The sequence below is a fragment of the Pararge aegeria genome, chromosome 6 (assembly GCF_905163445.1).
Source record: "Pararge aegeria chromosome 6, ilParAegt1.1, whole genome shotgun sequence".
NCBI lineage: Eukaryota > Metazoa > Arthropoda > Insecta > Lepidoptera > Nymphalidae > Pararge > Pararge aegeria.
In genome coordinates, this window is record NC_053185.1 from 9268746 (window position 1) to 9412924 (window position 144179).

The 144179-nt window shown below is 34.1% G+C and overlaps 9 protein-coding genes across 13 annotated transcripts; 5 read left to right on the forward strand and 4 right to left on the reverse strand.

Moving 5' to 3' along the window:
* Nucleotides 1-3007: 3007 nt before the first annotated feature.
* On the reverse strand, nt 3008-6648 carry LOC120624669 (nuclear cap-binding protein subunit 3-like). The gene is made up of 3 exons (XM_039891338.1): nt 6374-6648; nt 5748-6042; nt 3008-4016 (listed from the first exon to the last, which is right to left on the reverse strand). The coding sequence occupies exons 1-3, from the start codon at nt 6470-6472 to the stop codon at nt 3034-3036; spliced, it is 1377 nt and encodes a 458-aa protein (XP_039747272.1). The 5' UTR covers nt 6473-6648; the 3' UTR covers nt 3008-3033.
* Nucleotides 6649-13200: 6552 nt separating this feature from the next.
* On the forward strand, nt 13201-35234 carry LOC120624816 (RNA-binding protein FUS-like). Its single transcript, XM_039891571.1, has 13 exons — nt 13201-13451; nt 13890-14064; nt 14888-14972; nt 15539-15658; nt 16334-16490; nt 16937-17111; nt 17473-17660; nt 26092-26252; nt 26864-27275; nt 30219-30250; nt 31694-31833; nt 33600-34306; nt 34694-35234. The coding sequence occupies exons 1-13, from the start codon at nt 13387-13389 to the stop codon at nt 34719-34721; spliced, it is 2445 nt and encodes an 814-aa protein (XP_039747505.1). The 5' UTR covers nt 13201-13386; the 3' UTR covers nt 34722-35234.
* A 3400-nt stretch (nt 35235-38634) lies between these two features.
* On the reverse strand, nt 38635-52133 carry LOC120624368 (mitochondrial Rho GTPase). 2 transcript variants are annotated; one of them, XM_039890871.1, is made up of 12 exons: nt 51757-52133; nt 51037-51245; nt 50382-50534; nt 50171-50302; nt 49604-49800; nt 49194-49383; nt 48227-48362; nt 47063-47193; nt 45989-46219; nt 44416-44609; nt 43051-43089; nt 38635-42139 (listed from the first exon to the last, which is right to left on the reverse strand). In XM_039890871.1, the coding sequence occupies exons 1-12, from the start codon at nt 51947-51949 to the stop codon at nt 42013-42015; spliced, it is 1932 nt and encodes a 643-aa protein (XP_039746805.1). In that variant the 5' UTR covers nt 51950-52133; the 3' UTR covers nt 38635-42012. The 2 variants fall into 2 exon arrangements, with proteins under 2 accessions (XP_039746805.1, XP_039746804.1); XM_039890870.1 differs by lacking the exon at nt 43051-43089.
* Nucleotides 52134-52343: 210 nt separating this feature from the next.
* LOC120624466 (DNA-directed RNA polymerase III subunit RPC2) lies at nt 52344-59268 on the forward strand. Its single transcript, XM_039891028.1, has 11 exons — nt 52344-52586; nt 52894-53225; nt 53390-53502; nt 54372-54547; nt 54958-55145; nt 55349-55733; nt 55812-56175; nt 56261-56719; nt 56807-57601; nt 57929-58229; nt 58995-59268. The coding sequence occupies exons 1-11, from the start codon at nt 52497-52499 to the stop codon at nt 59209-59211; spliced, it is 3420 nt and encodes a 1139-aa protein (XP_039746962.1). The 5' UTR covers nt 52344-52496; the 3' UTR covers nt 59212-59268.
* An 872-nt stretch (nt 59269-60140) lies between these two features.
* On the reverse strand, nt 60141-72011 carry LOC120624613 (sphingomyelin phosphodiesterase 4). 4 transcript variants are annotated; one of them, XM_039891258.1, is made up of 14 exons: nt 71842-72011; nt 71332-71462; nt 70950-71252; nt 69764-69866; nt 68988-69201; nt 66419-66590; nt 65884-66173; nt 65403-65586; nt 64666-64778; nt 63874-64091; nt 62494-62624; nt 61645-61752; nt 61381-61503; nt 60141-60532 (listed from the first exon to the last, which is right to left on the reverse strand). In XM_039891258.1, the coding sequence occupies exons 2-14, from the start codon at nt 71350-71352 to the stop codon at nt 60206-60208; spliced, it is 2307 nt and encodes a 768-aa protein (XP_039747192.1). In that variant the 5' UTR covers nt 71353-71462; nt 71842-72011; the 3' UTR covers nt 60141-60205. The 4 variants fall into 4 exon arrangements, with proteins under 4 accessions (XP_039747192.1, XP_039747194.1, XP_039747193.1 ...); XM_039891260.1 differs by having other exon boundaries at nt 71838-72011; XM_039891259.1 differs by lacking the exon at nt 71842-72011 and adding an exon at nt 71594-71673.
* A 573-nt stretch (nt 72012-72584) lies between these two features.
* On the forward strand, nt 72585-78926 carry LOC120624364 (tRNA-dihydrouridine(16/17) synthase [NAD(P)(+)]-like). Its single transcript, XM_039890855.1, has 8 exons — nt 72585-73034; nt 73500-73659; nt 73756-73951; nt 74189-74437; nt 76419-76674; nt 77788-77949; nt 78068-78223; nt 78515-78926. Exons 1-7 carry the CDS (start codon nt 72819-72821, stop codon nt 78221-78223), a joined length of 1395 nt encoding a protein of 464 aa, XP_039746789.1. The 5' UTR covers nt 72585-72818; the 3' UTR covers nt 78515-78926.
* Nucleotides 78927-80548: 1622 nt separating this feature from the next.
* On the forward strand, nt 80549-83444 carry LOC120624365 (palmitoyltransferase ZDHHC1). Its single transcript, XM_039890856.1, has 2 exons — nt 80549-80766; nt 80974-83444. The coding sequence occupies exon 2, from the start codon at nt 82208-82210 to the stop codon at nt 83225-83227; it is 1020 nt and encodes a 339-aa protein (XP_039746790.1). The 5' UTR covers nt 80549-80766; nt 80974-82207; the 3' UTR covers nt 83228-83444.
* A 707-nt stretch (nt 83445-84151) lies between these two features.
* Nucleotides 84152-89085, reverse strand: LOC120624185 (bax inhibitor 1). Its single transcript, XM_039890558.1, has 5 exons — nt 88948-89085; nt 87293-87519; nt 86089-86315; nt 85644-85814; nt 84152-85530 (listed from the first exon to the last, which is right to left on the reverse strand). Exons 1-5 carry the CDS (start codon nt 88992-88994, stop codon nt 85498-85500), a joined length of 705 nt encoding a protein of 234 aa, XP_039746492.1. The 5' UTR covers nt 88995-89085; the 3' UTR covers nt 84152-85497.
* Nucleotides 89086-89592: 507 nt separating this feature from the next.
* On the forward strand, nt 89593-96278 carry LOC120624186 (pre-rRNA 2'-O-ribose RNA methyltransferase FTSJ3). The gene is made up of 10 exons (XM_039890559.1): nt 89593-89659; nt 89751-90508; nt 90597-90758; nt 91025-91117; nt 91858-92019; nt 92268-92475; nt 92594-92854; nt 93030-93236; nt 93744-93943; nt 95779-96278. Exons 1-10 carry the CDS (start codon nt 89593-89595, stop codon nt 96208-96210), a joined length of 2550 nt encoding a protein of 849 aa, XP_039746493.1. The 3' UTR covers nt 96211-96278.
* Nucleotides 96279-144179: the final 47901 nt, after the last annotated feature.

Below are 144179 nucleotides of genomic sequence, written 5' to 3' on the forward strand. Positions count from 1 at the left end.
AAGGTACGCAAATGTCTCTATTTACTAAAGGGTTAAACTAAAAGAACGCAGGAATAGACACATCTCATAAATAAACATTGATGTTGTTTAATTTATTAAGCTTGTTTCACTTTTTTTTATAATAATACTTGACAGACCAAACAGATGGCCCACATGATGGTGAGCGGTAAACCCATCTCCAAAAAACATGGCAACACTAAGCACGGCATGCAAAGAATACTTTCTGTAACAAGCCGCTCTGTGTCCATCAACATAAGGCGTAGCTTTTAGCCTCACGTGCCTGTAATTACATCGGCAAGTATGCCCTTCAGACCGGAACACAGCATTGTAACAAGGCTGCTTAGTGGCAGAGATAGTGGTAATACTTCCCCGGACGAGCTCTGACACAAAAAGCTCTCCTACTAATAAAAACTGCAATGTAGGATTTCAATTTTGCATTTTTTTTATAGTTCAAAACGAGAAACAAGTCTTTATAACTAATGAATTATTCTGTTTTTAAGAATTTATCTTCTGTAGCTATGCGTTTAAATATAATACAGGACAGTACTTTCAAAATTCTAACACTAAAAAAAACATTTGTAAAGTAGTTTCAACTCTAAACACATAGTGCAAAGTTGCAATTTTTGGAACTTACGTTGTTGATGAGGCGTGGCGGTTATTTGATGTCGCCTTCTTGCTATATCTGTAACGTTAACCTTACTTACAAAAGCTTTTTAATGAAACGAAACAAAATTGGTAAAAAATGTGTTAATTAAGTTTCATAGAAATCTTTGGCAAATGAACATTACAATGAATTTGATATTGGTCTCAGACCTGATTGGAAAAATAAATTGTTAAGCACAAATAATGTGACTAACTGTAGTGGCATATTAGGCATATTAAGGAAGTTATAGAATAGCGTTACCTACAGTGGCTTAGTGACCGCAGGGGCTAGGCGGGGCAGTGCCCCGGGCTTCTAAGCTAATGGAACACGTAGTTTACACGTTCCACTAAGCCAATGATTGTGCCAAGTGTTCTGACCAATCATCCTTTAAACTTCATGCACTGAATGTAATGTTTGCCTGGTCCCTTGGTTACGTAGCCACGCCACTGGATACCTAAGTATTTCGTTTTGTTAAACTGCCATAATTTCTGACTTTTACTTATATAGAATTTCTATCTTAGGCTTACATTTTTGTATTTACTTTAACGTTGTATACTTTATATTATGATTTTATATTAGGGTCCGACCTATCTTTTATTTAGCTGCCGAGATCGATTTATTAATATTAAGCTACACAATGTTTAACAAATGTCTCTAATTTCTAATATTTTTCTCTATTTTTTTTATAGGCATTTACTATGTTCTAATTTTGTTTTATTCGTTCTATACATTTATAGTTAGAAATGGATTTTAATTGTTGCGACTCAGTTTATGCTACTGCAACAGTTATCGCAGCACGATGTTTACTGAGTCAATTCTGTACCCTTACCAATATTCTAAATAAAAAAATAAATTTGAATTATGTGTGTGTAAGTCCCTACATAATAAGCACTAATGTATAAATAAAATAAAGTCTTTATTTACAATTGTTGAAAGCAATAGTATAAATATAATACTCGTTTTAATTTTTGTAACCAAATTTTTAAATATTTTGTTTACTATTTACACGCGTTTTGAATTCATTTTATGATTTCAGTTAAACAACCTCCAAATACACCTAAAACTTTATATTAATGCTCACGACGTCTTATATGAAATGTTTATTAACATCACTAACATTTTTTTATTTACCTATGTGCACTTTCTGAAATATAAATGCACAAAACTATTTTTTATTTTAAATACATGATTTAAATAATGTAGTGTTTTATTTGATTATAATATTTACCAATTATCAAATTGAGATAGGCTCGAGCTCTTACTGCCATCTCATGAAGCACTATTATTTTAAAATTACAGCAAGCAATTACTTTAGCAAGTTTTAGATAATCATACTTACTATATATATTAGTTTTTTAGCCAAGATAGGTTAAAATGGTTTACTCCTATTTAATTTAAAATATTTTTATCTCGATTTAAGATACTTATGTTAGGATCACGAGGTCTCTGTGCAGTGTCACCGTAAAAAATATAAATCGAAAAGCAAGAACATATGAGAATTAGTTCGATGCGATGTGTACATGACGTAGACGTGTTTGAACTATAGATACTTTTTAATACACTCTGTATTGAAATTCCGCAGATCCCATCTTTAAAATTTACTAACGCCTAAAGTTAGTAATCGATCTCATCAAATTTCTTCGGATCTAATACTAAAGTTTTTTTGAAAGCAAGAGTATTAATAGTAATCCCTATTGATAGGGAAGGGAATGAACAGCATTTTGCATTAGATTGATTATTAATTGCAGGCATGAGAGATTGGTTTTTTAATCTGCCGATAGGTGAAACCATCTGCTGAAGATTAGTATGATCTCTTGTCACTCCACCAAGAGCTTTAGGTACACATTTGGCTTTATTTTTCGTGTTGACTTGTTTTTTTGCCAGAGTATTTGCGTTCTTGAAGTATTTAAATGATGATCCATATAACTCCCATTCATACAGGGTTAAATAAAAAATACCAGATATCTGTCGGTCTGTAGTTGTTTACATTAAAACTAACTTTTGTTCGACTTTTTTTTGAACTGATAGTTTGTGAAATATATAATGGGTATCTAATATTTTACATAGATACTCTAGGTTACTTGTAACTACTCTGTAATGTAACATCGGCAAAGCAGCGATACACGAATCGTGCGTGCTCGCAGCGGTTCGACAACAGAGACAGTGGATTATGGTGACTGTTTCACAGATTACTATATTTATTAGTGTAATGTCACTTTATAGATATAACATGATTTATTAATTTATTTTTATGAAATTAATTAATATTGAATTTTTCTTATCATAAGCTTTCTGGTATATTTTATTTAATCCTGTTGTATAATGTAGTATACATTCAATTAAAATAATATTAATTAAGATAAATAGTAAGCAAAATTTGTAAAATTGATTTATTCATCAGTATAATTATTGTCTATTTCAATACGTAAATTACATTGTTTTGATTTACCAATTTTTTCTCTTAAATCATCTGATTTATGTTTGCGTGTTGTCAGAACTTGTCTTAGATCTTTTTGTGCTACATTCTGTGGCATACTTTCCAATCTTGACCACACATCAGAAGTTTTCAAGTTACTGGTAACCTTTTGTACCCTACTCACCACATTATGGTCAGAATCACTAGATAAGGATTCATCACTTGAACTTGTGTGTTCTTCTGGTGCTACCTTAACACCTAATCTTGATTGTATATTTCTATGTACATTTTTTGTTATTGCTTCTTTGTATCTAAACTTTTCTGATATATTTTTTGATTCTCTTGGAGTAAATGTACTTTTAGAGTTAATAACCTCTATAGATAAAGGAGCAAAGCTTTCATCATCTTCAACTTTGAATTGTTTAGTTAAGTTTTGTTTCTTTTGCTTTGATTCTTCATCATCTGCACGCATTCTCATCCTTGGAGTTTTAGATTTTATTTTCCACTCTGAATCTGAAGTACTGCTCTCATCATCACTTCTAAGAGTTCTTTTCCCGAGTCGCATAGCTAATCTTTTATTTTTTAACTGTACAGGTTGGACTTGTATTTCGGAATTTTCGTCTTCATAATCTACTTTGGGCAATTTTCTTTGAAACAATTCTTGATGATCATAAACACCCCATGATCTACATAAATCGCCCCAAGGATTTTTCCCCACATCCGTAAAATTTTCTTCATCTTTTACTTTTTGTTCTGGTAATTTTATTGTCATTTTTTTATCACTATTTGTTGCAAAACGCATCAATATTAAATCTTTGTTTGGATGGGGCATTCCTTCTCTCCAATGGTAAGTGGACTTTTCACTTAGCATATTTTTTATGTCCTTGTTCATTATTTCTCTGGAATGCACCAATAATGCTAATGCAACAGATATGTCATCCTGACAGACAATATTACCTGAAATGGTTAAAATTTCATACTAAAATGTTTAATTATACAATCACTGAACATGAAGTCACTTGGTTCCAAGTAAGGTGTTTTTAACGACCTCCGTGGCGTCAGTAGGAGGTCCCGGGTTCGATTCCCAGCAGAGACAATTTTGGAATTTATTATTTCTATATTTTCTATGGTCTGGTCTGGCTTTGGCCGTGGCTGGTTGCCATCCTACCTATTAGGAGTATGACTGCCATAGTCCTTAAGAGGTTAGCCCATATATATACCATCTCAGACTGCATCATCACTTACCACTGTGTGATATTGCAGTCAAGGGAAATTTTTATTGGAATAAAAATAAAAACGCATATATACACTAGATGACCCAGCGCCATCTCTCGGGCTGATTTTTGATCTAAACTAATCAGGGCCTTTCAACTTGCCACCCAAACGCATACCGAAAAATTCATTTAAATAGGTCCAGCCGTCTTGGAGGAGTTCAGTGACATACGCACACAAGAAATATATATATAAAGATAAATCGGAACTAAAAATGGGGGGTGCATTGAATCTTAAGCTTACAAGGTCAAGCGAGGTATTATATTAAAGGACTTTGTCTCAAGATTCTAAAAAATATATAATTTAAAAATAATATTTAATAGTTAAGTTAAACACAGAAAAACCTGCTTCAGTTTCTTAGAGCAAAAGGCATATCATTCATATCATGTATACTATTCTACTGCCTAAATGAATTTAGGCAGTAGAATAGTATACATGTATGTATAGTATGGATTGGTGGACAACGTGTGTGGACATGGTTGTGAACTCTCAGGCATGCAGGTTTCCTCATGATGTTTTCATTCACCATTAAAGCATGTGATATTTTAATTACTTAAAATGCACATAACTTAGAAAAGTTACAGGTGTGTTCTAGGACTCAGCCCCTAAGTGATTCAAAATTCAAAAGTCCACAGCTGGACTAAAGGTCTCTCCTAACGATGGGTTTGCCCATAATCATCACACTGGGTAGACTGGTTGGTGATATCAATAATGTTAATAGTAGCACACAGGTAGCTGATGCCGGTACTCAGGTATATTACATTGGCCCCATTGTACAATACCCTTTGGGAAGATAACAGGTGGTAAATGTATTCGAATCTGCCATCACCACCACATCATCAAGGAAGGCCCTCAAAATCAAGAAAGTTGAGTGGCAGGTTCAATATCTTGAAACAAAATCATACCATCAGTTCCTTTCATACCCAGACAAAATATAGTGAGTCAAAATCCACAACAACATTTATGTAAAGCAATGAGATTGCTATGCTTATAAGTAAAACATTAGTATGTGGTGACAAGATCAAGCACAATGCTTTGCATTGAAAAAAAGAATGGGTATTGGACTATAGAATGGAACCTAAAACTGTGACTAAAAGATATTTTCAATGCACAACGGTACATTCCTTTACTATCTATTGTGCTGCATAAATACATAAATAATTCCCAAAAAATAAATAAATTCACATAAAACAAACTATTGCAAAAATTGTTGAGTCAAACAGTTGTATCAAATTGGCATGATGTGAAAGAATATTAACTGTTTGACAACTCATTTAATTTAATCAAATTTTCCCAGACATTCATGCCAATTTAATAAAACCATTTGAATAAGCCTGTTTTATCAAATTACTTTAAGGTCTGTAGCCTCATTTAGATATATAATATAATGTTTCTATTTACAACTAATTGACTTACATGAATTATCATCTATCCATTCCAGAGACACTGGTTTGTAATCTTCTAAGTACTGAAAAATTTCCTTTGTTGTCAGACCATGTACACCATTCAAATGCAATGTATCAAATCTAAAATGTCTTTCATTTCCACTTTCAATGCCAAAATTATTGTAAAGCTCATCAATTTGTTTCTGTGTGACCACTCTATTGCCACTGAGGTCTAGACCAAAACGTTTTGCTCTCTCTTCAAGCTTTGTAGCATCAACTTTGGTCAACTTTTTTACAAGGGGTCCATTTTTATCTGCTGTATAAAGCTAAAATAACATAATTGTTAATTTTAAATAAATGAGCATTCGCTGGGAGATCCGTTGGGGATGCTGAGAAAATATGCATGATAGGATGTTAATAAAAACAAATACATAATATGCATATACTCTTTTTTGAAAAGCATCATTATTGATTTAAAAAATGCGTTCTAATTTATTACCCAAAATTCATAAATAGAGAGTGCTCAAGTTTTACAATCAGTTGCTTTTGCAAATGAATTATGAGGCGACGCGTCGCCACGCCAACAGTCAGTATGACCCGAATCATCATATTTGTCATTTGATTTGTTAAGCAATTAATAAAATCCATTTTACGCACCACGGTACATTTTGTATCATTATCGTTAGTTACACGTTCCTCGTCTACAACCATTTCTGTATCATCACTCATTTCACCTTCTTCTTTATCTTCCTCCATGTTCAATTACGTAAACTATGATGTTGTAAATAAAAATTAATTTTATATTATTAATTACACATTTTATCAAATTAATAAGAAAGATAAAAAGGATAAATATATTTTTAATGCTTTGTGAATGACATTGGTGAGCGACCAAAATTTTATTTTGAGTTTTGATTTGTTTGCCAAACTGGTTTGCCAATAATAGCCAATAATTAATGACGCAAACCACAGATTAGAAGAAAGTGTCCTGTGGCCAAAGAGGATTCAAATAAACAGAGTATTTGTATCCTTATTGGGTAGGTACAGCTATTAACGTAAATAATTATAACAGTAGTCGAGTATTTAATTGTACCTTTTAAAATACCATAAGGTTTACTCCATCACAGTTGGTACAGCGCAATTTCACCTTCGTTAACTTCTACTCCATTTTTCTCCCGTAAATGAGTAAGTTTCGCAGTGCCGGCCGCTCAGTTCCTCGTAAAATAAGTTCTATACCATTTCCACTCGATTTATCCCTAGCTGCCCGCTGCTTATTTCACGGATTTCTCTTGTGGTGCAAGACAGATGCCACAGGTGCCACTGTTGTGGAGAATCTATAAGTTTTTAATACTCTGCTGTTTATATTAACATATATTTACTGTTATATGTAAATGAAATATCTTTGAAGCTCTTTTTTTTTTCTTTTTTTCGGATAAGTTTTTGCCCGGCTACTGATAAGATGTTAACAGGTTAGCCCGTTACCATCTTAGACTGCATCATCACTTACCAGCAGGTGAGATTATAGTCAAGAGCTAAGTTGTGGTGAAATAATAAAAATAAAAACTTTGTATCTGGATAACTATGTGAAAAAGCTTCTTCGGTGTTTTTTGTAGGAAATTCAATATTCTTCAACTTTGTGAATACCTATAAATAAGGCAACTGTCATAATTTGAATATTTTGAGTGAATTAAAAAAATAAATATCTAGAAGTTTTATTCCACGATTGAGAGATTTGAGATCGAAAATTAAGATTTAAATTCGAAATTTCTTTCAGTCAAAAATCTGTACTTATTTAATTAATTTGTTTTATTTATTCACCGATTTCAAAGTATGCTCTGTAGTCTGTGGCAACTGGCAGTATTTTAGTCTATAATCAATATGTTCCTTGATTTTAGTACCTATCTATATCTTGAAATTCTGTGACAAGCACTTGGCAGATTTGGTGTTTGCTTTGTGGTGTAATGAAGAATCTGGGGCGGGAAACTTCGTACATGGCGGACGCGGTTTTTTCAAATTTTTCTTTGATTTTATTGTAAACTCGTCTTGAAAAGGATTTGGTGTTGTTTATATTGAACTGTAACTTGGCCTGTCAATTTGTGCACACGTGTTAGTGAGATTCCGGTGTAATTTCGGTGTTTTATGTGAATTTACACAGCAGCAGAAATAGTTGTCATTGGTGATATTCGTATAAATCTAACCGTATTTAGTGTTGGTTAAATATTTATTATGTGTCTGTAGTTATAGTGTTTCCAGTAAAATGGATCTAGATACACCTCCTGAGCCGCCCGACCCGGGGGCATCAGCCTCGTCTCGCAAGCGACAAGGAGAGGATACCAACGTATATACGGCCAAAAAAACTATAACTGATCCTACTCAGGTAAACCCATCCGTTCAAAGCCTTTACATACATCCTTCCTTCACCGAAGGCGCCAAGTCATACTCTGACGATGATAATGGGCCTTTTATCGTCCAAGTCTCACGGGAAGTGGAGGACCCATCCTCTGGAGCGTCATTACGGGCTATAAATTTCGGTCAATTCTTGCACAAACACAAAATTGGTTCAATTATCCACGACGGCGTCAAAAATATAGGCCGCAACAAAATTACTGTAGAGTTTACTTCTGCCCAAGCTGCCAACAACTTTCTGGTTAGTCCAGTTTTGAAGTTATGCAAATATAGAGCTATAATTCCCACATACAACATAACCAGAATGGGGCTGGTGAAAGGAGTTCCCGTGGACTGGTCGATGGACGAGCTTGTTGATTCGCTAGAGCTCCCGCCTGGCTGTGGTGAGGTTCTGAAATCAAGGCGACTGAACAGAAAATCTGTCACAGAGGGTGTCATCACTTGGGTGCCTACCCAATCTGTTGTCCTAACCTTCAGGGGGCAAATGCTTCCTGCTAAGGTATATTCATACCACACCTCACTGCCAGTTGAAACATATAAACTTCCAACAATACAGTGCCAGAACTGCTGCCGTTTTGGCCACATTAAAACAATCTGCAGATCTAAGCCCAGATGCTACAGATGTGCTCAGCCCCATACAGGTGACTCATGTTTGGTCATCAAGGAATTATCTACATGTTTACACTGCTCTGGTAGTCATTTTGCTACTGATAAAGACTGCCCAGAATTCTCCAGGCAGCAATCTATTAAAATGGTCATGTCTCAGAATAATAAATCTTACATTGAAGCATCATCTCAGTTTCCTCCTGTCCGCAGGTCCTATGCTGAGATAACAAAAGAAATGTTTACTCCTACTAATGTAACTTCCACCAAAACCTCCTACCGGCAAACAGTTTTCCGCTCTCCTCGTCCCCGAGCTCCTCTAGCAAAGGGCTACGATAAAAAAGCTGTTCAGACTATTGTCGGTGATTACTCCTCATCCCTTCCTAATGGATGCGCTCTCAACAACAATGTTGAGAACCCTCCCTCCCAAGGTAAAATGCTTGAGTTTATCTCCGAATTTCTACTTAGTATTGTCGCTCCATGTAGTGAAATTCCCTTACCGCCCAACGTTGCCAAAAACTTAAGCCAACTTTTTAAACTACTCCAAAATGGGCCCAATAACCCTGCTACAGTGGAACTGTAAAAGTTTACGTCCCAAGAAACATGAGTTAATCTCTCTGATTAACCTTCATAATCCCACCATTCTTGCCATCTCAGAGACATGGTTGAGGCCTGGTTCACGATTACGGGTGCCGGGCTTCTCCTGTTTGAGGGATGACAGGAGTGATGGGTATGCAGGCAGTGCTGTATTTCTACGGCACTCCCTCCCCTACACCCAAATCGCTCTTCCTTCCCACAGTCAACAGATCAATGCTGTTGCTGTCCGTACCCTAGACATATCTTTTGTATCTCTGTATATTCCTCATCCCTCATCTTCTATTATTCCCGAATTACAAGCAATCTTGTCGTCCCTTCCCAGCCCTATCATAGCCATGGGTGATTTTAACACCCACCACACGATGTGGGGGTGCCATGCTAGTGACGGGTTTTCTCCATTGCTGATTGATTTACTTGATGATGTCAGTCTTTGCATCCTCAATGACGGTTCTCCTACTCGAAGGGTATACCCCAATCAGAACCCTAAATCAGCGGTTGATCTCACCCTATGTTCGGCTAACCTAGCATCGCGCCTGACTTGGAACGTGCTACAGTCAACCTGTGGCAGTGATCATTTTCCTATAATTGTTACATTAAATAATAAATCCTTACCTACCCCTAACTATGATCCCCTTTTAAAGTATAAACTTAAAAAAGCAAATTGGGAAGATTATGGCCTATCCGTTGATTGCATTGTAGACACTCTGCCCGATTTGGAAAGTGATGGAAACATTCTGGTATGCTATGATCTCTTTTTAAAATCTCTTATATCTTCGGCCGATTCCCATATTCCAAAAAAACACCCTGTGAAAAATCCGCTGCTTTCCTCTCCTTGGTGGGATGATGAATGCAGCGATTTATTTGGTAAAAGATCTGCTGCAGAAGAATTATACTCAGCCTGCATGACTCAGGATAACTTTAATAGTTACCAAAAACTAGATGCTAAAATTAAAAGATTAGTCTTCAAAAAGAAAAGAGCAAGTTGGACGCAGTTCTGTGAATCGCTTAGCCCTCGTTCACCCTCCACCATTGTGTGGGAAAATATGAGGAGATTCCGTCGCTCCCTGAGCCACGTTGATCCTTCCTCAAATAATCCTTCTGACTGGCTTAACAACTTTGCAGACAAATTAGCTCCACCTTATGTTCCCTATGTTGACTCATTTCTAACTACTACGCCAGCTCCAGCTACGGATGAAATGGATGCCCCCTTTTCCTTTTCTGAGCTTCAAATTGCTCTCAATGGTCTAAAAGATACAGCTCCAGGGGAAGATGGCGTTCCATATTCTTTCCTGGCTAACTTAAATGACAAAGCTAAAATTTATTACCTTAAAATAATCAATAAATGTTTGGAAACTGGTTCTATCCCAAACTCCTGGAAATCTCAAATTGTTATTCCTATCCTTAAACCTTATAAAAATCCCCTTAATTCAAATTCATATAGACCCATAGCTTTGTCATCTACTTTAGCTAAAGTTACAGAACATCTCCTTAAAAACCGACTGGAATGGTTAATGGAAAGTAGAAATATTCTCCCCTCCTCCCAATTTGGGTTTCGGAAGGGTATGAGTACAACAGACAGTCTCAGTGTATTAACAACAGATATTAGATTAGCCTTTACAAAAGGAGAGTACCTTGTGGGTGCTTTTCTTGATATTGCTTCTGCATATGATAATGTCCTACTTCCGGTGCTCAGGCAGAAACTACTTAAGCTGAGTGTTCCCTCGAGGATGGTTCATTTCATATGTAATCTGCTGTTTTGCAGATATGTTCTGGTAAAGCATCAGAATAATTCGCTTCCCCCCAGATTAATCTGGAAAGGCCTCCCTCAAGGCTCTGTTCTCAGTCCTCTGCTCTATAGCATATATACCCACGACCTCGAATTGTCTGTTTCTAGTTTTTGTACCATTTTACAATATGCTGATGATATTGTCCTCTATCACAGCTCAGGCAGTATAGAGGAAGTATCCTGTCGTATCAATTCTGCTTTGTATTATCTAGGCCAGTGGCTGTCTGACCATGGCTTGTCCCTATCAGTGGGCAAATGTCAGGCAGTGGTATTTACAAGGAAGAGATACCTCCCGAACCTCAACATCTCATTTGAAGGTCAAGCAATCAACCTTGCAGTTAAAGCTAAATTTTTAGGTGTTTATTTAGACACACGACTGAATGGAATTGCTCATTCTGAACACATTATCAAAAAATGTGAAAAAGGCATCAATGTACTACGAGCAATAGCGGGAGTTTGGTGGGGTGCTCACCCCTATACTTTAAAATTATTATATAATGCCTTAGTACGTAGCCACATGGATTACTGTATGTTTGTTTTAGAGCCTTTTAATAAATCAGCTGCTGAAAAGTTAAATAAAATTCAGTATAGATGCCTTAGAATTATTCTAGGTGCAATGAAATCCTCCCCCACTAATGCTTTGCAGGTAGAATGCGTTGACCCTCCTCTATCCATCCGTCGACAATATCTATGTGACCGCTTTATCAGCAAGATGTTACAGCTGTCATCCCATCCTCTTTGGCACCGACTAAGCCAACTATCACACGCACCTTGCTCCCGTAACTCGTCTTCCTACTTGCTAGATAGTTTCCTAAAGTATACCAGCCTTCCTAATCCCCTGACATCTTTCACAATCAACCCACTATATTCAACCCCATTTAAAGCATTAATATACAACCCTTCCATCATCACAGATCTAGGTCTGAGTAAAGGATCCCCAGATACCAATATCAAACTACAAAAGCATATTAGTCAAAATTGGTCAAATCATCTTATTATATATACTGATGCTTCCAAGCTGTCTCCAGAAGGTTGTGTCGGTGCTGCATGTTGGGTTCCTGTTTACAGAATTGTTTTAAAATTTAAATGCCCTCCCGAGTCTTCTGTGTTTACCGGAGAGGCCATTGCTCTTTTGGAAGCAATCCTGTTTGCACTGTCCCATAACGTACAACAGACGGTTATTCTGACTGACTCTTTAAGCTGTTTAATGTCTATTAAAGAAAACCCCTTTCGCAGCAAATCACGATTTCCCATTATCTTAAAAATCCGGAAGGCTCTGCTCTCTTGCAATCAAAAAGGACTATTCATCTTACTGGTTTGGATTCCAAGCCACTCAGGTATTCCAGGAAACGAGACTGCTGACTCATGTGCCAAAACAGCTGTTGAGTCAGGTTCTCTAGATCATTTTAAAAATTCATCGCAGGACCTATGTACTCTTGCCAAAACATATATGGAAACAGCCTGGAAAATTTTCTGGAATGATTCCAAATTGGTTAAGGGTAAGTTTTACGCTACCATCCAACAAAACATACCAAGACAACCCTGGTTTTGTCACTCTCGGAGTACAAATCGCTGGACTTCATCCACAATTTCCCGATTGCGTCTTGGTCATGCTAGCACACCTGTACATCTGGCCAAACTCCGGATAAGGGACAACTCCATCTGTGAGTGTGGCTTGGATGAGGGCACTATAACTCATATTATTTTTAACTGTCCCAAACTTACCTATCCCCTCTATGACGTTCTTCCTCCCAAAGTCCCCCGTCCTTTGAGTGTTAAATGTTTTTTAATGTTTGTTTTCAGTCCTTATTGTAGATTTTTATGTAAATATATAGTAAGTAATAAAATTAAAGTATAATGTACAAAAAATATCCGTGTTAGATATATATGCATGTGTTGTCTGTGCTGCCTTAGGTTAAAGAGCTAACTAGCTAATAACAACTATTTCTTGGTACAAATTCAAAATTAACTTTTCATTAGTTTCACCGATCAATCTCCTTCGTGCCTTCTTCATCTACAAGACATTGGCGAAATACCTTGTGCCCAGTTGGCACAGACAAAAGCCATAAACAAGAATTGAATTGAATTGTGGTGTAATGAACACTTACAGAAATACTTGTAATTTTGTTGTTTCAAATTTGATTCAATCTTTCAATTAGCAAACGACGAAACAATCAATGTAACCTTTTAATCACTGTACATTGTCCAAGTGTATTTACTTCATTTTCCGTAATAAGTAAAACTTAAAAATATTAGGCAAAGTCGATATCCAACAAACATGGCTACATACAGTGACATGAGTTTAGATGATATAATTCAGAAAAAAAAGAGGCAAAACATAAGGTAAGGTTCCTCGAGATATAGAATAAAGTTTGCTTCTTAGCGCTATCATTAAAAAGTTCCAGTGTTGTCATACTAGATAACTTGACATTCTATAGCACTGTGATTTCGGCCTACGCTGGCTGGGTATTACTAATATCTATTTGTATGGAATCACGATGAAACAAACAAAATGTATCAAGATACTTATCGTAAGTGCTCAGATGAACATTTACGTACTGACAAATTACGTATCATACGATATCTAATCAGAAGTCAATATTCATCTCAATACTAGGTACGCTCCACAATACTATACTATAATTTATCTTGTATTTAACAATATATAATAAAATAAATCCATTCTGAAAAATAAATATAGAATGTCAACGAAAGTCTTAATACAAGAGGATTATGTGTGTTTGGTTGCACAAGTTCTTATGATTTCCTATTTGATTACAGGCCTAAGTCAAAGATGAAGACACAAGTCCCGATTAAAAAACAAAATGTGATAGATGCAAGGAATAAGATAATATCTAAAAAACGTACCCATATTGTAGATGCAAGAGAAAAACTAGCAGAGATGGCCAAGCTTAAAGATGCACGGATAAAGTTAGAAGAGTTAAGAGCCAGAAAGGTATATCTGTGTTTTCTATTTAAAAAACTGTGTAATTTATAAGGTTAATTTTATAAATACAATTTATACTTTTAAACTTACCATAAACTATATTCATAGTACTCTACGGAACAAAATATGTATTGTTGAGAGACCAATTTCTTGTATATTGTTCAATAAAAAGTATATTCACATTAAGAAAATAGTGAGTTATCTGTGCATCAGTTTCAGTCTCAGCTGGGGTTTCTCAAAATTTTAATGGGAGGAAAACAACTTAATCACACATTAAAATGAAAGTTTTAATCAATATCACTAGAATCTTAAAATTTCAAAAAAAAATGTTATTCTATTGTTGCAATAATAACAATTTGTTTTTTCTCTTAAATATAATTAATAGTAAGGACTAGCACTTAGCTGTTTTTATTTTCAGTTTACAATAACTCAGTAGATTGAGCCTACAATGGTAGTCAGAGAATTTTCGTTTGATTACTTGATCAATTCATTTATAGAACATTTATAATATTGGCAGGACTGTTAGGGCAGCAGACAAAGATGACTTACTATTATCTTAAACATATTGAACTATAAAACACAAACTTATAATTAATTGTTAAGTTTTGTAAGGTCTGACTGTTTATTAAACCTGTTAAGAACTGGTGTATAAGAAACAATTGTATTGTAAAAGTTCAATTTAATGCAATCATACATTCAAGTTTAGGTTATTAAAATTTCTTGATTACTTATACCATGCATATGTTTTGACTGAAACAGTGAGTGTTTTTCTTCACTCAAATCTATAATATGATCCAAATTAATTTGTTGATTCAATTATTTTACTTTAAAGCAGGGAATGGCAAGATTACCAGATGTTAATTCCCAATATCATCGTAAATACACTCATTACAATCACCCATCTAGAAAAGAAAGAGGTTAGTAACTGTAATCTACTACTATGAAATGATTAGTTTGCTTTTTTATTTATTTTTTGTGTGACAAAACTAACCAATCAATTGAAACTTTATCATTGAACAGTTGGAAACTATTTGCCCTAATTTAATTTAGTACTTTTAAGTACCTGTAAGTTAAATTATGTTTAATCATAATTATTATACAAAGTATAAGTCTATTAAAATCCTGGAGATTCTAAAATTTATAAATTATATACAAAGTATGTTCTTGGTTGGGGTAATATTTATATGGATAGTTTCTGCCAACCAACAATTATAGTGCGAGTAATCACATAAAAAGGAATATGGACAATGTAGTATGAAATAAACAATTATCCAAATTAGGTTCTATGCGTCTGGCAATAACCTGTATTGCAAAAATTAGCATTACATTCAGAACGATACCCCATAAACATTTTTTATAAGGTTGTAAGGTACAAGGCTAGTAAGCGAAAACTAACGCTCAAGTTTGTGTTCTTGGTAATGTCTGATTTTGTTGGACATTAAATATCATATATGAAGATCTAAATGTAGTGTATTATTTTTAGTATTTACAGATTCTTCGAGGCAGGTTGTATCCCAGCCACTAAATGTGAAACCAGTAAGAAGGCAAAACTTTAACAATAGAAAGTTCATGGGAGACAGGTCTATAGAATCCAGAATGCTAGGTGAATGTATAAATTTAACATATGTTTCAATTGTATTCAAACTGATCAATATAGTATAGATAGTGATAGTAGGTAAGGCTTGGGTTTCCATTTCTTGGGGGCTGAGTTCTATCCCAAGCAAAGAGCAACACCTTTAATGATAAAGTAAATCATTGTGAGAAAACCTGCTTGCTTGGGAGTTCTCTACAATGTTCTCAAAGGTGTTTGAAGAACTGTTGAGGTTCCTGGCATGGCATGTTCAAACTTTATTTATTTATTAAGAGCACTCAGAACATAAATATAGCACACGTCAATATTTATAAGTGCAAAGGGGTCATGTTAACATAATTTATTAAAAAATTAATGACTTAAAAATAACTTATGATGATACCATGTCGAAAGAATGAAAGAAGCTCATCATTGTGCTGCATGCACCAGTGGTAGCATACAGCGCTGTTATTCAGTTGGCACCTTGTACCCGGTGACACCTCAGATATGCAACATAAACACATTTTAAATTTTTTAATTCACTAATATACTACGCTAAAGTTAATAGAAGTAACAAGAGAAAACAAACAAAAAAATGAAAAGACAATGTAGTGTTTTGTATTGCTCCTTCATATGAAAACCCTTCATGAGTAAGATTAACTTGAACTTGCCCGTTCTTTTATATTTATAACTGTTTTTTTTTTTTAGCAAAACCTACATTAAAGCCTATAATAAGAACTGTGGAAAATGACATAGAAATTGTTGATGAACCAATGGAAGATAAATACGATATTTCAAGAACAATATCTAATCGAAAAGCAAGTTTACAGCTGAAAATTGTTACTCAAAATAATAATGCATTCAGGTGATATTCTTCTCTGTAATATACATTACTCTCTATAGTATATTCATTTTTTTTAAATAAAAATAAACATAGGCCGGCCTGATCTGTCTTATTAAAGTTTTGATACTAAATATGATATTTATTATTTGTCCAGCTATATTTATTTATAAAGGATTATGTGTGGCCACTTTTTGGAAGAAAATTAAAATGGCGGGCAAAATTTAAGTCCAGTATCCATATTTAAATGATATTTAATAATTATAAGTTAATGATGCAAATTCTGTCTGACGGATCTCTAAAATTGGAACCAGTGCTGTTCTTTTCTGAAAAGGATAAATCTATAAGATCGACGTTTAGACCAGTCAGGTCTAAAAGTTTAGATTTGGGTACAAAAGAATTGAGACAAATATAACATTTATGATAGATTGGTTTCCTTTTTGTGTATCCTGTGAATAATAAAATTATAGGAGTGCAACTATAGCAAAAGAAAAGAGTCCACCAAGACCTCCCTCCATTTTGAAGAAAAGACCAATGGCTGCTTTGCGTAGTGAAAACAAAGTTGAAAAACTAGAGAAACCTGCTACTGAGTTTAGGATTATCGTCAGTAATTTACGTAGCTCTGTTACCGCTGGAGATATTGAGGTATTATGACACCCTTCAATTCTTGTTTTATATCTCTTAAATCTTTTAACTTTATTTTATACCATTTATACCTAACTGATTAAATTTGCAACTTTGGTTTAGATGACAATGCATAGTAGCCAAGTGTCAACATTGTAAATCCAATATGTTGGGCCAATTTTATTTTAATACACATAGGAATGTATAAAAATTGTATAGGTATCAAATGAAAGAATTGGCTGAAAAGATTATTTATGAATTCATAAGACACACCAGCAATTAGTTGAACCTACATTCATAAAAAAATTTAATTATGAGTTAGAATTTCAATTATGTAACCCTTGTTTATAAATAATTGTACTAAATTAATTTTGTTTATTAGGAGCTATTTGGTGATGTTGGTGGCATGGTTGAATCTCGTTTAGTCAGACCCGGGACAGCAGAAGTCATTTATAAAACTCTTGAGGATGCTCAACAGGCTGTAGAGCTGTACCATAATAGACAATTAGACAAACAACCAATGAATTGTTTACTTGTCACACCCCGCACAACAGCTCCCACACATTCAAGGTATATAATATTTCTATTAAAAAGTTATTAATTATACAAAACTTTTACAACTCCAATTATATATTTTTTTCTAATGTAGGGTAATCGTATCTTTTACCGACAGTTATAGACGACACGATATTTTATATAAAAAAACATTATAGTTGAATAGCAATAAAAGTAAGAACCTGTGAAGTTAGTGTTCATGAATAAATTTAAAAAGATTTAGTAAATAATAATTATTTATAATATTTTTAATATGTGGGTAAATCCAAAAGCAACACTGTCACAGGTGTGTTACTACATGGGTGTGCTCAAACTAAACATTTTAAATAACGCCTGTTTTTTGTTTTATACAAATTAATAGAGAACTCGTACTAGAAAGTAGTCTGATTTCCTATTTTATGATTTAAAAGCAGTTATTTCTGCAGTAACTGTGTCTAATAGATAATTTATGTAAACTGTCTATGTCAACACCAATCAACATTGCACACCATAATGAGTGGAACACCAATGAAACTCAAATACAGTATGAAGTGTGAGACACTGAGCCAAGAATATTGTAGAGAGTGGCCCAAGAATATTGTACAGTTTGCCTTGGCACATAATATAAAGCTCAAAATCAAATGATAAAATTTTAGTTGATTTTATGTTGCGTTGACATGGTATAATATAATAATACCATATCAACCAATAATAATTGGTCAAAATACCTTATTTTAGTTTTTAAGGAGTCGATTCCTTATCCATAAATTAAAATTTTTGGGTAAATTGATTTGATTTTTTCTTTTCAGCACCAGTAACAAGCCAGCTTTGTATAGCACAAATTCAAATGTTGAACCGGACATATCAACTTTCCATAAAGTGTTATTCAGTAATTTCTAGCCAAATAAGTTTTAATGGCTGCTCTGATTCGTATTCACTATTTCAGTTTGCGGATTATTAGACCACCGAAATAAGTGTACTGAGTAGTAGAACTTTTCTTAATTAAAAATGCTATAGATCTATTGCATATTCCATTATATTATAATGAACTTTCATTATAACATAATGGAATACGCAGTGTGAACTCAACAATAAATCGCAGGAAAGTTGGTGGCACAACAAATGCCTCTGTAATAACTTGTAACTTTTGTCAAAAAACTATGTGGTCTTTTCGCAGAAACATTAATCTTCTTTACTTTGTTTAAAAAGTTTGTGAAAGTCTGATCACCTGTACTAAATTAACGCTAATGTAGTTATAAAATAAATAAGTTCTTAAAGATTTGTCTTTTATTTAGTCACAATATTTTGATAAAAAAGAACTGACTTTGTTATACAACTAAAAAGCAAGAAATAAATATTTCTACAAAAAGTCTGTGCCATACTAGCAAGGAAAATTACAGTTATTTTCTACATTTTACTTGGCACTGACTTAATAATGTTGTAGAAAATATTTATTTCTTGCTTTTTTGTTATGTAATTAAGTTTCAGAAATTGTCAAAAAAAAATCCTAATCGGTTTATAGATGAGAGTTCTGAAAAAAAAAATTCAACTGAATTGAGATACTCCTCTTTTTTGTAACTCGGTTACAAACTAGATGCGTGAACTGTATATTAAAGCTTGCCGTACAGGTCACGCGTCAAGAAATGAGTAGGTACCACACCTACAAATACCACGGTGTTATACTGCTTTGGTTAAATGTTTTGCTTCTACCACTAGGCTTTGGTTGAGGCTCACATAAACCGGCACATTTTTCACCTATCGATCCCTATCTAATTATGGAATAACAGATCAGTTGGAAACTAGAGAATAATACTTTATAACTGGCTTTGTACTGCCTCTTTGTTCTAGAGGCCAGCATGTTCAATAAAACTAGTATTCCTATATTGATTTGAATGTATAGATCATGGCCCTGAAATTTTTTTTTAAACTTATCGATTCAACTTAGATTATCGTCATATCTTAGTTAAAGTCTTCTAATTCTTTTGAAAAATAGAGTTTAATAAAAAATAAATAAATCAACACTATAGTCGGAAAAATGTAATAGGCCCGTTTTGACATTTGTGCAAGACCATAGAATGTAACTTGGAACGAAACTGAAAGAAACAAAAAAATAAAAATCAATTACATACAGTGTTTTAAAAAATACGTAAATTTTTTTGGGACGTTAAATAATATGAAAGAATATATCGCGAGTATTCTTTTTGCGCTTACTTCATAGTAGCATGCAATTTATAATTGTTGCGAAACGTTCCGAAAACAGTTACGTTCTCAGTCTTTTTTTTTTTATACTAGAGCTGTAACCATTTTTTTACTGAATATCGAAATTAAATATTGTGTAGTTATCTTTACTGCAAAGAATAAGCTTGGTTCTCAAAATGGGTTCTAAATAATGAGTCTGAGATGATGTATCTGACCAAGCGGCACATGACTGAAGCGTCCCCGCGCGCACTGCGCAGTTTTTCGTTCCTTATCTTGTAAAGTTGACTGTGCGCTCGTTTAAGTTTGATATAAATTGTTTACTATTACGTTAACTTTGGCTCTTCTATTTTGGACATTAAATTAAACATAGTGATTTGACTCGATTTTTGTGTTTGTTGTTATATAGTACTAACTCTGTTTCAACATGTTGAAAAGTGGACGTATAATCAACAGCCAGTCACGCGTATTGGTTGTGAAGTTAAAGGAATACTTTGAACGAACGAACACTTTACAATACATAATAATATCAATCAAGTACTGATACAAACTTGAATTGATTTATCGTGAGTATCGAGTACAGAGTCTTATGGTTCCATAACTAGTTACGTCGCGATGACAAATGTCAAAACGGGCCTATTACATTTTTACGACTATAGCGCCAATTCTGTTGTGCACAAATTTTAAAACTAACGAGACTAAAAATTACTGGCTTTCTGTCTCTCATCGTATCATGGCATCGTATTTAGAAATGAACGAACCTATGTCTCTTGTTAAATCATTGTTCTGTAGTGTCGGGACTCGGCTGATACACGAATATTCTGTACTCGATTGTTAAATCGATGTCGTTTTCAATATTTAGGATACTTTTAATGAAAATAAGTCCAAAACAATGAAATTGAACTCTTTTTATATATTAGATGTGCTGTGAATCGAAATTTTTAATTGTGTATAAGCAACATGCATGGTGAGTGATTTAATAATTTTAACAATTGATTTATTTTACATCATGTTAGAACGGCAGGGCCACTTACACTAACTAGATACAACTATATAATTAACACTAAAAGACAAATGAATGGAAGATGACATAAAACACTATACAAGACATGATATTAATATAGTGATACTCTGCAAATATTGAAGTAAAGGTCATTCAATATTCTCAGAGTATCTCAACAATTCACGGAACAATGCTGTCCACTAAGCATTGCTGTCCAAGAGCCAATAATGACAATGAACGCGGTATAGGTGTTAATAGGAAGGGGCAAGAATAATTCGTTTTTTCGTGGACGAAGGTTGTTCTTTTGGGGCACGTAGGTATACAACACAGTTGGTTATGAAGATCAGGAGCATCGAAATCTGCTCGTAAGATTTGGCACATTATTTTGAGTCGGTCGCAAGTCCGTCTGACCTCAGCAGGTCTCTTACATTTTGTACTCTGGGGATAGGAATGCCATACATTTTGCACTTATATGCAAAGGATACTGAACTCTACTTAAAGTCATCATTGAACATTTATCAGTGTTGAACTTCATTTTATTGACTTCACTCCAGTTACATACAGCAGTAAGATCGCGTTGTAACTTGAGGAAAACTATGTTAGAAGTCATTTCAAAAATAAGTTTTAAGTCATCAGCGTAAAATAGACATTTATGTTGTGGCATTTTTTACATATTCCGGAAGATGGTTGATCATGATTAGGAAGGAAAGAAGACTTAAAATATAACCCTGACTTACACCGGAACACGTATTACTTGACTCGTATATCCCGTAACGAACGAACTGCTGACGGTCGCGGAGATAGTCAGGAATTATCTCGGGCTAAAAACATTGAAATACAATGCGTACCTGAAAAAAAACACGAGAATCTAATTAATATCGTCACTGAGATAGGGAAAGTCGTAAAGTGTAAGTTAACAAGCGAGCAAATCTTACCTTGCAGTAGAGTTGCAAAATTACAACGTGAAACAAATCGTCCACGTTCTATTGTAGTTGAATTCGTCTCACCTAGATTGCGAGATGGACTGCTTGCTGCTGTAATAAAATATAACAAAGCTAACTCAGATGATAAATTAAATAGTGAACGGATTGGTATTTCTGGAGTAAAAACGCAGATCTACGTTGCTGAGCACCTGTCTCCTGCTAACAAAATGCTTCATGCTGCTGCGAGAATTAAGGCTAAGCAGATGAATTACAGATTTACTTGGGTCAGAATTTACGGCCGTATATTTGTGCGCAAAGATGAAGAATCATCCTTTATCTGGATAAAAGACAAATAGTTCTTTGGATACAATAATTCAATTTAATTTTAGTTTTAGTACCTATGTCATACCAAGAACTGGTTCCTTTTTAATTTAAAATACGCGTCGTTAAAAATTTATTACTAAAATGTCCGTGGCTTACGTACTAAAACTCACAATTTTTACTCCCAAATTAGCTGTAATAATTATGATATTGTTATACTTGTAGAAACTTGGCTCAATAGCAACATATTGTCGCATGAATTGTTTGATAACAGATATACAGTTTATAGAAGAGAGAGAGAGAAAGTGTTGGATTTCAAAACAAAAAGGATGGTGGTGGTGTTTTAATAGCTGTCTATAATAAATACATATCTAAACGTATGAGTATCTGGGAAAGTGATTGCGAAGATGTTTGGGTAACGCTTGAGATTTGCTCTAAAAAGTGGCAAGTTGTTAAAACATAATATTGCTTTTTGTGCTGTATATCTGCCTCCTCCAGCCGGAGTTCGTTAGAAAGCTACCTTGATAATAGTAATGCTGTCTGCGAACAGAACTTATATACTTGTATATTAGGAGATTTTAACATGATTTATATCAATTGGCCATTACTGAAGGACAATAATGACGATGTATTTACATAAACTTAGTCTAGCTAATGTTATTCCTAATAAATGTAATAAAATTTTAGATTTAGTATTAACAAACATTACATGTAAAGTATATGAATCCAGTAATGCACTAACTGCTATTGACTAATTGCACCCACCTTTGGAAGTGGTTTTGTCCGTAACTGATGATATAAAACTCCCTTTCAAAATCGATATGCCTAAGCCAAACTATCGTAGAGCAGATTATGATGCTATCTGTAAATACCTGCAAAGGCAAAATTGAGAAGACATTTTTAAAGAAATTACTGATTTTGATTCCATGCTCAAAATTTTTTATGACATTTTAAATTGTGCCATTCAAAAATTTGTTTCATTTACTATCAAGCATAAACAAAATAAGTCCCCTCCTTGGTTTGATCGGAATCTGAAAAGAATTTTAAATGAAAAAAAAACGCTATAAGGTGGCGGTATAAGATATACTAAAACCCTAAATACTAAATTGCTCTAAAATTAGTCAGTGATCGAGCTACTCGACTTGCTTCTGTTAAATATAATCGATATGTTAAAGATCTTGAAGTTGGTATTACTAACAATCCTAAATTATTCTGGTCGTTCATGAAGGCTAAGAAAGGAGGAAAAGGAGTGTACCCTGCTCATATGAGTAGTGGTGATATTGACAAAAATGATGGCACGTAAATATGCAACTTATTTGCTAAACAATTTTCTTATAACTCTAATGACGGAAGTTCGGCAGGAGATTCCTCTAAATACTTGGGTCATATACGCAATTATAGGCAATTACTAAGTATACCAACAATAACTTCTGAGAGTGTTTTAGCTTCCATAAAAAGTACACCAACCAGATGGCATCCCACCGTCGTTTATATTATCTTGCGCGTCTTCCCTGGCTTTGCCATTGAGTGTTATCTTTTAGAAATCATTAGTTACGGGAACGTTTCCAAAGGTGTGGAAATCGTACAGGCACTACGCCTGTACATAGGTCTGGAACAGCTACTCTGGTCCAGAACTATAGGCCAATCTCAATACTATCTACATTTGCAAAGATATTTGAATGCATGGTTTGTCCTCTGTTAAAAAATTACATAAAGCAAAATCTTACCGACGAGCAGCATGGATCTGTGGGGTCCACTTGCACTAACCTAGTAACTTTTACCGAAACCCTTGTTAGTGTAGTGGACAAAAATAAGCAAATTGACGTCATATATACGGACTTCAGTAAGCCGTTTGATAGTATTCCTCGTGACATTCTTGTCTCTAAAATGCAGACGATTACAAGAAGATCTCAATAATTTGATTCTTTGGTGTGAAAATAACCAAATGTCATTAAATAAGAAAAAATGTTTTTATGTCAAATTTACAAGAAAATTAAAATGTCTTAGCTACAACTACCATATAAACAAGCACGTATTGGAAAAACTAGAGACAGTTAGAGATCTAGGTGTAATATATGATCAGAAGTTAACATTTATCCCTCAAATAGAAAATGTTGCAAAGCGAGCTTCTAGTATGCTAGGTTTTGTTATGCGAAATGCAAAAGTTTTTAAAAATATTAAAACCAAGAAGCTTCTTTATAACAGTTTGGTAAGAAGTGTTATAGAATATTGTTGTGTGGTATGGCGGCCGCATTACGCAACGCACAATTAAGAATAGAACGTATCCAAAAGAGATTGCTCTGGCATTTGGCTGCAAGTATTGGAAACGGTGACAGAAAATTTTCACAAGGAAAGGCTAACTTTAGAAAAACGCATGGAACTTCTAGACCTGCAGTTTGTTTATAAGATTCTAAACGCTAAAATTGACTGTCCTCAATTACTATCCAGTTTTAGATTTCGGGTACCTGTTAATTATCCCCGTAAACCACTCTCTCCCCCGTTGCGTAGAACTGTTCTTGGTGCCAATTCCCCTGTTCCAAGATTATGTAAGACCCTAAACCACATTAGCAATGAAGTTGATATTTACTCTGACTCGTTGTATAAGTTCAGAGATAAGATATTTTTATAATGGACCAATTGACCCTTATTTGCTGTTACCTTGATTTATTTTTTAGTGTGTGAGATATTTTGTTATTATATTCTCATTCACGATACCTTTTCTTTTCATGATATGGTGTTATTGTATATTTTCGTATGCTGTGTTTACTTTTAAGAAAACATTACACTTCAATAGTATAGTTAAAATTTTAAAAACGGTTGTATTAGTGTAAGTGTTTGTAAGTAAACCTAATAAATAAAATAAAACAGGATGCAGTCCAAGGTGGAATCGCGAAAAGTACTTACCGCAGTAGTTCTGAATCCGTCCCTTACTTAACAAAGGATATCGATTGTTTATGGACAATTGGTTCAACAGTCCCTTGCTCGCTCGCATTCTCAAACGTAACGGTACTGACTGCGTTGTTACCTTACGTGCGTCTAGAAGTTCCCAGATTGGTTACACATGCTCCGCTCAAGCTAGTCGCGAGGCACTCAGGGGACGTATGTGATCTGCCATTGGCCTGCGCAATATATAACTTCGTCCGCCAACTCGTCCCGAGCCATTCAAGCCACACTCGATCCTTGATTACAATCGCGGCATGGGCGGTGTTGATCTGAATGCTCGAGCCGTACCTATTTGCTTGAGCGGAAACGGTGTTCCAAGTGGTATATTAAGCTTTTTAAACGGCTGCTTAATTGTTCCATCCATAACTCACGTGTCCTGTTGGAGTCTTCCCTGAAGACTCGACGAGATCCATGTATCGGTATAAGTAGAAGCTAAGGTACCTGTACAAGGCTTGTGGCAAATTTTTTTGCAATTGTTTATCGTGCATTGCTGAAATGCTTCCTCCGGAACAATAAGCTTGCAGCAGGCTGTATGTTTAGCATAAAAAGACAAGCCGAAATGTGTTATTTTGAGGAATAATTAAATAATTTCTGACGTACGATACCATAGGATGTTTTCATAGATGCGTTGGATCCATGTTGGATCGCTTCAATCTGCACCTCAAGCATATTAAAACAACATTGCCTTCTTTAATGACAAGAAGCTAAGAATACTGTACAAGGTTTCCCAGGACCAGCTGTTTGTATTCTCATTGCCTGGCTATTATAAAAACGAAAAGTCAGTCTATTGGTCACCAGTTTATCGTTCATTCATTCTTCCAGGACGCCATTAACTGTCAATACTCATTCAATAGGTCGTGTTTCCTTTCCGGTGTATCGGCCATTATTTGATATTTTAATAATCGTGCGCGGTAGGTTTCTTTGCATCACAAATTTATGTCGTCTATAAAGTACCTCAGTTTAGGATTAATTCGTTGAAATGGGTGACCGTAAGTATTATATTAATATTATTTTGCAGTACGTACTTCAAAAATATAAGTACATAATTAAAAATTTCAGCTTACGCGTCTGGAGATTATAGCGGTGGTGGAGGTTATCCTGCTCAATATTCTATGCCGCCGCCTTCATTAAGTGCGGGTGATAGCAACTATTCCCCCACGCCACAACAAGGAGGTTATAATCAAAGTAACTATGCTGGACAAAATACTGGGGCTGCTTGGAGCCAACCACCAAGTACCGGAAGTAGGTTGAACATCATTCATATTTATGTAGCTTCTCGTCAATACTAATTCAAAGACCTACCCAAGGATTTCTTGGCTAATTCATGGCGGCGGTATTCTTACACCCCCGGATGTCGTACGAGGCGACCAAGGCTGTTCTACTACTGCCAACATGCATGCATGGTGATTATGTGAAAATCAAGCCTTGGGAGAAGCCTTTAGTCCAGCAATGCACTGAATTAATATAGGCTATTAATTAATATTTGTGAATGGTAATGACCACTGCAGCTACGCTACTGGACATCCTATTAAATTTGGTACTCTGGTACTATTCATTCGTATTCTGTCTGTCTTCTTGACTTAATACTTGAAAATCATTTTCAATACATACTAGCTTTTTCTCTTACAACCTATAATTCTATTATATATTTTAATCCATTCGATTCTGAAATATGTTTCACAATTTTTTTTTCTATATATTTATTTGGTGTTGACAGGATCAGAGAGCCATGAGCCATGTGCATGGCAGTAATAAATAAACATTATACCTAAACAAACTTTGTAAGATATAAATTAAATTTATAGGTATATTTATTTGAAAAACTTTCTGAAAGACATTTTTTTATTGTTGAGGTGCCACTGGAGGAAGCTATGGTGGATCGCAACAACAAGACAGCAGTTATGGTCAAAATTATGGTTCTAACTATGCAAGTGGAGCAGGAGGAGGAGGAGGTGGCGGTGGTAGTGGTGGCGGCGGAGGAGGATATGACCGTAATAATGGCAACAACTACAATGTGAGCAGCAATGACCGTGGAAGCAGCAGTTATGGAAGTAGTGACCGTGGAAGCAGCTATGGCAATAGTGACCGTGGCGGCGGCGGCGGAGGCTATGGGAATGACCGTAGTGGTGGATCAAATTTCGGTGGGGACAGAGGTGGCAGTGGAGGTTATGGTGGCTCAGGAGGGGGTGGGGACAGAGGATATAGAGGAGGAGGTGACCGCTCAGGATACAATAGAGATGGGGGGAATAGAGATGGTGGATATGGGTAAGCATCACTTTATGCTACTTTTATATTGCATAAAAAGCAATAAGGAATTTACAATAAGAATTTTGTTTCTTATAATAACAATAGGACACTTCTGATTTTGAAAATGGTAAAATAAATCACATCACCATATTTTTAGAATTAGAATAATCAAAATATACTATTATATTTTTTGCAAAATGGGATTAGAGATTTATTACATTTGTCATTGAAAATGATGCAGTAATCTAGGTAACACTTTTGGAACATTTTAGGTTTTTTTTTTTATAAATAATTATACTACAACAAATAGTTTAGCCCTAACACTCTTATTTAGCTGACCTTATTAAGTGCTATGAGTCCATATATAGCTCAGAATAAAAGAATATTAAGTTAACAGTTCTGAGAATCTTAATTGCATTTGCATATTACAAGAAACAAGTAATTCTGGAATACAACTTAAAGCATAAAGAAATGTGTTTTCCTGAGATCAATATTTTTATCTTAAAAATATGCAGTGGCTACTGTTGGCACTGCAGTTTCAGCTGTAGTTATATCAAGTCACTGATTATTTTAGTAAAAAGCCTTTTTTGTCCTAGATAGTATTAAATCTATTTTATTTAACACATATTCTTATGTTATATATAAGAAATATAATAAATACAATTTTATTTCAAGATGAATATTCAAATCTTATTATATTTATATTATAATTGGGGTTATAAACTTTACTTAGGTTACTAAGGTATGAAGAGGTATGAAAATTAAAATATGTACTAGCAAGTATTAGTGGTTAATGAGTGGTCACCTAGTAACCTTTCTGACTACCTAGGTAATTAATTATAACTGCACTAACACAAGGTGTAATTAAACTTCTCAAAGACAACTACTTTATACTCTGGATCAACCTCTGTTTTTGAATGTGTTTCTTTGATCAATTTGACTGTATGTCTCCGTTAGGTATCATATTTACTACAATTCATTTACATGAATAAACGCTAAAATTAATCTTAATTATACTGTGGTAATGGTCTATGTTGAGTTAACTACAAAATTTAAATAAAAAGTATCTACTTCAACCATCTGTAATAGCTAATTTTTAAGAATCATAATTGGGGATAAGGACACTCATCAAAAGATATCTGTTAAGGACTATGAAAGCGCATTACTTGAATTTTGTTGATGTTTTATATAAAAAACATGATAAAAAAGCTAGGCAGTGTGCTGGCAAGTTATTTAGTGTTGTAATCATGCATGTGTATTAACCAAATAGAAGTATCAGTCAAAACCCTTTTACATTTTCCTACTACTATTTTGACAGCATGATTATTTATCATCAGGTGAGATGGCATACAAATGTTAACTTGGCATTGTATATTAGGACACTAATAAAATATCTTGAATTATATAAATAAATGCTATGTAAAAAAAATGGTTTGCCACATAAAGATTGCGAGTTGACCAGCTGTCTGCTCGCGATTCGTACTTCTTGTTCTACAACTTTAACTTTCTTGTTTGTAACACCCTACTGAGTATAAAATTAATTTGAAGGTTTTTCGCTTCCTCAAGAGCTATGTATAGTATGCTACAGTAGCCAAACCGTAACTAAAACAAAAGAACTATTACTATAATAAGCCCTCAAACTTGTTATTTGGAAGGTAGTTTGCCTTGAAGGTGATTTAAGGGTGCCAGCTAAGAAAGGAATGTTTACATATACCTATAAATAATGAGGGGTTCAAAGTTGATCATAAGTCAGATTCTATAGTTCCCTAAATAAGACAGCATACACAAATAATCGTTTTTTTTTTTCAAATATTCTTCACTTACACAAATTTCCTGTTTGTAGAAAATTACTTGTCACACAGAAACTAATTTCATGTAGACAAGTCCTCAGTGCATAATGTCAAATAAGAATATTTGCAATTAAACATTTTGATTTCAACTCTATACATTTTGTCTTAATGTTTTTTCTTGGTATATTATTGACTGTCCATGTCATGAAGGACAAAAATACATTATCAGTATGTAATGACTACTTTGAAAATTATTAAGGAACATCTGAATGTACAGACAAACGTAGACTGCGGAAATCATAACCCTTCTGTAGTGGCATAAGCAAAGTAGGTTTCTAGTACATACTTTGTTTCATGGCTGTAAGTTTATGATTTTGTGTTTCTGTTTAAAATCAATTTCATGAAAATCGGACAGTTCCAGTTATCTTTTTTTTTTAAATTACATTTCAGTATTGATTTGGAATATTTTGGTAGTAATAATAATAATTATTATAATTATTGCAATTTAATATTGTGACAATTTCCTGAAACAGTGTTCAAAATTAACAAAATCCCATGAAATGATTAAAGCATATGACATCACAATGTTATGTAATAATTATTGGCATGTAAATAAACGCTATATATATATATATATATATATAGAGATAATTATTTTTATTTTTTTCACAAAAGTTCATCTGAGTGGGTTATAAATAAAATAACTACCTAACTAACTACTAAGTTTAGGCAGGCGTTCCGCTAACGCTAGACTTTTAACCTAACTGCGATGGATTGCAAATAGGTTCGCAATATTTGATATAGATATTGAGAATACATATTTATTGTGTAATAGATACTATTGCATTTTATTATGGGAAACTTATTACGAGCTCCAAATAAATTATTTGATAATTTCAAATCGACGCCATAATTATTGTATACAAAAAAAAACAAATTTAAGCACTTTTTCAGGAATGTTTGTGTGCATGTAACAATGAGATGTGTATAAAAGTGTACTTGACGCCAAATATTGTTCTAAGATTTTCAAGGTATAACGTTACGCAAAAGAAAAGGATTCGGCAAGGAAATGGTCTCTAAATGTGATCTTAGATTCAATCTGCGTGCTTTCATCATACAATGTGCCCCCAGCCTGCCCAGTGTGAACTAAATGGTGTTCTTATTGTTTTAGTGGCGGCGGCAGGGGGGGTGGTTTTAATAAAGGTAAAGCTCCTCGTTACGAGCGAGTGGTGCTGTTGTCATATTTTTAATTTGTTATTTTTTAAGGGCTGCCAAACAACTTATGTTAAAAGTCTTTAAGTGGCATCACTTCATGGCTGTTGACAAATTTTTCTTCTGTCAGTATTTATGTACCGTTTATTTAAATATGTCGATGATATAAAAATGGGATTCTAAATAAGTTTCATTTTTTAATAGGCAGTCAAAAGAGTTTCTATTGTAAAGGAAAAAAATGTAACAAGTTACTTATTTTTAGGGTGATATTTTTGAGTGGTTTTGAATTATTCCCTTTTTCCACGAACTAAATTCAATAACACACGTGTATTCAAAACATCAATTAACAACGCCTAGTGAAGACCAGAACCAGAGTTTAGGTGTTCGAGAACCAAGCAAGTTTATGCAGACAACCACAATAGTTACTGAGCGCTGTTTTATGGACATCCACCACAAGATGTTTACAGGCTTATAACCTCTTATGTGGAAGTCATAAACATTACCAAAAGTGTGCCGTTGGAGAGCTGTCTTCAGAAGCATTTCTACGCGTATTGCAATGTATTGGTTTTGGAGGGATTTATTACTACATGGTACTATGTAAACTTTAAGGGTTGATCAGATGTGACAAATGGTCAAATTTATTATTTATTGCAAACAGGTTAGATTTAATGTTGTATAACAATACGAAGAAAGCGTATAAAGAGAAGTGAGAACACTGTTTTTCATTCTTGTATGTTTGTTGCCATAACAAAACACTATCAAACATTTGTCTTTAATACCTACCTAAATAAACTTAGTGTTTCCAGCAATTCATTTAATTGTGTGCAAATTACGGATTATTATTATAAGTTGGTATAATATGGAGGTAAAATTTTTTGGTGAAATGCGGATATGGTTTTATAAACTTTTAAGTAATTTTATGATGGTATAATTATTGTCAGCAGTCTGGACAAGTGTATATTTTATTACAAAACGCCAACGGTGTCTTAGACATGCACTGAGTATACTGCATTGAGTGTCCAGATTATACAAAATATTTTGGCAGCCCTATGCTTTAAAGAACTTTTCCTGAACATAATTATTATGTATTATAAATGTAAATGTTTTTTGTTGGTCAATTTAAAAACAAATTGAAAACCGTAACGTTAATTATGTGCTCACAATAACAAGTGTTTTGTCGGCGAATGTATCAACCAGAGTTTCGCATACGTCCCATTGAAAATAAGTTGTTGGGTAGTGTTTACATATTGTTGGGATAAAAATAGAATTACAACAAGAATAGTAACTGTTAAAAGGTTATAAGCATAGTGTTATTGTTCAACTATCGATTGTAATTAGTTATTGCGAAGTCGTGGGTATCCTTAAAAAATAGGTACATTTTTAAATGAAAATTTACAATAGTCGTGCAACATTACTAATTCAAGCTTTTTATAGGCGGCGGTGGTTTCGGTGGCGGAGACAGGGATGGAGGTGACATGGTAACCCAAGAAGATACAGTCTTTATTCAAGGCATGAATCCGTCTACGACTGAAGATGAATTGTGTCAACATTTCGGTGCCATAGGAATTATTAAGGTATATCAGATATTAACTAGTTTTTATCACTTTTGCTTTTGCCAGTACACTATTTATGCCTAAGCATGTGCCTTATTACAAAAAAAATATATATATTTGTGGTGAATATATTAAACATGAACTCCAACAATTTCTGGCGTATAACAATATATTAAAATGATGAGTACATTCAATCAAATACAATATCATGTTTAATTAATATCATCAATTTCATTAAAACAAAATAATAATAAAAAAAATAACAAGTCATTCAAAATTATAAGTTTACCCTATAACAAAATATTATTATTACTAAGAAATAAATTTTAAAATGGGATTTATTTTACTAGGTAATGGCGTAAATTTGTTTTATAAATATAACCTAAAATAAACTATGTAAAAAAAACAAATGAATTTAAATCATCCTTTTAGTAAACATTGACATCGTTCCTACTCAATATTTGTCATAATTATAAGATTAGTTATTATAATGCAAAACTTATTTTCTTGTCGTTTTATAGGTTAGGATTTCTAGGGTGGAGTAAAACATTATTTAAGTGCCACTTTTTGAGTGCAGGCTTAAACGTTTAAGAGGCGTTTGTTGGCTATCACTAGACAACAAATTAAAAATAACTTGTAGGGGCTGACTAAGCATTGCGCGGAAGCTACGTCAGGCCGCGCACTGGGTAGCCAGTCCCTACCAACCGGCCGCCAAGCGAACACGCGCTTGTTGAATAAACTGTGGTTAAAAGGTTCGAAGAGTATCTCGGTATCAAAAATCCAAAAGTAGAGTATCCAAATCCCGGTACCACGCTCCAAACAAACAGACAGACTCCCAGCAGAGGTGAACACCCCTACCCCTCACAAACTTACTCTTTAAATAAGAAGCAGTTCTAGGAAATTTGTCCAAGCCCAACCTGTCTGGATTTCTTGTAGTTCTACCATTGAAATCTCTTGCTTTTTTGAATAATTCCATACTATTTTTTGTAAAAACCGCTATCTGAAATATATAAATGCATGGTAGAGTCGAAATTCCCAATTAAAAAAAAACATAATATGTTTTAGTCAAAATTGATACGATACATAAATTATTGTAATCGAACCAATCGATCACATTCTTTATCGTGTTGTTAATGTCAAATTCGCTGTTAATGTCATTATTACATGGTTTTATAATAAATATGTCATAAAAAAGCTATAAACAAGAATCGAATTGAATAAATATGTCATCAGCAAATAATAAAAATTTACCTAAAAAATGTCTGGGAAATCATTGATGTATAATATAAATAACAAGAGGCCAAGAATGCTTCCTTGTGGCACACCATATTTTATAAGCATAATTGGGGCTCTGTAGTTTCTACTATTGTATTTTTCCCTAAGCTTGCTATTTAAACGCATTGTGTTCTATTATTTAAATAGCTTTCTGTCCAAGATAAAGCTTGTCCTTGTGTTTCATAATTTTCTATCTTACAGAGTAATAATTGATGTGATACGAAATCAAAAATTTGACTTGAAAGTTGAACTTAACGAATCTAGGTGCTTGGACACACTTATTATGAGCTCATAACAGGCATGTGAAGTAGATTTGTGTTTTTTGCAACCAAAGTTGAGTCTTCAACATCGCTTGTTTTGAATATTATATCGATATCAATGTACTTTGGCGATAGTTTTCAGCCCTGGAATTGATTCCCTTTTTTAAAAAGAGGCTTTTAACATTTGGGAACCTTCACTGATTTGGAAAATATCCATGTTCAAAAGATAATAAAGCTCCTTGTTCTTTTCAGACCGATAAGAAAACCCAAAGACCTAAAGTGTGGATGTATAAAGACAAAGCTACCGGTCAACCTAAAGGAGAAGCCACCGTCACTTACGAGGACTCTAATGCCGCGTCTTCTGCTATACAGTGGTTCGACGGGAAAGACTTCAATGGGGCTACAATAAAAGTTTCGCTCGCCCAAAGACAGAATACTTGGGGCGGTGGTAAAGGCGGCGGCGGTGGTGGTGGTGGTGGCGGCGGCGGCGGCGGTGGCGGTGGCGGATTCCGTGGCGGTCGTGGAGGCGGCGGACGTGGCGGTGGAGGCGGTGGCGGCGGCGGCGGCGGAGGAGGCGGCGGCGGCAACGGTCCTACGTTCAACCGCGCCGGTGATTGGACTTGCTCCAACCCTAGTTGTGGAAACACCAACTTCTCGTGGCGAAAGGCCTGTAATAGATGTAACGAAGAAAAGCCAGGCGGGGGTGGAGACAGTGGTGGTCCACCGCAGGGTGGTCGCGGCGGTGGAGGTGGGCCTCCAGGCAGGGGTGGCCGTGGCGGCGGAGGTCGCGGAGGCGGCCGCGGAGGTGGCGGCGGCGGAGGCGGTGGGGGCGGCGGATGGGGAGGTGGCGGCGGTGGTGGCCGCCCAGATCGTGGCGGTGACCGCGGTGGAGATCGACGGGGCTCAGGCGGCGGAGGTGGCGGAGATCGTAGCGGCGGCGCCATGAGAGGAGATGGAGGGTGAGTTTTCAATGTAAAACTACTATATGTGCAGTAAAATGGCTGTTGAAAGTACGTTGATTAAAAGATGTGGTTTAAGAAGGTAGAGTAGAAATCAGTTCCGTCTACTATTTAAACTTTTTGCCGATATTTTGTATAATGACATACTTACTTTATATTGCAAAATTACTTTATGATGGTTATGTTTACGCCCCACGATTGCTTTAGTCTCAGCACTAGTGATCAACACCCTTTACAGATTAGGAGAGTGGGTGATGAAATGTACTACTTTTTTAGATTGGATCGGACTTTATTTTTAAGCATTTCTTTATACAGTTTTAACTTTAAAAAATTAAATTATTCATTGAATCGTTTCTTGACTATAATATATATTTTTTGTTTTTTCAGAGGCAGAGACAGGCAGAGACCTTACTAAGTATTTGAATTTGGTGTAAAATTAAGTTTAGTTTAGTCGATCGTTATGACTGGGTTGTATGGGCTTTTTTTTAGCCCTAACAATACATATTACCATCTTCAAATAATTTTTAAATAGCAAATACGCATAGTACATTTCTTTTGTATAATGTAAAATGCTGAATACAAATTTGTAACACCCCTATAGAAACAACTCCCAATGCAATAGTGTTGGATATTCTGGTCATAAAAAACTCGTTGGGAGGGGTGTTAGTAGTGTACCGAGATATTAAATGGGTTTTAATAATAAATCTTATATTTCTTTTTTTTCATATTCAATCAATCTATAACAAATAATTTTTATTCCATTCAGTTTAAATAAAATTATGTTAGGTCATAAGTACAGACGTCGTGTTAGTATCTGTCGAAGGTAGAATTCTTTTAGAAATATTATGTATGTATTGTAATTTTTAAGTAACTATAAGTTATTCGAAACATTGTGTTGACAGAATAAATTTAATGACTAAAAAGGTAACTCTCTTTTCTTTCGAATCTATACTTTAAGACAATTGTAGGTTTTAACACCTTGAAGAACTCATTTGGGGGCAAAGTCCACATACAACTAGTATGTGTACACACACACGGTAGATCATCCTAAAAATCTAACTTTTTGTATGAAACGGAATAGTCTAAAAGACTACTTCACGAGAATCGTCTACTTTTTTTTCTTGTTTTCTCGGATTCAAACACTATAATCACAAAATTTCCCACCTGGGTTTCTAGTCGTAGGCAAAAGTTATTGGTCAGTTAGTCAACTGTCCCATGATTATATTATATACACTAATTTCGGAACATATAAAAATGTAGGTATATAAATAAAATGTTAAAAAAGTTTTTTAAAATAATACTTATTACTTAAAATAAACCTTAAAAATATTAAATTAATATTAATTATTATTATATTATTTATTATTAACCTTAAATATTTAATATTAATATTAAAATATTATTTTTATTATTATTAAATTTTTTAATATTTATTTCGTATTTTTAAATTGTAGTTCTCTCCCAACAAACCACGGCGCTTGAGGTCATCTGTGTGTAAGAAAACATTACCGGCATTATCTTAACTATATAAAACTGGAAGATAATTGAAAGGAAATAGAAATATTAAAATACAACTGATTCTCGGAGAAATTTCAGACGTTCCTTCGCTATTTCGTCTTACAAATTTCAACCATTTTTCCCTTATTGCGTGGAACAATAATTAATATTTTAATAACAGTAATATTTTTATTATGAGTACCACACTCATCACCACCAATATGATTTTTTTATCAATTTCTGATATTTGTCACCGATGACGTCAAGCGCCGTGTTTCGTTGGGAGTGAACCACAGATTTAAAGTCTGTTTTGAAACGTACCTTATCCCCCTGCCGATTTCACTAGCACTTCTGCTTCATTCAACATTACCTACTGAAATTGGAAGCAGAGATCTATTTATAATGCCCGTTACAATTAAACTATAATGAAATCAGTAATGGTCATTTTCTAGATAAATAGCGATAGCGAAATTTTTCTAAATTAGTTATCAATTCTAAACTGGCGTGCATAAAAATTAGGCCACATAATAAAATGCCCTAATTTTTTTTGCGAATACATTTCAACTTAAGTTAATTTTTTTTATAATTATTTACTTAGTTTTAAACAAATTAAATGCATTTCAGGTAATTAACATCTTTATTCAAAGCTTTACACGAAATTTTCGAAAAGTTGATGAAATTCGTAAACAAGTGATTTTTGCCAAAGGAAATTTTTTATTAGTTTTGGACCGAATTTACCTACACCAGTAGGGGGTATTGCCTCCTCTAGCTTTGCGCAGACCATTTTTTTACTCATTGACATAATTAGGTTTTTTATCGTTGACTGTGGAATATTGTTCCACTCCTCGACTAGAGCGATTTGCAGCTGCGCTAAATTCATCGGTGCTGGTTCTCTTGTCTGACCCGCCGCTTCAACTCATCCCATAAATGTTCTATTGGGTTGAGATCAGGACTGTACGCTGAGCAGTCCAGAACCGAAAACCCAACCTCATTTAAGTACTCTCTGACGCAATGCGCTGTATGATCGTGCATTCAAATGAAATTGTTATCAATTAATCCTTGATATGGCACCACATGGTCACTCAGAATGTCCGTGATATACGACGAAGCAGTAACAGAACCTTCAAGAATCAAGCAAGAAAGCTCCAACTCTTAACCCACCTCCAAAGCTTACCCTTTCAGATATGGCGCATTGTGCATAGGTACCGTTCTCCACTGCGGCAGTAGACTCTTTTACGACCATCAGCTCCATAAAGACACATTCGCGACTCATCAGAAAAGAGTACCTGTCCTCATTGTTCCAATGTCCAATCTCGGTGCTAACGTGCAAATTGTAACCTTGCTACTGTGAGTTTAGGGCTCTTTGCTGGTTTAAAAGATTTTAAACCATGTTCTTTAAGCCTTCTTCTTACTGTCCATTCACTTACATTAACATTTCGAACATCTCTAAGCATGTGCTGACCTTCAACAGCAGAGCGGTGACGATTTCTTAAACTTGTAGACACAATAAATCGATCATCTCTCACCGTTGTCTTCCTTCGGAGACCGGACCCAGTTCGCCTGATGTAGCCACCTGTCTCCAGATATCTTTTTTTCACATACTGAGCAGTGGAACGACTAACTTCACACGTAGGTACGGGCCACATTTCGTCGACTCATTCCGGTTTCTAATAGCTTGATGATGCGAACATCTTCTGCTTCTCGAATAGCTATTTTAAATTAAAAGAAGATACTACTGTAGTTACAGCAATAAAAAAAACAAAAAAGTTGTCGAGTGCTAATAAAGTTGTAAAGTACACTCCGTTAATTTTAACTTGATAGGTTAATGATGACGGTTCTTGAAAATATCGTAATAAACAAATAAAAAAAAGAAAAATATATTTTTCTTACCTTCTACCTTAGAAAGAGATTGCAATGCTGTGATTTTTACTTTGCTGTTGCTAGAAATGATAAAAGTTAATTATGCATTCCATAGGATCCAATATTAAGGGTGGCCTAATTTTTATGCACGCCAGTTTAATTTTCCACTTGTTGTATTTCCCGCCATTAGATTACAAAATTTGGAAAAATTATTTCTGTTGGACACATTAGTTTGACTAACTGTCAGGGTGTACCCTCACTATTGAACTCTTGCACTAATTATGAACTGCACCAGATGAGGAATCTCTTTCACAATAGGAGGATTTTAAAAGAAATCATAAAACTGACTTCATTGTATATCTTGATGCAATAATTCGTCTTTCCTAACGCCAAAGGTTGTCTGGAAGATATCGCTTTAGCGATAAGACCGCCCTATTATCTCTGTTCTGTATGTGTGCTTTTATAAAATGTTTGTGTGTGCAATAAAGTATTCAAACAAACAAACAAATAATCTTTATAGTAGTACAAATATATAAGTATGCATTTAGATGTTAGCTTTTTTTCCGTTATTTTGTTCCGTTATGTTTATGTAACTGTTTAATGGATTTTAATTAAAGTGAACTATGTACATCAATTTGTAAAATTCTTAATTTTTCAAATTGATGCATATAAATTGTGAAATTCAGGGTATTAGTTCGAATGAGGTTTACGAGTTCCACGGGTAGGACGTAGCTATAATCTTCATATCCACTACATTAATTAATAAATCTCCAGTTTAGATTTTTTCGTAAAAGAAAACCGTCTCCTATGAGATGAGGCCCGTGCCCAGGAATAAAAGAAAACATGATAGAGCTAAAATTTTATTTACAACTGAAATTATTGTATTACTTTACACATAGAGTGCCCAGGAATTATATGATATATTTCCTTTTATTATTAGGATGCAGATTATAAATGAAAGAAAATATGTTAGAGCTAAAATTTTATTTACAACTGAAATTATAGTAATACTTAATTACTTTAACACTTTAAATTAAGCATAACTCTACAAACATCTTTGGTTAGGGAGCAGCGAACGAAAAAAACACAAGGGGGCACACTTCATGAAGCACTCCAACCGAGTGTAGTTTTTGAGTAGTAGTTATGTATTTTTCGTCCGCTGTTTGGGAGGCATGTTTTATTTTCTCAAATACCTATAACACAATTGCAGTCGAACCGAATGCGGTTCATTTTCCATATTGGGTTCGACAAAGACACTACTCTTGACTCTAAGGTACCTACCTCCAGTTAAAACAAATGCATAAGTTTTGCACGCTTGCAATCGAAGAATATTTCGAGTAGCGTTAAACTAATAATGTCGAAGTAAAATGGAACTCAATTTTATTTTATATGGCCCTGCTGCCCTTGCCGCAAGTCCTTGTTGGATGGTGTATGAACTTTAGTACAAGATGGCAGACTTGAAAATTGACGACCAGGGTGCCAAGTGTGAGATTAAGCGCCATCTAGTGACAATACTGTTATATAGTATTGTAACAAGACGCGTTGCTTAATAAGGCATTAAGCCTTATTAAGGAGCGCCTTATTAGAGTTCATCAAGCAAGAAGCGCCGCCTTCTTTAACACGTTAAAAATTATCTGCAACCAACATTTGCTGGAGATGTAGACGGCAGTGGATTTACAATGGATTGTGATCGGTCGACGTGATGAACTCAATAAACTTCAAAGAACGAAAAATATTTTTTTTAACGCTTTCATTTTGATAGTCCAAAACGACACGGCCCGTAGATAAACCAACATCAAACTTAGAACAGGTTTACAAGTACTTTGATGAACCTTATTAGGTCTATTACAGTTTATTATTATGGTTTTACGTTTGCGAGCGTAAAACCCTGATATTAACGGTAATAATGGTTAAACGAACTTAACTTTTTCCCCTAAGTTTGGAATATTACTGCACCTTAATAATACCATTGTTACCCGGACCCGATTCACTTGGGCTACATTTGTTTAGTAGCGGAATCACACACTGGCTATCCATTGAAGTTATGCATCGAACATGAAAGGCAATCATATCATAGTGGATCTTTTGCATTAAATAAAAAGATAAGCGCAGATTTCACTTAATGCACGTTCTCTTCTACCTTTACCCAGTAAAGCCAGCTTTGGATGCACACTCAAGGTCTCCTCACCCTAAATAGTTTGAAATACCCAATCTAACATTATGATTGCAGCTTTAAGGTTAGAGCCTCAGTAAATTTCTGCTAGTGGCCAGGCAACCTCCCAAATGATTGATCCGCTTTCTATTGTATATATACATCACGCTAAATTGACAAAGATATCACAGTAAATAACACAAGGAAAAGTTTATAAGTTCATATCATTCATTATCAAAGCGGGTTATATATTCATGGAGACGATAAGTTGGAATAAGTCAGTGACTTAATTATTCTTTAGTCAGAGGGGTAAATTAATAACATTGAAAGTTTACTAAAGTTTTCTTCATAATATCATCGCTTATGAGATGTTATTGAGAAAGTATGTAATCTTGTTTATGGCGTGCATGAATAATAGAAAACAAACAATATAAGGAAGATTGCTTCAATAATTATTATATTCAAGGATTTTATTATGTTTCATTTATTATAATAAATGAAATATAATCTAATCTAATCTAAAGTCTAATCGATCGACAGCTCCTTTTTTTAATCCGATGTATAGGTACAGCAACTCTAACCCTACTCAAAATAATTGAAGTTTATTATCTAGTGATAAAAAAATTCAAACATTTCTGAATTTAGAAATTTTGAAGCAGCTGAGCAAATTATGTATTAATAAACCTATTTGAATATTATTTCTGCTGCATGAAACAACCACAATGTATGAAATTGATACCGCCTCTGCACCGCACCGTTAACACTTGATATTGGATGCTTCTTAACAAAACTACGATATTATATTTCTAATAGTTTTATAGCAGACTTTGGTGAGATAATCTGGCTCACCGTTGTAAAAAGAAAAAAAAGTCAGCGTGTATATTTTTTTATAAGCAATAAACAATACTTACTAAGAGCAAGAACAACTATTTTTTGTATTTATTTCGTAATAATAATTGTATTCTTTAAATAGTAAATTCATAATTGACTGATTCAAACTATGTCCATGGGTTTCGTTAGCATGCAGTTATACTGAACTCCGGTACTAGGCATATTTGAAATTTACATAGTATGTTTATCCCCGTGACAAAGAGACTACATCAACTAATGAATTATAATATCCAAATAAACTTGAATTTCAAGAAAGCTATGCGCTTAGCCCAGATGTCAAACATCTATACCTACTCTTGAAGATGCGATTACTGCCAAAAGATTGCATTGGGTATATCGCAATCAATAACGATTGTCGCCTACTATATTAATTGAAACAGCTAGATAGCGGCGACAGTTGAAAGATTACGCCACCTAGAGCTTGTATGACGATTATCAAGATTCCATTCTTAAGAGGATTGATTGAGATCTTAACAAATTATGAAAACACAGATATAATTTAAGAAATTGGTCTTTTATATTGTGATCTTATTGAATATAGGTATTATCTGAGAATAGCACTCCGTCCCTCTCCCATTTTAATTTCGAATCAATTATCGAGTGCATTCAATACTAGTCATTATTCACACCCACTCCATAGAAAGTGGCAGCGCGGACACAATCGAATAAGCCGGGATCACATTGGCAGTATGTACATTCCCGTGTACAGCTATTGAATGAAATTTTATCACGTGTAACTGTAATGTGTAATTTTATCCTGGGTATGGACATAACGTGTAATAAGTACACAGTCGTCAACTATTTATTACGCTACTCATTGAGAGTACCGACTCCCAAGTACACAGACGCTGCGAGTTTTGGGCGGCTGTACTCCCCTGCACCGCACCCCTTCGGAATGAGTGATCGAGTTGACGCACTGTGTACTCATTTGTATCGTATATTGTGTCGTGCATTGACGGGAATAATATACGAGAACTCCTAATTTTGTCACTCACATTCAAACAATGAGCGAGAGGAATCTATCAAATTAATTTGAAGTTTTGGATCTATTTGCGATTTGTGCTCAAGTCGCAGAAGGTACGTTAGCTCGAAGCCCTCCCTCATACATGAACTTGTGCGCAAAAAAAGTTGTTCTTTGTTTCTGGTGGAATACCGGCTACGGCCTGCAAACGTGAGTTTCTTCCTAACGGGTAAAACACGGTTGGCTGACCGGCATACATACTGTCCAATTTGTAGTAGAAGGCCTAAAAAAAATAGCTCACGCCCTTCACTGTTTTTAAGGTCTAGCACGCATTTGCGGCGAGTTCTATCGTGTCTTGATGTTCAACAGCTTGATGAGCACAAGTCCCGCAATGGTGGCGGCAGCGACACCGATGCCTGCCTTCCACCACGAGGAGTTGTCGCCAGCGAAGCTTGCGAAGTGCTTCAGGTGTCTGTTAAATGAAAACTTTGATTACAACTTGTAACTGTGCATCACCAACGGTCAACTCTTAAACGGCTACGAACTGTCAGAAAGTAACAGAATAGGGGCATTGATGGTAAGGAGTAATATTATTAAAAGCGAGTTTAAAGTAATAGACGCAATGTACAGCTTCCTCAATGATACCTATTGTGACGTGAGTTTCCGTGTACCTTAGTGCAACTTAGAAATCAGGCCAGACTGCCAGAGAGTTGCGGGTTCAAATCCTGTCGGTTCCGAAAATCTTTATATGCATCTTAAATTTATAAAATTGATAATTCCTTCAAGTGTAGGTAAAACGTATATCGTAAACGCACTATTACTATAACGCGCAGACAATCTTACTTCTAAGGACAACACAATACATTTATTATATTATTAATTTTAAATCATTGCTAAGATAAATGCTATCCAGCAAAACCGTGATTCTATCATCACTGTTAAGTAAAATGTATACTGCTGTTATCTGATAGTGACGCATTGGAAGGTGCAGTTGAATCTAACTGCAAAATAAATCCTTTTTAGAGAGATTTATTTTGCAGTTTAATTTTCTTATACCAGTGCAGCGCCTGACTAAATAATCGTGGTTTCTAAGGGTTACACTGTTAAATGGTTTCTATTTGGTACCTCGTTACATCGCTTGGAGGTAACCAAAGCCTCCAAATTAATTAATCGGTTTGCGTGCGACATCGCATCGGAACTGTATATGCAGCATTGTTTGTCAAAAATTGTGCCGCGGCCGAAACCAAACATATGATTACCTAAATTGGAGGCAGATAAATATTAGTTTCTAATTATTGCCCGGTATCTTGTTGTGCCAGAAAGGTATATTGTTTAATACATTGTTTTAGTCAGCAGAATAAAAAAACATTCAAATTTACTAACCTGTGTTTGCTGAACAAAATCCATGCTGCTTGAAATTGACTGACCAAGACATAATTAAAATAACAGTTTAAAACATTATTTCGCAGTCGAACATTTTTAAGGCTTGTTGAAAATAGTTAAATAAAATTTGGAAAATCCAAAAGTGCACGCCTCATAATCTCATTTTTTTCACAATAAAATTGAAATTTTTTTAACTGAAACTTTCAATGCTCATTACAATTTTTTTTTTTCATATTAATTATTATTCATTTTTTGTAAACAAGACACGGGAATGTCATAATGATTGCACATTGAAAGTTACAATTAATATTAGCTAGAATAATTACATGGAAATTTAACGACAGTGAATTGAACGCTCATATTAACTAAGAAATTATGTCGTGTGTTACTTTAGATAATTAAAAAAAAAATATTCCGATACGATCATTTTTTCGACCAATTTTGATGCCACCCGTCCATACACGGACGTCCAGAAAAGATTATGTTTAATGTTATTATTTACTATGTTAAACAAAAAAATTGTTATTGAAATGTATTTTATGTGCCTGACAAATTATTTGACTTGATATTAGTGTACTCAAATTAACCTGAGTTAAGTGCAATATAAATAACAAAAAATCAATTTCAGTTTCGAGAAAACTGCTTTTTTTTAAATGTGTAAGGCGTGCAACTATACAAAAATTAAAATTAAAAATAAGTAATCGATCCGATTTTCGTGTGAAGTACTAGTAATGATTGAAGGTAGGCATATTTTTCTAATTGGACTGATTGCGAGCAATTTGCTGCCGTCTGGTCGGGTGATCCGTTTTTGTTATTTTCAAGATTCAAATTTAAAAAATTAGAGCCAACTAGACGGTACCCTTACATAATTCTTTGCCCGCTAAGCTACGGCGGAGAATCGCTCAAAGCTCTCAGGCCGCGATTGCTAGAGTCGAAGGTTCAAATCCTTTCGGTAGGTCGTAAATTTTATATGCACTTTAAAAATTTATATTTCCTCCAGTTCCTAGTGTAGGTAAAAACAATGACAAAAAATAAAATATAAAATTATTTCTCGATAATCCATTTATATGAATAAAAAAAAAAGAGTCATCCTCAAGCCAACGATGGAAAGTTATTATGTAATCAGTGGTGTACATAGAAGGTATGCACAGGGTATGCAGATGATATAAAACAAAGAATATCTCCATACGAGTTATAAAAAACTTAAGGGTAGGCATTGTAAGAGTTATAAAAAGCCTACCCTTAAGTATTTATAGCTTGTACTGGAGATTTTCTTCATTTTGTATCATCTGCATACCCTGTGCATACCCTCTATGCATGCCAATGTATGTAATGTATAAAAAAGTTTTAAGAGCGAATACTTACGGAAATGCAGCCATAGTCGCTAACTTCACGAAAACGTCGTGTTTATTCTCCTTGATATTAAAGCTCTGCGGTGCTAGCAGTTGATACTTATTGCAGAATACTTCAGGCTGCAAAATGTATTCCTGTCTGGTGATCAAATGATCACCCTTTGTTCCCACAATTAACACAGGAATGTGACTTTCGGCGAAATATTTCTGAAAAAAAACACACTGCATATATATCACCATAACTAGCGTATATGAAATCACTGCATATTGAGCAGTGACCCCGCTTAAATCCGAGCCTGCGGGTTCGATTCCCACACCTGGAAAAAGTTTGTGTGATGAACGTTTTACAGTGTCTCGGTGTTTTATAAGTATTTATGTACCTATATTATTTATAAATAATCATCATTTATCTTAGTACCCATAACACAAGTTACGCTTACATTGGGGCTAGATTGTGTATTGTAATATATTTATTTATTCATTTTATTTAGATCTCACTAGGCACTTGCCTCCTTTTACACGCTGCTGCAACACGGGCCAAGATAACGATGACAAACCGTTATAATAAAATATGAGAGTGAATACAACATATCTATAAAGCCTCAAGGTCCCATCTTCTTCTTCTTTAGGTGCCAACTAGTGAGAAGGTTGACCGTCAGTTTTTGATAATTTTCCTTTTCTCTCGCGATCCCAGTCCACTCTCTTATGTTGCGCAACCAAGACTTCCTCTTGCGGCCGATGCGTCTCTTTCAAGCAACTTTGTCCATCATTATCAATTGCAGTAGCAACTTTTTTCTTTTTGACCGTCTCCCTAAGTTCGAGCTGAGCCTACTCGTCGCGAGACTTCCTCATTGGTAACCTTTTGAGTCCAACTGATTTTCAGCATGCGTCGATAGGCCCACATCTCGAATGCTTCTAGACGTTTACTGAAATCCTCTTTGATGGTCCAGGATTCGCATCCGTACAGAAGTATATATTAGCCATACGTAATAATTTAGAAGGCGTTTACGTAATGCGATGTTTGCGGCGGCTAGTGAGCACTTTTTTCATGCTTTGAAAAGCACTACGGGCGACTTCTATCCGGGTTTTAATTTCTGTTTCACTGTCCCGTTGTTCATTCAGCCAAGTGCCCAGATATTTATACCTCTGCACTCTCTCCAATACTTAGCTAGCCACTCTGATCGTTCGAACCACATTTGCATTATTAGACACTACCAAGGTCCCATAGAAAAGAAAATAGTAACCGGCAAAGAACTCAACTCTCTTATCTATCTAAGTTATATTATGTCTTATTATTAATCTATCTTTAATCTATCTAAATCTATTAGCTTCACTTTCTGACCCTTTTATTGACAGTGTTATTCCAATGAATCCAAAAGCATTGTTATAACTTAGTGACACCTATCAACTATCATCAAAACAAAATCAATATCTATACTAATATTAGAAATCTGAAGAGTAGATATATAATAAGAAGATAATAAAATAAATTACACGTACAATCTTATTCATCGCGGTGTTACTTGTTAAATATAAATAAAATGTGAAATACGGCTCGGGAATTATTTCATGGAAGTCATACTCACAATATATATTCGGGCGATGTATTCAAATGACCTACTGGCAGTGACGTCATACACCAGACACGCCACGTCGCAGTTGACCTCGTGTGGCTGCAGAGGGTCCGAAACGCGGGTAATGGGTATCTCCTTTAGAACTAAGTATTTCTCCTGCCCGTACACTAGCACTGTGTTTATGCAACAGTTGCTCTCCGTACTGCTGCCGTCTCCACGCTCGTGGGAATGTGGTTTAATTTTCTAAAACCAAAATCGGTCTAAAAGTTACAAATATTGTTTTTTTATATATTATATGTATATATTTAAGTAATGAAATATGTATTTTATGGGTATATGCACCACCTAATTATTTTCTGTAACTGTTTTCTATCTTCGCCATTGGTTGCCTGGAAGAAATAGCTATGTAGCGATAAGGCTGCCAAATTATATACGTTGTTTTGTTATACTTTTCTTATTGTGGTGTGCAATAAAAGTATATTCATTCATTCGGTCTTAGAATCTATTTTTTATATAGTACCAAGCAGAAAACCATCATCACGTGAAGTCAAATATTTCTTTATTCAAATAGGCACATATATGGGACTTTTGATGCGTACATTACATGTAAAATATAACATAGGAGTGGGTTGATGGCGATAACTAAATTCGTCAACTTAAAACTAAACTACGAGGGTTCTACGAGGGTTCTAAGAAGAAGCCCACAACAAACTTAGCAGGTTATTTTTTGTTTTTGTTATTACCATCTCACATTGTCACTTAAAACTATTAAAGAAGCAACCTGGTTAGATCATCATGGTCATCATATCAACCGATAGACGTCCACTGCTGGACATAGGACTTTTGTACGTCCGTCCACCTCGTCCAGACAACCATAGCCTATAAATATAAACACTTCGCAGGGCATGCGAGGAACCTGTCCTACAAAGTGCCGTTGTGTCCATCAACCTAAGGCGTTGGTTACTTTGACCCTTAATGTAAACAGCTGGTCTCCAAATGGAAACTTTAGGAAAATTTAGAAAACTATCCAGTAAATTCTCTAATCGTCTTTGGAAAATATTAAAATAATATCTAATTCAACAATACCTTGTGTGCTATGCCTAAGAAACTCCTGCATATAGAAGTTTTCCCGCATGATCGTGGTCCAATAATATGGCATTGGTACACATTTCTACTAGATTGCTTTTTAGCAATATCAACTTTTTTGTCTCTGGTAACTGCAAAAGGCGGAAAAAACGGATTAAATTAAAAGTAAATTAAATTGTGGGATTGAGTTAAATTTAATTGTATTTACATTCGTGCGATTGAGTATATGCCTTAATAATATGATTCCCAAGGTAATTTTGGACCTGCCTATGGATAAGTTTACAAACGACAAGGCTGCTTGGAAGCAGTCGCCGCTCTCGTCTCTCATACGATAGAAAATTTAAAAGATTGTAAACATCTCATAATCAAAAGAAAAAATCATATCCAATTCACACATAACAGAAGTTAGACTTCTGAAAAGTAGCCCACGAGAGATTGGGATGGATATGGTGAACAACAATAATGTTAATAACTTTTACCAAGCTTAAACATTATTTAATATTTTAATAAGAAATATTATATTCTATATAATTCATTTTCCATGGTAACTAAAATAAAATGTGTAAAAATTCCATCTCATTCTCTCGCCAACTTAATCCTATAAATTTATGTTTGATTGTTTCTTTATCGCGACGCAATTTCGTTTCATCGAGTTTCACATCATAAAGATTCTAAAGAAGTTTTACTTCAAATAAGTAAGAGATTTTATTTCATTGAAGATATATTATATATGCACTGACTTATCACCTTATAAGCGGTGGGTAAGGCTTAGGTTTCTCTTTCCTTGGGGTAGAGTTCGATTCCCGGTACCCCCATGTAACTTTTTGAAGTTATGTGCGTTTAAAGCAACTCTTAGGCATGCAGGTTTCCTCCTTTTATTAATAAAACATCGAGAGGAAACCTGCATGCCGAAAAGTTCTCTTTAATGTTCTCAAGGGCCCTGGAAGTCTATTAAACCGCATTTTTCCAGCATAGTGAACTACAGCTTAAACCCTTCTAATTCTGAGAGGAGGCCTACCCTGTAGTGGACCAATTTCTAATAATATCTTTATAAAAATTGTCATCCCATAATTCATTCTCATTAAGATATGAAAATAAATACATCACTCTAGTTAACAGGCACACACCATACTGAGTCCAGGCTATATTATAAAGTTCACTCACTGTGTATTGCTGATTTTTGTGTGTCGTTTTCAATAAAATTGTACCCTAAATATGCTAAATAAGCGCTTGTGCTCTGCAAGTCTAGTAATGTCATGAGAGTCCACCGACACATCCAACCCTGAGGAGTTACATATCCCTGTAATCAAATTTCATTGGCATTAATAATGCTCTTGATAGTAGCAAGAATAAAAAAGTCTTTTTTTATACATGTCCTATAACGTAAGCAAGCTTTCGTTACTCTTAAAGATTAGTTTAAGAGAACCTCGTTTTATTTTGTTGTTTGCATTTATTTTATCAAACTTGTTTTTTATATATTTTTAAAACATATTTTATTAAAAGTAATGAAAATTTTAGTAACTTTTAATAAAATTTGTTTTAAAAATATATGAAAAACAAGTTTGATAAAATAAATGCAAACAACAAAATAAAAAGAGATTCTCTTAAACTAATCTTTCTTATACAACATCTTAGACGTGAAGAGCGAGATGGTAATTTTCGGAAACTGCCTAGTTATAAAGTTTATTCTACCGAAAACACATAATGTGTACGGAAGAAGGAATAAATACGTATTACCCAAAATATTTGAAGATCTCTCACCCGCTTTGCAATGTATAAATGAAAAAAAACATATATTTTTAAGGAAATGTAATCGACATTTTTTAGCTAATAGTTCAAAAAAAAGCCACTGTTCGAGTAAGATTGTCTAAATGATTTACATTAAGATTAAGTTACATTTACATTTTCATTAAGTAGTTGAATATTTTTAAAGATATATACTTGCGAACCCGCCATCCCCACCATAAACGCATAGTTTCTAGAAGGATGCATATTATGTTGGAAAATATTTGTTACTTTTATTTTGAACAATAAATTAAAAAAAAAATCTTTTATAACTAGAATTTTATTATATATTTATATAGCATTTAATTTGGTCAAATAACATTGAATATACTAGAAAAATAAATACCTTTTCGTTAGTTGGAACTGTGTAGCGTAAATTATGCCACGGTATGCGAGGGCAACATGAGAAAACATTTTTCAATTCAGTTGGATTTAACATTCCATCTCTATCCTTGTCATACTTTTCGAATAACTGTGTCAAAAATTGTTGACCTTTATATGACAGCTCTGACGTACACCCAATGGGTACCTTAATGCTGTAACAAAGAATTAAGTAATAAACAAAATATCCCCCTCACACTAGAAGCAATTTAAAAAAAATAGAAAAATTACTTAAAACATAAGCAATCAATCATTAAATAAATGAATTAATATAACTAAGTAAATAAATCATCAGCTGTTAAATTACCGAATTGCAAAACAATAATGATATGAATGATATGATATGATATAATTACAAAAATAGTTATGGCATACTTAGCATATAGATAATTGTGTGTTAACTCCAAACTCTCATCATATCCAAATTTGCGCAGAACTGTCCATGTAGTCTCATTTCGTCCTCTTTGTATAAAAAGGCAATGCAAGAATATGAAACCCTTCATTGTTATGCATTCATTTTCTATGCCTCCAGCAATATTTTGTGCAATTACAGATTTTACTTCATCTAAAACCTATATCAATAGTTTTGTTAATATCTCAAAGATTTAATACAAATGAGTGAACACAATTTGGATATAATATTGATAGAAAAATTTTATGTCCCAAGATTGATATAACAGATAAAGTGGACAAACGTTTTGCAGGGCAGTATCAAACTATCAAATTTGTCGGAATATACTACTTACAACCCCCTAATAGTCTTGATTATTTACAAAGGAATCACGTGTAATCTGGAAAACTACAATCCAATGATAAGATTCTATGTGTTATAACTTATCATGCATTATCCAAATTAACGAAGATTGACAGAAAATATTCAATAGTAATGTTGGATTACAGGGGGCACCGAGAAACTGATTGTCCATATACCTCAATACATACCTGCAATTGTAATGGAGTGTCAAAACACTTCTTCTGAAAAATAGTTATTTCATAATCATCCAATAGACCATCACCATCTATATCACAAATTTTAAATATCCTTGTAAGAGCCTTTTTGCACCTTTCAGTCAGCTAGAAAGAATTCAAGAAACAATTATTTTACTGGATCCACCCTTATAATTATTCACATTGTGATTCTAGTTCTAAATACCTCTTGTTCCTCGATAGAGTATATGGGATAAACAGGATGCAATACTGCTTTCTGTGCATTATAAAACATTTCTGAAACATTTGTAAGTGTTTTTGCAGAACATTCTATACATCTGTCCACCTCTGGATACTCCTCAGCAATATCCCAAATGTTCTAAAAGAATTTTAATTACTTTGTATAAAGTTTACTCAGATACAAACCAAACAAATATGTAACTACTACTAAATAAAGGCTAATGAGACCTAGGTGCTTGTTATCATTGCTCATTTATTATTTTAATATTACTGAACTTTACTTTACGATGTTAAACTTTACTTAGGCACACTAAATTATAGCTCTAAACATAATTTATGAAGGAGAGCAACCTTCATAAATTATGTATTGCTAAATAAATTATTTTACAGTCAATTCACACTTATATGGCAGCTGTTACAGCAGATATTGACACCTGTTCCAACTTTAATTGAAAATATTCACAGTACTAATTTCTATCTGTATCTGCATTTCACCATGACAAAAAATGTTAATACTTTTGTGAATGATAGTTGTCTACTATCATTCACAAAAGTATTTTTGCCTTATATATTTATTATTTTTAATACATTTATTAATATATTTATAGAATTATTAGGCTAACTGTATTGTTCTAACTTACATCAACAACAGAGTAGTCGATTAAATCTATTTTATTTCCAACAAGAATTACAGGCTTCCTATAATCTTCTGGACAGTTATCCCTTACAAATGGAAGCCAGTATGAAGCAATTCTGTTTAAAGTTTCCTGTCTGTCTACTGAAAAAACTATACATATTACATGAGCTTTTTCAATTTCTTCAGCAACTTGTTCTAAGGTCTGTTCAGTTACTGAAAAGAAAAATAGTTCATTTATTTAAAAAACTTTATTAATTATATTATATTATTAATTACATTGCAATACCAAATTAGGTACACAAAAGGCAATGTGTATCAAGAACACCAATTTTGATAATGCCACTTTGGTGTAACAAAGTTATTATTGGCCATCTCTGGAGAGAGAACAATAAACTAAAAGCTAGACCAGTCTTGTATTACAACAATTGAGTGTGTTTTTATATCTTGCTTCTTGAATTTGATTCACTTTTCCCAACAAACTGTTTTTAATGTTTTTGCTGAAACGCATATTTTTTGGATATTTATTATTGAGCAATTAATTAAAATATTATCACCCTTAAGTTCCTAAGCGGCTTTACTAGAACTACAAGGCACGGCAGCACTTCCGATAGAATACTAAGATGATCGACCAAGGCCGAATCTGTTGTACCTAAAGGCTCTTCGACTTAAATACGTTTGAGAAGGTGGAATGTTGGATAGTGGACGGAAGTGTTACGAAACTTACAGCATATATCGATGATGTTAGTCGGGACTTGTTCCGGCGTAACATCAGCGGGAATTGTAATTTCTTCAGCCTTTGGCGGCACATTTTCAGCAAACTCTTCGGTCACTAGTGAAAGTATTAATGAAGTTTTTCCAACACCTGGCTCTCCCAACAAAATTATTCTAACTGTACGGGGAATAGATTCAAACACCATTTTCGTAATTTTGAAACCTATGTCAAGACATTATGTAAGTGCTTTTGGGGACATCATTTTTGTAATATCATAAATAATTCAAACTTGGGTTTTAAATATTTTGCTCCATCTTAATTATTTGTTATGAGAATTATTATATTGAAACAAATCTCAATGCCGAATGTATGATTTGTTACAACCATCGACAAAATAAGATCTGTCTGTGATGAATATAATGTTTTTATGTCATTTGCTCACCATAGACTATAGTCACAACATAGCTTCAAATTGCATGATTGCAATGAGGATAAAAACACAATGCTAGTTTATGGAGAAATAGTCTCGGTAAAGAATCTGTGAGCTTCAGTGTTCATTCGAAAAGGGCTAGGGCCCAGAACCGTAAAATTATAAAAAAACATTTTTGACAATGACAAGTTGAATGTGAGGTTCAAAGTCAAAACATTACATTTTTGTATTGAAAATTTAAAATTTCAATCAAAATATGAGTATTTAAATGATTGTGTCCGGTTGAATATATCTACAGGCATGCTATTTAATTTTAAATGCCATGCTTGAAAAAAATATGGGGGAATTAAATAATAAACACACAGAATGGGAGTCGGCAAAAGGTTTGAGAGACCCAATAAAAGCTTTAGAGGTTAGTTATTTGCAAAAAAGATCCATTATGTTAACAATAAAAATCTATGAAAACGTAACCATTCACGACAGTCCACAGCAGAGAAGTAGTCACGGTCTCTACTTTAAGCGGTTGGAGAAATAGTTGTTGTATTTAGCCTTGCATTTTCCTCTCTTAATCTAAGGAGTCCAAATCTCAGTATGATAATTTTCATAAAATTATCGAGGCAGTACATGTTAATGAATCAGTTTAATCACTACTGGGAAATTTTTAACTTGCCCTTAGAAATTAATTTAGAGCAGAAAATACATTTTCATTCTGATTTCAGGACAAATGGAAACTTGTTCCATCATTTCTTCAAATAAAAGGATTGGTTAAGCAACACATTGACTCCTTCAATTATTTTATTAATGTTGAAATCAAGAAAATTGTTCAAGCTAATGAGAAAGTGTTTTGTGATTCTGATCCGTTGTTTTATATCAAATATTTAAATGCATATGTGGGAACACCAGATTTAGAGGAAGGTTTTAATGTATCTAAGCCCACAACCCCTCATGAGTGTAGACTAAGGGACATGACATACTCTGCACCAATCACAGTGGACATTGAATATATCCGAGGCAATCAAAGGGTTATCAAAAATAAACAGCTAATTGGAAGGTTAGTATCCACAGTTTACTAACTGGTACAGTATGGGGAAATCTAATAGTAATCTAATAGTAAATCAAAAATACTATGTTCTAAAAAGAAAAAAATTAAAATAAAATGGCCAGTCAACTTTGAGTATCAAAATCTTTGTAATCATATTTGATTAAATTTTCTAGGATGCCACTAATGCTAAGATCTTCAAATTGTGTCCTGACAAACAAATCAGATTTTGAACTAGCTCAACTAAATGAATGCCCGCATGATCCTGGTGGCTATTTTATTATAAGAGGTAAATGTTCTCATTTTTTATTTTATTTTAGAAGCGGTTGGGGCTTTTGCCAGGGGGACCAAGTTTAATTCACTGCATGCACCTTTTCAAAATTCTGTTCGTTTTAACTAAAGCAATTAAAATACAACTTGCTTTAATGTTGAAAGAAAACATTGTGAGTAAACCTGCATGCCTGCAAGTTCTCCATTATGACCTTAACGTTGTGTGAAGTTTACCAATCATGCATGTTATATCAAACCTGCTAAATGCTAAATCACTTCGCAGCAAGTGTTTGTCGGCTAGGTGATAACTGACCACAGCCAAAGCCAGAATCAAAATCAGAGCAAAGCCAAAAACCAGATCAGAGCAGAGGATATTCTGTCAGTTGCCCCTGCCAGGGAACTAACCAGTGACCTTCCACTTCTAAGACCACATTGCTCACTACCACACAAAGGATGTTGACAATAACTACACAACAATCTAAATTTACCTTTCTCTTCAGTATTAATTTTATGACACTATGTATAAAGATTGCATGATATATTATTGATATTGATTGTATAGGTATATATATTCATTATCACTATATTTAATATATAATATTGTAAGTTTATTATTTATATATATATATATGATATAGTATTTATGTATATATAAGTATATATTTATATGCACCACTTACCTCTTTTCTTGAGCTATGTTTTACACCAAGAGATTGCTATGTAGCAAGAAGGCTGCCAAATTTTTAGTTAACTTTTTATTTACAATTAATCTATATGGTGGTGGTGGTGGTGGTGTACAATAAAAGTATATTGATTCATTCATTCAATACTTAATAATTCCGCTTGATGTAAAAATAAAACCATTTAGGTGACACTTAAATTTTTCAGGTCAAGAAAAAGTTATATTGATTCAAGAGCAGCTCTCAAGAAATCGAATGATTGTGGATGAATTCAAGGGAGCGGTGCAGTGTCAAGTAACTAGTTCTACACACGAAAAGAAAACTAGGACAAATGTTATTGTGAAAAATGGAAAATATGTACTTAGACATAATGCACTGTCTGATGTATGCCATTCAAAATCTTTATCTATTGTATACTAATAATAAATTGTTTGAACACACTAATCTCCGGAACTACTAGTCGGATTCCTAAATCTCTTTTGCATTCAATAGCACAATTGTTAAGGAAGCTTAAATGATATTCAATATTGTGCTATGACTCAACTTAGGATCAAAGTTTTTTTTATGAAGGCTTCATAGGTGCACGTGATAAAGGTCAATGTGTATAAAACCTTTTTGCATTTATTAATGCATGCGGATTGTGCAATGCGATTGTGTAATAGTTGAACAGATGAAAGTTTATATGCAAAAAATTTCTTATTGAAATTGATATGCAAATAGCTATGAGGAACTGCTTTAGTTTTGTAAAAGTTATAATATAAATGTAAAAATTAAAATCAATAAAATTATTGCAGGATATACCAATAGCAATAGCATTTAAAGCCATGGGTATTTGCAGTGACCAAGAAATAATGCTGCTTGTGGGCACTGAGGATATAGTTGTAAAGAAAATGGCGCCGTGCATTATAGATTGTCACAACTTAAAAATTTTCACTCAAAATCAAGCACTTACTTATATTGGAGCTAAACTGAAGGTTAAACGGTAAGTACATTTACTCAAAAGCTAGAGATATTCCATTAATATTAATATTCCTTTCTTTCTCAATCTATTGGAAATGTCCCTCTTAAGATAGAAAACGAAAGTACTCTTTTTCTAAGATTAAAAAAGTGTTTTTAAAAAAAAAACTAACAAGCCAGTCCTAGAGTATACTATACAATAAAGAATATAAAAATTTTGTTTAAAAGGTTTCAGACAGCCAATGCAAAATTTCGAACTCCCATTGACGAGGCTAGAGATCTGTTAGCGACAACTATCCTCGCTCATGTGACTGTAGAGAATTACAACTTTTACGTCAAAGCCATCTATTTGGCTATCATGGTAAAGAGAGTAATAGAAGCTGAAAACAATAAGGCTACTATAGACGACCCGGATTACTACGGTAACAAAAGACTGGAATTAGCAGGGTCATTGTTAGCTCTCATGTTTGAAGATTTATTTAAAAGATTCAATTGGGAGTTGAAATCGATAGCTGATAAAATAATACCAAAAGTGAAAGCCGCGCCGTTTGACGTTGTAAAACATATGAGACCGGACTTGATAGCTAACGGCCTGTTTACAGCCATTTCTAGTGTAAGTGATAGCAATATACCTACTACATTTCTGTTGTTTTATTTCAACTGTATTGATATGCCACTGATATTTTTTTAGGGAAATTGGACAATCAAGAGATTTAAAATGGAAAGGCACGGTGTTACACAAGTTCTGAGTCGCCTCAGTTATATATCGGCTTTGGGTATGATGACCAGGGTAAATTCGCAGTTCGAAAAGACTAGGAAAGTGTCTGGGCCTCGATCTTTGCAGCCGTCGCAGTGGGGAATGCTCTGTCCTTCCGATACCCCTGAGGGAGAGGCTTGCGGTCTAGTAAAGAATTTAGCCCTCATGACGCATATAACAACAGAAAGTTCCGAAGAGCCCATCGCAAGGTTGGCTTGTAACGCAGGCGTAGAAGACGTCAGGCTTTTAGGTGGTGAAGAAATCAACCACCCTGCTGTTTATTTAGTGTTCCTTAATGGTAAGGTTAATTAAGATACAAAACCTGAATTTATTCATGCTTACTTTAACATTATAGCAAAATGAATTTATATTATCGTTTTCAGGTAACATACTAGGTGTAACCAGGCATTACAAAAAGTTAATCAAAATTTTCAGAATGTTTCGTCGTCGTGGACTTATATCTGCGTTTGTGTCTATCTATCCGAATCACAATCAGCGAACAGTATACATTTGTAGCGACGGCGGTAGACTTTGTCGGCCGTATATTATCGTGGAGAAGGGCTTCCCATTAGTGCAGCAGGCTCATATAAACGAGCTGAACAGAGGTATAAGAAAGTTTCAAGATTTTCTCTCAGATGGTTTGATTGAATATTTGGATGTGAATGAGGAGAACGACAGCCATATAGCGACAGTTGAGGTTGAGATAGACCCTTATGTCACCACACATCTGGAAATAGAACCCTTCACAATTTTGGGTGTATGTGCAGGACTCGTACCATATCCACATCATAACCAAAGTCCGAGAAACACATATCAGTGTGCTATGGGTAAACAAGCTATGGGTGTGTATTTTATAGTTTATTTCATACTTGCGAATGGTTTTTGTTTTATTCGACTAAATATTCCTGACAATTCACTTAATATTTCAGGTACTATCGGTTACAACCAAAAGAATAGAATAGACACGTTGATGTACAATTTAGTTTACCCACAATGTCCAATGGTTAAAACGAAGACGATAGAGCTGACAAATTTCGATAAATTGCCAGCTGGTCAAAATGCAACAGTCGCAGTGATGAGCTACAGCGGTTACGATATTGAAGACGCACTGATTTTAAATAGAGCATCCATTGATCGGGGTTATGGTAGATGTTTAGTTTACAAAAGTGCCAAGACTACTATGAAACGGTATAGTAATCAGACTTCTGATCGAATCTTGGGCCCATCTAGAGACGCTAACACGGGAAAGATTATCAAAGCACACGAAATTTTAGATACTGATGGTATAGCTGCTCCTGGTGAAATGGTTGAAAATCGACAAGTGCTGATTAACAAGCAAATGCCGCCAGCAACATTAAACCCGATCAGTCAAGGGCAACCACAACAAATAGATTATAAAGATGTACCAATAACTTATAAAGGTCCAGTGGAGTCTTATATCGAAAAAGTAATGGTTTCTTCCAATTCGGAAGACGCGTTTCTTATCAAAATCTTATTGCGTCAGACAAGAGTTCCCGAGATCGGTGACAAGTTCAGTTCCCGACACGGTCAGAAAGGGGTGACGGGTTTAATAGTGCAACAAGAGGATATGCCGTTTAACGACCGGGGTATATGTCCAGATATGATCATGAATCCCCACGGATTTCCATCAAGAATGACAGTTGGGAAAACAATTGAGCTTCTAGCTGGTAAGGCGGGATTGATGGAAGGCAAATTTCATTACGGTACGTTAAAAATACAACTACAGCCTTAGTAGTACAGTAAAAAATTTTTTAGGCGCGGCATCGGCAGAGGATTTTTTTCTATGGAACGGAGAGTAAAAGGCGTAACTATTATTTTTTTATTTCGAGAGTTATTACATTGTTGGTCAGGAGCCAAATACTTTAATCCGTCAGTTCAAATCTGACATATACCGAACCAATCTGACTTTTTGGTACAAAAACTAAACCAACCCTCAGTATCTTTATAAAAGCTGGTATTATATTTTAAAATGAATAATATAATTTGTAGTATTTTGTCCATTAAACAATCGTTTATTACTTATTTCGCAGGTACGGCATTCGGCGGATCCAAAGTTCGGGACGTTTGCAAAGAATTAGAGAAGCACGGTTACAATTACCACGGAAAGGATATTTTCTACTCTGGCCTGACGGGCGAGCCTTTGGAGGCATACATCTACTCCGGGCCGGTATACTATCAGAAGCTGAAGCACATGGTGCAGGACAAGATGCATGCGCGGGCAAGAGGTCCACGGGCGGTGCTGACCCGACAACCCACAGAGGGGAGGTCTCGGGACGGCGGACTGCGTCTTGGAGAAATGGAGCGCGACTGCCTCATTGGTTACGGGGCTAGGTAAGTCCGCTTGATACATTTAAGATCTATCTTGTAATGAGGCCCGCTTCAGCGGATGCACTTCGACCCTCCAAATTCTCAACATTTAAGATAATAATTATTGATGACTCATTATACATAGGTACTACATCACTTACAAATTGTTAACCTCGTAGAAGTTTGTTTGCACTTACGATGCAGACAAACTTAGCCGGTAGTTCTTTTTGATGGCAAAAAGAATTTCCGGCTATTAGACAGAGTTCTTTTGAAACCAATAGTTTTAAGATCGTAGGGAGAAGGGTACATGGTAGGGAATTTTACTTATCGCCATCATCTCCCTATTTTTTATGTTAATTTAGTTTTAAGTCCTAATATTTAATTTTGTTTGTTGTACCACCTACTTATTTCTTATAACATTTTCTTGTATGCCTTTGGTTGCCTGGAAGAGATCGCTATTTAGCGATAAGGCCGCCAAATTGTACGTTCTACCTTATTGTGCTGTTGTATTTGTATCTCAAAATGGGTTGTTACTTGTAAGGTCGGTTTGAGGACGATAATAATTTATGTGATAACTTCGACGATAGATGCCTCACCAGCCGAACGTGCCTATCTATCGCTTGTTCCGCGCTCTCGCTGCTCGCTCGGTTCAACCGGAACGTGACAATGAGTCATGCTTTTTCGCGCGTGCAGAAGGCATTCATCGATTTATAAGACGTTGACGTCATTTGACTATTAATTTGCTGGTCCTATAGATAATTATTCTGAGACTTTATTTCGGTTTTGCAGCATGCTGCTCATGGAACGTCTGATGCTCGCGTCGGACGCTTTCATCGCCAACATATGCGGCACGTGTGGGCGTCTGGCGAGCCGTGCGTGGTGCCACGCCTGCCGCTCCTCAGCCGCCGTGTCCGCTGTGGAGATGCCCTACGCTTGCAAGCTGCTCTTCCAGGAGCTTGCCTCAATGAACATAGTACCTAAGCTTACCCTCAAGAAGTATTGTTAAGGGTCCCCATTTTAGAGAATAAAATTAAGTAAAGTTCAATACTGATTTCATAACCTTTTTTAGTTTTTTTTCGGTTTCCCGCCAATAAAAGAATACAATAAAATCTTAACTAACCAGTTAAAGAATATTTTTTTCTAATCTATGATTGCACGAGGTTTCGTTGGACAAAAATAAAAATCGACAATTTCGTCAATTTGTTAGGCTACTTGAAGTGCCTTCCTTGATGTGCAAAATAAAAATCGAAAATTTCGTCAGATTTGTTAGGCTACTTACTTAACTCGATTTTAAAAGAAGTGCGGGGGCACGTGACACAGCGGAACGGGGGAATACCCGACGGTACTGTTGCAGTTTGAAATGGTTATTCTTCAATCACTTGATCCCTCCCTTTTTAAGTAACCGAAATAAAATACCTTTCCACTAGTCCTAGACAAGAAAACCAAGTCAAGAAATATGGACGGAATTATTTAATTTAATTTTCCTTCAAATAAGTAAAAGTAGTGTTCCACTTTTTAGCCGCAAGAAAGTTAGCTTCTGCTTAGCTCAGACGGGCTAAGATTGCAGACTACCTGGTTACCATGCCCTTTCATCTACTTAAATTTGAATTTGGGAAGTTTGCTAAAATACTATAATTTTGCTAGAAATAAGAACAAAATAATATCTTCATTATTTCTGCCTCTTTAGTCTTAAGGGACTAAAGATCACGATGTTTTGAGTCCAATTACGAAGACAGGCCAAAAAAATGTTATGTAATCCACTGACACGTGATAATAAGAGTTCGACCAATAAAGCCATAAATATTGTATTTTTTTAAGACCCCACCAGTGAGTGCTAAAGATAAAGTTAGACAATCAGTCTAATAATTCCACTGTTACTTAAAATTACTTACAGTTGGTTCATTTCACGACAGGAGTAAAATAAAACGAATGAAATCATGATTTAAAATATGACATTTATGTTAAATCAATAGTTATTAATATTTATAGTTTATGTTAAATCAATCATTCATGATTTTTAATCTTTTCAATGATACTTTCGATAAAACAATTAAAGACCACACAGTTATGAGGAAAAAGAGATAAAATATTCCACTATGGGAGAACATTCTAAAGATGATATAGCCAAGACTAATCCAAATAACAAACACGTATGACCCCAGACTTCGGAGAGACAATCGCGCGGGTAGTTCTTCGTTAACTACGCTTTGTTGGTAGCTTGAGTCTTTTACATAGAGTTGAATGGTTGTTGGTTTTTGTAATACTTCTCGCGCCACGAAACCCCAAAAATCGTTTCTTGTCCATAGTCTTGAAAATTCTTCACCATACTAAAATTAAAACAATTGTAAAACTTCAATATTTATCTTAACTTAGTTATTTTTATTTATTTATTAGTTTAAGTAATGAGGTTTCGCATTGCTTAACCAGTTTACCTAAGTTAAACAGGTCAAGTAACGTAAAATTTAAGCCGACCAGCTGTCCATTGTCCAATTGACTACATTTTGGTTTGTATGTTCATGTAAGCTGAGAGCCTAGTGGGTAAAACTTCGGCTTCCGTTTCGTGGGGACCGAGTTCCATCCCTGTCAACTCGTAACTTTTCAATTAAATGTCACTTTCTTTAGTGATATTTAATAAAACAAATACAATTAAATAAAACTTGTTTTAACGGTGATGGAATGCATGCATGACAGATTTCTCCATAATGTTCTCAAAGGTGTGTTAAGTCTACCAATCCGCACTTGGCCGGCGTGGTGGATTACGGCCTAAACCCTTCTCATTCTGACAGGAAACTCGTGCCCTTTATTGGCCGGTAATTGGATGATGATGATTATGATGATATATATAACCTAATCTGGTAGATTTAGGCAATTCCGTTTTTTTAACTTCTATTTTGTACCCTGGAGTCACTAAGAAGCGAGGTCGAGTGAATTGCAAGTTAATAGTACTATGGAACAAATGGTGCCCATTCAGTTGCGAGTAGGAACGTTAACTACCTGTGTTACTAAATGTGCATTTAGGACGAAACCTTTGAATGAAAGTCACGCAACTAAATTTTTACAATCCGTCCATAAGATTGTGTGTCAAAGAGTATACAAACAAATTCAAACATCTTCACAAACTCGCATGTTAATATTATCAGCATATAGGAAGTATTTATTTATATTAAATACTCACCAACTCATTTAGTCTTGTAGATATTTGATATAGTATTCTAACTAAAATTGTATTCTCATATGACATTATGGGCATGAGTTCTGGGTCACCCATGTACTGAATTCCAGTCGGTTTATTACGCAGCTGAAAAAACAAATATTTTATTTATAGTTTACGTAACATACGTACCCTATTCAAAAGTTCAGTAAAAATTAACATCAGTTTACATGATTCTGAATCAGTGGCACTCTATGCAATATAATGACAAAAATTCGAAGTACTTACTTTCTGTGCGATAGATAGAGTAAAGTTATGTGAATTCGCAAACGATGAATGTTCAACAGAATCTTCCAAAATTTCAGCCTCAAGAGGTAGCAGCATATTTCCATTTAACTGAAACAATTTATTTTTTCTTTTAAAATGTTTAGCTTTATTACTTTTTTGAGTTGTATACTGGGGTAAAATTGAACCCAAATAGGCTCACTTTGTTTGGCCGTCCGTCCGTAACACAGCTCTTTAAGTAGATAAAATTACTACATGTTAGAATCATTTATAACTCACTCATCAACCACTTATACTATATAATAAAGAGAAAGGTCTCTTATACTGACAAAAATTCTAGTTTCAAGACCACTCTCTCTCACTGCTGAAGTTTGAAATGCATTAAGTTTAAATATTAAGAGGTCCAAGTAAATATTACAGATGAGGTAAATAGAAGATCTCTCTAGCAAGAATAGATTTTTTTAGAAACCTGAAATACTAATATACAAACAATGTAAGTTTATGCTGTATACAAATATATTTAAATGGTATATTTTTTTTACTCTGATAATTTCATAAAAATAAGAATGATTTAACCAATTTCATAATAATATGTTTACAGTACTCTTTAAGGAGATGGTTTTATTGCATAACCCGCAACCACAGAGTCCAATCTGGGTTGGTGGGTTCAAGAATCCGAATTCTGTTATACTGGACATTTAATTATACACCGGAACTGAAGGATTAACGTGTTCTCTGAGTCAAGGAGTGGATAACACCTATTCCAAGCTGACACTGCGAATCCTTTACCACCTAAAACTTTTAACCAGATCTAGTATGATCTCATGGTTTGTATCATAAACCATTACATACCCCAAAAATAGTAATAAAATAATTGACGCAACTGGTCAAATAGATGGGAATTTTTTTATATTCCTCTAATAACACTGAGTCTTCCATCGTGTTTCCCATCATTAACCACAGTTTAGTAGCATTCCATAATCCTGTAAGGTAAAAAAAATATTGTTAGCCCTTTTTCTTCTGGCTTGCTTTACAAATACTATATCAGGTAGAAACTTATTATTACTGAAATAAAATTTTGCTTGTTACTTGCTGAAAATGTAGCTTAATCCCTACTAAGTTTGTTTGTTACGCTTTCGCGCAAAAACTACTAAACCGATCATTATGAAACTTTGTACACATATTTCTGAAGGTATTAGAATTAATAATGGATGCTTTTTATCCCAAAATTAAGCTCAGTTCTTTTGCGAGTGGGGTAGAAGGAGTTTGACGATTTTACACCATAACGCCTTCAAATGATAACCGATTTAAATAATTACTTTTGTATTTTAGAGGTTATAATGTCTGTTTAATTTTTTCCAAATTTCGTGTAGATCTGATGTATGTGATTGGAGATAGAGGACACAACTGCTCAGCGGACGGCAGCCAACCATTCTAAGTCATTTAAGGCTTAGCTATCCTAAATACATAAAGCACGTAGAATTACACCGAAATCGAATGCCACATGTCTTTCGAAAAACAAAAACAAACGCAGACGAAGTCGCGGGCAACAGCTAGTATAAAATAAATAATTCTTAAAATCTGTTAAGTAGTTTTTGTATTTATCCATTAAATATATACAATGACTCAACGAAATGTATCTTTTACCCTTTGTTATCATTAATGTCAATCAATGGACATCCACTGCTGGACCAGGTTGGTCCACCAATCGGTACTTGGCCAGAAATGGCTTGGACGGTAACGGGTTCATATGATGATGATGATGATGATGAAGGGGGAGGCTAGTGCTTTTCAGTAATGTTGCGTCTAAATCAGGTCAGCAGGAGGAGGCAAATTAAACACAAATATCATAGGCTCTTTTGAATGTTGTGACTATACCACCAGTTTGGCTAAGAAAATATTTTTGCTTGGAATAAAATGTATGACCATCAAACATAATAAATATAAGAGTCTATGAGCTCATCTAGCACGACAAAATGTGTGGATGGGGTAAATGACCGCATCCCCGCCCATTTTTTTTTTTTATAAATTTATATTGTAAATGTACCTTTTGTAAAAGGGTAAATTAGTAACAGATGTTCTAAATAATTAGTCAATCCAAAATCTTAAGATGGAAGATTGAATTTTTTTGTGCTATCCTTATCAACAGCAAAGAGTAGAAAAAGGTTTCGATTGTTTATTAATTTCGGACAGTTATTATTATTATTAAGCATATTTATTTAAAGCACTAACCTTGACTTTGCTGATTTAGTTTAGCGGTGCATTCTTCTATATTTTTATCAGCCGCATGCTTGGAAGCGAGGATCCGTTTCACAAATTCCATTATGAACTCTCTCTTGTTTTCACTCCAGACAGGATCATACTCAAATGTAGCTGTCATGTTCAATTCTGATATGGCTTGTTTCGCTATCGATACCCATTTGTTTAGAGCAACGCCGTTATATGTGTAACTAAAACATTAAAATTCCGATATTGGTTTATTCCTCATTCTTTTTTTATTATCTCAAATTGTGGTAAATAATGATGCAGTCTATAAAGGAAGCGGGCTAACTAGTTAGGGTTATGGCAGTTATATTAAACTCATACAACTTATTGGTTTCTACGCGATATCGTATTGGGAGGCGAAATAAAAAATCTATTTACTGGTAATTTCCTACCCTTTAAGGATCTTTCTTGAAAAAACTCATAATTTTTGAGTTTTAACAAAGAACAAAATGCTATCCTTGTTTTTTTCTTAATTTGTTAATAATAATTGCAATTTTTTATGAGCTAATATATACTTTCGACACGGCACACGGCACGGCTTTCTAGACAGCATTTCAAATCGAATAAGTTATCGCTCATATTCTTAGGAGCTTGATAAACAATTAACACGTTTGTGAACATGTTGAATATCCTAATGATTAAAGTACTTTACATTACAAGAAATCCTTGGGAAAATGTACGTTAAAGTACTCATTACAAAAAATCCCCGGGGATTAATAAAAAACTGCTATAAACGCGGACTTATATGAAGTGGGATACCTTTGATCTAAGTTAGAATTGTTATGGCTGTTGTCAGGGCTTCCGGAAACATTATCAGTGATCGCTCTCTCAAGATTCAACAACATGGGAACCAAATGTGGTTGGGCGAACACCTGCAACGTTTTAAAATATATTAATATTATATTTCAGACACAACAGGGAAGAAAATTCTGTCAGATCTGTTCTTGCTTTATTATTTATTGCATATTTTACACTGAATAATACTGCACTGCAGTATTATTCAGTGTAAAATATATATTTTTTATATTGAATATCAGTACATATAAATATTTTGGCTTGTTTTACTTCAGCGAATTATTTAAAAAGTTGTATTCATTTAGTTCAACTTACAATAAGTTGAACTAAATGAACCCAAAATAGAAAGGTATTCTGGTCAACTGAGAGTTCTACTATTCACCTTTCAATGCAAACTGTTTTGATTTTCAAAAAAAGATCTAGACCACCTATGGCAACAAGTAGTAGTTATATTTAACTGGCTAACTGGATGGGTATTTACTTCGTCCGAAGAAAAAGACAAAGCAGTATATTTATATGGTAGTACTGTATAGAAAAACTGATACAAATATCTTTCCTCCTATGTTTGGCCTGGGTTTTCTTCCCTTGGTCTGTGAGAATTCTCCTGTAAAGTATGTGTCTGTGTTAAGCAATTTACTCTGTCAGTCAGTCAGAAAAGTGTTTAAAACGTAAAAAAAACAATGGTAAATTATTAGATTTACCTTTCCCAGCCTAAACAGCATGACAGCATTTCTGTACACTGAGATATCTAACCTCATAAATCGAGGTATAACTAATTGAAAAATACATGTGTATGTTGGAAAATTCTCTGCTAGAAATTGTGTAAAGCTTTCGTCCAGCATGTTTGCATTGCCTTCTTCGGGGTTTCTTTGTGCTCCTGGGAACCTGAGAAAAAAAAATGTAATCAATATTCATGTGTATGCGGCAATCAAAAAATTGGACATTAAAATTATTTGCAAAACCTAACTCCACTCAAAGATACTTCCGAAAGATGAGAATTTGAGAAAATTTTTTTTTTATTCATTGAAAACTTAAGACGCTAATCGCAATTTTTTCCCCAGTCTGAATAACAAAATCAAAAATATTGATATACTATTTTTATATATATTATATGTTAAGAAGCGTCGATTTTCTTTTTTAAAGATAGTAAAAGTGGAAAACTCTGCAAAGAAACTATATTACCTGTACTGATTTATTGTGTTATCTGTATATCTCCATGGTTGAATAAGACTGAGCCACAATTCCAATACAAGCCTGAATGAAGCATCCAATGGCCAAGTTGTAACTAAATGTTTTACATAGTGATAAGCTCGCGAGCACATGATTTGCCTAGCATATTTTCTAAGGGCAGATGATGCAGTTGGGTCAGTATTATACTTTGCAGAAAAAGAATGAATGTGTTTAACTAAGACCCGTACAATTCTCACTCGTTCTTGGCTTGATGTTACAGCTGAATAATTCCTTTGATAAATCTAAAAAAAAGATAAAGCTTTAATTAAATTTGCAATGATTTATTATTTACACTCAAATCATTTGCAAATTCTATATTTCTGATTGCGCTAAGTCTAACAATGTGTCTTAAATAAAATATTGCAAATTGATAGAAGGGGTTGAAAATCTCTAATGGCATATTATTATCGCTTATGCTCATTTGATTTGTAGGACAAAAATTGAACATGTAATTGGGATCATTAGGGTTTATTATGTAATGACATACCTCAAGATTAGTATTGTTAAAGGATTCTACACTCATCCAAGTGTCAATAAATATTTGTAAAACTGTTTCTGATCTCCAAATCTCATTCCTGGATTGAGTTTGAGAGGAAGCTCGTTGATTACTTATGCCTGATAAGTCCGATATTACTAGTAATGATGGTGAAGATAAAGGCCTAAAACAAAAAAAAGTAATTTTTCTCCATCCAAATCAATTCTAATAATGCAAATGCAAAGCTGTTTTTATATATGTTAGTTCCAATCTTGATGAAATTTTCTACAATGATAACTAGCATTGTTGCATTACGGAATACCAACCAGGAAACGTAGCAAACATACTTCTATAATATAATATATTGTACGGCTCGACAGCAAACCGATCTTAACATTATTTTGCATAGAAATATGCTGCATTCTTAAAAACAGTTTCATAATAATTTTTAAACCAACACAATTGCTGCCAATATATCTTCTTATCTATATATATATAATGAAAATGGTCTTCGTTTGAGGCTCAATCACGCCTAAACCACTGATCGTATCGACATGAAACTACCACCATTCGATGCGAAATTTTTCCTAGATGGTTTAAGGCTATCTATTTTTTGAATTCCAACATTCCTTCATTTTTTTATTGCTGTTTTACTTTTATGAACATTTATCCCGCTAATAAAAACAAACATTTTCTCTTGATTCTTTTGTTTTCATGGATTTCAACAGAGTGTATTAAACGGATTATGGTTTTTTACATTCAGCTAAGAATCTACTCACGGTAGTGGAGAACGGCTGAACCAATTGGGTTTTTTTTTTATCTTCAGAATTGTCAGGAGAAAGTTTTGTATGTAAGAAAATTTTAAAAAAGCCCGATAAAAAGGTAAAAAATTTCGATGATAATCGAAGAATTCCCATCTATATAGTCACTCACCACGAAATCTCGGGAACCATAAGACTTAGAAACGTGAAACTTGGTAGGAATATTACTTTTGCTATGTAGAGGTCAGCTATGAATAGATTTTAAGAAATTCATTCCCCAAAGGGGATTGCGGGGGCGTTAACAATGAACAATTCCCGTTTTTAAACTATAGCACCTATAGACTTCAAATTTGGTAGGAATCTTCTGTAATAGGTGTAGAAATAGGCTATGGACGAATTTTACGATAGCTCACCCCACAGGGGGTTGCGGGGGTGGGTATTAACAATTAATATTTTTAATTTTCCAGCTAAAGCTCTTACAAGCTCCAAATTTTGTAGGAATTTTCTATAAGTGATGTAAAAATGATTTATGAACAAATTTTACGATATCCCACCCCAAAGAAGATTGCGGGGGCGTTAACAATGTAAATTTTCAATTTCCAAGCGATAGCTCCTATAGACTCCAAATTTAGTGAGAGTGTTCTATATGTAATATAAAAATGATCTTCGAGCGGATTTTACAATGAATCACCTCCAATAAGGTTCCTCGGGTGGGTGTTAACAATAAAAAATTTCAATTTCGAAATATAGCTTCTAAAAATTCTAAATATGGTAGGAATCTTTTATTATTCACATAAAGAACATCTCAAAATGGATTTCAATAAAGTCTACTTCCGACAGGAATTGCGGGGGTGGGTGTTAAAATCTAAAATTTTTATTTCTAACCTGTTACTTCTACAGACTCCAAATTTGGTGGGGATCTTCGTGTATGTAGGGATATTCGTGTATTTCCTTACAACAATCGTCTTTTTGGCAGCGGAGAAAAAGTCATTGAGAGGTTTCAAAAGCTATCCAATCAACGGACTAAGAATTTTACATTCATTTTACTTTTGCAGACTACATAACCGACGAATTCTTTTATTGCGGGATCGCGGAAATGTAACAGATTAAAATGAATGCATTTTCCAAGCACATGAGATGTGGAAAAGAAATTTAGTTACTTATTCCAATAGAATTCATAAAAAACATGCACAATTAATTTTCTATAAAAAATTGATGTCACGGAGAAAATTTTAGTTAACAGAAAATTCGTCGCACTTGAACCTAGACAGATTTCAACTTCACATATGAGACTTGCAATGACTTTAACTTAAACTTTCAATGCTCATTTCAAATTTTTTTCTTCATGTCAATTATTATTAATTTTTGGAAGAAAGGCACGGAATTGTTATAATGATTGCACATTGAAAGTTACAATGAATATTAGTGAGAAAAATCACCTGGATGAAAGATACAGGCTAAATCGATGGAATTTGGAATTTGAGTAAGTCTAAACAATATCGATGCTTACAGTTCTATCCGCGGGGCCTATTTATGTTCATACAAAAATAAAAAAAAGGAGAATAATAAAAATATGAAAAAAATAAATAAAAATGAAACATAAAATGTAATTTATTTCCTTTTTCAATTCGCTCAGCGAAGCGGGCGGGAAACGGCTAGTATATATATATATATATAATTCAAGTGAAAGAAAGAATCTTAGCATTGAGCTACAATCATGATGCTACCATGAGACACATGAAGCAAATTACAATCCTCCTCAAGGGTCCAAAGTTCCTCACCAGAAAATTTAAAATATAAAATATAAAACAAATGCCAACCTGTGTGCTGTTTGTAGCGGAGCAATCATAGAAACTTTTCCTGTGTAATAAGATATGTTTGGTGAAACAGGAACATTGGGATCACATGGCAGGAAATGCATAAGATAATCACAGGCCAGTGCAAAATATACACTATTCCAGTTGTCCCAATCTTTGCTTTGATTATTATTTACCAGATATAATGCAAAGTAGAAAATATAGTAATCAAATGGATCTGTATTTGTTTTTAGGAAAATTATATTTGACTTAAAGAAGGATTTCAAATGTGTTTACAAAGAACATACAAAAACTATATTTAATAAATGCACTTGCTGTAAAAAAGAACACTACAACTATTTTTGGAGTGCGAATTGTTTTGATGCTGCCTCTTATTGTTCATAGTGTATAAAAACTATAATAAGTCTATTTATATCCCCTCACTCACAGAGGGATCATATCAAACGTAGGTTGGCAGATTTAGGTTATGAGTTCATTACCATACCTAAATACAAACACATAATACTTTCATGTCAAACTGAGAATTATTAATAATTGTTAGTTGTTAGTAATGACCTGCACAGAAGTCACTGCCTGCTACAATTCTTAGAGGATATTATAGGAAGTTCTCCTTCATGGATCTTTCCATTTTATGCTAATCCTGGTCAAAGCCCCTGGGCATGCTACAGGTTTGTAGTGATAATGATTGAGAATTAAGACCCGAGAGGAAAAAGTTGGTCACCCACAAATTCAAGGGACTTATTTGCACTGAACACACCATCATCATTACAAAAGGATACTTAGGGCTAAAGCTACAACATTCAATGCCTGAGAATCCATAGTTATTAAATCAGCATAGAACTGTGGACATCTACCTCTTTCAAGTGTCATTTGCAATTGTAACTGAAACAAAAGCAGAAATAGTAAAGAAAACACAAAGATAATATAGTTTACACACAGAAACACATACAAATTAATCTCACCATAAAAAAAAATGCAATAAGAAATGGAAAAAACATACATCCCAGAGCCGTGGTCTTATAAGTGGGAGGTTCTAGGCACAATCCAATCTAATTCAAATTCAAAATTCATTTATTTCATGTAGGCCTAGTTTAAAAGTCCTTTTGAAATGTCAAGTCAGTCTGTTAGTAGTAGTTAGAGTAGTTAGAGCCACCGGTTCAGAAGGCAGATTCCACTGAGAAGAGCCAGCAATAATCTCAGCAGATTGCTCATTTCCAATATCATTTCCATCATTTGTTCAATCACATTGTTTGGAATTTAATTTAATAATTAATCAGCCAATCAGGTCAACCAGCAGGGGCTATTTTGGAATTTTCTGTGATCTGGTCTGTCGGGAGGCTTTGACCATAACTGGTTTCTACTCTATGGACAGGTTTAGAAACCAAATAGGGGTTATGGGTTCAATATAATTGCCACATGCCTAATACCACCAGCTACCATCTTAGAATGCAGTGCAATAATAATAAATATATGTGATGTAAAATCAGATGACATGACAATAGTAATAAAAATACAAAAAATATTAACAAAAAAAATAATATTCTTAGTTCTAAATGAAATAATATAGTAATTATAATATGATATCAAATCTCTCTATAGATGTGTTGACAATGAATTGGGAGTTGCCGCAGTACTAGATTATTTAAGCAGAATAAAAACCTGTATTATTTCAGAAAATTCCATGGTGCCTGGATTTATTTAATGAATTTAAATAATACCAGACACCATTAAGCTGATTAGAAGTGATATCACTTCTAAACATCTTCTTGCACAATTATATGTATAATGTTATTCAAAAATGCTGTTAAATTAAATTACTCCATAGGTACCACTACAAGTACCGCAGCAATGCTGCTCTCTATATATGGGCCTGACTTTAGTTGCGGCACAGGGAAACAAGGCAAGAGGTAACAGCATTCTCAGAATAGACAGGTAGTTGTTAGTATTTATCTAAAAATCACTTACTGGTAAAATATTTAATGGTAGATAATATTTTAACTGAGGATCCAACAGTAGCTTGTAGCACAAGCGAAACATTGGGCCATGGGGTTCCAGGAAACCTAGTAACAGGTTAAACTCATGTCTGTTCCGCTCAAATGTAACATGTCGTATACCCCATCCATTTTGAAGCGATGGTGCGAAGATATTATTTATCAGTTGTGGGAATAACGCTTGGAGATCCTTGTGTGAACCTGATTGATCTATGATTTTGGTCAATTCTTTAATTCTTTCATGTAACGACAAATTGAGGCATGTGTAAAATTTACTCTAAAATAAAAAAATGCATTTATGGTCAACAATTTAAGGTTAATAAATTATTCCGTTAAAGATCTCATACAACACTTACCATTATATTATCATCTGCCATTTTTACTTCTTAATAATTGTTTAGGTTCAAATGCAGTCGATTATATTTTAAGAACAAACAGTAGGTTAGCTGTACCTTAGCCGAATCAGGATATTACTCTAATAGTGGTCCTGTCGTAATAGAAATTTATAATTATTATTGCTAAAATGTAGTTTCTTAATAGTTTCTAATTAAATCATCATCATTTTGTCTTCAAATTTACATCACAAATTAAAATTCAAAACTTTACTGTGCACTTTACCGGTCTGAGATATTTATTTACTGGCATATAGACATACATTCCCTATATACACATATACTCTTTGAGTACTGGTCTCAGGTCTGTGCTGTGGCCAAGGGGAGGCAGCACCACAGATTAATGACTAGGCAACACAGACCCTTATATTGTGTCAAATTATTTACTTATTTTTTCGGTATTCTTCCCCGTTTGGAAAAGGCAAAGCTATACACCGTACCACGAATTCAATGTTTATCAAATAGGTTACCTACTGGTTTAGGTGCTGTTTTTCCAACCAGTTCGTAGGTAACGCTCCTTTGAGGTTTTCTGAGCAGCGTGAGTGTATTCTCCTTTAATGTGGTATTGGTGAAATATGTATAACTTCTTCTTGTTCTTTTTTTTTTTGCTTTTTTTGCTTTTAGGTGTGCCAATGGGCACGTATAACGCCATGCTCCTAAAAAACGAACACAGATATAGGACCTACCCACATAAAGGAGGTATTGGTATTACTTGCCGTTACGGCTACTTAGACAGGGGAAGTTAATAAAGTAAAGCATAGAAAGATATAGATTCTAATAATTAAATTTTTTTGTCCTTATCTCCGTGGCTTGTTTTTGTGTCCCAGAAATATCAATGTGATGTTTGTGGAGCAAACAAGAAACGCCTTAAAATCTTGTTTTTAAAATTCGCATATTTTTCAGCTTTCATCGATATATTCAGATGAATCATTGTTTATTATGATCACAAATTAATATAAAACAAATACTTGTTGAATAAACTTCTTTGCCTGTCCTGAAAAGGAAGAATAAAGAGATAAAAAAAAAAAAAAAGTTATAGAACCTCGATGACATAGCTGTACGGTTAGATACCATTGGCTTTTTTCTTATGGCAAAGAATAAGATTTTTTTTTTTTTTAAGAACTGTCATTTTATTTAATTATTTATAATTTATATTTTCACCGATCAATCTCCTTCGTGCCTTCTTCATCTACAAGACATTGGCGAAGTACCTTGTGCCCAGTTGGCACAGACAAAAGCCATAAACAAGAATTGAATTGAATTGAATAATTTATATTTAATTCGTGTCTTAAATGTCAGATAAATAGTCCATACATAAGTCCCAAATTATCTATACCTTATTAAAGTGACTCACTAAACCATATAACATAGTACGGTAGTGATCGAGCGAGAAGCGAGCTTTACTTCACTTTTTGGATTTTAACACAAAGACTAAAATTGTATGTATTAAAATGAATAGTGAATGGTATGACTTGATAGGCCGACCTAAATATGTAGTTGCACCTATGGTCGATGCCAGTGAGCTGGCTTGGAGGTTATTAAGTAGGAAACATGGGGCTACACTTTGCTATACGCCAATGTTGCATAGTACAGTTTTCACAAAGGACCCAAAATATCGAAAAGAAAACTTTACAACTTGCAGTGAAGATCGCCCATTGATTGTTCAGGTATATTTAAAAATACTGAATTCATTCTTATATTTTTAGTAAATAAAGAACATTAACCATCTATAGATAACATATATGAATAGATTTTGTTAGATGGATATGGTCCTGTGAACAAATATTTCCTATAAATTCATCCCACAACTAAATCAGAGCCACCCCTTAGAATGTTCATTAACTATTATGGACCTTGGTAGAACTAAAATGTATTTGTTTCATTTAGGTTACTTGATTTAACGTTATATGGACACCCAACCTTATACAGACAGTCGAGCAGGACAGCTTGTTGTACTCTTGTTGTTAACTTGGCTGCTTCATGCTCTTTTAATATTATGAATTGGTGTTTTTTTGGTTGTTCAGTGATCCTGTCCGAATGCAGTAATATAATAAATTTATGTTTATACAGTCAAAGTTGTATTAAGTACAGTTTAGCTTTGCAGTACTTTAAATTGTTGTTTACATTTTAAGTTCTGTGGTAATAATCCAGAAACAATGGTTGCTGCCGCAAAATATGTTGAGAAAGATTGTGATGCTATTGATATAAACCTTGGATGTCCACAATCAATTGCTAAACGTGGCAGGTATGGTTCTTTCCTTCAAGATGATTGGGAACTTTTAAGAAAAATGGGTAAGCACAACCTCATTTTTATCACCTAACTACATACCAACAGGTAACCATTACATATTTTGTTAAAAAATCAATAATTTTTGAAACCTCTTTTAGTAACTGCAATGTCTGAATCAGTTTCCGTGCCTATATCATGCAAAGTTCGAATTTTCGAAAGTGTAGAAAAATCCATACAATATGCATTAATGTTGCAAAATGCAGGATGCAAGTTATTAACAGTTCATGGCAGAACAAGGGAACAGAAGGGACCACTGACAGGTATAGCACGTTGGCAGCACATTAAAGCTATTAGGTTTGTTTCCAGTAATTAATTAATCAATAAATAAAAAAATTATCATAGTATTTATTCACTCACCATTTTTTTTAGTAAATAGTTAAAGTAAATAATTATTTGCCTTTAAATATTTAAAGCTAAAATAAGTATATATAATATTTGATTAAAATTCAAATCATTTATTGGGCAAAAACAAAATACACAGGTGAAGAAATATTCTGCAAAATAAGCTATAATATTCTCTTTTATTTTTAGAGAAGCCGCATGTATTCCAGTGTTTGCAAATGGAAATATACAGTGCTTGGAAGATGTCCACAGGTGTTTAGAATACACCAAAGTGGATGGTGTAATGAGTGCAGAAGGTAATCTTACCAACCCTGCTATCTTTGAAGGAATCAATGCAATCACCTGGGAGGTTGCATTGGAATATCTTGATTTTGTACAGAAATATTCGTGTCCATCATCTTATATAAGAGGCCATTTGTTTAAGATTTTCCACAAAATGTAAGTATTACTTTAAATTAAATTCCTGCAAATTGTTAAACCTAATCTTTGTGTTAGTAAAAATTCAGCTTCCGAATATACGTGAATACCACCTAATTGACAAGAAAAGGAGTATGAATTTTTAGGCTTACTTATTCATCTGCCATTTTTATATCTATAAATAAAAAAAGGATTTCTTTAAATTGTAGCCATGCATAAAACTTATATTAATTAATGCCTAGTATCAATACATATAAGTATTATATCACATAAAAATCGTCTTAAGTGTCAGGTTTCCGAAACATTAAGCTACCAAAGCACTGACGTAATAAGAAATAGACTTAAGGTCAGCACTCAGAAACGTCCCAACTAAAAGAGTATTCAAACGCAAAAAAGGTTTGAATTTCTAAACTACCTCGAAAACTAATAGATTACCTTACAAAGTGGCATACTGCCAAGGCATATTATTCAACTTAAGTACGAAAAGATGATGGCGTATTTTTTTTCTAGGAAGTAAATGATTGTTTATCATTTTTAATAATTATTTGGCTTGGCACAGTATTTTATTTAAAATAAACAAAAATTAGCATATCCTTTTGTTTCGCGTTGCGCTGCGTAGAAAAAGAGAGATTTACTATACGTTCACTATATTCGTCACTATATTGTATGAGCGATTGAACGATTTTAGTAGTATTATTTTGTTCATCTATTCAATCTATTTTAGTTTCCCTCGAGATCCTAAATGTTGTTTACTATGTAAAAACATTGTAGCTCGATCGTGACTTGAAGAATATTTGATCCGTGAGAATACCGGAGATATAAATAAGCAAAAAAAATTAAAATAATAGCTACTCCATTACTCCTAATTATGACATAAATTGACTGTACGCTCGAATTGGGCGAAGCTGCGTACGGTGATTTTATAGAACTCCTCCCAGTCGAAGCTGCATAAGGTGATAGACTGCTGCAAGAAAAAAAAATCAGTAATGATATATGATACAAATTGAAATGTTTAAATTATTAGAATTTCTTTACATGTACAGGTTAGCTCGGACGCTTTTTTTGTAAACTTTGTATGAGACCAGCCGTTCATTTCTTATTACGTCAGTGTACCAAAGTTATACTGGTGGTGTCTCCAGTGAATAATTATTACAATTAAACATATAAATTGGCGCTAAAGTACTATTACTAAAATAATATTATAGAGGGGATTTTTTTTTCTGTTTGTTTGTACTCACACACACAATTGCAGTAATGTAACCCAAGGTAGCAATTGTTTTCCTATAAAATTCATTATTCGGCGTGAACTGTGAAAACGGTTGATGATACTTAAAAAGTATGTATTACATAATTAAATTACTCATTAGTACCTACTTAGAAGTCCGCGACGAATATATCTAATCATCATAGTTAAGTCGCAATAGCAGCTTTTGTGTTCCCAAATTTTATAACATCGCCGGTAGAAATTAAATGAAGCAGTTATAGTGAGCGTAAATAATGTGAGGACTACACGTAAACAAAGCTTAAATGATGAGTTAATTTTAAAACTACACCCGATTTTTTTTTACAAGAATACACAACTTTAAAATACGTTTTAAATAAAAAAAAAAAAAACTAGGATGAAGACGCTGGAAAGAACTCTAGTAACTATATAAATTGAATTTTAACTCTTGTTAATTAAAGTGTTGGATTTAATTGCAATAATAAAACTATTTTACAGAGCTCATTTGCATATTTAATGTTTTTTAAATATTAATAAATTAAGTTATTATATTATAAACCTGTCCATTTCGACAATGTTAGTCAGTAGTAATTATTTGTATTGATGTATTTTGCATGCTATTTAGGATTCTTTCCTAGAAATGTTGGACAGTACGCAATCCACACTAAAATATTCAAACCCATTTTTGTACAAAATATTTTTAATATAAATTGGTGCTAGGTTTAGCTAGTTTTCAATAATTCATTTTGCATATCTTACTTTAATTTAATTTTGTTTCAGATTTACATTTGAAAGTAATAACTGTGAAAGGCAATTGTTAGCTACAGCTCAATGTTTGGATGACTTTAGACAAGTGTGCCTTAAAATAAAGCTAACATATTTACCTTATCACCAAGGACAATTAACTTTTGAGAATACTGAAGGCATTACCAGAAATGGATGTAATTTAATATTACCACCATGGTTGTGCCAACCATATGTTAGGATATCTCCAGAAGAACACACACAGAAAATGGAAAATTTGTCTCGAAACCAGGTAACTAAATTCCGATTCTTTAATTCTCTCATCCATCAACTGTAATCATTACCAAAAAAAAAAACAAAATATTATTTATAAATTTAAATTTTTTAAACTACTTGCTTACTTCTTTATCTAATTTTATTATTAATGTTTAATTGACTTCTTTGAGTTAGTTTACTAAAGTTTTATTTTATTTTATTAATTAAAGAAGTCCGAATATTTTGGTTTGGGGCTTGGTTAACTGGTTGGACTGGCCGCCATTTATACTCTTTTTTTTAAAGGCGCCATGCAAAAATCCTTCCACCACTTATCACACCAACGCGACGGTTAATATATAAAACTAAATAGTTTGTTTGTTTGTTTACTTAAACGGAATGATTAAAATTATTTCAGTGTTTCATTGCCCATTGTTCGAGGAAGGCTGTAGGCTATAATCACGCTAAGACGAATAAGAGCATAGCATCAATGAAGAATGTTTTAAAATCCGGTGTTTTTTGTTCCCTTTTGAGAGCTTGAGCGTGCGCTGCATAAACGGTTAAAGTTTCGATAAAATCATGTATGACAAAGTTGATCCCCTTTAAAAGTTCTAAAAAAAATTCCGCGACAGCATATGTTTATCTTTTAAACTTATACGCGGATGAAGTCGCGAGGGACCGATAGTTTGAAATATAATTAATACTGCAATACCAATTTAAAATACTAAAACCTTTTGTTTCTACCGGTGAAAAGCTATTGCGACTAAATTATTACAGTTAGGTAATTGTCATTGTGATTCTTGTGATTCCCTCGCGTACTTTTTGTATGGTATAATGAATTACGACGACGATTTTTTTATATATAACCAATTGTTTTCTCAGCGGACGCCAAGTTATGAATTTTATAGGTGAAACTTTGGTACTTTATTGTAATCTATACTAATATTATATAGAGGAAAGATTTTTTTGTTTGTTTGTTTTTTCCTACTGAATAGGTTCCGAAAGTGCCTAATGGACTGATTCTAACCATTTTTTCGTCAAAAGAAAGCTTAACTCTTAAAATGTAAATCAACAATGTTTTTGCGTGCCTGCTATTAAAATTTCAAAATATTGCAGATAGTTGACTTAACTATTTATTAATATGGTTTCTTAGAATGACGCTAAAAGAAGTCCCGAAGGTCTAGATGGAAATGTCATATCTAGAAAAAAAATGAAGAAAATCCGACGAATATTGAGAAGGCCGGTCAAACCAGATGCTGAGCAAGCTGGCAGAACTAGCGAAATTTGCGTTAATAATACTTGCCCTAATCCTTTGGTAATTCTATCAATTATTGTTTCAAAATATTTGTAAAAAAAAATCTGAATATTTTTTAATTTTTAGATATTTTCTTTTATATTACTTTACTTTTAAATTACGTGCAATATTGTTTCAGGGTGGTAAATGTGAATACCGGCTTTGCAAAAAATGTTGTAAAAATAAATGTTTTGAGGAGGACTTAGATTGCAAAGGACATAGAATACTTGTGCATAGTAGGCGTGAAATGGCGAAAAAGTTTGCGCATCAAAACGAAGTACAATGTTTAGCATAGGTACATTATTTACCTTGGTTGTGTTGATTTATTGAAATGTTAATCAGTATATATGTATTTTAGGAAGAAAATTATGACCAAATGAAATATTTCTTATTATCTGCAAACATTTCCTTACCCTCTCATTATCCTATTAGCGCTAAACAGGGTCTAATTTCCTAATCATTTGGCGCCACTCACCTTTCTACAGTGCACTGCTAGACTAAAGGCGGACGGGTTGGTGATACCAATTCGCAGCCGAAGGTAGTAGCAGCACAGCGGACGCTGCTGCCCAATCTGTTATATTTCCAGAATCTCCTCGTACGACACCCGTGGGAAGAGAAGGAGTAGGAGGACTCGGAGGAGAGAGTAGAGAGTAGGAGGCCGTCACTACTCGGTACGCATATTTAAAGTAACTTAGTAGAACTCCAGCCGCTTAAGAGGATACCCTCTTCTATCTAAATACAAGAGAATTAAAGGACGTTGTTTGTCGTATATTTTGAAGAAGGGCGTTTAACAATTTAACGGTCAAATAATAGGTATGGAAAGCTTCAGTCAGTGGCGTGAATAGAGGGTATGCACAGGGTATGCAGGTGATATAAAATGAAGAAATTCTCCAGTACGAGTTATAAAAAACTCAAGGATATTAAGTTTTTTATAACTCTTACTGGAGATTTTAGATCTTTGAATCGAGTTATGATTCGGAAAGGCAAATAGGTTATCAAAATTAAGCTTAATTTGCTATACTCCGCGAAAAACAATCCTTATACCCCACACCAAACAGATCTTCGGCAATATACCCTACGCACGTTTCGCTCCGAAACCGGAGCACCATCAGGAGATGTTGACTGAGATGTTGAATAATTGTTAAGTGAAAAATTCGCCAAATGTGTCGCCTTTTATACCTTTCTGACCCCCACCTAATCTATCTAAGCCCCTCCCACCTCATTAGTGCCTCTGAATATGTTCAATAGAGGTGAAGTTGATAAGTTTATTTGTTCGTTTAGTAATTCGAACCTCCCATTCCTATGTTTAATAATTTCTAATTGTTCCCTCAAATCAAGTCTCAACCCTTTGTCGCAAGCATGTAATATTTCGTATGAATGATTACTGGTTACGTTATGTCCACTGTCTAAAAGATGTTTTGCAAAATGACATTGCACACACAAGAGAGAAATAACACTTACACGAGAGGAAGCAAAATTTAGTGTGTTTGACCGGACACCGAGAGCCGCCCTATTCGCGTTAGAGAAGAAAGGCGCGCTTTATCCCATAGACAGAACAACGAAAATTCGACGTTTTTGTTAAAATTACAAAAAGTTATACAAAATAGTAATAGTGATAAAATGGACGTAGTTACACGATAAGGATCCAATCCAAAAATGAACACATGACATTGTCATCAACACTAGGTACCAGTCCACATGTATGGCAGGCATTTATTATGAATCTACTAAAAAAATCCAATCCTCATGGATCATTAGTGAGAAACAATATTTATAGGTAATAGTTTAAAATAAATAATCTTAAAAGAGATCCAAAATTAATAAATTTACAAAATAAATTTACACTGCCGACGAATACGTGCAGGTTATTAGGAGTAGTAAAAAAATGGTAAAAGAGGACTTCCTGAGCTCACAAAATATTGAAAAAAATATAGTCAACGGAAAAACTTTTACAAACAAGCAAAAAACTAATTGGTTACAAACAAAAGTAATTTCATTAAAAAAGAGGAGAAATATATTATTTTCATGAAAAGTGAAATAAATGAAGACCAGTATTGTGAACTTAATATACAAAAGAAAATGAAAGGAAAATCTTGTGATTTTTCTGAAAGGGACTTTACCATTTTGTGGCCTATGGGCAAAAAGATTGCTCAACCTAAACTAGATGATCTGAGGTCAATGTTCCACTTAATTCCAAAAGATTGTTTAGACTTTTACAAGTCTCTACAGGGGGATGAAAATATAGAGGACGACCTCGAAGGATTCAGTGGTCAGCCTGATTTTCATATTGAAAATGTAAGTCAGGAAGAATAAGCATATTAAAATAATGATTATGCAATGAATCTCATTTTTTATAATAATTATCGGTACTTATCACATTTTTTTTATATATTGATAAGAAAAGATGTGTGCGGTTATATGAATTTTTTTTTTTTTATGTGTATGTATTAGTAGTTTTATTTATTTTTCAATATTTAGTTAACATTTCATGATGTGGTTCCTTATTGCGAAACATCATTTTATGCTGGTTTTATTGAGAATATAATTTATCAAAAAGGATCCAAACCCATATTTTCTTGAATAATATTTGAAATATGAAATTAAACTTAGTAATTTTGATTTAAAGTTAAAATACAAATAGTTTTCCTTCTAATTTCAATAAAACCAACAAATTTACAGCACAGCATCATAGAAGAATTCCGATGCAAACTTTAAAATTCAATATCTCAAAACTAGCTTAATGTGGATTGGATCCTTATCGTGTATCTACGTCCAAATATTTTAACGAAATAATTTTAGTGCAGGTGTAGTTTTCGACCATAGTTACTGAACCAGAAGGTAAGAGCATGGTTTTTAATTCTGCTTATAACTAGAATAAATTTTGTTTTTTGTTTAGTTACTGGTGCAAGACAGGGTAGTGCTACTAAAACGGTAACCTAAGAAAGGTTACCGTTTTAGCCTACCCTATTTCTAGACCAACTATAGAGATGTATTTGTACCCATTCAACTGTCATGTAACTGTATATGGAATATCTATTATTTTAGGATGGTGAAAAACTGTACCAAGAAAAATGAGAGGAAAGTTGAAAATGATATGCAAAATGCGGTGACTGCTGTATTGAAATATAGAATGGGTTAGGTATCGTTTGGCTGCTACCACTAATGTTCCACTTACGTTAGAGCGGAAAGTTGCGCAGGTGTTTACGATAACCCACTACGCATCGAGCAACGATCTTATCCACTAGCGTACCCACCCGTATCTTGTCAAGACGGCGTAGACACCCTTTTTTTCTATTTTTATAACCAAAGACCTCATATTATGTGATTAAAAAGCTATATTTAAAATATAAAAATAATGTTTTTTAATTATGCTCAAAGCTTAGTGTCCCCGTCATTCCCCGCCTTTCCCTAGCACTCCTTTTTCCGTGTTTTGATGATTCTGACGACAAAGCGCTTGGTGACATATATGACGTCAGGTGACCTTAAATTGTTCCGCCGATGAGCGCGGTGACGTATACGTTGAAGCCTGCCCAGACGATTATAAATTGTACGAACGACTTTTGTATGAACAACTTATGACCATAGACGAATATTATAACTATTTTATCCATATCAATATTCAAATACCGAGGGTATGTGTTTTGTGTAATAACTAGGTTAGTGTATGTGGTATAAAGTAACAATGAAGCCGTAGGACTTACCGTGTGCACGTGTTAAAGCACGGGAACCGGGAATAGAGAAGGCTTACTCCCGTTTATTATTATACATATATTATACATATATTATTTGGATATTACTTTCTCTTGTATGCCAGTGCTCTGAGAGTTGATAAAGCTGTATGAGAAGATAAATTTTTATCTTTTCCCCAACGAGAAAATTGTATCTTGCCCAAGCTAGCTGTGGTCACCTGTGCACTCCGCGTCGATACATGAATCATTTAAAATTATTAGTTTAATTTTTAAGTAAGTATTTCGTTTTGTTTGACGTTGGAATTATTTTTAACTCCTTTTTCTCAAATCACAATTATTTCGCGTTCTAGTTGTTAACATTGACGTTGAGCTGTGTAAGATTCATAGAGACCTGCCTACCTTCGGAATAAAGGATAGAATACTTTCGAATGAAAAATATTTCATTTTTCACTCCTGACTTCACCCTTGAAATAACTATTTTAATACGGTACGTAGGATGCGCGCGCATATCCACATCTGACCTAATTTAATTTGTTTGTCAGCGTCAGTAGTTAAGGTTACTACGTAGCTTTTGTGAAATATTAATTTAAATGCATAAATGTTGTACATCGCACCAGACTCAGAGGACCCGAAGACGATTAAATGGATTGCAACTTCCTTTAAACTATTTGCAAGTTATCAGTTGGGTTGTCTTTTTGATAACAGCGTTATTTAACTTTGTTGTGCTTATACAGATACAATTTAACGAACTAAGGCTGGTGGCATTGATAGTTTATGTTATTTTGTATGTGTTTCATATAATTTCGCACCTTGTTGCACTACTATTGGATCCGGGAGAAACGGATATACGGAAACAGGAAATAAATACTCTTCCGGAGTTTGATCGGACAATACACGCCCACGTTATTGAAAATGGAAGGTGTCATCTGTGTAATATAAATACCAGTACAAGGAAGACGAAACACTGTGGGATATGCAACAAATGTGTCGATCACTTCGATCATCACTGCAAGTGGTTGAACAATTGTGTTGGTCAACGCAATTACTCAGCCTTTATTTTATGTGCCCTTTCAGCTTTATTAATAGCTCTATTAACATCAGTTCTGTGTGTAACAGATATTACCTTATTCTTTACAAATCCACGACAACTTAGTTCGATGGCACAACACTTTGTAAATTGTACACAAGAAACAAATGTGAGTGATACCAATAAATATTGTGTAAGTTCGATATCGTTTTTAACATTTCTACTGATATTGTGCATTTCTGGTCTAGCTATATCTTTTGCTTTGTTACATTTACTATGTTTTCATGTTTATATATCGATCTTGGGGGTCTCTACCTACGATTATGTTATAAAAAATTCGCAAACGACATCCATAAGTTTTTGTTGTTGTGGAACGCAAATAAGAAAGCTCTATCAAATGAATAAATATAAAACAAAATCCAATGAAACTTCCCATGGAAAAGGGCATAATACACCTCAGACTGAACCTAACGTCCAACATTTTTTGAGTAATTTAATTAGCGAAGAGATAAACAGGGCTAAAAAGATTTTTATATACGACACTAATAAAATCCATCCAAGTAATGAAGATCGATTTAGTTAACGCATTTTAATCACGATAACTTTTCTATTTTCTGTGAACGACGCTTACTAAGCAACTGTATTTTTATTTAGTAACTGTACTTTATAATGTACCATTATTTATTTAAACGTTTGAGTTCTAAGAGCTTTGGTGAAGTGCCTTGTTGATATGAAAATATATTTCATTTTGATAAGATTATCGTTATGTTAATAAGATTTATTTCTATTTAAGCAAAATACAAAACGTTATTGTTATATTTTTCTAAATAAATTACTGTAGTAAAATACTTATATTTTATTTTATTAAAAAAATCTTGTTCAAAAAAGTGTTGCCCGCGACTTCGGCCGTTTTTGTTTGTGAACAGTTTATTTGAGGCAGTAGCAGCAGCAAAATAGTCGATTTCACTGTGTAAGCAATTTTTCGAGTCAGTAAATGGATAGGGCCTACTTTGGAGGTTTGAGGAGAATAAAGTGTAATTATATATACCTACTACGTCGGATTCAGCTTTTATCACTAACTAACTAACATAACTATTAATCTTTGTTACTTCCTTATAATCTATCTTTTGGTGAAGAAATGGTTGAAATCAGTCTAGATTTTTCAAAGCATTTTTGTTGCAAACAAAAATTTTAATCGGGAGTATCAGCTATAAATTTTCCAAATTGCATTCAAATACGTTTAGTAGTTTTTGTGTGACGCTCGCACAAACAGACATATAAGCAAACAGAAAAACTCAAAAAATGCATATTTACGTTCTATTACCACCGCCACCCATTTATCTTTTTACAAAAATCTTATATTTATCGTTCTTCCTTAGAAGACAAATTCAGATCAGGCACATGCTGACAAAAATACGGATACGGTTTGGGTAGACCTCAAATTCAACTATCAAAATATTATTTCTCTTACACATTAGAAAAGGTTTTGAAATGAAAATAGCAATCGCTGTCAATAATCCAATTTATTTAACAACAATGCATTAAAGGTACTTACTTAAATTTGAAATATATTATAATCACATCAATTAAATTCCAATTTTAGTTGTTTTAATAAAATATTGATAGTCAACATTTAATTGCTGTGTATCATTCATTAATTATTACTATTAATATTGACATTAACTTTGATTAATATTCTTTTATCTTTATAAACAATTCAAAGGAGCGTTCAACGTTTTCTATAACATTACTATTTTTAGTCAGAGATATATCATACGCCCGCATTAAAGTAAAGCTAGATTCTGTATAGCCAGAACCTAATAAAAAATATTGTATTTAGAAGGATTATCCGTTGGACAAATAGTAATATAATAATTTTCCCATTGTTTTATATTTTTCCATTAACCTGGTTTAAAAAAGAAATATAACTAAACTATTTTAAATATTTAAATAAAAGTTGAAATACTGTAAGCTGATTAAACATTTTTATAAAAGTAATTTACACTAACATGCATAGAGCACACAATATTGTTTTTTTTTTTTTCGATTTTATACGATATACTACTCTCTTTTTTATATTTATTTATATATATACGAACGTCGATAGAATGCTTCGGCTCAAAATGGTGAGAATGTTGCACGATTATTTTGAATTGAAGCTATCACAATCTGATATCCTGTATAAGTATAGTGACTTTATTCTGTCTTACAAAATCCGAGACCCGCCGCTCTTTAACGTGTACAGTACGTACTATTTGCTACTAAAGAAAATTTTAGAATGCAATAAAAAATTCATGATATAAGAAACATCCAATAGTGAGTGCGATAGATGCAGCAGCGCTATCACTGATCAACATTTATGTCAGGAAAACATATCTCAATAGGTACTTAATTCAACAGATATTTCGTATTTTTTATAAGTAGTTTAGTAAACTGAACATTTACAGTACTTCTACAGATCGAATAGAGAGGGGATACGGATATAAGCCAATAAAAGTCACAGTGTTCACATATTCAAATAATAATTTTCAGGTCTCAAATTTTTTCAGGCAAATATTATAATTTCTGCTCGCCCATTACAAATTAAAAGTTAAAATTAATAAGGTTTGATTTTATGGCTAACTCTGTGAACATTTTTTTACATACATTACCTGCAGTTATTGTTTTCAAGATTTGCACTTACATATATATTGTTTATATAAATACTTTTACACAAACAAACAATTTATCATTTTTAAAACAATCCAAATAATATTTATATTTTTGGTTTATTATTAATACCACACCACCTAATATAGTAATTTTCCTGGGTCTTTAATTTTGAATGGAGTAATATCAATTATTATGATGATTCTAATCACGTCTACGACGACGGTTGTTTTCCTCCTAGAAAAAAGAAATCACGTTATTATCGTGAATTTTTTTTAAAAATTATTGAATTCTCTAAAATTGAGATAGTTAAAATAAGATTGCTGAACTTAAAAATATATGCAACTTACTTTTTGTGTCAAGATAATAAGAAGTCTGCGGAACATTCCGATAAAGTCGATGAACAACTCCAGAGCATGTTGTACAAAGTCCTTGCTTCCCATCCTGCGCTTCTCAATAATAAGTTGTGTGTCAAACAATACAAAACCGCACATGGCCATCAAACCAATGTAAAGGTGAACCTGAAATAATATAATAATATTAAGCCTACTATATCGAGCCTACATACACTTTACTGTAATATGGTTATTATAAGTATTAATTTATGTTATTCATAAAAGTGTTCATCAGTTATCTTAGTACCCATAACACAAGCTATGCTTACTTTGGGGCTTTTATTATTTAATCGTAAACACATTTTTTTATATCTTAGTTTGTTCCTTATAAATTCAATTGTTATTTTATTTTAAATAAAAGCTAGTGATGTTAAAATTAGCATACCCTTAAGACACTCACCTGACTTAGAATAGAAGATTGCATGAAAAGGTTTACCAATGTCATAAGTGACATGGAAGTAATCAAAGTCATAAGAGGTCCACCAAGGAAGAGCCAGCTTCCTCGTTCACCCAACATGGCCGCAATGGAGAAACAAACAAATACCAAAGTGGTGCCTAACAGAGCCGTCACAATTATGGCTGGGTCAACAATGCTCACATATTCCAACAATGGCCCCATTCCCATACCTGAAAAATAAAGTTGATAAATAATAGATTTTGACCAGCACCATTGACAAAGATGTGATCTTGATATGCTTTAGAAAGGTTTTACTCCATGTAAAGAATGTCATGAATGGCCATTTGTTACATTAGTTATCATGAAACCAAATAATGAGGCTACCTTAACGAAAAAAGAAATACTAATACCTATTAGTTGTATCAAATACAAACATAAAATAATATATTATGTTTATTCTTTTTGGACACTTGTAACTTGAGTCTGTTGTTCATGAAAGTTATTATGTATTTATTCAAGGTTAAACACACACTAGGGTTAAAGAAGTTTTGGTTGTATGAGAATACTTATTTCCCAGATTTCAGTGTCTATTTGATTTGTATTAAAAATAATACATATTATAAATGCAGAAGAGTTTTTGTTGGTTTGTCCTTTCATCACATAGCAAACTAATAAGACTTAAAAATTTAAACAATTTTTTTACATGGTGATAAGTTAAGGACTAGAGAGGGGGACATCCCAGCAAAATGCGCAGTTTCTGTGGGATATATCTAAAGCTATAAAGTAATTAAAAACATACTTTAATAACATGTTCATACTAAACTGGCTAAGTGGATTTTAAAGAAGCTTTCTCAAGGATCTTGAATTCGTAAAACACTAAAGTTAATTTGTGAACATACATGGTCTCAAAAATTGGTCTTGACCCAAGAGCTGGCGCTTATTTAGACCAACGGCTAAGTCTAGCAATTCAAAGAGAAATAGCGCCAGCCTTCTGGGTACCATTATTATACGGTACAGTATTTTTTGTAAATATTAATGTTAGTTTGTAATTATTATTATGTGTTTTCTAATTGGAATTATATTTAGGCCTACTTGAAATAAATTACTCTATAATGAAAAAAATAAAATTGTTGATTTATTCTAAATGCAGCACAACTTAACTTGTAAAGTAGGGACACAATAGTAAAAATAAAATTAACTATTTTACCTGCAGTCAACCCAAATCCTAAAAGGTAGCCAAGTCGTAACTTTGTATTTTTGCCAGTGTCTGGTGTGGCAATCAGCATTAACATAAGAGCTGCACCAGCAATTGCTGATAGGATGCCAGCCTGGAATCTTGTGTACATGTCAATGTACACTCCAGCTGAGGCAGCTCCACATGTCATCATTAGAGTACCATATACATTTTTCAGATGCTGACGTACTGGAGGTTCCCTGAGAAGAAAATTTTTAGCTCTATTTAAAAGCACAGATCCATCATGCTGCTCCAACGGAAGTTGGTGGGCTCTGATGATACTGTAACATTCTTTAATGATGCAGTATCATGAAAGCCAACATCACATTAAGTCATATGTCCACTAGGACATATGACTTAATGTGATCACTGAGGCTTTGGATAGGCAATACCAATTTTCTAACTTATCAGCTACTACAGAATTTCATGACAAAATAATCCAACCTGAACAAATTCAATGAATTACTTGAAAAATATTTTATGACAACTAATATATACAGAATCATCTATACATATCACATACAAAATTAAAATTAAGTGGAATGGTACTTTGTTAGGTATGTGTTGCGTAGCGTAGGTACTATGCGCATTTCATTCTTTTATCTTCATTAGGTCATGTCATAATTAAACACTTAGAATGTTTTGAATTTGTTAGAATGGAAAAATAAATATGCTTCTTTTGATTCAATACTTTTAAAGGTTGATTCCTTATGAAATATATGTATGCATACTTCAATATTTAATCATTGTGCTGCTTTGGCTTTCTGAATAATTAAATTATTTTTAATAAATATGTAAAAAAAGCAGATACTAAGATAGATAGCTAAGCTAGATATCTACAATTAACTGCATAAAAGTGGAATTAATGCTAGATAAAGAAAAGCAAAGAATCGTATTTTAATAATATGGAGGAGGAGGCAAGCATGATTCAGCTGATATTGACAAAGTGTTGCATCATTCGGGTAAAACTTATAACTTAGGTATGTAGTGGGATTTAGAATTTTTAATAGTTGAACATTTTCTAGATCATTAGTATGCTATGTAACCAATTATTGTGTTTTGACCTTTAGACTCAGTGTAAACTGGAGTTACTTTTTATATAAGGTCTAAAATAGATCAATTAAAGGTCTTTGGGCTGGAAAAGTTCTGATTTCAACAAAGGTGTTTTGCTTTTTAGTATATACCAGAAATAAACATGCATAAAGTATCTATAAATTCTGACGTAAAGTGACGTCATATTTTGTTTATTACATTACAGAATTATTACTTGGTCTTTCAATAAATTGCGCTCAGCTCGTATTACCAAACTGATATCTATTGTAATAATTACAATCAGGCTGATAACGATCGAAATCCTTCGGTTTCTATTGGATATAAATCACGGGAGATGGCAATTCAACCAATTAATGTAATGGCGATCATCGCAATGCAATCCACAAGTTTCGTAATGTGACATGAGAATTATTTCTAGAATCTTGGAGAATTTTCACAAAAAAGGTCTCATGATGAGCGTTTTCTAAAATAGCTATTGTGAATACACTTTAATCGTGAGCTACTTTACTAAGAACGATCTCAAGAGGGGTAAGATATTTAGCAAATAAAAAAACCAAAATAGGGTAAGTACTTACAGTCGACTTTGGAAACTATTGACGAACGTTCGGATGTTTGGAGTCATGTTTAAAATTCTCAGATAACACTGATTAATTAAAAGTGTAGAAATCACCACTGAAAATGCTATCAAAATGCTATCGATAATATCCCTTTGATTTTATTTTGAACACGTCACTGTTCAGTATCCACCTAATAGTTACTATTCACAATCCAGAACAGAACACAGATTAAAAATACCGAAATCCAGACTATATTAATATTGCAAAAAACATTAATATCGATAACGTTATATCGAAAAATCGAAATATCTGGTTAAATGTTTTATGTTCCACTGGACTCTTATTTTCAGTAGTTATTGGAAATTTGGACATGTTTTCGATAAATATTCTTCAATTCGTTTTATTGATATCGAAATAAGTACCAAAACCCAAAAAATATCGATATTTCCTTAAAAAAATATCCTTATATCGATATTTCAACATTTTTCTTCAAGCCTACTCTGTAATTTGACTATGTGCTCAGAGTTGCTCAACCCTTTTTACAATTCCCGTCAAACGTCAAAGTAAAATAAATAAACGTGAAATCGAGAAGTTAACCTGTAAATGTAAAACTCACGTTTCGATGTCGTTGATTTCAATGCATTAGTGTTAAATAACTACAAAATGGGAAAGAAAACGAAAGTAGGGAAACAGCGAAAAGATAAATATTATCAACTTGCAAAGGAAACAGGTTAGTGAGGTCTATGAAAGTTTTGTAGAAACTATAATGATCTTTACTTTTCTTCAGTAACTAACAATTTAATTAAATACCTTTTTTTTAGGTTTTCGGTCTCGAGCTGCGTTTAAGCTTATTCAGTTAAATAGGAAATTTGGTTTTCTCCAAAAATCGCGAGTATGTATCGATTTATGTGCTGCCCCTGGTGGCTGGATGCAGGTGGCTCATCAAAACATGCCTCTGTCCAGTATAGTTATTGGTGTTGATTTGTTTCCCATAAAACAAGTCCCAGGCTGCATAAGTCTTACGGAAGATATAACAACAGAAAAATGTAAAGCTGCCATTAAGAAGGAAATAAAAACATGGAAAGCAGATGTTGTGCTCCACGATGGTGCACCAAATGTTGGTCTCAACTGGATTCATGATGCTTACCAACAGTCATGCCTTACTCTAAGTGCAATGAAGTTGGCATCAAATTTTTTAAGAGAAGGGGGATGGTTTGTTACTAAGGTATTCAGGTCTAAAGATTACCATGCATTATTGTGGATACTGAAACAATTTTTTAAAAAAGTGCATGCTACAAAGCCACAAGCTTCTCGTAATGAGTCTTCAGAAATTTTTGTTGTCTGTCAAGGATACATTGCCCCGGATAGCATTGATTCTAAGCTTTTGGATCCTAAACATGTATTTGAAGATTTGGAGATAGTAAAGAAACAACAAAATAGTATCTTGCATCCTGAGAAACAGAAGAAAGCCAAGGCAGAGGGGTATCAAGAGAATGATTACACAACTTATCACAGTATGTCAGTTACAGAAATCTTGGAAAAAGATGACCCAATTGACTCCTTGCAAGGGTGTTCTGAGGTAATGTTTACATCAAACCTTATATGTTTAGAAAGGTTGGTTTTTTTAATATTCATTTTCATCTTGTAATTTTATGTATAATTTACAGATATTAATAGATGACAAGGAAATTTTAAACCATCCTAGAACCACCACTGAAATAAAAGAGTGCTGCAAAGATATAAAAGTTCTTGGAAGGAAGGATGTAAAATCAATTTTAAGCTGGTTAAAGCATATTAAAGATTGGAAAGCTGCACAGACTCAAGCTGAGGTAAATAATTTATGTGATTTCCACTTATGGTTTCTTTGTTTATATTCAATAATAAGAGACATCTTAGGATTGTGTTTGCCTCCCATTATCTATATATATATATAAAAGAAAGTTGTGTTAGGTACACCATTTATAACTAAAGAATGGCTGTACCAATTTTTATGATATTAGATTTTTTTGGATTCCTCTGGAACTGGAATAGGATAATAAGTATTCAAATAAAAAATTATCAATGTATTGAATTATCTGCATATATATATTTTCAGGTAGCAATAGAGAAAAAAGAAACCACAAATGCAGATGAAGAAGGTTCAGGCGAAGAAAAGGACGAGGTTGAAGCTGAAATAGCAGAATTACAGGTAAAATATTAATAATATCAACCATTACTGGCCCACTACAGGGGCTGTATCTCTCAGAACAGGAAGAGTTTCAGCCATTATCCCCTACACTCGCCAAACATGGTTTGGTAGGCACACCACACCTTTTATTACATTTTACATAACTCTCAGGCGAACAGTTTTCCTCACTTTGTTTCCATGGTAAATAATTCATTTTAAATATTAGTGTAAATTTTAATAATTAGTGGAAGGAGTAACTATGCAGATCAACTATAGCCCATTTTTTGTGTTATCAATCTTAGAGTAAGGAATGTTACAAAAGAAATTATAAATGCAACTATTGGAATTACCACTACTTGAATTAACCCTGCAATACTCAGCATCTTTGTTAGGACATTTTTACTCCAGTATGACTAAATGCACTAAATAAGGAAATCTTTACATTAACTCTTAGTTTAAGTGTGTTAAAAATATAAAAGAATAATAAATATAAAAGAAGGTACAATAGTATCACTGTAAAACAATCTCTACCAGGCAATCTAGCGGAGGTGAGAGGACAAAATACTAGTATTCAATATACACAAAAAACAAGCTTGGTATGCAGACTACTAAGTGTTTGTAAGCTAAATGTTGAACAATTTATATATTCTGAGTTAACAGTTTGTCTCCTCACCTTTGTATGCCTTGGTGATTAAATTAGTGTATAATTTATTGTGATGATTCTATATGAAATTATAGACACTAATATTTTTATATATCAGGAAGAAGAAAGAAAGCAGTCTAAACGAAAGAGAAAACAGCTTAATAAACAAAGACAAAAATTAGCTGAGAAAATGAATCTTAAAATGGTGTTGAAAGGTGATGATGGTCCTATTATGGAAAGTCATGATATGTTCAAACTTGCTGATATTAAGAACAGTGAGGTAAGATGAAATAACAATAATATGTATGTAAGTGCATGTTAATATATCCCCAAAAGATATAAAATCGCCTTATTAAATTGTGCTGTTTAGGAATAAATATTTTGCTTCTATCAAACAGCAAATAAAATATTAGGGAAAGAATTTTAGTAATGTGTCATGTGTACAAACTTCCTTCTCCAATTTTACTCTTGTAAAAAAACATATCTTAAGAGAGACTTAACTAAATAAAGTTTGTTTGAATATTTTAGCAATTGAAAATGCTCATTGATCAACAACCTGACATAGTTGTGGATGGTAAAGAAGATTCTGATGATGAAATGAAAACAAAGGCCAAGTATGTCAAATATGATGTAGAAGCATCCAAGTTGGATTCTTCTGGTCTCTTCTATAAGGACTCAGATAGTGAATTAGAAATGGAATCAGATTCGGAAAGTGAAAATGAGAAAGATACTTTGGGTAATGTTGCTTCAAAATAGTCACTTTTCAATATACCTATAATAATTCATTACTATAATATATGTTAATTTTAACTCAATAGTAGCTATTCTTATTATTATAATTTCTTTTGTTATAGCCTTTTCAGATTCAGATAATGAAACAAAGAAAATTGACAAAATAACCAAGCTGAATACACTAAGAAATAGCAAGATTAAAAAAACTCAATCTATTCCCAAAAATAATCCTCTGCTGACTGACCTTGATAATACTGACCCAATTTCAAAACGGTCAATGAAAGCTGAGCTCTGGTTTCAAAAGGACAGCTTTAAAGACATTGATGAGGAAGATGATGAAGGTGTTGACTTGGACAAATTAGCTGAAACTTATAGAGAAAAAGGTGATAGTTATGAAAGTTATTTAGGAGATGGTTTTTATTACTTTTAAATTATTGTTTATTCACTTAAAAGAAGATAGCTTAAATTAAATAAAAATAATTTAAATTTTTCACTAGCCTTTCTAATGAAGATTTAAAATAATGAATCTGCTTAATTTTGATATCAAGTTCGTTTTAGGAAAGAAAGTGAAAGATCTGTCCTCTGAAGATTCTTTAGATGCAACTAAAACTGGTAAAAAGAGAAAGCATGATGACACAGAGAGTTCTGATGGTGATACAACCGACAGCGACTATGATGTTGAAGATAATGTTTCACCTGCTACAAACAAATCAGGAGCAAAGACTAGCAAGAAAGACGGTTTCGAAGTTGTTGCTCAAGATCCTGGTAAGGAATTATAATTTATAAAATTACATGTATGTAAATCTTTGGTCTTTTGTAATAAGTTTGTTTTAAATCATGATCTTGTTCATCGTCAACGCATAAAAGGGTGTAAGCAACATTTTAACGAAAACTGAAACTGCGACTCAATGTTTTTTGAGTTTTTCAACTTTGGAGTTTCTGGTCGATCTTTTCATGAATATCATGATAATTTCATCAGTTTTTTTTTAATTGCATTATCAAATTTAGTATATTTCAATTAAAAAATCACAGAAATGAAAAAAAATACGACAATTACAAAAATAAACCAAAACAAAAGTAAATTTTAAAAAATTATAAATTTAGATATATTTAATTGGTTTTCGCTGTTTGCTAATTTCATAAAGCTAAGTTCTTTGCACACTTTTAAAGATATTTGCTTAATTTTGTAAGACTACAAACATCTAAGAATCTGACTCTTGTAATTTTAAAATTCACTATTCAAGGATTCTAAAAAAAAATATTAAATTTTAGAATTGAAAAGATTGAAGAAGTCTATAAAGATGGACGCTGAAACGTTAGCCTTGGGTACAATGATAGCAACTTCGAAAAAGTTCAAGCGGGACTTAATTGACGATGGCTGGAATCGATATGCTTTTAATGATAAACATTTACCCGATTGGTTTGTTGAAGATGAAAAGAAACACATGAAGAAGGAAGTTATTGTTCCCGAGGTAAGTACCTACAATTTTTGTTTATATAATGTAGTGTTTAGAAACTTTATGTACTTGTAGATAGATTTACACACGGATTATTTATTTATATATCTTGTTAGTATGGCAGGGCCACTAACTAGACACAATCACAAATAAATCAATGACATGAAACATTATACAAGACATTGTGCCGTCCATGATCCATCCCACAGTTGTTACAGAAGGAAACGTATCCTTTCGTCGCAATTAATAATGAAATAAATACGAAATACAACGGAAAATACAAATAAATATATTTATTTTATATTTAATGATGAATTTCAGTTTTGATAAGTTTTAGATTATTATCAAAAATCTCATTTAATTTATCGTCATCATCATCAGGGGCCATCTTCAAATTGTAGTTCTAAGTTCAGCTGGGTAACAAAATTGTACGATGATGTAATATCTTCCTGATTACTTGATAGGTATGACCACTCTACTCTCGTATATTGTCGAACCGTTTCTTCCTCTGTTTCCCTGGTGGTCTTTTTCCGGTAATTTTGCCATTCATATTCAACCTCGGTACTTAGTATAGTGCCCTTCTCTGTAGGTTACCGAAAAACGCAACCTTCGCAAATCCGGTTATTACCGGAGAACACCAATAAAATGACATTTTCTAAAATTATTCCTAGCTAGATCAATTTATCGCCCCCAAAACCCCCTGTATACTTAATTTCATGAAAATCATTGGAGCCGAATCCGAGTTTCCAATTATATATATACAAGATTTGCTCGTTTAAAGATATAAGATTATGTATAAACATCAATATTACCCTTATTCAATTTAAACTATAACTGTCGTGAAGTAATAACAACGCCGGTCTAGGTCACAGGGGTGGATAGTGCAAAGAGGAAAATTAGCGTCGGAACTCGATTTGCCACCCCACCCTCTATCCACTTAAACGGGCGCGCTGTAGATGTATCCTACAGTTGTTTACAGTTTCCACCCACTCTAACACTTTGGATTATAACAAAATTAGATTAATTAGCATTTGGGCCGATCAAGATTAATTATAAATAATGTGCGCCCTGTGATTTTCGTGAGTTCTGCGAAAGATTGTTACGTGCAAGAAGAACAAACCAAAATACTTTTACATTTTATAATATAAGTAAGTTTTAAAAAGTAATAGTCTACGTAGGGTTTCCGTTCAACACCTTCATACAAAACTTAAAAATCTGTTCATCACCGTATATCTACTAATGTTAGGACAAATCTATTACGTACATATCGTCACTATCGTAGAAAAGTTGCAGATTTTAAGTGTAGTGGGTATTGTACCGATAGCATTAAGTTTTTATTTAATAATGCTAAATAAAAATTTTTTGGCCGTTTTTACTTAAAATTGAAAATAAATAAACATTGAAATCAGCCACAAGAACTATGAAAGTAAAATGCAATAGAAACGACATCATTATTAACTTTTTATATAAAATGTATGTTTCGATCGAAGGTGTAATTTTTCTTTCGGTTCGAAATTAGAAATTTCTGTTTTCTTGATCAGTAGCCTTAATGCAAGATTTGCTCGCTCACAATCAAGTATGGAAATACATGAACATTGGAGTAAAATGGGTCTTATCTGCATTGTATTAAAGCTCAAATTAGCCTAAAATTCTTCAGCTTTGGCTTTTGAAAGAAGGTTTGTAAAAACAGTCAAGTACATGATTTGCGTCACTAAAACGAGTGTCATTAGGATCATTTTACTTACACGATACATAGTTTGATACTCGAAAACGACCTCTCGATGGCGAGCGAGCAAATCTTGTACTAGCCTACAGTGCTTTGTTATATAACAGCTAATTTTTTTTTACAGAAATACACTGACGAATACAAGAATAGATTACAAGATATAAATGCAAGACCAATTAAAAAGGTTGTTGAAGCTAAGGCAAGGAAGAAGAAGCGTATGATCAAAAAGATGGAACGCGCCAAGAAGAAGGTCGAAGCGGTTATGGAAAACGCCGATATGTCTGAACGAGAGAAGGCGCAGCAGGTACGACACTTGTATAAGAAGGCACAAACTGACGGCAAAAAGAAGATTACTTATGTCGTCGCGAAAAAGCACACTACAGCGAAGCGCATGAAGCGACCAACGGGCGTCAAGGGGCAATATAAGGTTGTTGATCCTCGCATGAAGAAAGATTTACGCGCGCAAAAGGCGAAGGAAAAAACAAAAGGCCGCGGTAAGAAAGCCCATGGAAATAAAACGAAGCATGCCAAGAATAAAAGGGCTAAAGCTAAATAAACAATATTTTACTATGTTTAAGCTATAAATGTATGAATTTATTTCCATGTATCTAATAAAAAATTAACTGAATTCTAATTGTTTATCTTTGGTCTGAAATATATCTATATGTCTACAACGTGTCTACAACTAAGTGAAGTGCTGCTTCATCACGGATAGTAATTATTAAAGTTGCCTCATTCTTTATTACATTTTGAAACACACCAGATCAAGTACTGAAGTTTATCACGGAAAGACAAATATACTCTATTTAATACTATGGTTAAAAGCTAGCAATAATATAACCAACTAAAGAAAAGCGTGACGCGCGAGATGGTGTCCCACTCGCGCGAGCTGTAATCCACACACAATAAAAACAAATCGATAGGTTAATTTTAAATAAAGTTTTCAATGAGGTAATTTTGTTTTTAATGAAGGCTTGTTCGTGACTGTTGTTCTTACACGTAAATGTAAGATCAAACATTATTATGGTAAATTATAAAATACTAAAATTATATAAACATGGCAATACATAATTAGACTTGTTATCTTTAACCAATTTGTAATGAACTGGTGACATAAAATTTGTCAACCCTTGTATGACGTCACGTAATGAAATAGAGATATGTTACATTTGAAATGTAGTACCTAAAATGTAATGTGTGACCGGAACGGAGTTGGATATTTAATTAAAAACATCTTAGAAATAGCATTATGGTTCTGAGAGCATTTTTTGATAGAGTAGTCACCTTGGAAATAAAAGCCGAAGATGCATTATGGGCAATCATACTAGTGTATGCCCCTACCGAAATCCATAAAAATGAGGACATTGACTTCTTTTACCCAAAAATGGAGACGGATCTGGAATCAGCTTATAGCAAAAACGTCCTAATGAGCGATTTAGTGTGCAAATCGGTGAATCACAACAAGTAGAAGAGAGGATATTTTGAAATTTCTTGCATGTCAAAAGAAGTGATCATGGACAAAAACTTATAGAATTCACTTAAGAAAAGAATTTTAAAGAAAATCACAGAACAGTGGACCTGGCGCTCACTTGGTGGGCAAACCTTTAATGAGATATACTATATTATAACCAACCAACGCACATGCTTGGCTTTGACATTGTCAATAGCTTAAATTTCAACACTAACCATCGTACGATATTTTGTAGGTAAGACTTAAAAGTGCCGAAAAATAGATCCTTTGCAAAGAATACATCTCATAACATAACAAGAAATTTACCAATAATTAGCAAAAAAAGTGGAATAGATTAGAAAAAAAAAAACTTCGAAGTTCAGCTGATATCCACACACAGTAATTTTGAAAAGGAAATTACAGATTTGCTTCACAATTATTAAGGAATAAAACCAAAGAAAAAGGATTATTAATATTAGATACCCTAGAACTTTTAAAAGAAAGAATGTCTATACAAATAAGTAAATTACACTAAAGTAAAAATATGAAATATAACATTTATCAATCACTTGCACCCTATTCGCAAAGTACAACACTAAGAAGAGTACTACAAGAAACCGATATATCAACACCCATGCCAAGAATCCTGGTCAGTAATCGAACGGGCAATAAAATTACAAAGATACTCTTGGGCAGAATAATAAAGACTAGAGGAAAATCAACCAACTGAACAGCCAAGTTTCCGTAAAAAAATTTCAACCATTGATCATCTTCAAACGGTAACGCAAATTATAGAGAAAGTTGACGAATACGGAATAGCCCTTTACTTGTGTTTTATAGACTTCACAAAGGCCATAACGCACCCTATGTTTACATTATACACAACATATATTGTAAAGGAAGTGCAAAAATAAAACTAGAAAGGGAGAGCAAAGAATTTCCCATTCGAAAAGGCATCCGACAAGGCGATCCTTTATCACCGCTTCCGCGGTTGAATTAGTCTTTAGACAAATGGAATGGGTAGATTAAGGAGTGAGGATAGACGGAGACGGAGAAAACATTTTTGAATTTGAATTTGTAGTATATCTTAGTCACTTACGATTTGCAGATGAAAGAGTGAGCTGGTAGGAATGGTACGAGTGATAGTAAAAGCCAAGATAAAGTATAAGCCATCTTAAAAGGCGGAAAAGTTGTGTTTGTCAAAGAATATACGTATCTGGGCCAGTATCATTTGAAAATCAATCAGGAAAGGAAATAATACAAAGAAGGATGCAATAGCGTGGAATAAAATGCTGGAGTCTAAAGGAAATATTGAAGAACAGAAAAATCAGTATTAGCATAAAAAGAAAAGTATAAGGAAAAATTATCGTGCCTTCACTCACGTACGGCTGCCAAACCTGGTCAATTAGAAAGGATAGTGAGGCTAAAATAGAAATTTGCCAGAGAAAGACGGAAAGAAGTATCTAGTATACTTCTTAGATAAAGATAATTAGAACAAAGGATCGAGTGAGTACTAATAATATTAGAAAAAGGCCAAAAAAATATATTACATAATAAAAAGAGTTAGGCTACTAAAAGAGAAACGGGCTGGTCACGTTTGTAGAATAGATGATCAAGGTTGCCTAAACGACTAACAGAATTGATACCTAGAGACAAGAAAAGGAAGAAAGGTCGTCAAAAGAAAAGGCGGAGAGATATTCTAACACAGAAAATTGGCACAGATTGGATGACTAAGTGGGATCTTTGGAAAAACTTGGGGCCGCCCATGAAGCGATATTTAAGTTAAATAAGACCTAAGAATTAGACAGTAAAAGAAATCACAAAGTATAACTTTATATAATTTTGATTAAATAAATTCTAAATTAGTAATTGTGATTAATAAAAATGTTATATCACAAAAATGTAATAATTGAAATTTTATTTTTATACTGGTGCACATTTTTTGGGAAATTGGGTTGACTTTTCCAGGTAATAAATTCAGGTTAAGGAAAACGAGGAATAATAAAGGCGTGGGTGACCAGTTAAGCGCATTAGCAATGACCGTTAGCTTCGAGAACCCTTTTCAAAGATCAATGCAGACATCCTATCATATTTTTATGAATGGAAAAAAGTTTGCAGGGAATATTGAAATGCATATTCAAAAAAAGTTTTTATTTTGTAACTTGTGTGTTTTAATCTTTACAAAAATAACGCTACTCGCTAGGATCATTTCTTTTATAAAGTCCTGTAGTATGGCTTTGTGGTTGTTTTCTTAAAGCTTACTGTACTTTTATATTTTACTCTGCTTGAAGTTCGGCTTGTTTTGGTATTAAATTTAAAGGGCTACGTGCAAGTGCTTGAAGTGCGAGACCGTGGGGGCTTCTTCGTCCAACGCCGCTACGCTGCTGCTGTGGTTTGTAAGGGTATTTTTAGTAAGCCACATTAGCGGGTACCAGGTGACCGAATTTGAAACATGTGATTATGATATTGCGATAAACGCAATAGTTTTTACTGGCTGAAAGATGGCGAAGTCGTGGAAACCAGTCAATTAAAAAAAAATCTCTATTTATGTAGGTCTATCATATGAACTTATGAAAAGTTCATACATAATGTTTCAATTGTTATGAGGGCTACTAAGAGGATTTCTAGGAGGAATTCCAAGAGGGTTCCAAACGCGCCTTAGTCTTAGATCCCGAAAAACAAGGCACTGCTTGCGAAGGCTACACTGTCACTATTATTTGACTCTTCTGGGATCGTCCATTAAATAGAAATTCGGAAAATAATCGTAAAGTGGCTGCCGTCTGTATAGTTAGTTTGAACATACTCTTGGAGCTCTAGTAATATATCTAGCGTGGGCGCTACTTGACATTGCTAACGCTGTATTTTTATATAAGTTCAGGGTCGGTGATATTTGAGTGGTCGTGCGTCACTCGCGCCTAACAGCTAGAGTTCAGGGACAGACACGCCATAAATGATATCATTCGCTTCTCGACCTTGGTATTTTTTTCTGATACGTTTTTATACTACGATGTCTGCCTACTAAGTGTTTAAGTGTATTTATATTGCTGACATTGATTTTGCTTAAGTCCAGAATGTCACCATTGTCTCGATCGTCTTTTGTAAGCTTTCGACATGAAGGTAATCCATTTTAAAAGTGTAACGATTTCACCTTCGCTAAAAATTAGACAACGAGCTGGGTACTTGCCACTACTTTCGATTTTTTTCCTTGGAATTTATTAGACTTCCTGATTATTATTACCCAGAGAACTCTTTCATAAACAACATACCTAGCTACCTACAGAACTTCAGCAATTAATGATTTTTGATGGGGTTTGTATTCATTTCGAATTCCAACGATATTTCTTTCAAAACATTGCAAATAAGTAATTACATACCTATAATGTCATAGTTATTACACGGGTTTTACACAACTCGTTAAATAATTGATTGAGCATGAAGGTAAACAGTTTATGTTATCAATTGCGTCACAATTTCAATTGTAATTTGTGACGTAGGTAGTTTTATCATTACAGAAATAACCAGAGAGCTATAGAAATTTATAATGGTATGAGAAAAGGTGGGGTAGAGGGGGTGGGAGGGGTTCTAGGGTGGCCGTTGTAGGTAGGCGGCAGGTCGGCGCTATATCGAGCGCGCGATCACGGCCAAGGCCGCAGCGCCGTCATCACCCCGACCCGACCGCAGCCCCCGCTGTCCTCTGCCTGCTACCATTTTATATTATTGATATTATTCAATGTAATTGTTAGCTATCTAGGTACATGTTTATCTATATTTAATATTATACAGAGGAAATATTGTTTGTGTTTGTATGGTTGTACCGAATAGGCTTTTTTTTTTTTAATTTAAATTATTAATATTTCTTATTTGTTATAATAACGTAAGTAGAGTAAGTTAAAAATAAGATATGTTAGCGACACGCATTTGATACATGAATTATCGTATCAAATAGCGATTTAATCAAATGTGTTATAAAAATATAAATTTTAGCCTGTTAAGAATATTAAACTATGTAATTAAATTTGAAAATAAATATCTCTTGCTACCATCGTTAAGCCTCAATAGCAGCTTGAGAGGGGGCCAATATAACATCACATTACGACCTTTAATTCACGCGGACGAAACAGTGGGGAATAGCTAGTATATCATTATAAAAGAATTATATTTTGTCGTATTAAATAAATTATTAAAACCAAGTGCGATCCCTAACTTAAGTATCCTTTAATAATTTTATATCCCTTAGTTCAACTGTGTACAAAAAATCTAAGTAATCTCTTGACCACTTTGTTTGTGATCAGTCTCAGATATTGTTACGGAAGTGGGTAACATTTTTACGTTGGAATCCATATAAATAAAACGTGTAAATGAAAACCGAAATATTACTTCTGAGGCTTTATAAGTACATTATTTAATGTCTCTGAGACTTATTTGTGTAACCGAAACGCTATTTCTTTTTGAGTAAACCACTGCCATAGTTTTAACTGAAAGAAATCAGATAAAGTAAAATCAGGAGACTCCTGTCACTTTATTAGTTAGCGTAGGAACTTTGCACTTGTCAGTCTTTTATCATCTAGGGTTGTCACAAGTAAACACTACGAATGTTTTGAATTAGTTTGTATGGAAAAATAAAAATGCTTCTTCTCATTTAATATTTTTACAAGGTGATTCCTTTTATATATCATTCTAGGAACCTACTGGGATTTATTGTAAAGAAATTTTTTTTTTAATTTTTTCAAGATACAGGATATTATTATTATCGTCCATTTCTACTCTTCGGAGTGCAAGTTAAGCCGATAGTCACGGTTTTCTTATGAGCGACTTGTGCTAGTAACCGTTAAAAATTGCCACTCCGCATTGGAAAAGCGTGGAGGGTGGTCTAAAGCTTTGTGCTACGGAAGCGAAGGCCTGTGCTTGATGAAACTCACTTCCGAAAAAGGTTTTCTTCAGGTATATTTCAATTATAAATCATGGATAAGATCACGGATAGAATAAAGTCCACATGCATCCGTGGAAAAGATGCTCTATTCGGTTCACATTTACTGTTTAATAAATCTACGTTAATCGTCATTGCTCTATTATAAGAGAAGGCGTTTCTTATCTATTCAAGACAATTTTTTGAAAATTTCCATACCTGGCTGCAGAAGTAAATAAGTCAAGCCTATATTATTCGTATGGCAGCAATTCTTATGTTATGATTAGTTTAAGGTTGATAGGTATAACGCGCAATAAGCTATTAGCTATACCTACGCCAGCTCATCGATATGTCGATTATATTATTTATTTATTTCTTCTAAACGCATACGTAGTCTACTACCTAAAAAAAAGCAAAGGAAATCCTAGGTGGATCACTATTTCACAATTATGTAACCGTCCTTACGAAACCACCCGGTCTTAAAATATAGAAAAATGAATCATCGCGATAATTGGAATCGGCAGTGGCGTAGTTATATCGATGGGTAGGCAGTGGGACTGGGTATGGCGGTTAGAGTGACGTCCGAACCGGCAGGTAGGTGCAGGGCGCGGGGTGACCTCGCCCTTGCAAGGTCACACAGCCGTTCCACTCAAACGCCACGTTCCTCCCCGCTCGGTAATCTTCCAGGCTGTTCTATACCTACGTAATGGTCGGTGGTACGGGTTATAAAAGCTATAAAATACAAGTACTTGTTTTTAATATTGGATAGAAGCAGGCGCTACCTTCCAGAATTCCATGACATATTATGAAAATTAAGCTTAATAATTAAGCTATGCTTTGCGATCAATAATGGCTGAAACAAATATTCATTGTAATGTCAACATTTCCTGAGGATGCTCCGGTTTCGGAGCGAAGCGTGCAAAGTGGAAGATCTGTTTGGTGTTGAGTGTAAAGATTGAAGAAATTATAAATTACAACATACAGATTCTCCTGCTTTTCGGGGAGTATAGCAAATTAAGCTTAATTTTCATAATACTAGTTTTCAGTTAGTTTGAAGCATCCGGCTCCGCTTTAATCTGTGACAAAATAGAAAAAATAAATATGAAATTGTAAATTGTTGGTGTAGTAAAAGTGTAACCGCTGATTTTCTTACCGGTTTCTTCTCTGAAGACTTCTGAACCGGTAGAGAAGTTACTACAAACAGACAGACTTGAAGTAGCAAAAGTGCTTATAGAGTTAGTCTTATTGATTTTTGAATTTAGTGGCATATACATTTGATTGTTGTTTTAGGTTTTCGCTAACGGACGTTTAAAAAATATCTAATCAGCTGTTTAAGAAGTACTGATTGCCTAAATCATTCTTTCAGTAGGTTTAAGTTTAATAAGATTGTACAACTTTACTTAGTGACTTAGAAGACTTAGCAGAACGCTACTCGTTCATCCATATAGTTAGTTACATTTGCAAGGGATGTGACGATCCTCTCCATAATCCATTCCGCACCCTATCGATCGTTTGTGCCCACAGATATCTTTAAAGCATAACAAATACTGACCTCATTTTCATATATTCAGTTTAAAGACAGGTGTCTGTTCTTATGTTCCCTATTTTTTTTCAAATATGTTTGACATTGACTTGGTCGCGTTCCAAATAGCATTTTAACTTACTATAATAAAGCTGAAGACTCCGTAATTTAACGTTCGATTCTCTCATCAACTATATCTACAACGTGTAACCGAGTTACGAAATAATGTTTAAGGATGTATATTATAGTTATATTTCACAAGGAATCACCCTTTTAAAATTTTAAATCAAAAGAAGCGTTCTTATTGTGTTCTATACAAACAAATTCAAAACATCTTAAGTGTTTACTTATGACAACCCTATAGAAGATAAAATACCAACTCGTGCATAGTACACACGCTACGCGTCGCGTACTATTTAAGTGACAGGATTCACATGATTTTAATTTCGCATAAGAAGTTAGGGCTGTATCTAATTTCTTTCAAATAGTTATTGGAAAGGGGTTAATCCAATCTATTTCTACGAGGCTAAATTGTGGACTATGTACCTACCTAATGTATATCAAGGAAAAACAATAACCGCAATGAAACTAAAAGAATGTGATTAAAGGAATAGCTTTGTGTTCCTAAGAAATAATCGTTTCATTATTATCGGAAATATATTTTACACCAAGTAGAACCCGAAAACAGGGCAACCTGCCAGTAAATTGTGACTCTACACACACCAGGGACCCACTCCACACAAACGAATAGTCTCATCAAAATCGGTCTAGCAATTCATAAGGCATTTAGTGATAATAAAACGAACGCACGAATTATTCATATGAAGATATATAACGTAAGAAGTATACTTAAATGGAACTTCCAAAAAAGGCGGAGGCATTTTATTTAGTTACATGATAAAAACTTTTTTTAAATTCCACTATTAATAAGCCCTTGATTGCAATCTCACCTGGAGGTAAATTATGATGCAGTTTAAAAAGGTAACGGGCTAACCTGTTAGTGTTATGGCCCTGATAGAAATGAATCTGCATTAGTATATTATTATTAAAACAGCTTTGGGATCATAGATCATTTCTGGCAGTAGAATCCATAGTAACAATGGGACTTACTAAGTAGACCAAAATCGTATAGGTAACATAGATTTTACTGTACATGCTCCCATCCATACAGGGCAATAGCCTGTTCTACCTGAGTTCATGCAAACGTAGGGTTGACTCCTTCTTTATTATATTCACATTAAATATCTGTTCATTTTAAAATACGTTTTAAATCCATTCATATTATATGTATCTTTGTATCAACAACATCTTTATATCTATAATTACTATCGGAAATCGCTAGTGTAGTCTAAATCAATAATGATTGTTATTAGCTCTGTAGTAAAGTTGTTGACAAGTTTGTTAATATCGTGCAATGTATGTAAAACATAGAGTAAAGTTCGAACATCCGTATCTTGTACGGCTGAAGTTGGAATAGCTGAATCATCATCAATGAAAAATAAGAAAAATAAATAGTAGGTACGTTTATAGGCGAATATTAATGTCTAGAGTCATTTTCTACCGGTCTAATACTTGGCCAATACTTGAACAAAGTGGACAAGGTAATGATTATTGTGCGTAGATAAATATGAAGAAAAATTATAAAAAATTATAGAAGATGTAAGTTCAAATTGACACGAAAAAGAAAATACCTATATATTAGGTGCAAATTATTTAACACCTGAGCTTTGAGTTACCTCACCTATGTCAAAATGTCATCTATTATTTTCTAAAGACTATCTGTTCAGCCTTACTTAAACTGGAAAACTTAGATAGAGCGAGCGTACTGTAAACCTAATATGTTGTATTTAAAGATGAAAGATAATCAAAGAATCATGTATATATAAAATATACATTTTACCCGAAGTTTTCCTGTTTATTTCTGATTTAAAATCCCAACAGCAATTATGTAGGTACCTTTATTGCTATATTTATTTGGCCTTTACTTTTGTTTTTAACCTCACATTATGTCAGGTGAAGAGGGCTGGCTCATCGAGTTGTGGATGGATTAAGGTATCGGCGTGCACATTATACAAATCTTGAGGACAGTTGACCGCCCCCGCACAATAAAGCTCAAATCTTTAGTGTGTGAGGACGAAGTGCGGGTGATCGACCACGTTCACGGTCACAGTTGCGGAAACACGATCGACCAGGAGAGCAGACGGCGGACGGCGGTATACAAAGCCGCAGCCACATCCCGCCGACCGACATACAGTTAGACGCAGGTGAGGTGAGCGAGAATTAACCGCCGTTTGGTCGTTAGCCGAAATTAATGTTCGAGTAGGAGCACCGAAAGCGACGCCATTTACGAATACCTTTCAGACATTTTACGGACACACTCGACGATAAAAATTCTGACGAATAGCCGACGTGTACCTTCGTTGGCCTTTCTCCACTTTGTTAATGTCTCAATATCTTAAAGGCCATATCAAAATGATGCGGCTCTTAATGAGAACAAATAACTGTAATTAAAATAAATGTAACGCTACTTCAATACATCTTTGAGTAGGTAGATATTTATATTTGTTGCAGGTCAAGTCTAATTGTCAGCATTGCGACTCTTCTTAAAAGAGCAAGAAATCTGTGTCTGGTGATGCACTGTTAACAATATTGGACTAGTGATTTTTGGTTTATCTACGTAGTTGATTCTTTTGTTTGTCCCTTTGTTATTTGGCAAGATCTGTTACCTGCGAAGATTGTCGTTTGGACAATCTTGATTTATCCAAGACCTATTTCTGCGAGAACCCACTTAACTATTAACTTATTTACTCCTAATGAAATTCAATTCTTATTATTGTCTCATTTGTACTTGTTTATGAGACGTTGACGCGGTCCGTAGGTAAGTCCCTAGCTAGGTACCTTTATCGTATCGTAGCCGGTTCGATGACCGGCCGTGACAACCTGCCGCATGTAGGTACGAAACCCACATATACGAGCGATTATTGTTTTTTCAATGAAATTGTTGCAATTCATGTGCATATTACACAAGTACCTATATCGAGGGCGTTGACACGCATACCAGCGCGCTTAAACAGGTAGGTAAATAGGCACCTATGTCGTAATGTCATCGAAAAGTCGAGAAGTAATGTAATGTAACCTACACTTATTTAAAATATAGAATTTCGAATTAGTAGGTACCTATCTATATCTATGAATATACATATTAAATAGGTAGATATCGATAGGTACCTACGTGCTTAATACGAAATTACCCTTTATGATACCGTAGAAACGACATTCAATACGTGATTGGATATGAGAAACATAATTTTATGTGATCAAGTTGTGGCACGGCCTTATTTAAAAACTATGTCTGATTGTTGAGTTCTTCCGAATATATAAAATAATAGCTGTACTGTACGTGGTATTAATTTTCAGTTGGGCTAATTGCAAGTATTCAATCACATGCAACTGAGTTACCGTGGTTAATGATTATTGAATGGTATAAACATTATGGTTAGATCGTTAGGTATTACGATATAAAACATTAGGCAATGCGAACGCATTCGCAATGTACCTAAGTACTAATGTCTTATGTGTTTTTAAGCTCGCATGATTAGGTTCAAAATACAAAATAACGCCTAAAATACATATACCTTGCAAAGAAGGTGTCGATAAATAGAGAAACTGAGTTTGCTATTTCGAAGTTAGGCTAATTGCAGGTGGGTTGACCTCTCAGTATATTTTTCAATCAAGTGCGTCTGAGAGCGATTGTATTACCTAGCTAATGATTAATGTTGATTATTGAGTGTTATTAACATAGCATTCCGTTTTAGGTTTGATATAATATTATAAGATAACTGGTTATTCGCATTCATTCGTATTTTACCAATGTGAATGAAGTAAGAACTCTTTTTCCCGTGACCTGGCTGAGTAAAATAAAAAAAAATAAAAAAAAGTCTAATATGCATATTATACTCATAAATAGGAGGTACTATTGTTGGTAAACAGCGGAATGGTGTTAGTTCATGTGCAGTTGGGCTGATTGCAAGTGGGTTGTCCGCTTGTGTATTATGCGGGCGAAACACAGGCCGCTGCGGTCGTCGACCGAGGCCCTTGACTTGCTCTGGGTTCAGCGACACCGGCTGACACCGTCGCGCCTCGCCGCTCCGGTCGCCACCGCCGCGATGTATGCACACGCCACACAGCTTACTATACCCGTTCATTGCCCATTACTATTTGTAACATCTGCTTGTTCGTAATAGATAAACTTCATTAAAAACACTAATAGAAAATGTGGAAATTTTTAACCAGTTTGCATTAAAGGTCTCCAAAGCCAGGTGCAAATATAAGTAAAGTGTATCGGAATTTTATATTATTTATCTATGCTTTAGAAGAATATCACTACTGTTTAGCAGTTTTCTAATAAACAGTAGATATTACACGTACATTTATAATTTGGTCTTTGAATTTATAATTTTACAAGCTTTCCACAGCTGAAAGCTTTCTATGTCTGTCTCTTACTATGTCTATGTCTAACTAAGTTACGGAATTCATATTTTTCTTTTTTTAATACTTTCAACAGTCCGGGTAGGTTGATTTATATGCTTAACGAATAATTTATATATTTTTAATAATAATGGGTGATGTTTACGCACGTGATTGTAACTGCTTATTTACTTATCGTTGAGTCACAAGATGGTAGGTAGGTACGACTTCACAAGTTTAAGATCATCGGCCGATATCCCGTTTTACGGTTTTTAATTCGTCTGCAATATCTTTGTTTAGGTACCTACTTTAACATTTTAGGTGTATGATTACGTCGAAAAATAATTTGAATTGCAGACGTTGGTATGGTTTCTTTTGATAAATTATATTAAGTTCGAGAACTTAACCCCGACTATTAAGCAGATATTAATATTTATTACAAATACAGTTTTCATTATTTTGTCTGTTTGTTGTGCAATTATATCATTTAGATCATTGATCAATAAACATTTACCAAGATGACAAATCTAAAGCCACTTATTTTGTCCAATCAAAGATATAAAAAATATATATATAATAAAGATTAACATACCCATTTTTATATTCGGAAATAGAAGATGATGAGTCTGATGAGAGGAATCAATTTTTATTTTTACATTTAGTTTTACTAATGTTTATTTTGATTTTTCAGAAAGACCGTTATATTAAAAAAAAATACTATATCAACGTTTTTTTTATTTAAACATGTTGTAAGCTATAAAAGTGAAGAATTTAAATAAAACAGTCCTATTATTTATTCATAAATATATTTGGCTAAATTAATTAAAATTATGTGTACGTCGCGTTCCTACTCCACCTACCTGCTTTTACTCAAACGCATTGCCAAGGAAAGAGAAATGTATCTCTAATGACATTGAAAGTCGTTTTCTATCGATAAATTTTCTCACGTATACCATTCTTAGCTATGTCACATAAAGTAACTTCGCATATAATGTAATGTATTCATTCAAATTGTTAATTTCACTTTTTTCTAACAGCCATCCAGAAAATATCTCAATTTAATTTATTTTTTTACAAATATACATCTTTTTATGGTGCATCCATAGGATATGGGATAGGAATAATTCCTATCTGGCCAAGCTCTGTCTGTTCTGGTCTCATAAAAATGTTGTTAAATTTGTTTTATTAATTTCTTTTGGTTGCTTGGGAGCGCTTTGTGGCGATATGGCGACTAAATTTTACACTACATTCTCTATAGTATTTTAATTTCTCCTTTTTTTCTCCGTGGTTTGAATGCTTTTGTATGTCGTTTAAAGAAATCTCTTGTTTCGCCAGAATTTACTGTAGCCTTAATAAACTTAACATTGTTTCCTTACTGTAGTCTGTACTGAATGTTGTTAATTTCAGAACTCATTCGTTTTTTATAGACTATACCATTTTTTTTATATATTCATATCGGAGAAAATCGTAATAATGAAGATTTTTTTATGGATCAAGGTTGAATTTTAATGCTATCTCTTTACACATATATGTATACCCATAGTCAGGCATATGTATTAAAGATCTAATTATAATCATAATGTAAAATTAATATCAAATTTAAAAAATAAATATGACTATTATTAATTTTAAAAAAGGAGATAGTAAAGTAAATTAGTAAGTTTATGAAGATGAAATTCATAAAATCATTGTGAAATAAATGAATTAAAAGTAAATAGGTTGTTATTGAATTATTCAAAATTTCATAGAAATTATGAGTAGCAACTAGCAGTGTCAGCAGAATAACAATCTGGGCGTCAACTTTCGTTAAAAATTCATTTAGAGAGTAGTACTGGCTTTAGCACTTAACTAATTATTCAAATCTGTTAAATCTGTTAAAACAGATAAGTTTAAATTTGTACATAGGAAGATATTTTATATTATCTGGTAGCTTGTTAAACATTTTATCGCCGTGATGTATGTATTTTTGCGGTATAATATATTACAGCCTATGATATATTACAGCAAATGCGTCTTTTTGGCTGGTAGGTCGTGTTAGTTATTATTATAATAAAAGTTCGAGCAAGTATATAACTTGCTTGAATTATGTATAACAGCTAACCACCTTTTTACTTTTGTAAGAGTTAAGAAAGTTTTCTCTATACTGGATGCACCGATTCTTATTTGCCTTTGTTACAAATAATTCTTGAGCAGCGTTTTTGCAATAAGTATAAATGTATTTGCCACATTGACAGATATTCCCCAAACGATAATTCCGTATAGCGAAATTGAAAAGATACTACTATAATAAAAAGTTAATCGCGACTTCAATGGAGGGGACGTCAACAAGTATCGAAACTACATAACTACATTCGTGCATAGCTTCTTGTTCACCTTTTCGTCATGGTCCTTTCAGCACAAGTGGCTGTCCAAAACGACACCTTATAGCGATATCCTTTATTATATTTTATTTAATTTATTAATGACTACAGACGTATTAAATGTCATACGTATTAAATATAGTTTATGTTAATGTAAGTTTTCCTGTGTGTGTTTCCTTTATTATGCAATAAAGTTGCTTAAATAAAATAAATAAATAAATATGTGTTTACTACATTTAATGATAAAATATCACAAGCTCAAAACCAACATCATCATCCACCCATTACTGGCTGGTCCAGCGCGAATTGGTAGACTTCATACGCCCTTGAAAATTTCATGGAGACCTCTCAGGCAGGTATACTAACTATATTTTCCTTTACCGTTAAGCATGTGATATTTAATTTTTTAATAAAAAACGCAAATAACTCCGAAAAGTTAGAGGTGTTGTCCGGGAATTGAATTCGGTCCCCCGAAAGGGAAGCCGAATGTTTATCCACTAAGCTATCACCGCTTTAAAACCCACATCATTATCCAGAAATTAATAAACCTACTTTCGTAATATTATAAATGTGAAGGTGTGCTTGTTTGTCCTTTCTTCACGCCCAACTAAGCAACCTTAGCTTTTTATCGTAGGAAAACAATCGGTTCCTACGGGTTTTGTAAAAAAACCGTCATAAACGCGGACGACGAATGCGGACAACAGTTGTAAACATATAATATTAATAGGGCTCTAGAAAATTATAAAAAGCATGACAATGAAAAGAAAAGTTTTAACTTTAATTCAGTTGTCATAACTTTAATTCAGCTTTTTATTTTTAAAATTAATAATTTTAGGGCCATTTCGAAAACTCCTACACAGAATAGCACAGCATTCCAAAGAGATTTTGTCTGCAAACTGTAATTGCAAAGAAATATCCAACAGAAGTTGCGTAAATCTGTTTATTAATAGGTTCAATGGTGCATAACGTTAACCAAATGAAATATCGGAAAACAGTACCTAAGTAACACACCTTTTAAACTCAATCATGAATGATAAAGTAATGTGCTTTTGTAATGTTCTCCCTCACGGTAGCCCTCCCTACCCCTTGACTACATTTCTAGTATCAACACTATCCTCAGTCTATTGAAGACTCACTGCTGGAAAGACAAAGAAGGCCTGAGAAGAAGAAGGTTAAAGAAAAAAGCTTGAACCTAGACCCTCCACGATTTTCCTCCTGCACGGATTAACGTGCTCGCAAGATTTTTTCTAATTTTTATTCCACTACAAGTTAACCCTTGAATGCAATCTTAACTGATAGTAATTGATGATGCGGCTGACCTATAAAGCTTATGGCAGTTTTGGTTATGGTATCGGTAAATGAATCGTTCAGTGGCAAGTCTTTGTCGGCAACTAGCCACGCCCTAAGAGCCTCCCACCAGAAAGAACTTTTGAGTCTGAGACTGAAAATTTTTTACTGGACTGTTGTCATTTTATTTTTGACTCCAACTGATTGACGCCGTTTTCGCACTGTAAGTTTTGAAGCTACATTTGAATTACTGAAAAGAATTAACATTTAATTTTTTTTTATTCTACTATAATTTCCCTTGACTGCAAGCTTACCTAGTGGTGTGATGATGCAGTCGAAAATGGTAGCGAAATTATTATTATTATCGGAATTACTGAAAAGTCTGTAAAGGGGTTAAAATTTCAGCTGTCATTTGTATAATGACAGACAGTCGTGATAATAGAGGTCAGTGTCTGTACTAGTAGGTACCTCCTAAAAATTGCATATCGGAAAACCAAATACCTCACAATTTTTGACCCAACATGGTAACTACTGGACTAGAAATTTCTGTTCGAATATGGTATGGTAAAAGTAAACTTAATTTCTGATAGGTAAATTTGTCCCAAACAAACATTAATTCTAAGACAGTTTTGGTTATGGTATCGGTAAATGAATCGTTCAGTGGCAAGTCTTTGTCGGCAACTAGCCACGCCCTAAGAGCCTCCCACCAGAAAGAACTTTTGAGTCTGAGACTGATAATTTTTTACTGGACTGTTGTCATTTTATTTTTGACTCCAACTGATTGACGCCGTTTTCGCACTGTAAGTTTTGAAGCTACATTTGAATTACTGAAAAGAATTAACATTTAATTTTTTTTTTATTCTACTATAATTTCCCTTGACTGCAAGCTTACCTAGTGGTGTGATGATGCAGTCGAAAATGGTAGCGAAATTATTATTATTATCGGAATTACTGAAAAGTCTGTAAAGGGGTTAAAATTTCAGCTGTCATTTGTATAATGACAGACAGTCGTGATAATAGAGGTCAGTGTCTGTACTAGTAGGTACCTCCTAAAAATTGCATATCGGAAAACCAAATACCTCACAATTTTTGACCCAACATGGTAACTACTGGACTAGAAATTTCTGTTCGAATATGGTATGGTAAAAGTAAACTTAATTTCTGATAGGTAAATTTGTCCCAAACAAACATTAATTCTAAGACCCACCGCTTCGCATCACCCGCCCCTTGGTTGGGTCTGTCTCATATTGTAGTATGATGTCAAATAGCCTAACCTTTTAAGATAATAGGGCTATTTACACTTGAAGGAAGTATCTACCGGAGAAGATTATGGAAAATAAATTGATCGTGTAGCCAGAAATTGTAAGAAGCAAAACAGCTTTTAGCGCGTGCTTGTAAATGAATAACTCGCTCCTTGGCGATTTTCAGGCTATAAATGATAGAAACCTTGATTCGCGAGTGTAAAATAAGTACGGGTTTTCTTTAAAGACCTTATTTACTTATGCATTCTCTACATTTATTTACGTTATTCCGTAGTGTTTCATAATTTATTAGAGAAAACTCTAGAGTGCACATGAACGAGAGTGGATTCACAGATATTTTGTGCGTTCTGCTTACTAGCAAAAAAATCGAGTATTAAGTTGGTATGTGTATACATAGACTTTTCATCATCATTATCTATGATACCTACGTATACCAACTATACTATATACCAACATAATACTCCATTTTTTTATTTGAATATTGGTGAAAGATGTATATATACCTTTTCTAAAGTCGACAGGTAAGCAGGCAGAGGCTTGGGCGGAGCAAAGCGCGCGGTATAGCAGCTGCGCTTGCACAGCAGTGAAAGTGGGTTGAATACGACGCCATTACTTTCAGTTTCTCTTGTGCGCACGCTTCATCGTGGACTCGTTACAATAAACATTGCATCCCGTCGATTTCTCGCTCCGCTAAATTTCACCTTTTCCACTCTAATATACCTGCGCGGGTTGACCTGCTCGCTATCACGCGGAGCGTCTTTAGAAAGCAAATAAGAAGTTACCTTTTTGAAACCATTATAAAATGTCTTTTATTATGTTTTATTTTAGGAAATTAGCACTGCCCCCCCATGAGCCAACCAGCCAAGTCGCATTAGTGTCTAAGTCGATGATACCTAATGTGGTCCATATCGGGCCCAGGGGACGACGAAGAGCTGTAAGTCCAAGTCAGTAAAACTAACCATTCAACATGCTCTTGCTATCGTTTTCTACTATGTGAGATCTCGCGGTGAGATAATGCATAAAAGTCTTTAAAGTAATAGATTCCTAAATATACATCATACAGTATACACAGACTGGCCCCAGAACTCGAGAGTCAATTCTCATCCCTGATAGTTTATACCTACCTACTTCCTTAAGCTTGTTCAGAAACTTAGTCGAGGATTATATTTAATAAGGACAATAAGTTGTTGAAAAAAATCTTAGTAGTACATAGGAGGAACGCATGTTTAAAATAATACTATGTGTAGATATCTTTTTGTTTTCGGGGTTTAAATGTGTTTAATGGAGAGGTATGAGCAGATTAACTTATTCATTTTTGTGCATTAAGAAGCTGAGGTAGGTTATTTGTTCATCCTTCTATGAGTTTTAATGCAGTTTTATGATTGTATTAAATATTATATTATTATTTTTATATAAATAAATTTTCATTCTGTTCCGTTGCTGCTGCCACAACAAAATTTAAGAATATATAATACAGAAAAATGATCCTTGTTGTTAAACTAAATTAAAAAAAATTAAGTGTCACCAAAACAGTTAGGGGGTCATTTGTAGAGCAAGTTAAATAACTATTGAAACGATTTTTCCAAGCAACTCTTGGAACGTAAGCCTCTGTTTGCTGACTTCAAATTAAGTTCGTATTAACTTTTAAAAATGCCATAGTTCCAAACATGGCATACTTAATATGTTTACGTCAAATATGCTATTAGAAAACTCCTGTGTTATAAAAATGTGATTAGCGTGCGGCGAAGAGCGACCTAGAAAGTAACTTTCGTTGCTCACGGCCGCGGTTCGAGCTGCCTTCGTTATTGCTTAGTTTACCGCCCATTTGCCTAAAATCCGGTTCACTTTTTTTTAAATGATGTTATAAATTTTGTGCATTTTGGTCTCATATGACAAAATGATCAAACCCACATCTGCATCATCATTCGGTTTAGTTTCTAGTACATCACGCTGCCGCCCAAGTATGGACTTGTAGACTTCATGCGTCTTTTACAACATTATATAGAGAACTCTCAGGCATGCAGGTTTTTATTACAATATACGGTGATACGCTCGACCGTAACAATAGGAAGATCTTCCTACGAGTGGGTGATCGTGCTCGGGGACCGGGGTCCGAACATTCATTTTTGGAAGTTGTATATGTATTTAGGTAGTCTTTGTGAACACTTCGCTAGCGCGATGCAGGATTCTTGTGGCGCCATCTAATTCTGTAATGTGGAGACCGCTACACTGAATATAAAGAATATACACATATCTAACTTCCTTAGTAAAAAGCACGTGCCAGGATCAAACTCGATCCCCCCCGAAAGGGAAGTTGTAGTGTTAACCAATACGCTATTACCTATACCAAGCCAAGACTAAAACCCTTTGCATCCCACTACCAGAAAAACAACGTTCTTCCTATGCGCGGAACTGATATAAGCAGGCGATACTAATAACGATCGGGAATAATCACGAGTTACCCCTACAACTGGTCCGAGTTTGACACTGTTACTTACAACTTAATTGTGCCAAACTAGGAACATTCGTAGGGATGATAACAGAGCACTGCCCATTAAAACACCTTTTTATTCTGGTCCAACAGACAATCATCTTTGCCGTACGTACATGAAGGTGAGTATTAGTATCGAGAGTAAGGTTCAGGTCTTAATATCAGAGTAAAATGGAATTTATTCAACTTTTTTAAAAGATAAAATTCGTCCACACTTTGACAACACATAACATTTATAAAGTAAAAAACTGGATTACATTTCGACTCTTGCACAAGGTCTATAAGGTCCAGTTTGCTTTGGCGTTACAGTGTTTAATACTCGAAAACGACTCTGCGATTGCGTGCGAGTTAATCTTATACTATGCGTATGGAACACGCGCAGCACACCTTAGATCCTCAGCATCACTTTCTGAAGCACCCGTAGTACTGGACAGCCTTCTGCGTTTTTGGAGTGAACTTTCTTTGTGGGAATAACATGCCGTAAATCAATTCTAGTATCAGATAAATTAGAGAAATAGTTGACATTAATAACAATAAATGTATAAGTATTAATATGTTTTTTATATCTCAAAGTTTATTGAGTATGGCTATAGTAAGTAAAACTGTCGCAATTATACATGATAATTGATGTAATTTTATGTACTGTTATGTTATAGTGCAGGTGTTACGACAAAATAAATATAACAGAGCATTTCTAACAGAATGCCAAAAACGTTGGAGGTTTATTTCTGTTACGTCTTTTTTGTACTTCTACGAAGACTAACTAAAATTCCCCACTGTCTGAGTAATATAATAATAGTAAAATAAAAATAATACGTATTGAGAAAATAATAATAATGGATACGTAATGAACAATGTTTAAAATAGCCAATGCGTTGCACCCGAAAATAAATTAATGAAAATGAAAGTAGCCTACTTTGGTTCACACTCCCCGCGCGCTAAGGCCAGCGCTTTCTCTCATTTAAAAAAACTATAATCTGTGCTTTTTATCTCCATATGATTTATGCTGGATGATAGAATATTACTCCAAATAGACACTTTGTATTTATATTGCAGATTTCAATTAAATACATATTGTCGTTTCAGAGTTTTTCTTTATTGTAACTAATCCTTACGGGAAACTAGGTCGATTTATTAAAAAGAACTAGATTATCTATTATAACTTTGAAAAATCACGCTATTCTTAACATTTAATAATTAAATTGCTTATTAGAAAATACGAGTAAGAGGTTCGTACTTGGAGTTTCGAAGGCGATATAACGAAATAAAGGTATATCCAATAAATTAATTAATAAATTGACGAAATTAGGGCAAATCTAAACTGATAGTATAATAACAAATCATCATACATAATCGATAGAGTTATGGTAACAAATCGTCAAACACTTTCATCCCCTCTCCCAAAGGAACTGAGCTGATTTTCGGGATAAAAAGTATCCTATATCCTACCTTGTAGTACGAACTCAAATCGTGTAATGTTTCATTCCAATTTTTTCAGAAGTTTAAGCGTGCTGCACGGCCCAGATACAGACAGACAGACACGAACTAAAATAAAATCAGTTTTGGGTTCAGTATCTTCAGTAGAGTGCCCTCCAAAAAAATTGTTTAAAATATCTTCAATAAACTTAAATAACATATAATATACTGTAACGGGTCAAATTCTGTATAATTCGACCCGTACAGTTTATTATAAGTATAGATAAGTAAGAATATATAAAAAATATAGAAAAAACAAAAAAACCTCCTGTATGTCTGACTTCAAGATACATCGCAAGCTACGTATCTCCTCATCTCCACTGTACTAAACTCGGCAACTGAAGATTGTTTAAAAAGTACTGGGCATGCTTTCACTGGCGTGTTTTTTGAGCGTTTGCTTTCTAGACATTGGAACCAAGCTAGACTGTGGGTGTTCGCCCTGCGACTTAGATTGTTCACCAAACTAAACGATCTTCGTTATTAGGGTATTTATTACACATCAATTTTTAAATTAATTATCATAAACTACCTAATGCTGCTGCGTGTATGTGATGTGTTTGTGCCATGCAAGTCATGCATATATTCGTAACAAATGGTATTTTCACAATGCCGGGGGTAACTTATATTAGCAGCTTTTTCTAAAGAAATATTATATATATATAATGTCCATCTCCAAGATGCAAGCTATACATTTAAAATTCAGCGAGCCAAATTGGTAACAAACTGGCAGACATACTTTTACATTTATAATATAAGGATGCATTACCGACTGTAAATGTCTTGCTAGAAAACCCAAAAAAATATTGAAGGATAATAATATTTCCCAGATCTTGGAATTGATCAAGACCTCTTGATCCATATGCAAACTATTGGTCAAACCAAGTATTTAAAACACTCTTTGCGACAACATGCATGCGTATGACAGTTTCCATATTTTAGCAAAGAAAAGCAGTTGCAATCCTTTGCATTTTGGTGCAGCCCTATGAAGCGTAGCTGGCAAGTAAATAAGCCAGCAGTCATGTTGTTTCAGATCTAAAGCTCTATCTGTGACCGTCTAAAGCTCAACTGAAGCCGTAAATTATAGCCGACCTATCTATTTTATTTTGAGTAGAGAATGATCTCGCATCTTGGTAGACTATTAAGCCAGGCTAATGGCTATGAAGGATTTAAACTTTTCAAAAAAACTTAACATATAATTACATACATTTTTTAATCTAACTGTCTCATCAATTCGCTCACGAGAAGGCTTTATGTAATATATCTTGTCGAATATATAAACCAAATACTCACTTGATCAGTGACTACTGACAAAAATACGATTATTGGTATTTAGTAAAGCAAATCATTTTAATAAATTTTGATAACATGACTCCAAGATAAGATGTTTCTGTGCTAAATATCATCAATATCGGTGCAGTGGTTGCCAAACATGGTAACTAATAAACAAACTTTTTCATTAATTATTACTTGGTATGGATAATCTTATCTCATAAAAAGGCAGGCATTATTTTCGGGCAACCAAAATAAAACATATATTTACAACAAAAAATTGATAAACCGGGTTGTAGTATAAATTTAAAAATAAAATCGATTCCTTACCGTCACAAAATTACCTGCCGCCTGTTAGAAAGTTTCCTGCCTTTTATTTCCTGAATGAAAATGATTAATGGGCCCGGCCTACAAAACATAGAACAAAGCTTTAGAATGTATCAACCATAAAATATTATGTCCTTCTAAGTTTTGAAAAGTTAAAGGTATAAACATTTTATTTTACTTCAGCCTATACTCTATAGTTATTGTTTAATACAAAACTATATGTAAATATACATAACAGGTAAAATAATATAAAATACCCGAATATTCTACTTTGGAAAACGAAAAACAACACAACTTATATTTATTAAAGGAGAAGACGGCCGATTATCGCATTGGGCAGCGACCCTGCTTTCTGAATCCAAGGGCGTGGGTTCGATTCCCACAACTGGAAAATGTTTGTGTGATGAACATAAATGTTTTTCAGTGTACATAAATACTTATAACATACATATAAACCCTTTTTAAATGTATCAGTCATCTTAGTACCCATAACACAAACAACGCTAATTTGGGGCTAGATTGCGATGTGTGTATTGTCGTAGTAAAGTTATTGTAAATAGTAAGTATATTTATTAATAGAGTTTAGACAGGCTAAACTATATGAGTTGGAACAGAAAAGCAAGTTATGGCCGGAAAAGTGCATTTCTTGTTTATTTCGAATACTAATAGTAATAATAAGACATTATTGGTTAAATCCAATAGAGAATGAGTCACTGTCATACCAACGATGTACTTAGCATTGGTAGGTACATACAATATACTCGATGTATTTTGTATAAAGTATGTATAACAGCAGAATTATCAGGAAAAGAAAGAGGAAAATGGATTTGGTCAAGGTCCGCTGGCCTCTGTTCTAGCGTAAGTTACGTCTACGTTGGCTTACCTATGCCCTCAAATGGAATGAACCGTATTATTTCCCGTTTTGAACAATGTATATACCTTCAGAGAAGGCGTGGGGAGATACTGAACGAGGTCAACAACCTCTTACACGTTGCGTGACACGATTTAAATATGATGTAGCATAGTTTGCAACGGTTATTCTTTTCAAAACAATGACGCTTTGTAAATAATATAAAGTAGTTAACGGGCAACGTCAGCAAAATTCACTGTAAACAAGCAGGCATCAATGAAAAACTGCTGAGCTCCATGAGTATTTAATGAACAACTATTGAATGTGATATCTTCATGCAATATTTCAGTAATTAAATTAAAGGCAAATTAAGCATAAAAATAAAAATTTGCTTCATTTGCTAGAATCCTTGATAACCGGACCTATGTTAACGGACTTCCGAAAACTGACGTCCAAGCTTCTTTCCCAAAGTTTGTTGAACTTATTTGTTAGCTTTACTTACTGGTACGAGCGGTTCGAGCGTTGAGAGACAAGCGGAGGGCGGGCGGCGTCGGAGTACGTACGACTAGCGCGAGCGGCTAGAGATAGCCGCGGGTCAGCGACCGATGCGAGGCCGACGTCCGCTGACGTAACGTTACGCGAATTCCACCGCCCTCCCCGCGCTTGCACCTCGCACCGACCTAATTCCTTCGAAGCCACTTCGTTATTTGTGCATCGCTAATTATAAAACGTCGTGCTAAACGTTGCACTGCACTCAACGACTTGTTCTATTTCTAATTATTTCTAGCCATTTAGACCCTAAGAATACTGAACTAATTTGGTCCAGCTTAACTGCTGTTTAAGAGATGTGTAAAAGTGTTGAGTCACTTGATAGACAAATAACTTCATTTATATAACCTGATCTTATGATTCCGAACCAAACTGGACTTTTAAAAGCTGGCGTTCTTCTATTATCAAAGAATAGAAAGGAAATAGTACCTACTGATAGGTCGGTACTAATTTGCACAACGATCTTTGTATGAATGATAAAATTGATAAAAATGGTACAAACCGAATTAAATTCATTAGTTAGGTTTTGTAAAGTAGTTAAATGCGCAAGCACGAAAGAAAATTCTATACCTATATTCGACTGTCCTGTTGATGAAGATTGGATGGAAAGGAAAATGTATAAATAATCGACTTTCCACCTCCAATGCATGGTGGTTAATATTGTTTGCCAGTTCTCAAACAAAATAATAAAATAAGTTGAGAATTCAAACATAGAAGAATTCATACATCTTTAAAAGTTTATTATTTTTGTACAAAATTAGCAGTTTACAATCTCACGAAAAACTTTTTGGTAATTGTATTGATTAAAAAGCTCTTAGTAAATAGATTTCCTTGGTCACATCTCTTTATATATAACAACTATATGCCGTCGGAAGCAAATACTGTATTTCGGTAGATACTATTCTGTATTAGGTACAGTTGTTGAAAGTCACACTTACATAAACTCAATAAGTATCTAGGTAGACAACTTTAGAACATAAATAATACCATACTTGAAATCCCAGGAACAATAAAAGAATTAAACAGGTTGCCATATAAACATCATTACGAAAACGTGTCGTTTAATTTTTTGTATTGAAAGTTAGAATGACATATTTTAGGTTTAGTGTATACAGGTAAAATTGGCTTAACCTATCAGTGGTTTGGATGTTAAGTATTTTTGAGGCCGATGCGTAATTTAGTTTCAACATTTATGCTATAACTGGGATAGTTATATTTTTATACGCTCCCCATTACACGTAGTATGTGTAATGGGGACGGACTACGTCAGTGTCTCAATCGAAGTTGATTGACGCAAGTGTGACCCGTAAGTCGTGATTATTATTGTCTGTGGCACATTTCCGTTATGACTATAACATTTGAACACAATTTCGCCAACACTTTTTTAATGGCATTAAAATAACGGCTGCATAATGCGATAAAAAAAAAATGTTTGGAATGAACTTTCAAAACCAGACTGAAACCTTACTTTTAATTATTTGTATAGACATTTGCAAAGTAACTTGTGCTCAGTTGGCACAGACAAAAAAGCCATAAACAAGAATTGAATTGAATTGATTATTTTTATACATTATATTTCAATAAGTGTTTATACATAATATATTATATACGATGTAGTGCTTACTATTCTAAAAAAAACAATAAACCGAATGTCGAAGTTAACAGTAAATATTATTCACGTTCTGTTGGTCTGTCGAGTAGTTGTTTATTCGGAGCATTTACATTCTTCGGGTTCATGCAACTACCTTGGCACAGTAAACATCTAGGTACTTACCTATAGATTTCATAAGAGGCAGTAAATCATGCAACACACACATTCTACAAAATCTAACTATCTTGCCAACCAACCTACTTAATGATTAAAGCCTGTATCTTTACGATACACAAAAAAATAAATACGCGCAAGTAATTATTCCATAATACTTACTAATATTATAAATAAGAGTCTGTTTGTCGGTTGGTTACAACAGACCCAGGGTAGGTAATAGACGATTTTGCAGAGGGTTAGAGAGTGACGTTGATTAGCACTCCTCAGATTGATGGACAACGGGCGGCATCAAGCAAGACGTGCCTCAAGCATACCCTGCGAAATGTTACTCTGATAACGGTTTACAGAGCATAGGTTTTCACTTACCATCAGGTGGAAAATCTGCTTGGTCCATCAATTATTACTGAAAAAAAAGAGTATACAGTCTACTGCATATAATAGAGCGCTGCCTCTTACCAATTTATAGATAGATTGATTCTAAAAAAAGTTATTTGCCAGCTTTTAACGGATAAATACAAACTCACATGAGTCTTTTTTGCTAATCTAATATTGTTGCTAAATCTTATATCTTTAAACGAGCAATTCTTGTATATATAATTGGAATCTCGGAATCGGCTCCAACGATTTCATTTAATTTAGTATACAGGCGGTTTCGGGGGCGATAAATCGATCTAACTAAGATTCATTTTTAGAAAATATCATTTTATTTGTGTTTTCCGGTAATAACCGATTTGGTGCACACGAAGTTGCACGGGTCAGGTAGTAAATATTAAAATTAGCAATCAATTAATTATCTGAAGCTCTGTTTTGAATCATCTTTGCTGAAGCTAGATTAGTTGTTAAATGCTTTGTGGCATAAATTATAATAATAAAACTTTGTAGGTACGTATGTCCCTACCTGTAATATGATATTATTGAAATTTTGGCCATGAGCAGTCAAACCAATTTTTATGCGAACGGTGATTTAGCATTCGATACGAGTGTGTTTAGTAGGTACGTATATTTAAGATCGATGTTAAAATTTGAGTTTATGAAAGTCAATAAATCCATATTAGCTGCTTTATATCATCATTATTAAAGCGAGCAAATAAAATTAACCAAGAGTACTTGTTGCGCTTTGCATACATTAATCCTACTTAAACATTGTTTTCGATTAAAATCTATGATCGTAATTTAACACGGAAAATAATCTTATATGAAGTATATTACATTAATATATAGAAAGATAGTAGGTAAGATTGAGTACCTACCATAACATTGCTTACACAGATAAATTTTCAATAGCTTATGTGGATTAAATAAATTTAAATCAAAATCAAAAGTGAGTATAGAAACTGTGTATGGTTTTTGAATATCTATAGTACCTATTTATATTTATGTCACTATCTTAAAAATTACAACAACAAGTCGCAGTCGCAATCATTTCGTTTGCGATTGAAAGATTTTTATAATTAGGTACATGGCAATGACTGCTTCTTGCTTATGAACTAATGTATTATACCTGAGTTATATAGTTCATTACACTTTATAAGTGTTCATTGTCTATCGCTAGGTCAAACTAGATAAAACTAGAAAGCAACTCCTAGATTTTTTAAATATAAAATGCCTAAGTTATGGTCAAGGTTCATTTTATTCAAACAGTCTTCCGCAGTTTTTAACCGCCGCATCAATTAATTATTCTATTTCCATAGCAGTAATATACTAATTTTTAAATGAACGTTTAATGATGAAAAATTATTGTTAGAGATGTTATTATTTAAATTTGACCTTGATAATGTTAACATGTCAGCCAGACGCTGACGTCAATAAAACTGTGGATGGAAAAAAAACTGGTCGGTCATGCAATGTAACCCCCTTCCTGTAGAGACGGCACGTCCGCGCCCGCGTAAGTCACATTCAATGAGCCTGAGCCTGCGGCGAGCCACCTGTTTGAGTCATTTTAATAAGTATAATATGTACAATATTTTTTTTTTGTGTAGTGTAAAAGCTTTATTGCTAAGTATAACATGTACCATACCCATTTTATGGTCATGTCTAAATCTATGTCTATACTTTTTTCATCTGTATAAAAATACTATTCTAATAGGAACATTTCTTTGTTTATTTTATTTACAATCGATACACTTTGAAAAAACTGAAACGATTTTAATATTTAATATTAATAAAACTTCGTTCCCTGTTTTATCCGCGTGCGCTGTCTAAATGGCTAGTCATACAGAAATGTTCCACAAAAATGCTGTTGATTGGTAGATTTAAAAAACTCCGCAAATCACATCCCTATTAGAAATAAGCTATAATAACGCATTTCAGATCGAATAATAATTAAAAACGAAGATTTATAATGAGATTTTAAAGAGGCATTATGATAAGAAGAAAATCTTACTTGTAATAAAACTCTGCTCTTTACAGCTAGTTAATAAACTGGAGAGTTTGTATTCTTGTTTTTTCGTTTTAACATTTTATAATCTGGATCTAACTTTCAGATTTGCAGATTTTTTGTTGATTTAGTTAGACTTAGAGTTATTTAGTTAGACTTTAGAAGCCAAACATACATAGTAATAGCGTAGGTGAGACTATAGTAGTAGTATTGTGTATTATAGTGGAAGAAACTAATTCATAATCAAAGTTTTTTTCCAAAATTATTCATAATCAAAGTTATTACTACGCGTACTATGTTGTGAGTCGTGGGGGAGCGCTAGTCTTCACATATTACAGCATCCCAGCTCGTATGTACCTACTTTTCTTATTTATTTCAAAAGTCATTACTGTTTTTATGGCTTTTAGACATTCTCTATTATCTTAATAGCTTCAGTAGCTTCAGTGTTATATTTTAGAAAACAGGTAAGAACGAATGAATACACTTTTTTGCACTTGTACTCGTACATACAATTTGGCGGTCTTACCGTGCAAAGCGAACTCTAAAAAATACTATTAAGGTTAGGTAGTATTTAAGTTTAAGGTAAAAGTATATTCATATGATTTAATACGTAGAGACATAATAAAATATTATATTTTAAACCTATTGTTTACCCTAACAATATCAAGTTTAGCATGGACCTGTACGTACATACGTGAGGTATGCACGGATAACGCAAAATGTTTATTTAGTATTTCTTCAAGGTGTCACTAGTGTTACTAACGTCCTTCAAGATGTGTATTGCAAAAAATGGGTTCATATGAACTTATAAACAACACGTAATGTAAATACCTACTCCTTAGGTACCTACCTGATGCCGACCTAACGCCAAATATTTTATAATCATAGTTATATTTTAAGGAGACGGACGATTGGCTCAATGGGCAACGACTCTCCGAATTTAAGGCTATGGGTTCGATTCCCATAACTGGAAAATGTGTGTGTGACGAACATGAATTTTTTTCTGTTTCTTGGTGTTTATCTGAATATAATAAGTAAATAGTAGATGTTATTCACGAAAATGTTCATTAGTTATCTAAGAAGGTAGTACCCATAACACAAGCTACTCTTACATTGGGGCTAGGTGGCGATGTGTCGTAGTTTATTTATTATTTATTTATTTAAGTTTTAGGATATTATTTATAACTAAATATAAATTCAAGCATATTTATTTTCTAGAAGGATTAGATACAAGTAGAGCAGCCTCTATTTTAAAACCGCAGAAATTCGATGACGATTCGATTTTTTACTTATGTAGTAACGAGAGAGATTTACAGCCTTTTTGGAAATCGGTTACGAATAGGTGTTAAATGACCAATTAAACAGACTAAAAAGAGACTTTTTTCAGGTGTTAACATCAATAAAATTCCTGTAACACGTTTTAAGTCTAGCGCATTCTTTGCCTTTTACTATAGCTTTAGTGATGTTTGTATTGTTACAGAAGGGTAGCAATGGTTGATTTAAATTGTTATTCACAATATAAAATGTTGATATTGGAAAGGAACAACTTCTTAAATGTCTTTCCGGCTTCGTCTCTGTAGAATCTGGACCGGTGGTAGTCACTACGAACAAACAGGTTTGACGTTTAAAATTGTTTGTAAAGTAGGTCTACTTAGAATATATGAATTTTGAATTTCAAGCCTACTTACATACTATTTTATTCTAAACGCTACATGAACATAATTAAAAAATATTGTTGATGTAGTTAGTAACTATTGTACGTGACGTTCAAAACGTATACAATTTATCAAGGTAATTTAATGCACAACATCTATGCACGTCGTGACCGCTAGCATATAAAGGTACTGTCAAACATATAGCGACTGGAAGTTATTGCAATCATTATCATATCAACCCATTATCGGCCTATTACAGGGCACGGGTCTCCTCCCACAAAGAGAAGGGTATAGGCCGTAGTCCACCACGCTGGCCCCGTGCGGATTGGTATTGCAACCATTGTAATGTTATTATCGGAATTTTAAATTTGAAAAAAATATACCGTAGCAATACTAAAAGCTATACTTAATAAACTTGTTTTATCATAGAGGTGTATGTGAATAAAATATTTCATTATTTACTATTTTTAAGTTCTCTGTGATAGAAGATAATGTACAAATTTTATTATTAGTTTATGGATAAGGATTACACAATGCGAATCTCCATCTTCTTGAAAAAGACCGTTTCAAATAAATAAATGTTTATCTAGATAAGCGAAATCTGCTATATGAACTGGTGATGTTGATTAACAATTATCTCTGGATAATAATAATTATTTTTTTGGATATAGTATCATAAATATTTTTAGAATTCTGAATTGCAGTAGCGGTTTGACACAGAATATAATCTTCTTTCCAAAGAGACTCAAATTAACAAATAAATAATTTTAGTTGTCAGGTTGTGATTTTGATATAAGAGGTGGTGATAGAAATTGTGCCCAATGAAATAAATATAACCTTTGATAAGTATAAATAATATTAATTCACTTACTTTATTGACTATGTTATGTGTTCTGTCAATTGGAATTTAAATTGTTTGGTTTTTGTAAATCTGTAAAAGTTATTGAGAATGCAAAAATAAATAAATCCAAAGACAGCGCTCTTTGCTTTTATTTATTTATTTATTTATTTTTTTTTTTTTTTTTATTATTATATTTCTATTTTTAGCGTTGTGTTTCTGTCCTCTTTGTAATCGACCTAGCATATATTATAGAGCGTGGTGTATTAAGCATGAAACATACGAGCGCTCCGTTGGATATTGTAGTCAAAGTGTGTGTGTGCGTCGTGTTTGCATTCTCATAGTATTGCTTAAGCTTCGTAATATATTTTGAGCCTTGTTTTTTTTTTTTTTTTTAGCAAGGAATGTAAAAATTTGGTTATATCTTGTTGTAAACAATTATTTTACTTTTGTGTCTCAGTTCTTTTATTTGTTATTTTTTAAAGAAGCTGGTGGTTTGATGTTTGGGTACATTTTGCATATTTTATATTTTGGTACTTTTTTTTTTTTTTTTTTTGTTTTTTTACTATTTATATAAGTATATATATAGGTAAGTTTATATTTATTATTGTATTATATAATTTAGTATATATATATTATTGTTATTATTCTTATTTTTACAAGGTATTTATCTCTTATTTATATGTCATCCTCAGATACTAATGCAGATAGTGATCTATTTCTGTCATTGTCCTCCGTTGATGAGTCACTAAGTGGTTCAAGTTTCCACAGTGCTACAGCAGCCTCATTTCCACTCAATGTCACTCTAAATTCCCATTTCTCTGACTGTGTGAAAAACTTTAATGTTATTCACATTAATGCCCAAAGCATTCCGGCTCATTATCTTGATTTGCTTGCGTCAATTGAGTCCCAAAATATTCATGCCGTTTTAATTTCGGAGTCCTGGTTGAAACCCTGTTTGCCTTCGACGTCATATTCATTGCCTGGGTTTCATCTGATTCGCAATAATCGCATGAGCAAGGGTGGTGGTGGTGTGGCGATCTATCTTAGATCTTATATTCCTTTTAAAATTATTAGTTCGTCATGCCAACCGCCGCCTATTGATTCTGCTGAGCATCTTCTGGTAGAAATATCATTAGCCAAGACTAAAACCCTGTTAGGGGTTTTCTATAGCCCTTCTCTCTTAATAAATTATTTCTCTTCTTTCGAAGCTTTACTTGAATCATTTGTGCCGAATTATAGCCAGACTATTATAATGGGCGATTTTAATACTTGTCTGCTTAAAGGCGATAGTCGAGCTAGAAAATTTGTCTCCATTATCGAATCTAGTAATATGCATATTCTTCCTTTATCAGCTACTCACAAACTTCCGAACTGTTCTCCTTCTCTTCTTGACTTAATAATAGTCTCGTCTCCGGATCTTATTTCAAAGTATGGCCAGTGTTCTGCCGATGCTTTTTCTTATCATGACTTGATTTTTCTTTCATATAAACTACGTCCTCCTAAAATTAAACCTAAAACACTTCTGCGGCGTAATTTTGGTGGAATGGATATCGATCGATTGTGTGATGATGCTTGCAAAATAGACTGGTCAGTGGTTGAAAATGCACCATGCATTGAAGATAAGGTTGCTGTTTTTAACTCTTTTTTAACTCAACTTTATGATACTCATGCACCCATAAAGATAGTAAAGCTAAAACATTTGCCTGCTCCCTGGCTAACTGACGACCTGAAAAGTCTTATATTAAAGAAAAACGTTGCAAAGTCCAGACTCAAGGCAAAGCAATCTGATGAAAACCAGAGAAAGTATATTAAAATCAGGAATCGCTGCAATACATTGTGTAGAGATGCACAACGACGCCATATTCATACTTCAGTCGAGGACGGCGACTCATCCCGGGTCTGGAAATTTCTTGAAACTGTTGGAGTTGGTAAATCATCCCATAATTCATCCCCTTCTAGTGTTGATATTGAACATTTGAATCAATATTTCTCATCTCCTCTTAACTCTTTTAATAGTTCAGATAAAGCTAATACTCTTCATTCTCTTTCCGTAACTCCAACTCCCGCTTATCCTCCGTTCACTTTTAGTCAATTCTCTGAATGTGATGTTAAGAAGAGCATATTGTCAGTCTCTTCGAATGCAGTTGGTAGCGACGACGTTAGCCGTAATATGATTATTCCTCTCATAAGTATTATTTCGCCTATTATCACTCACATTTTAAATGAGTCCATCTCTTCTTGCAAGTTTCCTGAAGCTTGGAAGAGTGCGCATGTTGTTCCTCTCCCTAAAAAGGCTAATCCTACTAAGTTCTGCGATTTCCGTCCTATCTCTATCTTACCGTTTCTTTCTAAAGTCCTTGAAAAACTTACTTACCAACAACTAAACCTTTTCCTTAATAGGCAGTGCTTACTTAATCCTCTCCAATCTGGTTTCCGTTCCGGTCATAGTACGGCTACTGCTCTGATGAAAGTTACTGACGACATTCGTTGGGGCATGGATAATAAACAACTAACTGTGTTGACCTTGCTGGATTTTAGCAATGCTTTTAACACTGTAGATTTCGATGTACTGTTGGCTATTTTACGTTCTCTTAACATATCTCCATCTGTGATTGACTGGTTTCGTAGTTACCTTCAGGGACGTCGGCAGCGTATTCGCGTTGAAGAGACTTATTCATCTTGGTGTGATATCTCTGCCGGCGTGCCTCAAGGGGGCGTGTTGTCACCATTACTCTTTTCTGTTTTCATTAATTCTATTACTCAAAAACTCTCTTCTCTCTATCACATGTATGCGGATGATGTTCAAATTTATACTCAAACATCTCTTGAGAATCTTCCGACAGCCGTTTCAAGGATGAATAAAGATTTAAGTGTTATCCTGGAATGGAGTAGATCCTATGGCCTCACTGTAAATCCTAAAAAATCTCAGGTGATTATTATCGGTAGTCGGAACCTAATCTCAAGAGTTGACTGGTTTTCCTTGCCGCCCATAGAATTCAATAGCTTCATAGTTCCGTACTCTGACAGCGTTAGAAATCTGGGTGTAACTATGGATTCCACTCTAAGTTGGACTAATCACTTAAAGGAAGTCAGCAGGAAAACTTTTGCATCTCTAGGTTCTTTGCGTCGCCTTCAATTTTTCCTTCCGATTCCTACCAAGATTATGTTAGCACAGACTCTCCTTCTTCCTATTCTGGATTACGCTGACGCAAGCTTTGTTAACCTAACTGACGATCAGTTAAATAAACTTGAGAGACTTCAAAACATTAGCATTCGGTTCATATTTGGGTTACGTAAATATGACCATGTATCACAATTTCGCTCTCGTCTCAAGTGGTTACCTATTCGACTTCGCCGGAATTTGCACATTCTTTCTATTCTCTACTGTGTGTTGTTTTTTCCTTCTTCTCCACCTTATTTAAAGGAAAAATTTGAATTCGTTGGTCGCCCTGGTGAAGTTCTCCGTACTGCAAGGAAATTGATCTTAAGGGTGCCTTCACATAATTCATCTTTCTTCCACCGATCTTTCACTGTTCAGGCTGTTAAGCTTTGGAATGCCTTGCCTCTTGAAATCCGAGAGGCACAGTCTATTACCATTTTTAAAAAACTTGTCAAAGATCATTTTCTGTCTGCATCTGCGGATCTTTAACTTGCCTATTCCCTTCTGTTTTATTTGTGGTTTGACAATATTGTATATATTTATTTATTATTGATATTAATTATATAGGTATATATTAATTATTATCACTATCTATATATTTTATTGTAAGTTTGTTATATGTACATATTATATTTGTATATATAGGTTTATGCATGTTTATTTGCAACACAGTACAGTTAAATGCACCACCTACCTCTCTTCTTGAGCTGTTTTTAGCGCCTTTGGTTGCCTGGAAGAGATCGCTATGTAGCGATAAGGCCGCCAAATTGTATACCTTTTGTTAAATTTTTACTGTTAATTTGTTATGTTTATGTGGTGTACAATAAAAGTGTATTCATTCATTCATTCATTCATTAATGTCTTGTTTGTAATTGTAGAAATAATACTAAATATACTTTGTTACACTTGCCGTTCGCTATCTGGTCTGACACGATCTTAAATGCATATGCATAAATCCACGTGTAAGTTAACAGCGCGCGTGTCGCGGGGGAAGGAAGAGGGGTGGGAGGCTTGTGGAGAAATGCGCGGGCGCAACGTCGGGGCGCGATATCAGCGGATGCCTGTTATCGCAATTCGCAAGGTTGCCGCCGCGTCGCCACGTGTTGATGACCAGCGTCGGTTCAAGCTTTTGACCTTCGAATCGATTTCATGGCTATGAAAATACTTACTACTACTTACTAAATAAGGTTTTTTTTAAAATATTGTTATGTTATCAACTTATTAGTCATTACACGATAATCTGTGCTATATTTTGTCTACTTATATAAAGAAGCTGTAAAGTTTGATAGTTTTTTTAATGCTAATAGTTGATCTATAACTTATAAATATATATATAATATATGGTTGAAAAAGTTTGATGAAGTATTTAACTTCACTCTACGCTCCTCGTCAGCCGAGCATAAAAATAGTAAGCGCTCAGTGAAAAAGAGATAAAAACGAGGATGTGGCACGTTGGCTCGGGGGCATATTTTTAGTCGGAGGCGACAGGCTCTTGTTAATATTATAACGCTGAAGAGTTGGTGTGTATGTTTGTAAGAACTACGCGCTAATCTCAGAAAAACTAGTCTCGTTTGAATTACATTTTTTTGCGATAAATAGCTCATTTATTTAAGAAGATTAGATAAAAGGTAAAGACTATTTTTTTAACTTAGTTGCATTTTAATCGCGGTTAAAACTACAGGGCACATATTTTTAGATAAATAAGAAACCTTTTTTTTATTTAACTAGTGAAGTATTAAAATTACAATTCAATTCAATAATTTAATGTGAGTCCGGTATCTCACCTATAATTAATATAGTGATTCGCCCCGACCTCCGGTGAAACTTTTGTACATTACCCAAAATAACAGTCAATTATTTGAATACATTCCATTGTTTCCATAGCAATACATGCATGCTTTACAGAAAAACAAGATGAAGGTACAAGATGAAGATGAAAACGCTCGTTCGCATACTTCTGTGCCAAGATATCTAGGATATCTACCTGCCTATTTATTACCCTCGGTAGTTATTACTTCTGATAAATGCTTTTACACAACATTTAATATAACGGTTCTTACTACAGACTAGGTACACATTCCAAACACTACCTACTGCCTTTTTCACCCAACGTCACCAGACGAATGGGTCCTTGATTTTATATTATTCTAGAATCACGTGAGGAATCATACATCTCAATATAAATTAGAACTTACCAACTTAGTTCGTTTTTGTACGTGAATAAAGTTTTTTTTTCATGTTTTTTTACAATTATCGCAGCCGTAGGTAGAGTCTAATATTAATAGAGAGGTCGCTAAATGGTTAACTTTATACCTATTCCTAACGATCGTCGATGAATAAATTGGGATTTTATTCATGACAATTGATTCTACTGTCGATGAGTAAAATAGCCAGGCGGTTTCACATAAGCAAAGTGAGGGGTGTTCAAACACTTTATTCGCCCAGACAATGACCTAAGTATTTCACGTTAGGGTGACTTTGACTGACCTAGGTTTATAAAAGCATTGTAAAGTGTATTGTGAAACGGTAATTAATTATAATATTTCGTGTAATATACCATCCAAAATAAATAATCAATAGAAAGAATTTTGGAAATGTAGTCTCAACGTTTTGGGACCTTGGATTCAGCAAAGACCGTTTTATCCTCGTATGCTTTTGTTAGATTTTGAAGTAAGAAAGCTCTAATTAAGTCTCAACTTTATACATCAGGTTTAAACGTTGATGGTTAGTCCAACAATCTTCACCGGGCCAGCGTGGTGGACTACGGACTTAACCCCTTCTCGTTGTGGAAGGAGACCTGTGCTGTGTAGTGGGCCAGTAATGGGTTCTTCTGATGAAACGTTGACATTAACATTTAATCTAAGAATCTCTTTTTTGCACCCAACTTCGAAAAGTTAAGTATAACATTAAACAACATAACCAATGTATGTTAGCAAAGGTATTCCAGTTTATACCTCAGTATTATCAACCTAATAACAGCACATACAGGTCAGAGTGAGAAGGGTTTAGGCCGTAGTCCACCACGCTGCGCTCGGCCCAAGTAAGTGCGGATTGGTAGACTTAACACGTCCCTGAGACAATTATGGAGCCACGCAGTTTTCCTCACGATGTTTTTCTTTAAAGCTTAAGCAAGTGATATTTAATTGTTTAAATTAAAAAAGCACATAACTCTGAAATTCTAAAGGCCGAGGATCGAACTCGGTCCCCCCGAAAGGGAGGCCGAGGCCTTACCCGCTTGGCTTCCCATCAGTTTATAACTTGCAGTATTTAATTATATACATATAAGTATGCACAGAAGTGTGTCGTATTGGGTCGCTTATAAATAATGATCCATAAATCCATTGAGGTTTGAGATTTATTAAAAAAATGAGGTTGGCAGCCCTAGTTTTTGGCTACAATGGCAGATAGTTACCGGGCGCATAGGTGTCGTTGTTCACGATGCCGCGAGGGCGCGCGCGCGCGGTCGTCTCAAGATCAAGGTCGCGCGGCAGACGCGCGGCAAGGTCATCTGTTCCCTCCGCCGCTCCTCTTCCGCGCACCCCGCTGCCTTCCCCTCGCCCTCGCGCGCCTCTAGTGCGCGCAAATATTTGCGACCGTCTGTCCTCCGCGACCGATATGCCGAGGTCAGCCTGTCAAACAGACCTTGAGGCTGGAAGCATCGCCCGTCATCTACAGAAGACTTTTATTGATAATTTCAACAAAGCATGCTTCAGCTGGTCTTTTGATTTCTGTACTGGATGATCTAACTGCCGTGACCACAATATCAAACGATGCGGCACTGCAGCCTGCCTGGTTTACTTTCTTACTTATTATGTAGGTAGCATATACAAGTAGGTTGTGTAAATCATGATTAATTGCTGGCTAAAATAATAGTTGTCTTAGTGAAACAGCAAATCAAATGATGACGTTGGTCAAGCAACATAAATCTAATTTAGTTACTGGATGGCTATTCAAAATATTATACGTTTGAAAATACTATTGTGATCTCTACTCTCTCCGTCTGTCGGTCACGCTCTTTATTCGGAACATCTTACAATAATCGCTTAAAGGGTTTCAGTAGACTAGAGGGTTTCTAGACTTCGGTACCTGAGTCCGCACAACCGCATCGTTGTGTCATGCGAATTTTCTTGCTTATCTAAATTCTATATCTCTACATTATCTCCGATGAGCGAGGAAGCCATTTTCTTTATTCCACTACAAGTTAGCCCACGATTACAATCTCACCTGTGCTCAGTAGTTGGCATAAAGAGGCTCATGACGAAGATGTAGCGTCTATAAGATATCGACATGGTTTATAAAATATTGTAATTTTGTTTTATTCTCCCTAAACCAGTTCCCATATTTCAGTTGGTACTGACGTAGTTGCTCACTTTATGGAAATGCAAGTAGATAGTATTTTGAGATAGATTCATTTGATTTTCTTTTTACACTTATCTCTTTGATGGGATTTACAGAGTACAAACTTGATTCAAATTTGAGGGTATTTTATAATTTGTATTATATTTCAAATTATCTACCCCATATTACCTATCCCTTTATATTATTGATTGATTTAAAGTATTAATTAACAATTAAGGTAATCAATCGGATAGCGATCGTCATCATAATCAGCACAAATAATTTCCAACTGCTGGAGTCCTTATAGGACGAAGGGATTAAGGGCTACGACCCACCGCCACAACTTTGCCTAAGGTGCTATTTATAATAACCGATACAAATGGCTTAACTTGATCTAAATTCTGAAGTCGTATACCCGATATACGTTGGCCTGTTGGCCGTTGGCCTGTCAACAACAGCTCGAGATAATGGTTTCGATTCCCTTATAAGACTAAATTGTATAGCGGTTTTCTGTAAAAACTCGATCTACCTCTAGCCCGGAATTGGGAAATTCGCGGTGTCCAGCCCCGTTCATCGTAGAGCCCAATACGGCGTCCGTCCTGGGTTATTATTAGTAACATTTGATAAATATAATCGTTAAAGCCGGCTAACCCTCTGTTATGTAACGGCTCTGTGCTTTTAAATCTTCATTAGATGTGTTATATAGAGAATATGTTATATATATATATATATATATATATATATATATATATAGAATGTTTATAAACTAATTATGGTATCCATCAAGTTACTTACCAACTTAAATCAACGCTTCATTTAACCAACGCAATCATTGTCACAACTAGGCGACATCGTATAACTTCTAAGTTCTATTCAACCGTATAAAGATACTTTAAGAAAATAATTAAGATATGTATTTTTTACTTGTATGTAGAAATGGTGACAGCCTAGTGGTTCGGGCTTTAGTTTCACTTGCGGGGGGGCGCGTTCGAATCCGAGCACGCTCCTCCACTTTTCTTAGTTATGTGCATTTTAAGCGATTAAAATATCGCTTGCTTCAACGGTGAAGGAAAACAACGTGAGGAAACCTGAATGCCTGAGAGTTCTCGATAATGTTCTCAAAAGCGTGTGGAGTGCACCAAGCCGGACTGGGCCAGCGTGGTGGACTATGGCCGAAACCCTTCGTTCGTAAGAGCCCGTGCCATGTAGTGGGCCAGTAATGGGTTGATACGATGATGATGATGATGATGTTTTAAATACTAAGATATATGTATATGTATTATCAATAAATTTTTATGAATTATTTATCGTAGTAGACGTTAATGGAGTGTTAATGAATGAAGTGCTAGAAGTACTTTTTGGGACGAGAACAATACTTTTCGTGTTTTGCATCCTAATGCAAATCGTTGACGTTGCCAACTTAATGTAGATAACGATACAGGTACATATCTTGGACCTGATTCACCACTTCACAAAAGGCTTACTTTGCCGACATCCCTACTAATATAATTATAAATGTGAATGAAAGTTGGTTTGTAACGCGTTCACGCAAAAACTACCAAAACGATCATCACGAAACTTTGTACACATATTCCTGAAGGTATTAGAAGTAATATAGGATGCTTTTTATCCCGAAATTAAGCTTAGTTCTCTTGGGTGGCTGGAAGAAAGTGTTTGACGATTTTACACTAGGCTTAGATATCCTAAATACATAAAGTGCTGCGACATTTATGAGGCACATGTCTTTCGAAAAACAAAAAAAAGCGGACGAAGTCGTGGGCAACAGCTAGTATTATATACACTGAAATGTCTGGGTACACCGGCAGAAGGTGCACGCGCGGTAGAAGTCTAGCTGGCCCTGAAGCTGAAGATGTGTAGGACTTGTGACCTGACAGCACAGTTTACTATAGCTATAGGGAAGTAAGAAAATAAATTCTAATGTTGAATTAATGGTTGTATAGTAATTATTTTATGTTTTTTATATGTATCTAGTTGTCTGGAACATATAAAAAAATTACATACACACATAGGTACGATTTGCGTATTTTCAATGATCATGCAGATCGTAAAATAGCACACGTAGTGTTTTAAAACGAAAGCCTTTCAACGTGTTAAATATAAGCAATAAAGATGTTGGATCTAGATATAATAACAGACACTTAGATATAAACTTACCTTCATATAGACTTAGATATAAACATAGAGTGTGAATCTTTTGTATGATGCTTTTAGCATTATTTTTTATTTCTATTGATTTCAATTATTAGGTGCAATTTTTTTTTTTAATTATAATGTTTTTAAAAATAAATAACTATTGCTTTATGTATAAAATAACTGTAAATTGCTAGGCCGTGCAACTACTAGTCTAGCTGCTAGGGCGGTCTGCCAATTTAACCTTCAAAATAAGCTCTGCCACAGCACTACCCAGTGCTGTAGCATAGCTAATTCTTTGAAGACTCTCTGACAATGTATGGATAGTCCATTAATTGTCAGAGAGTCTTTATGGATGGATATGTATGGATACATTCATTGTCGAAGTTGTCAAAACATAACGATTTTACCTGGTTTGGAAATCAGTAAAAAATTACACCAATGTGACATTTGTTTACTTGAAACTTACACTTGGATAAGTATACATTCTATCAGGAAGCCGACCACCGGTACCTTGAAGTGTTATTTACCGATGACATTTCAATTTTCAGTACATGCATATTTTGCCCTTGCAACTTATACCTAGAACACAAGCATTGTAAGTACAATTTAAATACACTGTTTATACAACTGTTCACTTGCTAAGGACACCGTTCATTATTCACAAGGATTTTGAATGAAAAAAAACAATTGGTGTCCATAGTTAAAGGTCACATGAGAATAGTGAAGGCATTTATGCTACTTCGCCTTGGTCTACGTCAAAGGTAGATCAAGTCTTAGTCACGTTAATATAAAAATAACATAGTTAACAACAATGAGGCATAGATATTAATGTTATATATCTGTAGAGGACAAAGGCCAGAAAACTAAAAACTTCAATCATCGTTTCAATCGCACGATATAATAATGAGGGGTTCACGGAACTCGTAAATCTGTAGATCTTCATAAGATATTCATAAATGTTTAATGAAAGTAGCAAAAACACCCAATCAGATGAAACTTTTTTATCAAAATCGGTTCCGATATGACGCAGATATGAAGTTATCTACCGATTCCCATCCCAACATATATTATAAAAATCACATCAAGTAACCTATTGAAATTTGTTGGAAGTAAGGCGCATTTGATGAGCCGTATCGATAAATATAAAATACTAGCTTCTCCTCGCGACTTCGTCTGCGTGGACTACAGAATTGGGTCTAAAGTTTCGCTCGTTAACAATTTTTAATCCTACCACGAGAACTATTTGAGAGATCCGTATAGAAAGTACATGTCCTTTTCCATAGCATAGGTGACATGCATACACAATTTCAAAGCTGTCTGCCCGCGGCTTAGCTCGTAAACAATTTTCAATTTTCCCTCGGGCACTACTTAAGGTATCGGGATAAAAGGTAGCCTATGGTCTTTTCCATATCAAAGGCTACATGCATGACAAATTTCATCCAAATCCGTTCAGCCGCTTTTACGTGATTGAGTAACAAACATCTACTCTTCAACATTTATAATGTTACTAGATATGCCCTGCGGCTTCGCCCGCATATTTTCGGGACGCAGCGTACTGCTACATAGTAAAAAATATATATTTTTTTCAATAAATAGTATCCTATGTTACTTCTGATCCCTCCAAGAATACGTGTACAAAGTTTCATGATGATCGGTTTAATAGTTTTCGAGCGAAAGCGTAACAAACAAACATACATTCACATTTATAATATTAGGAGGATATATAGTAGGATTTACTAACTTACTGCATAATAACTTCTTTTTAACTAGACTTGCATGGAATAAGCTGTATCTTTTTCAATTTTATCACTTTGTATAACGTACAGCTAGAAAGTAGAAAGAAAAGAAAGAAAGAAAGAAAAATCGTATTTATTGTCACATATTTGTGTAAAATGTTACATTTGTGTAATAAAATAATTGTTAAAGTATAAAAATAAAAAAAAAATGTGTGACAAAGGAGCTGGCTCAGTATAGATGCAAACTAAAACGCGCAGCACTGGTTTTCAGCCAACCCCAGTTTCAGCAAGAACACTTTTAACAAGCTTCGATTATGTGTCTCTAGTTTAACAGACATAATTCTAGGTTCTGAAAAGTCGAACGGTTCGCGCAACTTAATATCACATAGTTACGAAACACACATACATAAACCGTGTACTCAACTAAAATTGAAGAATCAAAAACCACAATTTAGATTGGTTTCTCAAACAAAAGGATCACTACATACCATTTAGCAGTTGACGGCAATTATTTACCGTCAACTGCTAAATGCTAAACTTATATTAGAAAATGGGAAAAAAATTGTGACCTAGCAACATTCCGCGGGTGTATGTGTGTTTTTGGACTCAATGCACTGCTTATAATAATGACTGAATGAGGATTCTGTATGTTCCTAATTCAATGATAAATACATACCTACTTATCGCTTGATTTGTCGTCCAATACGCGTCTTCATGTGTTGCTTATTGTATCACTCAATCAATAGGTACCTATTTAAGTACATACTCCAGCGACTCCAGCCGTTTCTTTCAAGTCTGTGTGCAATGCTCTTGACATTAAATAGAACTCAATTCAAAGCTTTGATTGAATTTATAGTTATGTACCAGACGATGTTTCGGATTCGTTTCGTAACATTTTCTTGTGTTATATTATTTGAGCCCTGATTCTGTACCTATAATATTTAATTCGTTTGTACAAGAGAAATGCTGGTGAGAAATGTGTTAAGATTTTAATCAAAAATGCCTCTTTCCCAACTCTTTGCAACAACAAGAACCCCTATAGAGTATAATAACATCATAATATCATATGTTTCTGTTTTAAAAGTTTGATTTATTTCATTTTAATGTGAAGGTTGATGTTTATTGGCGTTGCAATCAAATTTCTAACTGTAGTTATAATCTGTTCTATATTTATTTTGTGAATAACAGAGTCAAAAGATCCTTTTTTTAAATTGGAATAACGATATTAAAGAAACGAAACAAACGCGATGGTTATGAGACCCCTCTCTTTTTGCGTTTCAATTCGTGGTTAAGACGTCTGATAACCGTCGACGCAAAATTGATTTATAACCTAGTTCTAGAAAATAATATCGAAGTAAGAACTTCAATATTCGTAGGCGCTTACTTTGAAATGTCATCGTCTACCCCCGTTTACAACAGGTCCACATAAGATAGCAATCTGGAGGGGAAATTAAAATTAACTTTTTTTGTAAGTTTAAATTCAAAATAAAGGGCAGTACCAAAAGATGGTAAGTTAGAAAGTTACATCTCATCGTAATTTTATTTTGTCCACTCGCCACAGATAAGTTTCACCACCTATTATGAGATTGCGAGAATTTAATCAGGTTTTTTCATAGTCGCCCTTCATTTTTTAGAAGTTCATTGAATGACCTTTTAATTTATTTAGTAACCGGAAGTTAATTCTTATAATCTCTGTTTACAGTTGCGTTTTATATATTCGGTGTTTAAAAAAAACTGACATAAAAAAAAATTAAATTTTTGCAACTATTGGAGCTTTTTTAATTTTATTTTAAAAACATACTAAGTAAGAAAAATACTCCCCTGGTTTTAGTGCTTAAAGTTTTTCGCTTGTTGTAATTATGTATTTAGATATAAAATGTAGTAGGTAAATTATCTTAGAATATTATATGTTTAAAGATTACAAAAAACTGACTGTTAACATTGCAACAATGACCTCATTTTTGTCAACATTTTAACATTTCCTATTAAAAGAATTTGTTAATACACGCTCTATATTATTTCGACATTGACATCACATGAATGGCACTTCCGCCTTTGAACTAAACGTTGCGTGGGAAGTGGGATCAGGAGCAATAGTAACATTCGCTTGAGCTTTTTATTTTATGCAGTTTAGAATCTGCCTTTCTGTCTGGTTATTTCGTGTCTTCACGACCTCCCGCTGTGCCTCCGCGAAGACTCGGACACGAGGCATCGAGGCCAAGGTTTCTATGAATTATGGAGTGTATGGTATTATTCAGGCGCGATGTGTGTTTGGATTTCGCGGCCGAGTCGATCATTAAAGCAGCTGAAGGTTTCTGACTTGTACTTCTCCCGCAATTAGAATTTGAATTCCGGATATTGTTTTATATATTGGGACTTTAAACTAATGTTTCAACGACATTAAAAGTAACAATTTTTTTATGTCGAAGTGAAATTATCTTTGTTACATTAGTATAAAGCTTGTGCAATATTAGTAAGTGAAAATTAAACTATCTAACGCGTGGGATTTTTATTAACCTAAAATATTTAATTATTTTCTGCAACAAAAGTTATTGAAAAGTCTGTATGACTGATTATACAATCAAGTTAAATGATAATGATGATTGAAAAATAATAAAAATACTTCTTTAAATTTACTGTACATAAATACAGTATAAAATTAAATAAATACTGTAAATAAATTAATAAGTAGGTAATAAAAATATTTTCGTTTTTTTTTCAGGAATTTGTATAACTTATAACAAAGGCACAATATGTTGTTCTAAAGGCGGGCAAACGTGGCGCTCAGTCGCGTCGTTCGGTCTAAAATGAGGTCAGTGGAACACGAAACATTACACTTGACCTCTTTCCGAGTCCTTACCTCCGCCAGACCTTCACACTTTTTACAACGCTTTTACGAGCTAGGTCGAGCCAATTAAGTTTGGTCGAACGGTCGTAGTAACAATGACGCCCCCGGCTCAGAAGCAGATGCTTTGCGCTCGGCCGACGCGCGTACGCAGACCAGCCGCCTTGCCGCACTCTTGACACACATTCGGTTCACTATTCAATGTCTTTAGTTATTTTTTAAAGATTATATACATGCTATACCTATCTACCAGACTGTGTAACTCACACTTGTGCAATTACACGTATGTATATTATTTGAAAAATGATGATGTTTATCTTGCCCTATTTTTGCCTTATTTTTGTGATACACATTAATATCTTTATCGACCATCTTTCGAAACTAGTAAGAGGATCTATTAGTTAAAATTATAGAAATTGAAAATTATAAGCACCCGACTTTCAATATAGTTTACATTATTCTACTAGACAAGCTTTCATTTGATACCCATATTGAAAAGGAATGAAAAGGATGAAAAAAATAAAATTCGCGATTTCGTGGTGACAGCCATCTTGAATTTGAAATTTGCTATAGTGCCACGAATTTTAGTCAAACATAACTTTGAGCACTGCCGACTAATGCATCTTAAAAAAAAACACTATATCAAAATCGGTTCAACCGTTCGGAAGCTACGATGCTACAGATGGACACACACACAAACATCCACACACACACTCATACACACTCACACACACACACACACGCACACAGGCACGTCAAACCTATAACACCCCATCGTTTTTGCGTCGGCTATTAATCCGAGTATCGTATAGAAAATAAGTCTTAAAATGCTTGCGGAACTTTATGAAATTTTAATTTATAAAATTATGTTGTACCTATGGATTTTGTCTAAAGCAACATGAGATTTCTTGTGACAAATTCTTTACATACGACAAATTTGAATTGGTCGTGTTTGAATTTTCAGCGATAGGATCTATGTTTATTTTTGTGGAAGCTGGCAGCATCCAGACGTAATTTTTATTACGTCTGGCTACTGCCAGACATAATAAAATTGCATTAAAATGTTATATTTACCTACCTATATACCTATATTTACCTACTTAACAACATAACACTGGTAGGTATTGTATTTGTCAAGAGTTCAGAACATAGTGGCACAAAATGTAAAATTGTCTTATCTAAGGCGTAAGGACATCGAATAACCCCTCTGTGACATTCAAATCATATAGCGACTAATGAAAAACTGCACCTAAACGTACAAGGATGGATGGCTAGGTATATTATATTAATACACACACTTACACATCAGTTCCTAGTAAACAAGGTCAGGCCAACCTTGGTGGTAAATTGTATTTTTGTTATTATTTTTATAAGTAAAAATATGACAGCGGCAAACTAGGAAGTCATCGGGTATTTTGCGAAGCGATTAATTGAACTTTATGTAGATGTGTTGTTTTAATGCCGTTTAGCGTTCAAGGTCATTACAATCTAGCAACGTGATTCAGACAGGAACTGACTGAGGATCGTAAGCTCCTGTCCAATGACGTTTATATCTTATATGATTCAGTTGCTAGAAGCAGATGCTAGTAATTGTGCAGGGCTGATATGTTAAAAATATAAAGGATGTAAGAAATGTTCGTGCCATTACAAATAGCGTAAGGTAGAAATTAAATGCATTTAATAGTGGACGACTATATACGTTAACAACAAGAAACAGATATCGACATAAATAAGTGCAAAACTCATAACCTTTCCTTTTGACTTTGCCATAGTTCCGTAAAAAAGATCTCTGAAGTCTATTTTTCTTTTTTACACAACGAAACTAAACATAATACAAAATCAATATATGTATAAACTAAATTAAGGGGTAACGGCGGTTTTTTTACTCATAGTGATCTCTTCCAGGCAATCATTAAGTCGAAGAAGAAGCACAGTTACAGAAAAATAGTGGTTGGCGTACAAGTTAAATTATACATAACACATACAATAAACTATTGTACATCTATTTTATTTCCTACAGTTCAAAATGTTCGTTACATAATGTATTTATAAGTAAATACGAATAGCGCAAGTATTTTTTAGATACAAAGTATACATCCAACTTTTTTATCTTTTATTTCTATGAATAACGGAAAACTGTTTCTGGCCAGTACAAGGTCGATGTACGTCATAAGGTTCCGTATCAAAAAAATATGGAATTCAAACTATTTATTTTACGCAAAAAATAATTATATTTTATGTATTGATTACAGAAGCAAAATCTTAATTAGGAAAATAGATTAAATTAGGAATATAAATTCGATTATTTTTAATAGGTAAGTTATGTTTCATATTCTTTGAGTAGAAGTCTACTCGAATCTAGCAACTTGAATGAAATCACAGATTATATCTGTTGCACAATAATCGCTTTACTAACAATAATCGCTAACAGCGAGCTTAAAAATACGAGTAACTTGTTAAGAGGCGTTTAATCGCACAGAAAATTATTATTCAGCTTATTTATCTTAATTAGGATTAGGAGATCAATCGTGTTGCATGAAGTTGGCGGGTTTTGCAAGACGTTTGACTACTGAACCCTAAAAATATAGTTTGTCGTTTTAAATAAATACAAACGACATTTGTAACAAGGAACGGAACCATATTCCTAGAATCACATATAGGTACTTATTTGTTGATACACAATCATGTCTTTGTTTAGCGCAAATGCGCTATTATTATGAGAATATTTTTATCGGTATTCGTAACCACTTCTATGGAATTATAACAAAGAATAGAACAAAATTGTGAAGTAATAGAAGCAAAATAAAATTTAGTTTGTCTTGACCTCTGTATTTCAGCTCCGCACGGCTAGCATGGGCAGGAGACAATTATATTCCCGGGGAAAGGATATAAATTTATCTTCTCCCACAGCTTTATCAACTGGAAATAATGTCCAAATAACATATGTGTATTAATAAACGGGTGTAAACTTCTTCTATTCCATGTTCCAGTGTCTTAGCAGTGCGGGCACGTTAATGATATCCGTTTTCAGGGGATATAATCGGGGGATATAATTTTTATCTCCCGCCCGTGCTAGCCCTGCTGTAGTTATCCCGTCGGAGATAAGTCCTCGGGTTGGAAGGCGCACCCACCCTCCCGGTACATTCTAGGGGCATTTTAGATGGGGCCGCTGACTTGTTGGAGCACCGCGGGGTTTTAGTCAGTATGAGGTCGACATGTACACCGTGCCCTCTCCCGTGTGTATATGAGGTATCCAGGAGGATTTCCGAACAAAAAAAAGGTACCTATGTAGGTTATCTTAGTTTGTCCCTTTTTTATGTAGCACAACGGACTGTCCTGATTGAGTTTTTGACTTAGCAAAGGCTACAGTATGAATTAAAAGTATGGTATCTGTTTGGCTGTTTGTTGGTCTAACCACTGAACTGTTCTTGACAG

Bases quoted from the DNA above. Each gene is read 5' to 3' on its own strand.
- LOC120624613 (XM_039891258.1), bottom strand. From the start codon at position 71,352: ATGGCAGATGATAATATAATG. The intron at 64,779-65,402 runs GTAAATCTAATA...AAAACGTTGCAG, and splicing joins TGCTGTTTAGGCTGGGAAAG to GTGTTCGCCCAACCACATTT. The intron at 61,504-61,644 runs GTAAGTACTTCG...TTGTTTTTTCAG, and splicing joins CTCTATCTATCGCACAGAAA to CTGCGTAATAAACCGACTGG.
- LOC120624186 (XM_039890559.1), top strand. From the start codon at position 89,593: ATGGGAAAGAAAACGAAAGTAGGGAAACAGCGAAAAGATAAATATTAT. The intron at 90,509-90,596 runs GTAATGTTTACA...TATAATTTACAG, and splicing joins CCTTGCAAGGGTGTTCTGAG to ATATTAATAGATGACAAGGA. The intron at 90,759-91,024 runs GTAAATAATTTA...ATATATTTTCAG, and splicing joins CTGCACAGACTCAAGCTGAG to GTAGCAATAGAGAAAAAAGA.
- LOC120624365 (XM_039890856.1), top strand. From the start codon at position 82,208: ATGCATAAATGTTGTACATCGCACCAGACTCAGAGGACCCGAAGACGA.
- LOC120624185 (XM_039890558.1), bottom strand. From the start codon at position 88,994: ATGACTCCAAACATCCGAACGTTCGTCAATAGTTTCCAAAGTCGACT. The intron at 87,520-88,947 runs GTAAGTACTTAC...TTTTCTTCTCAG, and splicing joins AATAGTTTCCAAAGTCGACT to GGAACCTCCAGTACGTCAGC. The intron at 86,316-87,292 runs GTAAAATAGTTA...TTTATTTTTCAG, and splicing joins AGGATTTGGGTTGACTGCAG to GTATGGGAATGGGGCCATTG.
- LOC120624816 (XM_039891571.1), top strand. From the start codon at position 13,387: ATGGCTACATACAGTGACATGAGTTTAGATGATATAATTCAGAAAAAA. The intron at 13,452-13,889 runs GTAAGGTTCCTC...ATTTGATTACAG, and splicing joins AAAAAGAGGCAAAACATAAG to GCCTAAGTCAAAGATGAAGA. The intron at 27,276-30,218 runs GTAAGCATCACT...TTATTGTTTTAG, and splicing joins AATAGAGATGGTGGATATGG to TGGCGGCGGCAGGGGGGGTG.
- LOC120624368 (XM_039890871.1), bottom strand. From the start codon at position 51,949: ATGGTGTTTGAATCTATTCCCCGTACAGTTAGAATAATTTTGTTGGGA. The intron at 50,535-51,036 runs GTAAGTTAGAAC...AAATTCTTTTAG, and splicing joins TCGACTACTCTGTTGTTGAT to AACATTTGGGATATTGCTGA. The intron at 46,220-47,062 runs GTATTGTTGAAT...TTTTGGTTTTAG, and splicing joins TCTTAGGCATAGCACACAAG to AAAATTAAACCACATTCCCA.
- LOC120624669 (XM_039891338.1), bottom strand. From the start codon at position 6,472: ATGGAGGAAGATAAAGAAGAAGGTGAAATGAGTGATGATACAGAAATG. The intron at 6,043-6,373 runs GTGCGTAAAATG...ATGTTATTTTAG, and splicing joins ATGATACAAAATGTACCGTG to CTTTATACAGCAGATAAAAA. The intron at 4,017-5,747 runs GTAAGTCAATTA...TAACCATTTCAG, and splicing joins ATGGATAGATGATAATTCAT to GTAATATTGTCTGTCAGGAT.
- LOC120624466 (XM_039891028.1), top strand. From the start codon at position 52,497: ATGCTTGAAAAAAATATGGGGGAATTAAATAATAAACACACAGAATGG. The intron at 53,226-53,389 runs GTTAGTATCCAC...TAAATTTTCTAG, and splicing joins AATAAACAGCTAATTGGAAG to GATGCCACTAATGCTAAGAT. The intron at 58,230-58,994 runs GTAAGTCCGCTT...TCGGTTTTGCAG, and splicing joins CTCATTGGTTACGGGGCTAG to CATGCTGCTCATGGAACGTC.
- LOC120624364 (XM_039890855.1), top strand. From the start codon at position 72,819: ATGAATAGTGAATGGTATGACTTGATAGGCCGACCTAAATATGTAGTT. The intron at 73,035-73,499 runs GTATATTTAAAA...TTACATTTTAAG, and splicing joins ATCGCCCATTGATTGTTCAG to TTCTGTGGTAATAATCCAGA. The intron at 73,660-73,755 runs GTAAGCACAACC...AACCTCTTTTAG, and splicing joins GGAACTTTTAAGAAAAATGG to TAACTGCAATGTCTGAATCA.